Source organism: Podarcis pityusensis, assembly GCF_964106645.2.
Source record: "Podarcis pityusensis genome assembly, chromosome: 8".
Classification (NCBI taxonomy): Eukaryota; Metazoa; Chordata; class Lepidosauria; order Squamata; family Lacertidae; genus Podarcis; species Podarcis pityusensis.
This window is the reverse complement of record NC_138033.1, coordinates 21,397,876-21,531,086: the sequence shown is the minus strand read 5'-3', so window position 1 is coordinate 21,531,086 and position 133,211 is coordinate 21,397,876. Positions and strand designations below refer to the sequence as shown.

At 45.3% G+C, this 133,211-nt stretch overlaps 1 protein-coding gene across 1 annotated transcript; it reads right to left on the bottom strand.

Moving 5' to 3' along the window:
* Nucleotides 1–21,008: 21,008 nt before the first annotated feature.
* Nucleotides 21,009–128,075, bottom strand: SDC3 (syndecan 3). Its single transcript, XM_081015449.1, has 5 exons — nt 127,444–128,075; nt 41,324–41,450; nt 40,101–40,699; nt 32,167–32,434; nt 21,009–29,409 (listed from the first exon to the last, which is right to left on the bottom strand). Exons 1-5 carry the CDS (start codon nt 127,543–127,545, stop codon nt 29,243–29,245), a joined length of 1,263 nt encoding a protein of 420 aa, XP_080871575.1. The 5' UTR covers nt 127,546–128,075; the 3' UTR covers nt 21,009–29,242.
* Nucleotides 128,076–133,211: the final 5,136 nt, after the last annotated feature.

Here is a 133,211-nt window from a genome sequence, read left to right as displayed (position 1 = left end):
CCTTCTTTCTCCCTCCCTTTTCTTTCTGCTACACCCTTCCCCAGCCTCTCTCTCATTCTCTTCTCTATCCCCTTTCCTCTCTCTCTTCTCCCTGACCTTGACCTGCACCTCCACCAGCCTCCTTCAGCCCAGAGCCAGCAAGGGGCAGTGGAGTTGTGTTGGCTTCCTCAACCACCATGCTTGCTCAATACTTGGTGATCCAACTGCACACAAGTAGAGAAAGCATCTTGTGGCACCTCCAAAGCAGATGTAAAGGAGCTGGTAGGTTCATACCATCCTAAACATTCTCATTGAAATTGGTGGGACTCAAAAGGACTTTAGTTTGTCTGGATATGCCATGTCTTGCTTTCTTCTCAAAGAAAACCAAAGCAATTGTCCACCTAAACACCATCCTAAGAATACATCCTTGGTTGATTCACTGCCTCCTGTGTTATAAACCAGATTCAAATACTTAAAGAAGCATGTTTCTAAATCAGCGCATAGGAATAAATCTTCAACATAGACCAGAAACCTGAGTAAATTTCATTTCTGGCAAATTGCTCAGTTCCTATTATCAAGGAACATGTCTCCACCTACTGGAGCACCTTGACTTCACTGTGATAGTACGCCCTCCCATCATGCAAATTAACTGCCCATTCATCAAGGGAACCCAATTTGGTGTTCCATTTCTCCAAGTCAACTTTGATACTCGAAAGACGGATGCAAGGCTTCTGTTGCCAGCAATTAGACCTGTAATACAAAGTGACCTGCAATTGCCATTTACTTCGATTGTGAAATTCAAAACCATTTACTGAATGCCTTCATTGGGCTGGGGTGCCAGCTGGTAGCACCATTGAATAAGATGTACAAGCTAATTGATTGGCCAAAATCAACATCCTGATTGCATTTACACAGCTCCCTGTATATAATGGTATGCTGATCATTACAATATAGCATAGGAAAATCTACCTTAATATGTAAATAAGGACCAAACTAGATGTGACATTTCCTGCCAACCTAGCAGTTCGAAAGCACGTCAAAGTGCAAGTAGATAAATAGGTACCGCTCTGGCGGGAAGGTAAATGGCGTTTCCGTGCACTGCTCTGGATCTCCAGAAGCAGCTTAGTCATGCTGGCCACATGACCAGCTCCCTCGGCCAGCTCCCTGTATGCCAGCTCCCTCGGCCAATAAAGCAAGATGAGCACCGCAACCCCAGAGTTGGCCACGACTGGACCTAATGGTCAGGGGTCCCTTTACCCTTTTAGATGTGACATTATGCATGTTTTTAGTCCTTGCATACATGATTAAAAGCAAAACAGGGAGATAATATAGGGAGGAAGGAGTTTAAGCCTTTGCTTCATCACAAAGGATGATAAGGATTTGTAGCTCCTTAACCATGACAATTTCATCTGGTTGTCTCAATACACTCCCTTGGTGATGATTTACAGCTTTCATTCTTATGCGTTGGGATTTGTGATTCCAAAATTGCAGCTGCAGTAGCAGCTTTGACCAGGTGATGGGGCAATACCAGAGCACATGTTCTACTTAGGGTAAAGCTTCTTTTCAGAATCTTAATATAAGCTCTATAGATTTGCCATGTTTTATTTTTACTTTGTGGGGAAAGACAGCACAAAAAGAGAGGCACTATTTTCTCATGGAAGGTTATACTTTTTGAAGAATGGGGATTCTAGTCTTTTTAATGGATATCAAAGAGCCCCCCCCCCAAAAAAAGTTATTTCCATTCTTTCCTTCCTTTATTTTTAATTTTTATATTCTGCCTTCCTTATAAAATAGCCCAAGATGGTTAACAGCATATCATTTTAAAACAACATCACAACAGTTGAACTGACAAAAATAAACAATAAAAAGCAACAGGAACAGGAGTCAAGGAGACTGTTTAAAAGCCTAGCAGTTTATCATCTTCAGGGATGTGGGAGAAATTCAGTTCCATTCATATTTTAATGTGAGCCTAGCTTATTTCCACTTTCTGAAACAAGATGTGAACTCAGACACAGCCATCCTGTGCTTAGAATACTGAGGTCCAGCACCGAGGGCCTTCTGGAGGTTCCCTCACTGCGAGAAGCCAAGATACAGGGAACCAGGCAGAAGGCCTTCTCGGTAGTGGCACCCGCCCTGTAGAACGCCCTCCCACCACATGTGAAAGAGAGAAAAAACCACCAGACTTTTAGAAGACATCAGATATGAGTATAAAATCAAACAATAATTAAATTACCTCCTAAAAACAGGTCAAAATCAAACTAAAGTCTAATTAGATGGCTTTCCACAGGGTTAGGGTTGGGAACAGTAAGTGCTCATCGGCCCAACTGTTTACGTTGATCTTATATGGGCCTATGAGAATGCTGGGAGGCCTCTTTCATATTAGTTCTTATACAAAAAGAAAAGGGGAGTCAGGCTTAGCCCTGACCAAAGGCCTGGCAGAACAACTCTGTCTTGCAGGCCCTGTGGAAATATGTCAAATCCTGCAGGGCCCTGAACTCTTGTGGCAGAGCTTTCCACCAGCCCGGTGCCAAGGCCGAAAAGGCCCTGGCCCTGGTCGAGGCCAACCTAATCTCTCTGAGGCCCAGGATCTCCAAGGTGTTGTTATTTGCAGACTGTAAGGTCCTCCATGGGGCGTACCAGGAGAGGTGGTCACGTAGGTACGAAGGTCCTAGGCCATATAGGACTTTAAAGATTAAAACCAGCACCTTAAACCTGATCCTGTAGTCCACCGGGAGCCAGTACAGCTGGTATAGCACTGGATGAATGTGATCCCGCGGTGAAGACCCCATAATGAGTCTTGTCGCGGCATTCTGCACCTACTGGAGTGCAGAGCTATCTTGTTTCTTCCTGTTCATCTTGACCCTTGACCCCATGATCATTGGATTCCCTGACCCCTGGACCATCTTACCACATGGATTGCTGTTTGCCCAACCCTAGGACTGGACCTGACTTTGGATACTGACTCTACCTCCAGGCAAGTAGACCTCAGAGACTCTTCTTGTTGATTGGCCTCCCACGCCACTGGGCACTACATATTGTTGCTCAGCAGTGAGACTACAACACTGTGTGGTTTAAAAGTTTACTGCAAGGATGAGAAAGCTGAAGACCTCCAGACCCAGCTGGACTCAAACTCCCATCAGCCCCAAACAGCATGGACAATCACCAGGGATGATGAGAATTGTAGTCCGGCAACAGCAGGAGGACCATGGTTTCCTTATCCCTGATTTCAGTGGTGGCTGGTGGCCATTGGGAGTAGTAGGGTGGAAGGCAGAGAGACCAACACTAGGTGGAACCAGAGCTCAGGACAGGTAGAGTCACCCACTGGACTGGTTGTAAGTAAGAAGTCAGGCAGGTGAGGGCTAGCTAAGGGCAGAATGAGATTGATGTGGAAGTGATGTGGAATCACGCCAGTGGACGAGCCTCTACTGCCTACGTTGGTCCAGACACCTTTATTGCAATCAATGCCTTTACCCATCACCAAGTGCTAAGGAACCTCTCAGGATGTGCCTTAGTATTTATCAGTAATGCCTCCCAGGAACCTCTCTCACAGCGAAGCAGATCTCTGCATGTGGCTTCATGAATGGGACATGCAACTGTCTGGAGTTGAGCCAAACCACCAGAGCAATTTTCATGCCTGAGTGTCAGTGAAGTTTGACACCTGGTCCCAGGGGGGCAGGAAACCTAACAGTCCTGGCCCACCCTACAACTTCAACCACAGCTATGTGGAAATATTGAAAGCATATAGTTTCTCCCTTGCATTCCCCACCCCACCCCCAATCCAGAAGAGGAGTTTCTGTAGACAGGGCTTCTGAATTAAGATTTATTTTACAGGAAAACTTAAATAAAACTGGGTTAGGGACTATTAACAGTAAAACCACATTTTAAAAAAACAAAACAAAAACAAAGCACTGAGCTCCTCTGACAAAAAAAAAAAAACAAGCCAGAGGGAGCAGTGTTGATCCATCAGGAATTTAAAAAATCCAAATCCACAGCAGGGCAATAATGGTATTAGTATGTGCCAAAATGTCACAGGATGAAATAAACTCAAAGGCTTGCTTGCCATTTTGTAACATTTGGGTTGATACTGCCCTACTATGGGTTTGACTGACTTTTCAGTCCCCACTGGCCAAATCCAGCTCCCCTCCCCTGTTTTAATGGTGGCAGCCAAATCCAAAAATACCAGAAAAGAAATTACAGGGGAAAGAAATTGGGAGGGGGTACTCTGATACTCTTCCCACAAAAGAATTGCAGCTACCCCCTAAAATGTTGTCAGAGCAAAAAAGCTGGTTTCAAGCTGAGTGAAAGAGCTGAAGAATTATCCTTGTCAATTTAGCCCAGCCTACAGGATGATGCTTTAGGTAAAAAGGTAAAAGACAGCTGGACGGTTAAGTCCAATCAAAGGCGACTATGGGGTTGCGGCACTCATCTTGCTTCAGGCCAAGGGAGCCGGCGTTTGTCCATTGACAGTTTTCCAGGTCATGTGACCAGCATTTCTGGCACAACGGAACATCATGATGGAAATGAGAGCACACGGAAATGCTGTTGAGCTTCCTGCCGCAGCAGTACCTATTTATCTACATGCACTGGTGTGCTTTCGAACTGCTATGTTGACAGGAGCTGGGACAGAGCAATGGGAGCTCACTCCATTGTGGGGATTTGAACCAGTGACCTTCCGATCAGCAAGCCCAAGAGGCTTGGTGGTTTACACCACAATGCCACCCGCATCCCTGGATGATGCTTTTCCCCACATCTGACCATTGGTTTATCAAGTTCAGTATTGTCTACACTTGACTGAGAAGTTTATGGGATGGGCCATAGCTCAGTTGTAGAACATCTGCCTTGCATGAAGGAGGTTCCAGGTTCAATCCCTGGGATCCCCAGGTAGGGCTGGGAGAAACCCAGCTGATTCTGGTCAGTATAGACAATGCTGAACTGAATGGATCAATTGTTCTGACTCAGTGTAACGCAGCTTCCTATGTTCCCAAGCAGAAAACACAGCACAGCTCCCAATAAAATATGCATTTCTCATGGTGCCAATTACATGTTTGGGAGCTTGTGGAACTGAATTGGGGCTTTTTCGCCTCTTTTCATACATGTTCCTTCTCTCAGCCATTTTTAGACCTCTATATGCATCTTTGGAGAGCAGCCAAGATGTTCATGAAGAACTTCTTTCTGTCCACAGTTCAGGCACCAGATTATAAGAACATAAAACAGTTTTCATCAATGTTCTCTCATAACACTGACCCTGAATTATGGGAAGTAATGATAATTGCAGTTAGTCTTTTGGCTAAGCTTAAGGATAACTTCTGCCTGATAGTGGATTGTTCAGAAATCTAACCATAAGCGGCTAAAATCCACAGAGAGCTTACAGAGTTTGTGAACACCTACCCTGATAACTAGACTAATATGACTGACACCAAAGGTTTGTTCACACGCTACTCTTTACACATGTACAAGCTGTCTCTACACATGCACACGTGTCTGTGTGAAAGGGTGTACACATGTTGATTTGTACAGTTCAACTATTTGTGTGAACAGATTCTACACTTGTTGAGTGTCAACATGCCTCATACATTTTATACCAATCTTTCTATTCATGAGTAAGAAAAATCTCTTTTAAAAGAATTTGGGTTATTTTAAACCTAACTTTCACTTATGTTTTCCATTGAGGGGGAGAGGGGATACAGCCATAACTCAGAGTAACAGCCTTGCTGTTATCCAGGGGTCAGCAAACTTTCTCAGCAGGGGGCCACTGTCCACTGTCCTTCAGACCTTGTGGGGGGCAAGACTATATTTTGAAGGGGGGGAAATGAACGAATTCCTATGCCCCACAAATAACCCAGAGATTCATTTTAAATAAAAGCACACATTCTACTCATGTACTGATTCCCAGACCATCCACAGGCTGGATTTAGAAGGTAATTGGGCTGGATTTGGCCCCCAGACCCTAGTTTGCCTACTCATGTGTTATACTATCAGCATTCCTATGGTACCAGAAATCTTCTTAAAATGCTAGAATGCTGTTGGTTTTAGCTGCCCACTCTCCTTGAAGTGTAACTTCTAGGAAACTCTGGGGAGGAAGTTTGAGAACTACAATGACTATGCTTTCCTATGCTTCCTGAACAACCAAACTCCCCTTGACAGATTTACTAAATAAGCCATAGAAAGTCATGATTGTGCATAAAATAACTTGTCAGACCTGCACAACCAAAGGGCAATGGAAGTAGTAAGCTTTCAGTGATGTTTGGTTTTCCATTACTCAGGCATGTGGAAATCCCACAAGAAAAAGTCCAAATGCCTCTCTCAATATAAATCCATTAGGAACATAGGAAGCGGGCTTAGAGCAGGTCAGATTATTCGTTCATATAGCCTAGTATCGCTTACTCTGACTGACAGCAGTTCTCAGGGGTCTCTCAGGCAGAGAGGTCTTTCCCATCACCTTCTAAGTGGAAATGCCAGCAATTGACGCCAGGACTTTCTGTGGGCAAAAGAGTTGTGGGCAAAAGAGTTGTGAAGAGACCACTATACCCAGCACAGAGCTACAATATGGGAGAGGGGTTGACTGTTAAACCTCTCTGGAAATCATAACTCTGTTATTCAATAAGATTTTATTTGAACATAATACAGTGGTACCTCGGGTTAAGAACTTAATTCATTCTGGAGGTCCGTTCTTAACCTGAAACTGTTCTTAACCTGAGGTACCACTTTAGCTAATGGGGCCTCCCACTGCTGTCGCGCCACCGCCATGCGATTTCTGTTCTCATCCTGAAGCAAAGTTCTTAACCCAAGGTACTATTTCTGGGTTAGCGGAGTCTGTAACCTGAAGCGTTTGTAACCTGAAGCGTCTGTGACCCGAGGTACCACTGTACAAACAAAGTCAGTCGTCACAGACCCGCCACATTCTGTCATGTTGATATGTTGGCTTGTGAGCATCCTTCTGGGTACTGATGTGAAATGGAGGATAAAATAATCAAGCTGAATCAGTGGCAGCCTATCCCATTTTGCCATGGGGATGGTAAGCTGCCCCTCCCCAGGCAATACCGGGTGGCAGCGGGTGGGGTGTCCGGGGGGGCACCACCTTGTTGGGATTCATGGGCAGGCTAGCCCTGAACTGAACAACTCATAGAAACAGCTGGAATGGATCACGAGGGCCATCTAGTCCAACTCACTGCAATGCAGGAATCTTATGCTCAGAATCAAGATGGAACTAGGATTAATTGTGAAATGAAAGAAAACAAATGGCTATGTATATAAGGTAAAAAGGTAAGGTAAAGGACTCCTGAACGTTTAAGTCCAGTCAAAGACAACTATGGGGTTGTGGCTCTCATCTCGCTTCAGGCCGAGAGAGCTGGTGTTTGGATCCAGACAGCTTTCCGGGTCATGTGGCCAGCATGACTAAACTGCTTCTGGAGCAATGGAACAGCGTGACGGAAACCAGAGCGCATAGAAACACATTTACCTTCCTGCTGCAGCGGTACCTATTTATCTACTTGCACTGGTTTTAAACTGCTAGGTTAGCAGGAGCTGGGGCAAACCAACAGGAGCTCACTCCGTCGCAGGGATTCAAACTGCTGACCTTCTGATTGGCAAGCCCAAGCAGCTCAGTGGTTTAGACCACAGCACCACCTGCATCCCCTTGGCTATGTATATAAAAAGGCTGGGTTGGGTACTGCATAATAAACAGAAGGCAAGGAGAACAAATGCCACCAAACTTTTTCTAATGTTGAGAGACCTTACAAAAGAGTGAAGGCAGAGAGAGAGAGAGAGAGAGAGAGAGAGAGAGAGAGGTGCTAGTTTTAACGCTTCACTATTCCTTCCCCTAATCCCTGTGACTGGAGAGTGTTGGGTGAGAATCTAATCCTGGATTGGAAGCTTGGTTTCTCAGAGAGTAAATCCAGCTCCCCTCTGCCCACTCTGGTGTTCTCCTTACTATATATCATGGGTCAGCAAACTTTTTCAGCAGGGGGCTGGTCCACTGTCCCTCAGACCCTGTGGGGGGCCGGACTATATTGGAGGGGGAATGAACGAATTCCTCTGCCCCACAAATAACCCAGAGATGCATTTTAAATAAAAGCACACATTCTACTCATGTAAAAACATCAGGCAGGCCCCACAAATAACCCAGAGATGCATTTTAAATAAAAGCACACATTCTACTCATGTAAAAACATCAGGCAGGCCCCACAAATAACCCAGAGATGCATTTTAAATAAAAGGGCACATTCTGCTCATGTAAAACACACTGATTCCCAGACCGTCCACAGACAGGACTGAGAAGGCGATTGGGCCAGATTAGGCCCCTGGGCCTTAGTTTGCCTACCCATACTGTACTGTATATGATGTTACTTTGCAACACTTGTGAGATTTGCCGTCTTGCTTTCAAGCTCTGGATTAGAACAAAGTGCTCCAGAGAGATTTGAACAATCTGAGCCATTTTGGATCGATCCTGAGCTGCCTCGACCAACTTTGGACCAGGACTGCTTTGGTTCGGATTTCAGGCATCATTCAAAGCAGTTGTAGGGCCCTGCTTTCCAATACAGTGCATTTGCTGCAGACTCTATAACAAAAATTTTGATTTTGCTATGGTGCTATGACTCAGTTTATACTATATAGTTGACTAGATATGTGTATGTGTCCTTTCTTTTTCTTTACTTCCCCCCACTTTTCCACTCTGGAAAAAAGAAGTTGAGGCTGATTTCCTATTGTGATGTTGTTTTCCTTGAAATAGTCAATAAAATTTAATAGGTGGGGAAAGAAAATATTTTCAGTGCAGTAATTGTGAATCTGCTGGCACCTTCCCAGAACCCCTTTTAAAATAGTTGGTGGCATGTTCTTAGTCTGCTTCTGCAAAAAATAACAAGGGATTTTTACTTTATTTTTACTTTACTAAAAACAAGGGATTCCTAGATCTCACCGTGGAGGAAATCCACCCTTTTTCATTCTATACTGAAATACTCAGGCATTTTTCACCACTTCTTTGAAAGTATGAACTCGTTACTGGAGTCTATATTGCTGGGAGCATTTTGCATTACAAACACTGTGCCACAAATTGACTCAGGAATATGGAGCCAATTCATATTCTCTTCCTCTCACCTTGGAATATGGAATATTTTAACTGCTCATGTGCTTAAAGTTTGTGGGCTTTCTTTTCTTTTTCAAGAATGCTTTTCAGTCAGGGAACCTATGATAATATAGTCATGTTTAATTTATTCTCTTTATCTATGCTCTCTCCAGTCTTCCAATTTGACTAGATACTTTTATTTTTTATTATTTTAATTTTTTTAAGAACCCTGCTTCACAGTGGTAGGAAACACAGACACACACATTTACACAGTACTATAAATGCAGAATGTGTACTTTCTTTCAAAACAGAATGATTTCTCTCAGACATTTCTGAGAGAAATCCCCCCTGGGTGTCATAACATAGTCTTGGTGTTCTAACATGCAGAATTCTGAGAATTCACTTCAGGTTCCCTGCTGACTCTTTCCTCATCCAAATCCAATTCCTTCCCTCCACCCAACATATAAATACAGCCTTTATCCTTCTCCTGCATTTGATCCCAGTATTTTGACTTATCCTACATCAGTTGGTCTAGACTTTTTAAAAAACCAAAACCCTCCAAGTTGATTTGATAAGAAGCAGCCTATGTTCATACACGTTGGGGAGACTTTGAAGATTTGGTAGAAATCTGCCAAAAAACAGGTCAGACTGTTTATCCCTTCAGCCAATGTCCTCTACTCTGACTGGCAGAAGCTTTCTGGGGTCTACATGTGGGTCTTTCTCAGTCCTTGTTGAAGATGCCAGGGACTGAATCCAAAACCTACCATGCACACAGCATGTGCTGTGCGACTAGGCAATGGCCACTCTTCAGTGCCAGCCCATCCATCAGATAGCCTGAGGCAGCTGCCTCAGGTGGCGGAATCCAATGGGCAGCACCCCATTAGGGGACTGGACCACCATCACTGGAGAAGTATGGAAAAGCTCTTGTGGCTTCATGAAAGATCTTGTGGGGCTCTTCCAATATCTTGCTGGGAGTTACCATGGCTGCCACAAATGCTTCTCCTCACTTTTCCTGTGGTGGGGGGCACCACCCACTGCAGCCATCACCAGAGAAAGGAGGAGAATCAACGGTGGGTTCCGGGTTTTGATGAGATCTCACAGACCTCTTGCAAGATCTCCTCAGAACCTGGAACCAGCTTCTGCAGCCATACAAATCCAATAAGCAAGGCTCCAGGGGGTGGGAAGGAGGGTCAGCACCTTCCAGTTTTGCCTCACGTGGCAAAATGGGAGAGGCCACCCCTGCCCACCATCATAACTGGTGGTATCTCATCAAGCAAGTTCTAGGATTCCACAGAAATGTTCCAAAGTAACAAGAATGCCCATTAGTGGTCACACCAGAAACACTTCTCCTTGAACTCTGGTTTGCTTTCTATGCTGTTCAGTGTGTCAGAATATTATTTCAGCTGGATGTTTTCATGGGATAGTTTATTTTGGCCAACCCAAGTAGGGGGTATGGTTTGCATATGACGCCGTGTGTTTATACTACTGCTACTATTACTGCTAGTAGTATTTCCACACCTATTGCTATGTTCTAGTTTCTGGGTTTCGAATGGCTTGAAGCAGCTGTATTTGAGCACGGTGGAAAGGCTCTTTCTGCTTACATGTTCATCGCTCACCCATTAATAGAAGTGAGGGGCAGTTTAGGGAGAGAGAATCTTATAGGGTTCACTGATGACAATGCCCAGAGGCTTCAATTTGGAACAGGCAGGACCAGATGTTCCTGAAGGACTGGAAGAAGCGTATGATGTATTTGAAAGACAGTTGTAATCAATAGACATTGCTTGTAGGGTTACAAGAAGTTTTGTGAGGAGAATTATACAAATTACTGCAAAAGGGATTAAAGTATAAGTTTATTTAGGATTTGGATTTATAGCAATAATTACAGTCATAAAATGCAGAATTAGAAATGATTTTAGAAAACCATTAGACGGGGTTGAAGGAAGTCTTAGGCTGTGATAGCCAAATATTTGATTTGATGTTCATGAGATGTTATGCTGGAAAATATGTATAAAAACCAATAAAAATTATTATATATATATATAAAATGTCCAGAGGCTTCATGTAAGCAGGAGAGATTGGCTGTTTTACAGCTGGCAGTCAGGTTTTCATCTTAGAGGAAAGGCAAGCAAGAGACAACATGATAAGAGTTCATAAAATTAAACATGACATGGAGAAGGTTGGGTCGATAAAATGGTTTTCTCCTTCTCTCATAACTCTAGAACTTGTGAACATCCAAGGAAGCTGAACATTGGAAAATCTAGGACAGAGGGGAAAAGAGGAATTCTTCATACGATACATAGCTAAACTAAGGAACTCATTCCCATGAGAGGCAGTGGTGGCCATCAACCTAGATGGCTTTAAAAGTCATGTTTCATATGGACTAGAAACCTTTTCTTTTTAAAAAAAATTATTGATATCTTCTAGATGCTGAATTTTGCACCCTGTTCCATCATGGGATGTAAAATTCTGAAACAATAAACAAACAAACAAATAAACAGGATACATTTAAGATTTTGGTGAGCATAAATAGAAAGAAAAGAGAACCACAAACCTTCAAAATGGCTGCGTGGAAAGGCAGCAGTTGCTACAGCTTTGTGCTAAAATACTGTATTTTTTGCTCTATAAGACTCACTTTTTCCCTCCTAAAAAGTAAGGGGGAATGTGTGTGCGTCTTATGGAGCAAATGCAGGCTGCGCAGCTATCCCAGAAGCCAGAACAGCAAGAGGGATTGTTGCTTTCACTGCGCAACGATTCCTCTTGCGGTTCTGGCTTCTGAGATTCAGAATATTTTTTTTCTTGTTTTCCTCCTCCAAAAACTAGGTGCGTCTTGTGGTCTGGTGCATCTTATAGAGCGAAAAAGATGGTAACCTCTTTTCTCCCATTAAGCATTACCAACCTGACCTTATCAACTGGTTCAGCTTGAGTTTCCATCTTCAATGGAGCAGGCGCTCCCCAAGCTTTCATTCACTAAGTACAGCATGTGCAAATGTTCCTGTATGTTTCTGTCATTACATTCCTATCATCCTTTGAAATATTAATCTGTTGCAGAGGGAAGGAGGGAGAGGGAGAGATGTTCGATGTCTTTACATGCATTTATCACTTCTGGTATGGAAGTTTGCAAATGAATGAAGCAGCAAGGGGTAGCCACTAGGCAGGACTTCATACATGTATAAATATTTGACAGTTCAGCCAGGTATTCATACACTATGTTCTGCCAAATGTTCCATAGGAAGTACTCCCTCCCTCCCTCCCTACACACAAGCACTTCCCCTCCCACCAGCCTCCTAATAAATTTGGTATTTTTTTTAAATGCAACTGCTGTCACCGTCTTATTTCCTCTCTAGCTCACTATGTCAATAAATACATAGCGGAACATAACATACAAACAACACAAGGTCAGACTGTGCCTACTTCTTTGGAAGACTGATAATAATGTTGTTACCCAACAAAGCCCTGTGTTACACCCAAAGGCAGTGTAATTGGAGTGCTATTTTGTATCATGCAGCTTTTCAGACTGATGAAGCGTGTAGCGAAACCTGTAATATATCCCAAGAACAGGTCTCCTTTTGCCCACTTGCGTTATTCTCACCAGGGTGGTTTCTTTGATTTGCTTTCCCGTGATTGATCCATGCATACGGCTTTGTGTTTCCAACTCAAGACCCATTGAAGAACATCTCATCCAGTTCAATCTTTGAAAAACAGCTTTGAAAAACGTTTTCATATTCTCCGGTGTGCTACCCATTGCCATTGTGGCAGCATGGGGTTGCCGTTCTGTGATTGGACTTACTCTACTTGTTGAACGGCTAATTTATCCTGTCTGTATAACGTTTACTGCACATGTAACTTGTTAAGATAGAGTTGTACATCTATCCACTCCATGTTTACAGTATCTCCAGGCTTTGTCTTGCACATGGCACCTTAGTATGTTTGTTGTTTGAATGATTATAAGTCTATCTCTATTCTAGCTATTATTTTAGTAAATTTGGTTTTATACTTATAAGCCAGTTTGTGGTGGTGTTGTTTTGTTGTAAAGCCTATTGCTTGCCTTCTCATTCCACAAAGTGCATTGCAGGTAGCATTGTGATATGGTACGTGATTTGGAATCCTTTAGCGTAGATGCTTATTCCACCAGAGAGATTCATTTCACCATCTGAGGCGAAACAGGAAGGTGCTGCCCTGCGTGTCATTACCACCCTCCACCCCCACCAAAGCCTCATTTACTGGGGTCACATAGCCATGGCTTCTGACAAGGTCTCGTGAGACCCCTGCGAGACATCATCTCCAACACAATCTTGAGGGCCTCTTGAAAGATCTTGCAGGACATTTGCAAGATCTCACCAGAACCCAGAAGCTGCCTCAGCCCCTTCTCCTTGCTTCTCTGGTGGCGGCGGCTGGGGAGGCCCATGGAGATGCCCCTTGAATTCCACTGCCTGAGGCCACTGCCTCAGTCTGCCTCATGGATGGGCCAGCACTGCTTGCCTGCTCACTTTGATTCTCAGGAATGACCGTCTTAGTAGTGCTGTATGCTCTAGGGTTTTGTCTTATATCCACTGTAGTCCTACTTGTGCTATGCATTTAAAGCAGTATTACAGCACTTTAAACAGTCATGGTTCCCCCCCAAAAAATCCTAGAGACTGTAGTTTCTTAAGGGTTTGGAGAGTTGTTAGGAGATGCCTGTTTCCCTCACAGAGCTGCAGCTCTCAGAGTTCCCCAGGAAGAGGGATTGGCCATTAAGCCATTCTGAGCCACACAAAAACACTCAAGGAGGGTATGGAGAAAGGCCGCTTTGAGAGGTGTGGCTTGGAGAGGAGAAATGGACTGGAGAAAGTCCTGAGGGCCAGAAGGAGAGGCTGGACAGTTGCATTTGGCACCCAGGACCAACTGTTCCAGCCGCTTTCTTTAACCTGTGTTAACATTTTTCTTCATATTGACATCAGCAACTTTCAGACTTCAGCACCACTTCAGTGCTTGTTTGAACTTTGCTATTATATTTTAGAGCTGAACGCAGCCTTCTGAATGGGCAAATGTGGGTGATGGGGATTGTCACATTTATCTTTCAATGAAGAAAGAAGGGGTAAAAGAATGGTGGGAGATGAATTGCAGTGGAACAGAAACATTGCTGCATGTGACAAACACAGGGCAGAATAGAAAACTCTGCCTTCTTGCATCCTTAGCATTTGGCTGCAATTGCAAAGAGACAATCTGAAAGGTCTTAAAGCATGCTTCTGGTTCTTCCTCAGCAAGCACAGCTTGAATTTGATGCCTTCAAAAATTTGGCACCCCATCCAGGCCTGTTGGGATTGGTTCCACACTGGGACCGATCCCCATTAACAGCACTGAATTTAACCGCGAGTGGCGCTGTGGGTTAAACCACAGAGCCTAGGGCTTGACAATCAGAATCGGCGGTTCGAATCCCCACGATGGGGTGAGCTCCCGTTGCTCAGTCCCTGCTCCTACCAACCTAGCAGTTCGAAAGCACATCAAAGTGCAAGTAGATAAACAGGTACCGCTCCGGCGGAAAGGTAAATGGCGTTTCCATGAGCTGCCCTGGTTCGCCAGAAGCGGCTTTGTCATGCTGGCCACATGACCCGGAAGCTGTACACCAGCTCCCTCGGCTAGTAAAGCCAGCACCACAACCCCAGAGTCGGCCACAATTGAACCTAATGGTCAGGGGTCCCTTTACCTTTACCTTTACCTTTACCTTTACTGCAAGTTCCACTGGGATAGGCAGGAATCATAGCTGCCCCAGCTGGAATTCAAGGTGCAGCTGTAAAAGGAGCATGTACTCGCCGACAGTGATAAAGGGCTTTCAAAGGTAAGCTAGGTAAATTCATGGAGGGTAAGTCCAGCAATGGCTCCTGTCATGATAGCATGGTGCTGATAATGCCAAGGTTGCAGGTTCGATCCCTGTTTGAGACAGGTGCATATTCCTGCATTGCAGGGAGTTGGATGACATGATTCTCAGGGTCCCTTACAACTCTATGATTCTGTATGCAACCTTCAGCCATCGAATGGCAGGTGATTGGCAACAACTGCAGGAGAGGGCTATTACATTCATGCCCTGCTTGTGGACTAAGAAGAGGCATCTGGTTGGCCAGTGTGGATAACGGCATCTAGAATTAGATGGACCAGCAAGACTCTACTTAGGTTCTTACATTGCCTGGGAACCATTTATGCTGCAAGATGGAAGCAAATGAGAAAGAGTTTGCAGGAGGTTACCAGCAGCAAATATTATTCCAACTTAAGTGTTCTATTTTGAGAACATATAGCAGCTTTTAAATTCACACCGCTGATGGGTGTTGGGAGATTAAAACATATACTTCTCTGTCTGTCTTCTGCAGAAGCCAAACCTGTAGAGTTGACAACCACCGCAACTGGAAATTTCTAGTTGTTGTTGTTTAAAAAAAGAGCATTTCCATCCTCAGTTGACACCAACATTTTCACTCCCCCACCCCTTCAGGGCTTGAAAACAATTCTAAATGCACTTACCTGTGAATTTTTGAACCGCCAATTCCTTATAAATAGTAAGGCACCGTCACTTCTGAAAGGACAAATCTACCACTTTTCCTTCAGTGATAGTGCTCCAGGCATTTGCATTTCAAAGAATCAAGCTGAATTAATTTCAGACGAAATGTAAATAAGGCACCTGGATGCTAATCAAGAAAGTAAACAGCAAATTTGGATTTATTTTTTTCATGAATAAAACAGCATGTTAAGGAGGCAGCACCCTGGCAGGACATCTTGAGCTGTGTGTTCCTACAGGATTCTTTCATTAACATGGGGGTGTGAGGGGAAAGGTGTGAAATAAAAGGAGGAAAGGTTGCTCCCATAACAGCAAATAAGTTTTAAAAGACCCTTAACTATATAATTCTAGGTCACAGCTGGAAACCTGTGGCTACAGCTTAGTGGCAGAGTATCTGCTTGGTGCACAGAACTTCCAAGGTTTAATCCCTGGCATTGCCAGGCAGGGCTGGGAGAGGACCCTGTCTGAAACTCTGGATAGATGTTGCCAGTCTGTGTGCAGACTGTCATGGGACTGCCATCGGAACAGGGGAGGGAGGCAGGGGTCGTTGGGATACAGAGAGCCTCCAAAACACCTGAGGAGCAGTTCCTCTTCCAGTGGTGGGAAAAGCCACACCTCCAGTGGAGAAGAGAGGGAAGGGGCCAGCCAAGTGGGGAAAGGGCTCGAGGATGCTGCTGACAGCCCCAGTGCCTCACCTCGCCAGGCTGGCAAGGAGGGACGCACGCCACTTCCATCGCCCAGCTTGCAAAGAGGGGTGAAATGCAAGGAGGGGAGGAAGAGGCTTGGGGTGCCAAAGTTCTTATGTTGGGGGGAAAGCCGGAAGGGGGCACTCCCGGATTCTGCAAGTGACTAAGAAGGACATGAACTTTGTGGATCTGCACTGTAAATAGTTTGCACAATAAAACCTGTAAAAGACAGGTCGGAGTCCTGCCTGGTTACTCACGAGCAACCACCAGCAGCATCTGACAAGACTATACTGAAGTAGATGGACCAGTGATCTGACTCAGTACAGTGATATCTCTGGTTAAGAACTTAATTCATTCTTGAGATCCGTTCTTAACCTGAAACTGTTCTTAACCTGAGACACCACTTTAGCTAATGGGGCCTCCCGCTACCACCACACCGCCACTACCCGATTTCTGTTCTCATCCTGAAGCAAAGTTGTTAACCCGAGGTACTATTTCTGGGTTAGCAGAATCTGTAACCTGAAGTGTCTGTAACCTGAAGCGTCTGTAACCCGAGGTACCACTGTATAAGAAAACTTCCAGCCTCTGTGCTGGTGGAACTTGGGGCACAGCCCCTAGGGAAACTAATGGATTCTGAGATGGAAACCACTGAAATAAACTTTCAGGTGTTTGCGGCAATAATGGGTGTGGCATTCGTACAGAGCCCCCGGTCGTTTCATGGACTGTTGACCTGTACACCACTACTTTATTCTTCCGCTGCCACCAACTTTGTGGGGGGAAACCCAGGGCTCCCCAGTGAAGTACTGAGTCTTAGTCAGGTAGAGTTAACAATGAAGATTAAAGTTTATTTCAAACACAAACAAGTTTTTTAAAAATATTCGAAATACTGTCACTCTATTCCCTCTCAGTCTTGTCCCTGTCTCTAACTCACTCTGACTCCTCTATTCCCCCCCCCCCCAAAAAAGAACCAACCGATATAACTGTCAAAACCTCTGGGCTGAGCCTCAAAATCAGGTAGGCTCCACCTCCGGGCTTTCTTATTGGTCAACCTATTAACCCTTTCTCTCCCCCAATACAAACGTATCCCCAAAGAATAGGCAAACGCCACAAGGGGGCAGGGTGAAATGGAGCTCCTGAACACGGCTGGGGATGGCAAAGGTGGGTTCACCATTTGCAGACTGCCCTGGGTGCAGAATTGTTCCAGGGCATTATGGGAGTAAGCAGAGGCAGAGCTAGCTGTGCACCTGCGGGGGCAGGGAAAGCATCCCAGGAGGGCGGGGTGGCGATATCACACACACACCCAGGATGACACCCAGGACAGACCGCACCCACCGCAGCCCCCTTCCTCCGCCAGTGGGAGTAGGGATGTAGAACTCTGCCCCTACAATGGCATCACTATCTTTCCCCTCTTATCACTGAAGCAAATGTTTCTCTTCTCCTCCCACTTAATTTGGAGATTATGGAACATAGGGAACCACCTTTCTACCAAGTTACATCACTTGCCCATATAGCTCATGGGTTAGGGGGCCTGTTAGCCCTCCAGATATTGGAGGACTCTCAATTCTCATCAGCCCCAGCAAGCATGGTGAATGGTTGGGGCAGTAGGAGCTGTCGTCCAGCATAATCTGAAGGGCCACTAGTCCCTCCACCCCTGGTATAGTCAGTGTCAACTCCAGCATTTTTTAGGGTCCTCAGGCAAGACACTCTCCAAGCCCCACACCTCAGCTGGGAATCCTGATTGCAGCAGGTGGGAGCCTTTCTTGGGTGCAGACCCACCAGTGTACCTGAAGGAGCATCTCCACCCCCATCGTTCAGCCAAGACCCTGAGACCCAGCGCCGAGGGCCTTCTGGCGGTTCCCTCACTGTGAGAAGTGAGGTTGCAGGGAACCAGGTAGAGGGCCTTCTCGGTAGTGGCGCCTGCCCTGTGGAACGCCCTCCCATCAGATGTCAATTAAATAAACAACTAGCTGAATTTTAGAAGACATCTGAAGGCAGTCCTGTTTAGGGACGTTTTTAATGTTTGATATTATTATTATTATTATTATTATTATTATTATTATTATTATTACTCTGCCCATCAGGCTGGGTTTCCCTAGCCCCTGTGGGCAGCTTCCAACAAAGATTAAAAATACATTAACACATCAGTCATTAAAAACTTCCCTAAAGAGGGCTGCCTTCAGATGTCTTCTAAATGTCAGGTATTTGTTTATCTCTTTTATCATGTTTTCAATATTCTGTTGGGAGCTGCCCAGAGTGGCAGGGGAAACCCAGCCAGATGGGTGGGGTATAAATAAGTTGTTGTTGTTGTTGTTGTTGTTCCTGCCTTTCATTCAGGTGACTTGAGAAAGTCAAGAAGAGGAATCCTAAATTAATATTACCTCCTCGAAATTCCCCATTGTTTCCTTCTCCTTCCCTTTGCCTGACTAGGCTATTCTGCGAAAAAGGTTGCATCTTTGTTAACTTCCTTTAGCTGGCTAAACTGTTCCCTCTGCTGACAGAACCAAGGAACAACTGATCAGCCAATTGAAATGGTGTTGACTACAGCTTAGACTAATTTGGGTGGGGGCAACAGCAGGTATTTCAAAGTAATCTGTCCCATGACAAAATGTTCTTTTAAAGAATGGAGGAACAGAGAGCAAATACATCACATTTGTATTTAGTGCAAAACAATGGAGATTTGACCTCTGAAAAGGAAAGTTTCTGTGTTTCATTTCATATTCTGTTTTCTGAATATCTGAGGCCCCCTCTGCACCATACATTTACAACTGTATCATACCAATGTAAACAGTCAAGCTTCCCCCAAATAATCTTGGGTGCTGACCTCGTTGGGATTTGAACCCTGGTCTCCTGGGTTCTAGTTTGACACTCTAACCACTACACCACACTGACTCTCAAGTGTGCATAGGATTGCAGCCTGGCTCAGCAAACCTATAGACCCCCCAGAGGGTATTCCAGAGGCCAACAGAACACTTTCTCCCTATCTCCTTGAGAGTTCCGACTTTAGAGAGGGAACTTCAATGTTGGATTCCCTTCCCACTAAGAAATTCAGTTTGATAGGCATTTTCAGTATACAGTAGTACCTCGGGTTAAGAACTTAATTCATTCTGGAGGTCAGTTCTTAACCTGAAACTGTTCTTAACCTGAGGTACCATTTTAGCTAATGGAGCCTCCCGCTGCTGCCACGCCACTGTCGCACGATTTCTGTACTCATCCTGAAGCAAAGTTCTTAACCCGAGGTACTACTTCCAGGTTAGAGGAGTCTGTAACCTGAAGCATCTATAACCTGAGGTACCACTGTACATTGCTTAGAAGTAGTAATGCAAACCTATCTAATTTGCACATCCTGTAAGAACATGGAAGTCAAAATATAGCCACCCTTCAAAATTCTCACTTCTCCTGAATGTGTGCAGAAAATGTATATATTAGGGGAAATTGCTTGTTAAAATGTGTTTATTAGGCAAAAATTGCATAGAAAAATGTGTGTTGCTGGGAGAAACTGATGGGTTTCTGTGATGACTTGTTTATTCCAATGCAGACTGTTGTGGAAAGGATGTGACATTGAAATTAAAATGAGAAAGATGAAAAACAGAAACAGAAACAGATGGATTCATCCATCCCTACACGCCTACTCCTGTTTCAACAGAATCATCAGTGGTCCTTCTCAATGACATCAGAGCTCCAATTTCACCAGCATCAAAAAGCACATGTTCTGTGAGTGAATTAGGGGTGTGCAAAGAATGCAACGCCTTCCCAGTATCATGACAAACCCTCAAACTGGAGATTAAACCACAGTAGCCTTTGAAATGGCACCCTTTAATTCCATCCCATTGTTTCCAACGGGAGGGGAGAAGAAGCTGGAGATGAAAAGGAAGAAGAGGAAGAAGGCCGAACCCAGGAAAAGATGGAAGAGTGCAAGCCACAGTCAATGAGAGTCCAAAAGGGCATTGGATGAGATGGAAGAGCCAACTTTGGTTCCCACATTCCTCAGTCCTGAATCCTGAAAGAGCTCAGGGTCACTTGCCCCTTCCACCAAAAGCAATGCTAGCCAATATTTCCAAAGCATGTCCTTTAATGTGCCCCATAGTGTAGCTTCTGGTTGCTGCGAGGCTATTAAATGTTGGCAATTGGAAATGACAGCACACCAGAACCACCAAGTAGGTGCAGAAATGTGGAGAACTCAACTTAAGGGTGGGGAGGGATGAGAAACCATGAAAAATAGACTGATCTGTCCATTCTTAGACATGTGCCCTGAAATCCCACCCTAATGGCACCACTGCCCAGAATAGTGGTCCACTCTACAATGGATAAACCACACATCTTTTGTCTTGCTCCCCAAATTACTACACAAACACTCAAGGAAAGACTCCAATGTGAACATTTGTGTTTATTTTGTTCCTTTTTATAAATGGGCACAACACATGAGTAATAAAAAAAATAGACATTACCATTACAGTGCTACATTGGCAAAGATTATTTTTTAATATTTTTTTAAAGGTTTTGGCCATCGACTCTGGACAAAAACAATTAAACATTTTTATTATTTTTATTATTATTTGCTTCCCCACCCTCCATTCATAAAACAGACACTAAATAGCAATTTCAGTACTAAACTCTAGAAGAGTTATGTACATACAAAAAAAAATGATTTTAAGACATGTTTTACCTTTAAAAATATTTACATGCATTGCTCCCCCGTGTTAGCAGAATAGTACACAACTTGGTATCTTGCCTAACGTTAAAAGTTTTCCATTATCCCGTGATTTGTAGCTCCCATAAGAGACTTGCAGAGGTATCTATTTGCTTGTCAAAACACTCCAGGAGGCAATTTTTTTGGGGGGTGGGGGTGGATATCAATGCTTTGTTTTTATCTATTTATTGAAATTTTATACACGTTGGGTTCCTATTTACAAGACAAGTGGGGCGGATTTTGCCTTTGAAGACACAGAAAACAATGAGGTTGTTCTAGCAAGCAGGCTGTTGCACTGGCAATTATTTTAAAAAAGCAGTTTTATAAAACAGTGTACAGAAAAGGAGTTGTAGCTGACTTCAGGATGCAATCCTAGCCAAGTTCACCCAGAAGTAAGTTTTAGTGAATTCAATGACTTACACCCAGGTTAAGTGGTGCTAGGATTGCAGCTTGTCATACTCAAAGTAGGCCCATTAAAATGAATGGACAAGACTAGCTGAAGTCCATTCATTTCGGTGGCTCTACTCCGAGTGTAACTTAGTCAGATACCACCCTCTCTTTTTTTGCTTTTAGTCTGATTTGATTGTCAATTGTAAAGATATTATATTCGATCCCAGCCACAAACACATCTATAAACACTGCATCTGTGGCACTCCACACTCCAGCTCTGGAGGCCTTGGGGAAAGAATCAAGGAAACTCCCACAGACATCACTAAATCTTGGGGCAATGACAATGTATTCAAAGTTGAACGCTAAGGGCTTGCACCTGTTATGACCTTCTGGATAAGCTTGGTGGACTCCAACTCTCATGAGCTCCAGCCAACATGCCCAATGATCAGAGATGATGGGAGTCCAATAACACCTTGAGGGCATCAGATTGAGGAAGGCTTCTTTAATCAGATATATCAGGAGTAGAGAACCTTTCACCTTCCATTGGATTCCAACCCACACTAGCGCCAGCCATGGATGATGGAATTTGTAGTCCAGCAACATCTGAAGGGCGAGAGATTTGGCTCCTATATATGGTTCATTATGTGGCCTGGCCATGAGGCATATTTAGGCTGCTGTCCTGCACCTACTTAGTGGAAGCAAGTCTCACTAAACTCAGCGGGATTTATTTCCCAATAGACGTGTGTAGCTTTGCACTTTAAGGAAGATGCTTCAAGCAGAGACTTGTGTATCATTAAAAGGTCCACAAATGATCTTTATTTTTATAGATATTATGAAGTTGGGGTACCATTTTTAAAAAATTGCCTCATGTTCCAAACTTTATTGATTTAGATCTAGGAACACAAGATGAACATTAACTGAGCCACCAGGTGAGGTGGGGAATCCCCAAAGTTTGAAGAAGTACAAAGAAATATTTAGGGAAGGGGAACACAAATGGAGAAATGATATGAGCAAGAAAGACTGAACACTGCTGGCTAACAGTCAGAGAGCTGGAAAAGGAAAAATGGGAGTAGGGTAGAAGTGTGCATAGCTGTCTGGCTGGAACCCTGAACAGAAGCACTCCACACTGCAACATTTTGTTACAGGTCCTTGTGCATCTTAATAGTGATTTTGACCTCCTGGAAAAGGAACTGGAGCTTCATCTACCCTTGTCAGTCATCTGCTCGGCTGGGCGTCTGTGAAAAATTTAGATGTCCTGGTGCCCACCAATATAAACAGGGTTCTTCCTTGCTTATGTACACATTTTAAATTAATATTGTGTGTGTATCTATATGTACATACAAAAACATGTACATATATACATTAACTACATACATATACATACACACATATGCATACACACACCGTAACGTATTCACATCATCCCCACAGTCAAACCTCTGCCAACTGGAGGTGGTTGGTTGTAGCAAAGCCCCTTGGTAAGACTCAAGCAAAACATTATGTAATAGGAGTGTAGTGACCTTTCCCAAGAAACTGAAGGCCTTTTGAAGTCTTAAAGCTAGAAGAAGAGAGCGTCCCATTAATCTTTAAGTGGAGCAAAATTGCCAATTAACTTTGGTTAGTGGGATGAAAGGAGATCATGCTTTGTTGCAGAGATCATTTTTGAGTGGAAAATTTCAGCCAGTATCTAGAGGATCAAGATAAAGGATCAAGAGGGGAGAAGGCAAAAAGCACACAAGAGCTGGCAACACTGGCTGTAGCACAACCATCAACCTTCATCACAGAAAGTCAATGGATTTGCAGGAGAAGAATATTTTATGTTTTCAGTAAGAACATTATTTAGATATTTGATAGTTAGGGAAATACAATTGCTTTGCAATAGAACAGAGGTGGGTAAGTTTTGGCCCTCCAGATGTTGCTAGACTACAACTCCCATTATCCTTGACTCTTAACCATGCTGTCTGGAGCTGATGTGGCTTATAGTTCAACAACACATGGAAGGAAGCAGGTTCCCAGTCTTTGCAATAGATGCAGGCTTTGAGAAAGAGCATCTAAATTGTGGAGAACGGATCCGTTTTTCTCCACATTGCAAAGGCACCAGAACACTGCAGACCACTATTTCAAAGCCAGAAGAATCTCAGAAAGAATTCAGGATGTTGGACTGGTTTAATTCCGGTTTCCCTTTGCCTGTTCACTTTGGCCCTTAGAAAAAGGCTAACAGCATAATCAGTAGTCCCAAGACAGACCAAAGTGTTCAATGAGCTGTGTGTGCTTTGGTCATTAAAATTGCTCAGATGTTATATAAACAACTTTTGAGAAGCACTTCCAGGTATTTGTGAGTCGCTTCTGCTGATGTTTATTCCATTTCTAATGTACCTATCAGGATCACATAGAACTAAGGTAGGCAAAATGGTGCATCTCCAGTTGTTGTTGGACTCCCAACTTCCATTAGCTCCAGCCAATGCTCAGGAATGATGGGAGATGGAGTCCAACAATATTGGCATGACACCCTGTTGCCTACCCCTACAGTAGAATGTTTGTGAAGAAGACATTTCCTGGTATGCACTTTTTGTCTTTGATGAGCCAGGGAGTGCAAGCTCTAGCTGCTCAAGGAACTGATGACAATATACACCCTCCTTTGTTCAAGGAGGAAGGTCCTCGTCAATGTACAAAGCACTTGAGATCTGCATTCTTCATTTCAGGGAAGGAAGTCATTCCTGTTTGAATGAGTATATTAGAATGAATGGGGACTACTATGTGGATCTCTAGGCAGAATGGCATGCTTCACAGCCTTCCAAAGGATTGCCTTCCTTTATCTTTTAATGCCTTCCCCCAACCAGGTACCTTTCAGGCTAACATCCTCCCTGACCATTGGCCATGCTGGCACAGTGGCACACTCAGAAAAAGGACATCTTTCCGTAACAAATCACTTTTGTTTCAATTTCCTCATTTCACTGAGCTGAGTTTTCACGGTGTTGCGGCGTAAACACACAGAGAATCAATCAATCAATCAATAAGTCCGTCACAGAGATTGATGAAGTTCCTTCCTCCAATCTAATCAGCCATGTTTCTATATTTACAAAGAATCCCCTTTTCTATGTAGTAAAGGAGTCAACACCTGTAGAAAATTATTTTTAGAACTTTGTGTTGGATCATTTCCATTAACTCTGTCACAGCAAATAGGCCTGTCGTGTTGTCGGACAACAGCGGTGATAGCAAAGTTTGGTGTCCATGACCAAAGTGTGTCTTTGATTGCTACCTGCGTTAAGAGGCATCCTTATTTTTAAACATGCACTGTTTCTCTGGGATTAAACACATAAGGGCATCTCCCCTGCCCCTTAAAAAGTAACTGTTGTAATGCTCACCTTCTGTCACTAGGTGTCGCTAAAGTGCAGCTGTGTTCAGCCTTAGCTTCTTATGGAAACAACACTACAGTGGCACCTAATAGAATGTGCATACTCTTAGAAAGAAAGACAATACCTTGGAAACAGCTGCTGCTTCATTGGCTTTTAGGAGGACCTAATAAACCTCTCCAGTTTTCCAAGAGACGCTAGATTTTTTACAAAGAAAAACAACTACAGAAAAAGCTGCATCAGACTGAAAGTGATTACTGATGAGTATTGCTACTCCAGAGTTATGGCAATATGTCCTTTTCATGAGTGTGAGTACCAAGAATCAAAACTCGCATGGAACAAAGTTAAACTCAGATCCATCAATGCATAAACTCACCCAGAGTCCCAAAGTGTCAGATACAGCAAAAGCATTGCCTAGTTTCTGCATTTATAAAAAGAGAACTCCATAATAAAATCAAGATATTAAAGAGAATTTTTTTAATCTTCCCCCCCCCACACACACACATGAGATTTCAGGCTTTTACTGCCAGTTACTTAGACTTTGTCTCCTTTTCTGCACGCAAACCAGTAGGACCTTGCAGTGCTTTGGATATATTACAAAGGCTGAAGTCTTTAGGCACAATTATCTGGGAGTGAGCCCCATTTGAATGTAGTGAGGCTTATTTCTGAGTCATCATGCATGTAACTACATTGGAAATCAGTGTAAAAACCATTAGAAACCAGACACATAGATGCTTCTCAAGAGTTTCTAATCTGCATGCATGAGGATAATTGGTGTAAAGCTGGAAGAATTTTAAAGACGCCCAGGAGTTCAAAGGAAAAGTGACAAGATTAATAGTCATGGAAGCACTGGGTTGGATCCAACTCACTTCTACCCAGAGTACATCCAATGAAATTAATGGACTGAAATTTGTCATACCCATTAATTTTAGTGGGTCTACCCTAAGAATGATTGACATTGGATACAACCCACTGAAATTAATGGGGGGTTGGAACTAACTCAAGAGTAGCCAATGTGGTTCCCACCAAATGTTGAATTCCAACTCCCATTGGCCTCTGCCAGCATTGACAATGGTTTGTGATGATGGGAGCTGGAGTCCAATAATATCTGGAATGTACCAAATTGGCTACCGCTGGGCTAAACTGATTTAGTAGTTTCAATCACAAAAGCTCAATGATGCTGTTTTCATTTCCTTTGAGATATTAACATTCAGCAGGAAATATAACCTAAATATAACCAATGCTGTTGGACTACAACACCCATCATCCCTGACCATTGGCTATGCCGACTGGGGCCAATGGGAGTTATAGTCAGGCAGCATTTGGAGAGCACTGTATTGGCTAGTGCTAAGCTGACCAGAAGAAACATGAACAATGAGATTTGTAGCTGTAATAGAATAATAGGATCGGAAGGTTATTGCCAAGATCTGCTGGTTCAGCTAGGCTGGAATGAATTATGGTTATTCATTGCACAACCTGAGAATCTACCATGAAGCCAGTTCCTTCAGCACATGGGTGACATTTTCAAAGTTTTCTGAATGGGAGACCAGCCCCCCTTATTCACACGCACCAAGGCAGCACAGTGCTCGCTACGAGTAAGCAAGACAGGCAACTTGACTCTTTGGAACCAATTCCTACATGAAGGCAAACTGCCAACCTCATTCCCCTCCCATTGTTGATTAGTGTAATGGCAATATTGATGGTGGGTTGGGGTTGACATATCTGCACCTTGGGTTACCTTTAATTTCAAAATCGAGGGAGGGATTCCAATGTACTCTTGCTCCCCCCCTTGCCCCCCCTTTTTTGCCTTAACACAGAGAACAAAAATATTGTTGGCTCAACTTTGCTCTCACTGTGGTTTGCTGTGGGGGGGTATGATCTGTTTGCTGTTGTTCATAGATGCACTTCTCCATCAAAACCTCCAGAAACAGACAGCTACACAGCTTCCCATCCTGAACCCCCCCCCAAATTGTTTCTAGAACAATTTTTTTTTCTCCTTGGCATCTATCATCCTGCATACTTACCTGGGAATTGGTCCCGCTGAACTGAGTAGGCATTCTTAAGATTGCAGCAGTTCTCTTCAGATATTCAAAATAGCACCTGAAGGCTTAAACCTTCAGCCCTCCAGCTGTTTTCTGACTACAATTCCCATCATCCCTGACCACTGGTCCTGTTAGCTAGGGATCATGGGAGTTGTAGTCCCAAAACATCTGGAGGGCCGAGTTTGCCTATGCCTGGCTTAAACGATGCAGCAAATGGCAGGTACCACACCCCACATCCCCAGTGTGCCCTGCTCCCACACCCTCCTCTCCCAGCTTTTGCACACTGAGCATGAGGTTTTGCTTGAACATACCTTACATGGAGTTGGACGGTTGGTACATCCAGTTCAGTATTGCCTATGGCGGCAGGCAGCAGCTTTCAGGGGTTTCAGATGGGAGTCCTCCTCATCCCTACCCAGAAATGACAGGGACTGAACCTGGGGCTTTCTTTCTGCATGCAAGTAAGGTGCTCTACCACAAAGCCATGGCCCTTCCCCAATAGTTAGAATCCTCAAAGGTTAGAATCCCCTACACACATCTCAGTGGGGTATCCTGATTGCACTAAATGTGTAAAAATCAGAGGTATATCCAACACTCATGGGAACATTGTGGGCAGGACCTGCATGCATGCCGCACTCTAATCCCAAACCCTATACATATGAACTCAGAAGTAGGTCCCATTGGCTTAAAGGGGGCATACTCCCCGGGAAGTGTTGATATGATCACAGCCTAAGTTAAATGTATTTTGCTGCTATAAGTCAGCTGTCTTAAACAACAGCTCCCATCATCCCCACCCAGCCAATGGGAATTGTTGTCCAAAACACCTGGAGGGCACCAGGTTAGCAAAGGTTGCCATAGGTTCATTCTGCTACTTCCTTTACTGGTTTTGCCAGCCTGCTTTTTGAAAAGTTAAACAGAGTTCCCAGCTTTCCTTTGTATATCCAATGTGCCAAGCTCAGTAGCAACTTTGTGGCTCAACTCTGAATCTTCCCCTGTTTACTTATATATCTCTGAACTGTGACCATCTGGCCTGCTGCTCCAGCCAAGGTGTGTGTACAGCATTCAGTCAATGCAATTTGAATGGGCATTTGCCAATACATATTGGCATCTTGCAATAGTGATGCATAAAACACCCTTATCATCCATTGGTGGTTTTCAGTTGCATTTCCCCCACCCATATTGGGGTTTTTTTTAGTACCCTTGGCTTTCTGATATGTAAGAGTGAACATTTGTCTTTGCTTGCCTTCCTTTTTATTGCATACAGTTCAATCGCCAATTTATCCATTTGGTCCCTCCGTGGCATTTGGGCCATAGGTCATCTGCCAATCTGTGGGTCGGCACTATTCCCTCGCCTACGTTGCCAGTGAAAATGTGACATCTGCTTTAACAGGGAAGGTTTGGGTGAAATGTCACACTCCCCAGCTTGATGCTGACCTACAAATTCCTGCTTTGGAGATGCAGGTTTCACCCCAACAGTTGAGCACTGGTGTTTATTAACTTTTTACCACTTCCATTTATTTACAGAGTTATATGGAACCAAAGATCTGCTGCAGCAGATCATGGACTCATGTTGTCCTTCTCCCTTCCCCCATTTTCCCCCATACCCTTATAAAGAAGGAAATGACCCACACCACTGGTTGAGAAGTGTGACACATTATCTATTTCCTACAGACTTCAGAAAAAGCTTGCCTTTTCCGCACGTATCCCTGTTTTCCCACAAATAATGTCTTAGAAAAGTGTTTCTTGGTCATCTGCCTGAGCTTGCAATACCATGCAAGTTGAGTCTTCAAGGTCACAGTGAAAGCCAGCTGAATGAATCTGGGCATAAGGTTTAACCAGAAACCTCTGCAAGCCTAGGATGGTCCTTCTGTAGGGAGATAGTTTCAAAGTGGTGGTTGTGAGTAGGAATGGGAGGAAGGGAGGTGCTCTCAGCAAGGAAACAATGCACAGCTGGGAAAAGGTGCTCTCTGTGGACCATGCGAGATCTCCAATGAAGCAATTAAAATGTCCATCGCAACTGACCGATTGCAGGAGGGAGCTGTGAGCAGCCCGGATGATCAGATGTTGCATCTCCTTGCACTTGTAGTCAAGCGGAGTCAGTCGAGTCAAAAAAGATCTCGCCTTGAAGAGTGCTGCAAAGTGCCAGAAACCAAAACGGACCACCTCATTTGAAACAAAAGAAGTCAAGGCTCTAGACCTGAGGGAGGTGTGAATCGAGACCGTTCCTGGCAGAGGTGCTAACTCAAGCGTTCATCCAGCCAGGAGTTCACTGTTTGCTCCACACTCTGATGCTTTCTGATTCAACCTTCCCCTTTCCTTTTTAAAAGCAAATAACATACATGATACTTTTTTTAAAAAAACTGTCGGTTTCTTCTAGGCTTCTTTGTTAAAATTCACAGACTTGATTAGAAAGAGAGAGAAAAGAGGCTGGGTGAATAATAAGAGAGATTTTTTTTCTTTTTTGTTTCTGTTTCTTAAAAAAAGGACGGCATCGGGACAGAAAAAGAGGTGGCGAGGCACTGATTTATGCATAGAACTCCTCCTGCTTGTCGGGTTTTTGGTACGTGACACTCGCCTGCTTTGGCTCCTCCAAGGTATAGCTCCCCTCGTCCTTCTTTTTCATCCGGTAGATTAGCAGCATCACCAGGAAGGCAGCAAAGAGAGCTCCAACGACCCCGCCCACAATCACAGCTGTAAAGAAGACAGCAAAAGATGCAGAGTCAGTAATATCTCAGAAAGGTAGCCCAATGGTTGCCATTAATTTGATGCTGAATTGATTTTAGAATGAATTGATTTTAGTATATATTTCAACTACCGGCACCGTATTTTTCGCTCTATAAGACGCACCAGACCACAAGACGCACCTAGTTTTTGGACGAGGAAAACAAGAAAAAAAATATTCTGAAACTCAGAAGCCAGAACAGCAAGAGGGATCGCTGGGCAGTAAAAGCAGCAATCCCTCTTGCTGTTCTGGCTTCTGTGATAGCTGTGCAGCCTGCATTCGCTCCATAAGACGCAAGCACATTTCCCCTTACTTTTTAGGAGGGAAAAAGTGAGTCTTGTAGAGCAAAAAATACGGTAATTGATTGTGATTTTATGTAAACTGTGTTACTTTTACTGTTGTTAGCCGCTCTGAGCTTCGGCTGGGAAGGGCGGGATATAAATAAAATTATTATTATTATTATTATTATTATTATTATTATTATTAGGATGTGCCCCTCCTCCAGGACAGGGGTGGAGTAGCTCAGATCCAGGAAGATCAGCCTCTCCTGAGGCCATGCCCTTCCTCCCCCAGGGCTACACTCCTCACCAGCCTTGTTTTGCACCCTCCTTGGGCCCCTTTGTCAGGTTGAAATGAAATGCGTCCTTGAACTTGGACCATTACTCACTTGCCTGGATAGCAGGATAGAGATGGGTGTGGGTGTGGGTGTGTGTAGAAACTACAAAGGTAACATTTACAGTCCTTGTTCAAAACTGGCTGGGATTGAATGGGGAACCTTCTGTGTGAATATTCACACACTGAGCTTTTTGGTCCCTCGCTATCTGAGGCAGCACCATTTCGGGGGGAAAGTGGGGGTCCTATTCCAGAATGCTCCCCTGGTATACCTTGATTCTCAGTGAATTCGAGACCACCTCCTGCATGCTATTTTCTATTTACATGGAGAGTGTTTTGTTTTGTTTTGTTTTGTTTTGTTTGTTTTAAAAAAGTGGGCAGGGGAGGAGCATTCAAAATGGCAACACACACACACACACACACACACACACACACACTGCAATCAGTAGTGGTACAATCCATTCTAGCATGTCAAAGCCTTCTCTACTGCATTTGTAAGTTATATTCAGATGTGGGAAATATTGCTTTAGTTTTGCTGATCTTAATGCTGAGACTTCCAGTGTTCCTTTTCCACTGCAGTACCTGTTATTGAACGGTGGTTTTTTTATTGATATACCAGCATGTCACACTAAATTTCATTTGCCACTCACCCTTCTTTTCCACATATGTGTGTTTTTTGTTCCCCCGTGGAAAAAAACTGAAAAGAACTATAGACCAGTATACCACCCCAAATTCTGTCCCTTTACTCCCGTGATTTTTCTGGATGAATGTTTGGTTTGTTTTTTCCCCTGGAAGTTATTAACCTGGAAATGAGTGCTAAACTTTTGCTATATTCCACTATATTTCCACAAGCAGTTTTTATGTCTCTGGAAAGCTCAACGACAATGCAAAAATTAACAGTTCAGGAAATGTCAGGGAAACAAAATAAACTGTCCTATGAATGCAGTCATAGACCAGATTGTAAAGAAACCTATGGAGGGGAAGATACCTATTACCTGCTTTTAGCTGTGACTGTTAAATGGAGCCTTCAAGTCCAGTGGCAGCATGACAACCCCTTCATTCCAATTGCACACACACACACAAAATGCAATTGGAAGCATTCAGGGGGTTGCAAACAGTGAGGAAGGGCTATTGCCTTTATGCCCTGCTTCTGGGCTTCCTAGAATAATCTGATTGGCTGCTGCAGGGAACAGAATGCTAGACTGGAAAGGCCATGTGAACTCACCCAGCAAGGCTCTTCTTAACGTTCTTCATTTTGTCATCCAAAAGACCGAATTGAAATAAGCCGAATAATGAATTGGTAAGCAAGCAAGCAATTGGGGTCACGTGGTGAGCATATGGTCAGACATATGGCCTGAAGGAACGTGGGGCCACCACCTTGCTGAAGGTAAACAGGTCTGGGTCTGCTCAGTACTTATTTGACTGACCACCAGGAAACCACATCTACATTGTCTTGGGTTCCACCATGGCATAAAGGTGGGATAGAAAACATCAAAAGACAACTAACCTGCTTTTTTTAAAAAAAAAACCTGTGCTCAAAGACGAGATATATATATATATATATATATATATATATATATATATATATGCAAAATGCATACCAAGACTGTAGGAATGGGTTTCCCAAATCTAAAATCTGACTGTGCAGTCAGTCTGAAACGGGCCCCAAAATCCCCATTTTTCCTTCTCCATTAGCTAAAATGCATTAACTTGAGCACTTGAGCTCAATGTATGACAAGAACCCAGCTGTATAAACAGCCCTCTCCTTTATCAGTACGTGACGCTTAATGAATGGCCTTGCCAGTTCCAAAGTGGAGACAGGATGGCAGAGCTGGGGCTTATCTTATCTTGTGTGTTGTAAATATCCTGACACAAATCTTGGGAAACCCATTCCTACAAGACAGAATCGGTAAAATGTAATTATAAAGCCATTTTAAACAGGTATGGGGAACCTTTGGTCCTCCAGATTTTGCTGGATTATAACATCCATCATCCATGCCCATTGATCATGCTTGTTGGGGATGATGGGAGCTGAAGTTCAGCAACATCTGGAGGGCCAAAAGTTTCCCAGGCCTGATTTAAAACACCCATTTCACCTCAAAATAAGTACCTACCTATGAGGACCTCTTTCCTTTCCAGGATGTTTTTCTGGGGGAGCTGCGCAGCCGAGTTTCCGGATTCTATTGTATTGTCTACAAGCCCCGGCTCAGCATTCTTCCTCAGCACGGGCCCGGCTGCTGGGGTAACCAGGGCAACCACTTCATTGCTGAGCTCCGTCTGAGCTGCCACCTCCTCCTCCTCACGGATTTCAAAGTCCCCGCTGACGGGAACTTCCAGTTCGTTATTCATTGACATGGAAGGGGTCGCATCCAGAGGCTCTCCCTGCGAGAGAGAACAGAGAGGACTGAGAGAGGAAAGAAGGGATGCTCCGTTGCCTTCATGGAGCAAGAAAGAAGACACATCTATGGCAGGAATGGGGAGACAAAGGTCCTCCAGATGCTGCTGGACTCCATCTCCCATGAGTTATCTCTCGCTTGGACTACTGCAATGAGCTCTATGTGGGGCTGCCTTTCTAGGTGACCTGGAAACTACAACTAATCCAGAATGCGGCAGCTAGACTTGTGACTGGGCGTGGCCGCCGAGACCACATAACACCAGTCTTGAAAAACCTACATTGGCTCCCAGTACGTTTCCGAGGCACAATTCAAAGTGTTGGTGTTGACCTTTAAAGCCCTAAATGGCCTCGGCCCTGTGTACCTGAAGGAGCGTCTCCAACCCCATCGTTCTGCCCGGACACTGAGGTCCAGCGCTGAGGGCCTTCTGGCGGTTCCCTTCCTGCGAGAAGCCAAGTTACAGGGAACCAGGCAGAGGGCCTTCTCAGTAGTGGCACCCGCCCTGTGGAACGCCCTCCCACCAGATGTCAAAGCAATAAACAACTATCTGACTTTTAGAAGACATCTGAAGGCAGCCCTGTTTAGGGAACCTTTTAATGTTTAATAGATTATTGTATTTTAATATTTTGTTGGAAGCCGCCCAGAGTGTCTGGGGAAACCCAGCCAGATGTTTGCCTATGCCTGGCTTATGCTAATATGTTTCTGTTTGGCTACAACCTGTACTTGGTTGCCTTATTAATAAATCTGAAATTTGTTTGCTAATTGATTATTTAGAAGCATTTCCAAACCACTAAATATTTCATTTAATGATGTCTAAGCAGTGTACACTATGTACAACAGAAGCACAATATCCGTTAAAAGAACCTAAGAGCATAAAAGCCATGGTATAAAAACATACAAAAGCAAATAAAATGAGATAGGAAGGATCCGTGCACATAGAACAGGTTGCAATCTGGTGCAATCAGGGAAAGTCTGGGTCAAAAGAGGCCTTCATAAGAAGAAGAGAAGAAGAGTTTGGATTTGATATCCCGCTTTATCACTACCCGAAGGGCTCTCAAAGCGGCTAACATTCTCCTTTCCCTTCCTCCCCCACAACAAACACTCTGTGAGGTGAGTGAGGCTGAGAGACTTCAGAGACGTGTGACTAGCCCAAGGTCACCCAGCAGCTGCATGTGGAGGAGCGGAGAAGCAAACCCGGTTCACCAGATTACGAGTCCACCACTCTTAACCACTACACCAGGCTGGCTCTCTGCTGAGGCAGAAGTAATAGGGAAAGGACCATAAATCTGTGGGGAAGAATCTGCTTTGAATGCAGAGGGTCTCAGGCTCAGTCCCTAGCATCTCCAGCTTGGGCTAGGAAAGACACTGTCAGAAATCCTGGACAGCCAGAATGGTATGACTCAGAAGAAGCAGGCTTCCTGTTTTGCGTTCCTCTTACATGAAACCGCAAAATCTAGAGCAGGATCTAGCAGAGGCCAATTCAATAGGCATCTCTATGTGGGAACAACCCCAAAAACGACAGAGAATGAATTAGAAAACTTTTTTTGAAATAATAACTTCACCTTCAGCCCTCATCATTCAGTGGTTCTTTAACATAAGAAGATTCTACCACCCACACTGCTTTTTCTGAGTCAGACTCTGCACTTTTATGAGAAAACTGGTTGGAATCCTCTCTCAAAGCCGCTCTCATGCTCTTCTGATTTATTATTATCCTGGGCAAATAAGAAGAGGCAAAGTGAGGGATCTTCACAGGGAGCATTTTTTGAATGGTGTGGAACTGCCTGTTACAGACATTGGCCGGCAGGGGGAGGCAGAGACTAATGGCTTCTGGACACACCCACCCCTGAAATAAAGCTTTGCATGTCAGGAATCCAGGGCATCTGATGAGAGAGAGAGAAGTTGTCCTGTGAACATAATGACCCAAGAAAAGTTAACCCTGAAGGAATCAGCTATCTCAGGTACAGGAGACAGGATATTTCAAAGCAAGAGTAGCATTTTAACAAATAGATATTTGGAAACATGAGGAAGGAAGGCAGGCAGGCAGGCAGGCAGGCAGGCAGGCAGGCAGGAAGGAAGGAAGGAAGATGCTTCCGTGTAGAGGAACCACCTCGAGCCAAAGACTGGGGGCTCAGTGGCGTGTGCAATGTCACACACGTGGCATGCAGTGCACAGCTGTGACATTGCATGCACGACACGCATTGCGCACCTGTGATGTCACACAAGCAATGCGCTTATCACTGGGAGGAGGTGTGTTGTCGTGAGGAGGCCTTGCCCATGCCACACAGCTTCAATGGCCATAGTTCTTCTCATGCACACTCAGAAAGAGCCTGCATTTGATGCTGCGCAAGGCTCCACAGTTTGGCCTCTTCCACCCCCTCAATATTTGGGGGGTGGGGTGCAGCCCCCTGCTAAGGAATATTGAGGGGGCTGAAGATGCCTCTGCCCCCTAGAGTAGGCATGCCTGCCTCCGTGTAAGATTGGGGTAGGAAGCCCTCCAGATACTGGACTACAACTCCCATCATCCATGGCCAAAAGCCATGCTGACTGGGGCTGATGGGAAATGGAGTCCAACAACAATTAATAATAATATTATGAATGTATGCATGGGAAATGGCACTAAGGGTTAAGATAAGGCTTGTGTGAGTCATGTGCCACATCTGCTGTGGATCCACTCCTTTTTTGGAAAGGCAAGCCAGCCTTTAAAATGAATTGTGCTTCAGAGCAATGATTCCTTCTCGTTTTCAGGAAAAACAGAGTGCAGTTTGCTCATCCCTTCTGCGAATTGTGGAGGTGATACTGCCTCCATTTGCCAGGAACAACGTTTCAAGTTTGTTGTTGGGTTTTTTTTTAATAAAAAAAGATAAAGTTTAGTAAAGAAAGCACTAGGAGAGCTTTCTACAGCTGTCCCCAAAGAATCTATGGTGGGGTGTGTGAATGAGTGTGTGTGTGTGAAAATCCACACCCTTTTGTGACAAGTACATGTGTGTAAGCTAGGATGTTGTAGTGTAGAGGGTGGGGAACAACTGACCCTCCAAATGTTGTTGGACAACAACTCCCACGTTCCTGGACCATTTGTCTTTCTGGTTGGGGCTGATGGGACTTGGAAGTCCAGCAACATCCCCACCATGGATGTAGCGGCAAGAGGGCTAGACCAGGAGTGGAGAGAGCCAGGATGAAATCCCCACTGAGCCATAAAGCAGGCTGAATGGCTCTGGACCACATAGCCTACCTCACAGGGCTGCTGTGAGGACGAAACTGCAGCGCCATATGACCCTCTGTGAGCTTCTCGGGAGCAAAGTCTGGACAAAATGATAATCAGCGAAATAACAAAACCACACCCAGCACTTTCAATCCGGCTCCTGGGATTCTTTGTGCTTTCCCACAATACATCCCAGCCACGACCAACCAAAATAGCCTCTTTCTTCATATTTAACAAGAGCAAAGAAATGCCGTCATCCCTATTTTGCAGATTGGGAGCCCAGACAAAGAGAAGGATTAGATTTCTCTGTGGCACCTGTTGTGTCTCTAACTGCCAGATTGTTAGAAAGAGGATAATGTGCTGTGCACCGGGAGGGCTTTGAAACCCAGAAGATCCACCCAAAAACCAGCACAGCAAAGAAAGCTGCCATGCGCTGAGTCAGGCCACTGGTCCATCTACCTCAGCATTGCCTACACTGACTGACAGCAGCTCTCCAGAGCTTCAGATATTATATGAATCATAGAGCTGGAAGAGACCCCCAGGGTCATCTAGTCCCACCCACTGCAATGCAGGAATCTCAGTAGATGAAGAGCAGGTGCTCTACTCCTGAGCCACAGCCCTCTAGCCATAGATCAGGGTGATTTCTCCCCTGCCACCCTCCTCTAAATGTTACAGTCACAATGCTGGAATCAAAGCTACAGTCCAGCAGCCAACTGGTGGCATGACTTTGGGGAAGAAGTCCAGCCTGACTGCCTGAAAAGAAGAATAAGAAGGAGGTCCCCAAACACAGCAGAGCTGGCTTACCACAAACAAGTCGAGTAATACACATTACTATTGAGGTAAAGGTAAAGGTGAAGGACCCCTAGACGGTTAAGTCTAGTCAAAGGTGACTATGGGGTTGTGGCGCTCATCTCACTTTCAGGCCGAGGGAGCTGGTGTTTGTCCATGTGGCCAGCAGGACTAAACCGCTTCTGGCGCAACGGGACACCGTGACGGAAACCAGAGCGCACGGAAATGCCGTTTACCTTCCCACCACAGCGGTACCTTTTTATCTACTTTCACTGGCATGCTTTCGAACTGCTAGGTTGGCAGGAGCTGGGATAGAGCAACGGGAGCTCAACCCATCGTGGGGATTCAAACTGCTGGCCTTCTGATCAGCAAGCCCAAGAGGCTCAGTGGTTTAGACCACAGCGCCACCCGCATCCCTTACATATTAGAAGCAGGACACAGACCAGCATGGTGCCTGTGAGTGCAGATGTGGCAAAAGCAACGTTCCCTGATGCCTACAAGGTTCATTTCCCCCAGTGAAATAAGGCTTAAGAGAGGCATTCTATTGCCACTCATAGAATAGGGAGCAGCGTTAGCTTGGTTGCAGTGGGCGTGTGGCACCTATACGTTTCTCCAGCATGCAAATCTGTCCATGGGTCAAAAAAGTTTGGCAAACCCAGATCTGTTATTAGTATTAACTGCCCTTCACTACCAGGCCCCAGAGCAGGTTACAAATCTAAACTCATGGTCATCCAAAGAAATGAATGATGGAAGATTCGGGACAAGCAAAAGGAAGTCCTTTGTAGGTCAGCTATAGAATTCACTCCCACAAGATGGCCACTTTAAAAGGGTATTAGTGAAAATCATGGATGATAAGGCTACTAGTTGTGATGTCTATATTCTGCTCCATGGATGGAGGCAGTAGACCTCTGAATACCACTTGCTGGGAATTGCAGGTGAGGCGAGTGATGTTGAACTCAGTTCCTGCTTGCTGGCTTCCCATGGGCATCTTGTTGGCCACTGTGAGAACAGGAAGGTGATTATATGGGCCACAGACCTTATCTGGCAAGCTCTTGTTTTCTTCTCCTGCCCTTTGCTTCAGAGAGGAAAATGTATTGGGCTGGCCCTGTTTCTGTTCCTAGGAGTCACTTATTGGATTCTGTGCACTTCCATCTAGGCATAGGATCGGCCTTTTCAATTGTGCCACCCCTCCATTTTTGAATTTCCTCACCAGACATCCTTATCTAGCACCTACTTCAAGATTCCAGGTGACAAAGGTTTTATTCTTTTCAAGCTTCAGCACCATTTAACCGGGATCTGTTGTTTTGGGGTTGGCCGGTTGGTTGGTTTCTAATGCTGGAGCTGTTGTTGTTTTTTGTGATCTAACTAAATTGGCTTGTGTTCCACCAGTACTGCTTTTGATTTCTGCTGGAAGCCTCCTTGGTGCCCAATGCAAATTCCCCACCTAAATAAATTTTTGGTTGGATTAATTAAAAACTATTTGATGGTGACAGCAGATCTCACACTATATGTCTGTATTTTTAGAAAAATCAAATTAACCTAAGCACTTACTCTGCCATTCTCCCACTGCTATTTCTACCTCCACGGTTGAGCCTCAAACTTGGCCCTCAAGAGTGTAGAGGGCACAGAGAAGGTGTTAAGAAACCAAATCAACTGGAGTAAAAAGGTGCTGTGCTCTCAGTGGAAGGTAGGGAAAACGGCATCATCCACAACCCTTCAGAAAAAGAACCTTGGGTTGTATCCAATGTTAGACCCACTGAAATGAATGAGCATGACTAAGGATGTGTTCAAATAGGAGGAATGTTACATTAGTTTTCCTGATTATAATGCTAGGGCTTCTGCCTGTTTTCTAATGTTCTTTACACACTTCAGGACCTGTTGAGCTATGGAACTGTGGCTTTTTGACTGGCATACGGGCATGACACACTAAGTTTCATTCACACCAGTGGGTGTGGTGTGACACAACAACGAACATCTTTGGGCATCGCTACTCCCCCATCCCTTCTGCACATGTGCGCTTCTGTTCCCCCACGAAAAGGGCAGGAAAGAATCGCAAACATTATGCCGCCCCCAAATCCGTCAATTTACTCCCACAATTTACATCAACCAGGGTTAAAGTCTGATGTGCAACAAAAGATGATATTTGAAATTAACAATGCCAGCTTGTTCTTAAAACAAAGAAGTGTATACTTCTCCCCCTGCACTTTCAAGAACCGTTATTTATATTTCTCTGCAAATTTAGTCAAGTGGTTTACAATTCAGGTGGTAGCCCTAATACACGTGTGGAGTGTTTGCTGAACCCCTCACACCATGCCATTTTCCTGGTTAATATTACAACCCCAAGCTCTTCTGGATTGAAATTTTAAAAGGCAGTGCACAGTGCCCGTCTTCCCTCCCCAACAAGGCTAGGATCATTTTTAGGGAAGAGATTTCATCAGGAAAATGACATGCAGAGGGAAAAGTCATTTACCAGGACTGCTGCCCTGAACCCATTTGCCCCCACCATCCTGCAACTTCCTTTAAATTTATTTAAACATTTAAATAAACATAAGATGAGAAGAACCAATTACAGACTGTCTGCGCCTTGTGCTGTTTAGCCCTTCTCCCTGTCCTGAATGCCTTTTTCCACCTGGCCTGGGAGGGTGGGGCCCTGACTGACTCCAGCTAAACACCGAGGCTGCTGAACAGACTCCTGGGATGGAGTATTGCTTAAGGGCTTTGGGGGGGGGGGAATGGTTGCTGTTATTGATATTAAATTTTTGTATCTTTATTTTTAGATCTTCTTATGATTAAATGTGGAAATTTTTACTCTGCTTGTGCACTTTGACAAAGTTTCAGGGGGGGAAATTAAACGCCCCCATCTATTGCCTCCTTGCAACTTGCCCTTCTGAACCTGAGGGGGGATCAAACGGCAAGTTTCTGATCTAAGGAACTCCTTCTGTGGATGCTGACTGCAGCAATAACTTCTTTGGCCCATAAATCAAAGAGCTTAAGCCTCTCATCTTGGCATGAGAATATGTGGACTCTGGCTACTGTCAAGAAAATAACTCACAAATTACATATTTCTAAGCGTAAGGAAGACCCAAAACCTTTCTGTGTTGTTTGGTGTGTGATAAATTCAGAAAACTCTCTTCCCCCACCAAATTGTGCAGTTTGACTTCCATGATGTGTTCTACTGCTTTTATTTTTCTGCATTATTCATTCTCTATTTCTTTGGGGAAATATCCCTGTGCTGCTTCTATGTTTTGTAACTTTGGTGTGATATATATATAGATAGATAGATAGATAGATAGATAGATAGATAGATATAGATATAGATATAGATATAGATATGTATTTTTGTTGCTTTGTTTGTATTTTGTATTTTATGTTCATAGAAACATAGAACAGAAGAGTTGGAAGGGATCCTGAGGGTCATCTAATCCAAAGGAATATCAACTACAGCATCCATGATAGAGGGCTACCCAACCTCTGCTTAAAAACCTTCAAGGAAGGAGAATCCACCACTTTCTGAGGGAGTCCGTTCCACTGTCAAACAACTCTTACCATCAGAAAGTTCTTCCTGATGTTCAGTCGGAATCCCTTTCTTGTAATTTGGAGCTTGCTCCCTCTTCCATGGGACATCCCTTTACTTAAGTTAATAAATCACAAGAACAGCAAGCCATACCTGGACTGGTTCTGTAGGTGCTGTAGAACTTGAGGGTTGGGGCAGTGTGGTAGTCCTCTCACTGCGGTCTGGCTCCCAAGAAGTGCTTGGCTTTGGCACAGCCCTGCTCTTCGTCACACTGGTGGTCACCAGCGGAGCTGTGTTCAGTTCCGTCCTGGCAACTTCGGTGGCCATGGTTGGCGTTTCAAGTGTGATCGACTGCGTCGTGGCTACAATGGTGATAAAGGGGGGCAGGACTCTCAGGACAGTCGTTGGCTTGGACATGGGCATCGTAGCAGAGGTGGTGGTGGTGGTGGCAGCAGTTGTGGCGGTGGTGGTAGCAATAGTACTAGCGGTAGCAGAGGCATCAAGGGCTGCGGTGCTAGCAGTGGTACCAAGCGCTTTCCGGATAGTGACCGCTGGTGCTTCGGTCACCCTGGGGATGTAGAGGCTGCTCGTTACTGGATCAGAGGTGGCTTCCTCCACAGGGAATGGCGCAAAGGGGGTGGCTACTGGCTGCACAGAGGTGGCGGGCAACATAGGGGAAGTTGTAGGTAGGGTGAGGGGTGCATCTGTGTTGAGCCGCACAATGGTCTTGATCCCAGAGTCCTGCTCAAAATCTGTAAGGGAAGCAAAGGTTAGGATCTGACTGCTCAGAGTCACTGTAGGGACACAGGAAGCTGCTGTCTACAAAGTCAGCCATCTAGCTGAGTGTTTCCTACACTGACTGAATCTCCAGGGATCCAGGCTGGAGTCTTTTTCAGCCCTACCTGGAGGTGCCAAGGATTGAACCTGGGACCTTCTGGATGCAAAGCATGTGTCCTACCACTGAACTAATGGTCCTCCCCATTAAAAATTTTATCCACACTGTGCTTGAGACTTCCCGCCACTGTTTTACTTGCAAGCTACCTTAGTAGGGTTTTTGGCCTTTAAAAGTAAGCCTATAAGCATTTTAAATAAATGAACCAGACCTTCAGTAGGATGAGGAGAATAAATGCATTCAATGTTCTTTACAATGTTTGCTTCTGGAAGGCTAACCAGCTGTCTGCTTCTGAATTCCAAAAAAATTACATTCAACCTCTGGGCTTTTTTCTCCCCACCACCACCACCACCAAAACCCCCCACAAATTTTCCGTAATAACTCTGCCACCAATATAAATGGAGGAGAAAGAGTGATGTCTTCTATCCAGTCACACTCAGCAGGGTGACATCCCTCCTTTTAAGGGTCTTAAATATGTACTCACATCCTGAGCCAGAGCCTGAGTAGAGTTCCTCGATTTCATCAATTTCTTCATCCTCAAAGGAGTCATCATCTCCAGAGCCTTCCAGGTCAATGGGCCGCTCATAATTTTCATTCCGCCAGTGCTGGGCCTGGGTTCAAACAGCAAGAAAAACAGACTTAATACTTTCCAGTGCAGCAACATGCGCATAGAATAAGAGTCAGCATAGGCAGTAATTTTGGAGTCCAGGGGTGCAGGCAAGCTGTCTTATATTGAGCTAGACCATTGGTCCATCTAGTTAAGCACTGTCTACACAGACTGGCAGTGGCTCTCCGTGGTTTCAGACTGGGGCTCACTCCCAGACCTACCTGGAGATGCCAATGAATGACTCTGGGGAGAAGCAGAGTCTCCACCACTTAGCAAGAGAGAAAACATACACAGGAGCTGCCATCATGCCTTACCAAAAGGGTGGAAACCTGTTGTCCTTCAGATGCTGTAGGACTCCTGACTTCCATCAGCCCCCTGCCAGCATGATTAATAGTTAAGGATGGTGGGAACTGGAGGGCTCTAACCTCTAGAGAGCCACAGATCCCACCCCCCTGGTCTTGACAGTCAGTTGGTGGTTTACAAATTCCATGTTAGCAACATACGAAGCTCCCATTGTTCTAGGAGCATTTTGCAACAAGGAATTTCATTAGCACAAGCAGTTTCTGAGCTCTGGGCACAATGCTGTGCCTAAGATTTCAGATTAAAATGGCAGAGTGGAAGGAAAGGAAGGCCTTTTTCTGCCTCCCCACTTCCAACCACTCTCTGACGATTGGAGGAAAGACCTTCTTAAGAATATTAGCGGGGCGGTAGTTGAAGGACTAGACCATGTGAAAAATGAACATGATATTTTAGCTGTTGTTCATTCATTTCCAGCTTTGTATTCTTGTTATTTAAAAAGTGAGCCTATACATTCCATTGTTGCTCCCATTACCTAGGTTTAAGGTGCCATTTAGCTCCTAGTGTTCATATCTCAGTTTCTAACACTGCATTTTAGTATATTACAAAACAGGAGGCAGGTAAAACCACAGAGTTTGTAGAAAGAAGAAAAATGTCACAGCAGAAAAACAGTACTTAAGAACACTGTTGTTGTTAATAATTACATTTATTACTTGCCCTTCATCAGCAGAGTCCAGGTCTGTTACAACAATTAAAAATTGAAAACGGTTTAAACAGAGCCACAGAAATAAGGAAGGCCCTGAAAACACACATCTCAAGCATCAAAAGAAGTGAGCCTTCAGAACATAAGGAGAACCCTGTTGGATCTAACCAATGGCCCATCTAGTCCAGAATCTTGTTCTCACAATGGCCAATGTGGGAAACCAGCAAGCAGGACTCAAGCACAAGAACACTCTCCCCTCCTGTGGCTTCCAGCAACTGGTATTCAGAAGCATCATTGCCTCCATCTTAAGTCCTACAGTATGTCCAAACAAAGCACCTTGGCTTTCTGCTCCGCTTCCTCACCCTGGATCGAGCTTATAGCATGGCCACCAATCTTTCAGCAAAAACCACTGCTTGGGTTTTACCGTACAACAGGGGATAATGCCCTTTTAAACACTGTACTGTGAAATTCAGCCATGTGGCTTCCAGCTGTAGCTTTGCTGAGATTGCAGAAGAAGCAGAAGCCTGGGCAGTCCAGCTGTCACCCATTTAGCACATGGAGCTGTGAGGAAGTGGGAAGGAGTCCATGTTTAAGCAGCGAGGTTCCCCTCCCGGGTCCTGTCAGCGCTATTGTCAAATCAGCAGTCAGCCACCTGGATGGTGGCAACAAGATCCCAACTTCCTCCTCAGAGGAGAGCATGCTCAGCTTATGCCGAGGAAGCAGAAAGTTGGGGGGAGAGAAACCAGCAGAGAGAAGAAACCACGGTGGCGGCTTGTAGACATGCCTTGAAAATGTGTTCTCCTTTTTTTAATTCCAGAAGGATTTTTATAATTGATTTCTGCTGTTTTGAATTGCAGCTGCTTGAACGGTGCTGAGTTTTACAGCTGGAATTTTTTGAACTGTATTTGCAACAAAGTGGTGGCTTTGCACTAGTGCAGAGGAGGCAAAACCTCAGGCCAGGGGGCCAAATGAAACCCTCTGGATCTCTCTATCTGCCCCTCGGGACACTTGCCAGGTCACACAGCCTCTCCTGAGGTCACACACCTCGCGAGCCATTATTCACATGGCCCTTGAGTGCTTCTGCTTGGCTTGAATGGTTCCTTCAGAGAAGGGTAACCAAAATGATCAAGGGGATGGAGGGACTCCCCTGTGAGGTAAGGTTGCAGCATCTGGAACATTTTAGCTTAGTTAAAAGGTGAGTGAGAGAGGACACGGTAGAAGTGTATAATATTACGCATAGCATACAGAAAGTGGGGAGAGAAATGCTTTTCTCCCTCTCTTAACACTAGAACTCTTGACCATGTACTGAAGCTGAATGTGGAAAGATTCAGGACAGATGAAAGGAAATAGTTCTTCACTCTGTGCAGTTAAACGATGAACATTTACTCCCACTAGAGGCAGTGATGGCCAACAACTTAGATGGCTTGGACAAATTCATGGAGAATACAGCTATCACTAGCTATGAGTAGCCACCAAGACCATATAACACCGGTCCCAAGAGACCTACATTGGCTCCCAGTACATTTCCAAGCACAATTCAAAGCGTTGATGCTGACCTTTAAAGCCCTAAACGGCCTCGGCCCAGGATACCTGAAGGAGCATCTCCACTCCCATAGTTCAACCTGGACACTGAGGTCCAGCTCTGAGGGCCTTCTGGCGGTTCCCTCACTGCGAGAAGTGAGGTTACAGGGAACCAGGCAGAGGGCCTTCTTGGTAGTGGCGCCTGCCCTGTGGAACACCCTCCCATCAGATGTCAAGGAAATGAACAACCACCTGACTTTTAGAAGACATCTGAAGGCAGCCCTGTTTAGGGAAGTTTTTAATGTTTGGTGTTTTATCATGTTTTTAATATTCTGTTGGGAGCGGCCCAGAGTGGCTGGGGAAACCCAGCCAGATGGAGTAGAAATTATTATTATTATTATTATTATTATTATTATTATTATGTCATAATGATTTTGGTCTGTATGCACAGTTGGAGGCAATTGATGGAAATGAAAAGGACGGAAAAGGGGCAGAGGCAGAATTGTGAGTGTGAGTGTGTGAGACAGAGATGGGAAGAGTGTAGGATGGTGAGCAAAGGAGGGAAGAAGTGTGTGCATATGTGCGTAAGAGAGAGGGGAGGGGATGTATGAGAGAAGGTGAGCATGTGTGTGAGAGAAGGAAAGAGAAGGCTCTTAATCAATTCAAAATGCATTATTGTCAATTACAAGGACAAAGATAACAAAAGGTGGGATGGAGTGACCTCTTCCAGCTGGAAGGGTGGTTGAGAACAATCAATCAGATGAAAAGTGAGCAAGTTCCACACACACAAGCACAGACAGGGCTAAATTTGATTAGTGTGGAACGAGGCAGTTTTCCAAGAATTCTGCACATAAACGGACCAATGCTTGACAGGCGATCATCCCTGGGTTGTGACAGGTGGTAACCAGTGCAGACAGAACAAAACTAGTACTGTATGTTCCACAAAGTAGGCTCCAGATACAACTATTTATCAGGCTGGAAATCTTATTTCGCATGAGTTAAGGCCCCTGAACATTTTTCAATGGTAGCCCCACATGCGATGCATACCAATAGTTCAGCCTAGAAGCGACAAAGGCGAGAGTGACAGCAGACAATTCTGCTTTCTCGAGGATGTCAAACACAAAATCAAGTCACATTACAGTGGTACCTTGGTTTTTAGAACAATGGCTATCATAACTGCACATAAGAAAAAAATTTATTTTTATTTTCATCATCTACAATATTCTCATTTCATTTAATTTAATTGCATTAGCATACAGCCATAGCAAAATAAGACAATACAAAAATGTTGGAGACAAGCAACCAAGCAAAATTCAAAGCGATATTGCTGGCGTAATGACATTTAAAATACCCTAAGACAATAATACAGAGATTTAGTTGCCAGCGCCAAAAAAACTAGTATGCGGATATAAATAAAGCATAAAATGGCCCCAAAATAGGCTCAGCACATTGAGTTAAAAAAGGTAATAAAAGAATTAAAACAGGTCCAGGACTAGGACACACTACCCTGTCAGAGTAGCCCTGAGTTTCAGAGCCTGCACTATGAAGATTGCCACCCCACGTGAAATTTGGGGATTTGCGTCCACAAGAAGTGCTTTCAAACAGTCTTCCTTAGATGAAATGGAGGACGGGATCAAGAGGAGGAGCTTAGGTCTTATTGGGTCATAAATAGGGCAGTAGAAAAAGAAATGTATGAAGTCCTCTACTTCATTCATTGTGCATGGACATAGACGCTGAGTAATAGGGGTCTTAGAGTAGATCCCCTGCAGGAAGGCCGTGGGTATAGAATGGAAACGGGCCATTGTAAACGCTCTTCTCAAATTGGGCTCCGTCAGGTCTATCAAGTAGTTGGCAAGTGATCTTACCACTTTCACTTTAGGGAGCCACATGGAGAGGCGAGCTGAGGTGGACTGTGCCCGGTCCATGGCCTCATCTCTTATAAGAATCCAGGCCCGGATTTTATGTTGGTCCCAAGATGACAGCGTGTCGAGATCTGGGAGGGAGTAGCGTGCAGTAATAGTCTCCATGGCCTTGGACCATTTGTTGGAATGAGAACAAGTTAAAAAGGCTTGCCTGGCTAGTAGGGAACCTGGGGCATTGATTAATTTGCAATAAAAACTAATAATTCTAATGTGGGCTCTCGCAACAATGGAGGGGAGGCCCAGTTCTGTTCTTAACTGTGCAGCAACCGAGCCCTTGGGGAGACCCAGTATCTTTCGTGCAAAAGAGTTTTGTAGAATCTCCAGCCGTTGTAGTGTTTTTAAATTCCACCCCCAGATTTCAACCCCATACAGTAACATCGGGAGGACTTTGCTGATAAATGCTTTTCTGATTGGTGGAACCAACTGGCCGCCTTTTGCATAGAAGAATTTCTCCAAGGCTTTGATGGTTCTACGGGCAGCCAGGATGGTCATATTTAGGTGAGCTGACCAGCTAAGCCCATGCTGAAAAGTGATTCCCAAATACTTGAATGCTGAGCAATATTCAATAGAGTGGCCCTCAAAATTCCAGAATGACTTCAGAGTTTTCGTGCCAAAAGTAAGAATTTTGGTTTTGGCGAAATTGATTTTGAGGGAATTGGTATCACAATATGTCATGAGCCCTCTGAGCATGTTGTTTAAGCCCTGCTTGGTTAAAGACAGTATCACCATGTCGTCCGCATAGAGTAATATGGGGATCTTGAGCTGTTGTAAAGAGGGGGCAGATTGATTTAGGGCCTGCATAGTTGTAACGATGTCGTTGATATAGAAATTGAATAGAAAAGGGGCCAAGAGAATATTCATTTTACAGTACAGTACATTGATTATTGCTTTCATTTTATGGATCAATGGCCTCGTTAGTAAAATTCATGTTAATTTGATGTTTTAGGGGTTGTCTGGAAGTCTGGAATGAAGTCTGGAATGGATTAATCCATTTTGCATTACTCTCTATGGGAAAGCATGCCTTGGTTTTAGAACGCTTTGGTTTTGGAACAGACTTTCAGAACGGATTAAGTTTGGGAACCAAGGAACCACTGTACTGTGTCCACATAGGTAGTTAAGAAAAGAGAGAGAGATTGAAGGGGGGGAGTGTGCAAACAGAAGAGCATCTTTCCAAAGAGATCATGTTCCTATGTAGAAGAAACAGTAAATCAGCAGTATGCATCCCTTAGAACACCTTTCCTTCACCTGGTGCTCTCCCAAGTGTTTTAGACCCCAACACCCATCAGCCCTAGCCTGCATCACCAATAGTCAGGGGTGATGGGAGCTGTAGTCCAGCAAATAAATCGGGGGGGGGGGGGTCATGTTGAGAGTAGGCTGATCTTCTACCACCTAACCACAGTGTGCACTTTTTTCATTAATATTTCACCTTTCTAAAAAATAAAATAAAAAATAGCAATTTAATTAGTACAAAGGCATCCATTTTCGGTTTATCATCCTAGCCAGCGAAGACAGGAATTGCTAGATTTGGGATATTGCAGTTGACCTTACATAAACCCTAACAGCATTGTGGGGGTTTTCGCCACTGAAAACAAAGAGAGGAAATGAACCGCTTGAATGTCAACAGACCAGCCCATTGCACTCCCTTCAAACATTCTAACCTAGCCACCCACCAGGAAAGCCAGTGGGATTGGCAGAGACTACAGTTGTGCTAAAATATTCATGGTCTAGAAGCATGTGAACTGGAAGATGTGCTGTTTGCATGCTCACAGAGAAGGAAATAAATGATCTGCTGGAGGAGAAGGACAGCAGTTTTCAGAGAAGATCTGGAGTCTGTGGAACACACAGCTTCTTCTCTTATCTAGGGTACATGGAGATGTCATTTAGTGACACATGGGAAAGCTTTTCTTCCATGATGAATAGTAGGCATGGGGAGAGGGATTTGGATTGGAACATAGAATTATAGAATTGTAGAGTTGGAAGGAACCCCGAGGGTCATCCAGTTCAACCTCTTGCAATGCAGAAATATCAGCTAAATCAAGGGCCAGCAACCTTTTTCAGCCGTGGGCTGGTCCACCGTCCCTCAGACCATGTGGTGGGCCGGACTATATTTTTTTTTTGGGGGGGGGGAATGAACAAATTCCTATGCCCCACAAATAACCCAGAGATGCATTTTAAATAAAAGCACACATTCTACTCATGTAAAAACACGCTGATTCCCGGACCGTCTGTGGGCCGGATTTAGAAGGCGATTGGGCCACATCCGGCCCCTGGGCCTTAGTTTGCCTACACCTGAGCTAAAGCATCCAGGACAGAGGGCCATCCAACCTCTGCTTCATAAATGCCAAGGAAGAAAAGTCCACCACCTCCCAAGGGAGTCCATTCCACTGTTGAACAGCTCTTACTGTCAGGAAGTTTTTTCTGGTGTTTAGTCAGAATCTCCTTTCTTATAACTTGAATCCATTTGTTCGAGTCAGAACAGGAGAAATCAAGCTTGCTCCATCTTCAACATGACATCCATTTAGATATTTGAAGACGGCTGTCATATCTGCTCTCAGTCTCCTCTTTTCCAAGCTAAACATACCCAGCTCCTTCAACCGTTCCTCATAAGACTTGGTTTCCAGACCCCTGACCATCTTGGTTGCCCTCTTCTGCACACATTCCAGCTTGTCAACATCCTTCTTAAACTGTGGCACCCAGAGCAGGACACAACACTCGGGGTGTGGTCTGTCCAAGGCAGAATACAGCGGTGATACTACTTCTCTTGATTGGGACCCTAAGCTTCTGTTGATACAGCATAAAATAGCAATGGCCTTCTTTTGCTGCCACATCACGCTGTTGAGTCATGTTAAGCTTGTGATCCACTAAGACCCCTAGATTCTTTTCACACTCTACTACTTCTGTTGAAGCACCCTTGTGCCACTAAATGACATCTCCATGTACGCCATGTACCCATGAATTAAAGCCACCCTACACCCTTTGACACCCCCAGTTTGACTTGAATCCCCCTGTGCTGACTGTGAAAGCAAACTCAACTGTGCAGGGACAGGTGGCAAATGTGGCAAATCTCACATCTGGCCTGGCCTTAGGCTTGCTCTCTGCTTGGATGCAGATATGCAGGCAATTCTCCCCCTGCTCCATTCAGAGCTGTTTGAGAGTCTAAACTTTGACTCCTGCCCCTGTACTCTTCTGCAAGCTTGAAGTCCAGTCTGGCCCACAGACTCCATTTGGAACAAGATAGAGAAATCCTTTTAGTCTCAAAAATACATTTCTGGGTGGAAGGTATCTTAACATTTCTCCAGCCGTCTCCCATTCCTCACCATAAACATTCAGAACATAAGAGCCCTGGTAGATCACATCCAAAGTCCATATAGCCCAGCATTCTGTTCTTGCTGTGGCCAACACAGGAGCCAACTCCTAGGGGCTGTGGGGGCTTGAGCCCCCCAATAAAATATTTGAGGGAGCCTGGCCCCCACAAAGTTGATGGGCATTCCCATTCAAATAGTGTGTGTGCACTGTATCATGTGGTCGATTTATGCGGGGCGGGGCTTACCTGGGCCCCACAATCTTTTAGTCAAGTTGGCACCCCCAGTGGCCAACCAGATGCCTCTGGGAAGCTTGCGGAAGCAAGACCTGAGGGCAATAGTGCTCTCCTCACTTGCAGTTCCTAGCATGTGAGGCAGAACCTAGCCATCATGGCTAGGTAAAGGTAAAGGGACCCCTGACCATTAGGTCCAGTCATGACCAACTCTGGGGTTGTGGCGCTCATCTCGCTTTATTGGCCAAGGGAGCCGGCGTACAGCTTCCGGGTCATGTGGCCAGCATGACTAAGCCGCTTCTGGCGAACCAGAGCAGCACACAGAAACACCGTTTACCTTCCCGCCGGAGCGGTACCTATTTATCTACTTGCACTTTGACGTGCTTTCGAACTGCTAAGTTGGCAGGAGCTGGGACCGAGCAATGGGAGCTCACCCCATCGTGGGGATTCGAACCGCCGACCTTCTGATTGGCAAGTCCTACGCTCTGTGGTTTAACCCACAGCGCCACCCGCATCCCTTACCCACACCCCATCATGGCTAGTAGTCATGAATAGCCTTCTCCTCTGTGAATGAGTCTGATCCTATTTTAAATCTGACCAGGTTGGTGGCCATCACTGCATATTGTTAGGTGATTAACATAGTTTTAACCATGTGCTGTGTGAACATAGGAAACTGCCCTATACTAAGGCAGATCCTCAGTCCGTCTAGTTGAGTACTGTCTACACTAACTCGGCAGGATTCAGGTATGATTCTCTCCCAGCCCTACCTGGAAATGCTGGGGAATGAACCTGGGACTTTCTGTATGCAAGCAGATGCTCCACTGCTGAACCATTGTCCTTCCTTGGACTTCTGTCTCTGCTGTAATTTCTCTCCTCGCATGAATACCCCACCCCAAAAATCTATCTGTGTGTTTGTAAGAAGAAAAGGGTGTGATGCCAATCTATCCCTCGCAAACTCGGAGGGAGATGGAGCTCATCACTGCAAGGATAAGTGTGTGGATGGAGCAAAGCACTGAAAATCCAGAGAGGGAGGATATCAATAAAGCCAGGTTTTAAAATACAGATAGATGGACTGAGGAATCCCACCGGGATACCATCCTAATAGTCACTTACATGACAACAGTAACCATAGAAACCAATTCCTCCATCCTAATGGCTGTGCTCTGATCTCCTTTTCAGACTTCAGAGAAAGATAGGGAGAATGAACATCATTTTGAAGTCAAGAGATATTCTTGAACACTTTGATGTCTAGCTCCGCTTCTACGTACCAATAGGATGACCTTGACTATCCCTGCTTAGCTCCTCTAGGAAACTCAGTTCAAGCTGAGTTGGTTTGATGGAAAGCAAACCCATAAATGCTTCACGGAGGATTGTGCTTTTTTAACTGCAATGGCAGAGTCAAATCAACATTAAGAGGGGGAGAAACCTCTAAGTCAGTTAGCCTATATAGCCTAACAATTAGTTTTTGACAGCAATCACATTCAGACACTTTGAGACATTTTAACAGCACAAAGCACTCACAGAGTAGCCTTCGTTTGCAATTCATTCTCGGTTTCTGGCTGACTAAGAAAATAAGGAATCCACAACACCCTTAGCATTCAAATAATTTCTAGGTTACTGGAGCAGCCTTTGCCAATCTGGAGTTGTTTGGAGACCCCTATCCCCCTCGGAGCAACAATTCCCAGAATTCACTGGGAAGTCAGATCAACTGTTAAACCCCTCTGGGATTTGTAGCCCTGTGAGGGGAATAGGGGTCCCTTCACAACTCTCAGTGCACCCTCAACAAACTACAGTTCCCAGGAAGAGATGACGGTTTAATATTGTATGGCATGATACTGTATTGGTATGATATTGCATTGAATGTACAGTGCAGATGGGGACAAAATCAATTCAAATCCAAAACAGATTCCAGCTGGGATAAATATTTTAGAAGGCTTGTTGGAAAAGGAACATCTTTAGCAGGCATCAAAAATGCAACGGAGAAGGCACCTATCTGATATGCAGTGGGAAGGAATTCCAAAGGGTAGGTGTCACCACACTAAAAGCCTGATTCTGACATTGGGCAGAACAGGCCTCCTGATAGATCCCAACTCCATTCAACCATGGTGGTTACAAGAGATGGTGGTCTCCCCCTGGACTGCTGCAATCTCCTTTACCCCACAAGCTGCACCATAGAAGCAAAGGGCTCTTATCAAATTTGCATGTGATGATGAACTACATGCAGGCTGCATGCTAATTCCTACACAGGCATCTCTTAACATGCAAAGCATGTCTTTCACTATGGGACCCTGAGCGGTAAGAGCTTAGTGACAGAAGACATGTTTTGCATAAACAAACGCAGCAGTTTAAACCCTAAGTATTTCGTTTTACTAATTTATCTACAACACTTTTTGACCACCCCAATCAAGAAAGACATCTGGACCACCCAGTCAACAAAGTTCCTAATCAGTTCAATTTCCTGCCTAAAACCCAGAACAAGTAGCAAAATAAGGTTTAAAACCCAGCAGAAATAATCTGTTCCAAGGGCAAAAATGGAAAAGGTTTAGGAAAATTGAAAGGTATTCATCTGAAAGGATTTTAATGTAGGCGCCAGTTGAGCTTTGCGCGGGAGGGTATTTTGTCACTACAAAAAAGGTTCTCTCCTTTGCAACCCCCCACCTTGCCTCTTTAGGTGTGAGGACCTCTAATGACGCTCTCAAGGTCCAGCCAGTTATATCTGGGATGATCTTTCAGGTAACCTGATTATCTCTCCAGTTGAAAGCTCTGAGACAGCCCGGCTAAGAATGCCGTGTTTGATTCAGTGCTAGTCAGAGCATGGTACTGCTTTGAGCAGAGCAATGATCTGGCTCAGTATAAAGGTAGCTCTTTATTAGAGGAACAGGACACAGCTTGGCGATGCACCAGATGATGCTCAATGATGCAAACCAACTGCCGGCTCCCAAACTTATTCTGGATCACTGCAGGGCTGCTACTAAAAATATCCTCACAAATAGATAGGTGTAACATGATGGCCACAAGTGGCGCTCACACCCTCCTCCGCTGAGAACAGGGGAATCTCACACCATCTCGGGATGAACTTAGAATAGAATGAAAATAATTAACATTTGGGCAGCACAGTTGTGCAACTAAGGTCTGAACAGAACAAGACAATGAGAAACATCACCTCTGCGAGACATGCAGGCAGCAGAGTGCCACTCGATAGCATTGGTGCTGTCTTTTGAACAAGAAAGAGTAAAATATAGGATCTACCACCATGGTGGGCTACTTGTGGTCCTTCCAGATGTTGTTGGACTCCAACTCCCATCAGCCCCAGCCAGCATGGCCAATGCTCAGGGATGAAAGGAGTTGTAGTTGTCTGGGGCCACTCAAGAGTCCAATGTTGCATACATCATTGGGGTGAATCAGGGGAAGGGTCTAGCATCACGTTCTGTGGAACTACCCATATAGTAGGGTTACCAGACGTCCCCATTTCCCAGGAGAGTCCCCGGAATTGCAAATAAGTCCCTGGACAAATTCCATCCCTGTAATGTCCCCAGATTTCATCTAATGTCCCTGGAAAATGCAACAGCAGCAGTCTCAGCAGCCTGGAGCAGTTGGCTCTGGCTGGCTTCAGGAGCTGCTCGGAAGTCCCCATATGATGGTGGTGTAGGGGCTCTAAGATGCAGCTTCTGGGTTGCCTCCACCTTCACTGACCCTAGCAACTAAGCTGTGAAGGGTGGCTACATGCTGCCTATTGGAGCAGCCTCCCAACTCCTACTTGCATGCAAGCAGGAACGGTGTGGGGATCTCTCAGCTGTGAAGGGAGGCTTCACGCTGCCTATCAGAGCTTGCGTGCAAGCAGGAGGGGGCAGGGATCTCTCAGTTAGGCAACGGGAAGCCTCCCTTCCCAGCTGAGGGATCCCCATCCCCTCCCAATGGGAAGGGAGGCATCACGCTGCCTGAGAGATCCCTGCCCCCTCCTGCTTGCATGCGAGTAGGAGTTGGGATGGGGCTGCTCCGAAAGGCAGTGTGAAGCCTCACTTCCCAGCTGAGGGATCCCCGCCCCCTCCTGCTTGCACTCAAGTAGGAATGGGATTGGGGCTGCTCCGATGGGAAGGGAGGCATCACACTGCCCGAGCCTCGCTGCTGCCGCCACCGCTCTCAGCCCTCCTTCTCTGCCTTCCATGCCTGACCCACCGTGCACCGCTTCCCCACCACCACCAAAGAACCAACAACTCAGGGGCTGTCCAGGCTCATGGAGAAAGGAGATAGAAGCCTCAGAGGAAGAAGAAACGTGGCGGTTGAGGTCAAGGCGGTGGCCGCCCCTCTGCCCCATGCCATTGCTGCAGCATCAACGTCCCGAACATGTAGTAATTAATTAATTACTTAATTACTTAATTAATTGATTAATTAACGTGTCCCTGGATTCATTGAAAAAAATCTGGTAAGCTTACCATATAGCTCAGCTTGAAGCAGGGTTGAATACCACACACAAAGGCCTCCTTGGGGCAAGGGTTCAAGGGTTCAAGTCCCCCTGAGAGCAAAACCCATTTAAGGGGCAGAGGGAAGCTTGGTGAAGTCAGTGGTAAAACTTCCATGAAAAAGTTCCCTGGTTCAAGTCATCTAAATCCTGGCAGCTCCAGATAAAGGCTGGGACAGGCTCTGGTTTGAGACTCTGGAAAGCTGCTGCTACAGACCAGCCTTCCCCAACCATATGTTTTAGACTGCAAATCCCCTCATCCTTGACCACTGGCTATGCTGGCTGGGGCTGATGGGAGCTGTGGTCCAAAACATCAGCTTGAAGAAGACCAGTAAAGATAATATATAGCTGGACCAATGCTCTAACTGGGCTTAAAGCAGTTTCCTCTGCTGTTCCTGTGGGACACTCATAAGGCAACAGATTCAACAAAAAGAAATGTCTGCTAATCTTAACACTTTTCTGATGAGGTAATAACTTTCACTACAAGACACCCAGAACCAGCTAACTGGAACAGGACATGCAGATAACTGTGGACTATACAAGCTGTTTACAGTATTTTCAGGTACAAATCATATTAAAATCTGCTGGGGGAAAATGTCCATATGGTAAAAATTAGTCTGCAACGAGTGTGCTTTAGGGGAAAATATATATCTTCTATGGCATGTTGAATTAAAAAAAAAAAAAAGTTAGGCAAATCCTAAGTTGGTATATAATACAATGGATATAAATAGATAAAATTGGCTTTATACACTCCCAAATTTATCAGGATTTATACACACACACACAACCCTATAAAATGCTGGTCACATGCCTGTTAACACCACATTATTTCCAAACTTGCTCTGTTCTCTCTCCTGGGAGGAGATGTGAAGAAGTCATCCACTGCCCCCCTGGCGTTAAAGTGAGATGAGGAATGACAAATGAGCAACCTGACTGTTGGCACAAATTGCATCAGACCGGCTCTGAGATTTATTCTCGGCTCCGAGGTTGGAATATAAGATTGCCATGAACAATTCATTTCCCCAAGGATCTAGTTCTCTGGGAGTGTTTTAAAATAAAATAAAAATCTCCCTGCCCAACCCTTTACAGTCAAGTCGCAGCTTTCAAATACACAGAGTTTTGCTACTTGGACTTATTCATAGAGAAATAGTAGAATTCGTTTTATTTTGAAGGTTTACCTTTCCTTTTTATTTATTTCTGGTAAATAACATTATTAGGGCCCAAAACATACAAAAAACTATGCCCAAACATTATAGCCCCTGAGGCTGCACTTGGCTCAGTATTTTGTCTGTTCTGGCAGGCTGTGGCTCTCTAGGGCAGAGGTGGGCAAGGGCCACATTGCCTCATAGGAACCTTCTGAGGGCCATATGCCAGTGATAGGCAGGCAAAAGTGGTTGGCGAAACCTATGGGACTTTCATCTTTGTACAGTAAATAGGTGTTTCTAATCCAAGCATAGGCAAACGCTGGCCCTCCAGATGTTTGGGACGACAACTCCCATCATCCCTGACCACTGGTCCTGTTAGCTAGGGATGATGGGAATTGTAGTCCCAAACATCTGGAGGGCCAGCGTTTGCCTATGCCTGTTCTAATCCAACAATGTCTGGAGGGTCACAGGTTCCCCTTGCTACATGAACCCTTTGCTCATCCAGCAGGGCTCATTTTGTGAAAGCTCATGTTTGAAAGTAAACTGGAGACCTGAACACATTAGCAACCCGTTCCATCACTTTCTGGTTGATGCAAAACTTCTGAGCAATGACAGAAACGACATAGTGTTGATTATTGCATTCATTACCCACCCATGCATTCATTTCAGATGGAAGTCGGGCAAATCAGCCCTCGCAATCTCACGCTGCCAATTGCTCTCAAAATTAGCCTATGCCGTGACTGTTAAACAAAACTTGCAAGGGCAAACGCTTAACTGTGCAGGCATTGAACTCTGGGATGATGTGTTTGCTCATAGCCGGCAATATGATGCTCTTGGCAGAGCGTGCTCATCTCAGACAATTGGAGTCCTTGTCCAAGAGAAGAGACAGCTTCCGCCACCGTAAGCCACCAACATGGCGGACAAAGGGCTCCTTTGAACCGATAGCACAATGCTGTAGATTTCACCACACTTCAGTGAAACATATCAAAGCGTTCAGACAAAGAAATACTGGGAGATCCATTTCTTTAATGTACGTATGAGTAATACCCAGCAAGCTGGAGCGACTCCAATGTTCTAAGCAGAGGCAAAGAATTTGCTTTTCCATTAGGACATTTTGTTATAACAAAGCATGACTAACATGGTCGCATTGCTTTACTGTTCCGTATATTTAGCCAAAGGTCGACAAATACACCTGACAGTTCACCACTAGCGAGTACATCTTTTAACCTGGCGATTATAACATCAGGGAGAAGCTATCAGCCCACATTCGCTAGACTTGAGCAGGGTGTGATGGTGTGAAGGAACTAGATTCTTATGAGGTAAAATGGGTATGTTAGGAATGCTGTTATGATATGAAAACTGGTATGAAAATGGTTAACTATGGGAAGAAGGGGGGGCTAGTATTTTACTCCAGGATAAAGCCAGAAAATATACAGTTCATGTGGGTTTATCCGGTAGTCTGCCAAGAACCACCAGATGAGGCTGTTACAGTTTCAAAGGAGGTCTCTTGGTTAATAACTTGCCAGCTATTGCCAGTTATTTACAGTTATAGGAGTTAACAGCAAAATCCAGCTTTTTTTATGGGTCAGGAGAATTCAAAAGGGCTTACTGAATGGTGATTCGTCCTTCAGTGGACATTCTATTCAAAATGTACTGGTACTCAGTTACAGGCCAATGAGGGTTTAGAGCTCCAGGGAGATCCTGATTGGTCAAAGGATTCTAACTGGGATGAATATAAAGGTGGGCACAGGACCGATTGCTGGTAGTTCTGGGAGGTTAGTTGGGGATGAGGGTTGAAAAGAAAGGGAAGGCAAGCTGAGGAAAGACAACCAGTCAGGAGGAGGAGTCTCAACAGGCAGTTATCCAGGATAGCTTTTGGCCAGAGTGAGAGCAGCTGACATTAGGTCACTGGAAGACTTCAGAGGAGGCAACTGTGATATCTTTGTGGCTGAGTGATGGTCTTCAAGTACCTGATCAGAAAGAAGACTTCAGTGGAAAGCTGAAGGAAGTCTGCCAAGGGGAAGGCAGCAATCTTAAGAGGAGGATTCTGGTGTGAGTGACAGCCAAAAAAACTCCTAGTGAGGGTCTCCAAGTTCCTGTCAGTTAACTAGGAGATGAGATAAGGGGGAACTAGCTTTGCATAAATATGACAACGAGGGTAAGAACTTAAAGAATTCTGGCAGGATATGGCTATCATGATGGCTCTGTTCTGCCTCCGTGGTTGGAGGAGACCGTGTGCTTCTGAATGCCAGTTGCTGGAAATCACATTCATTGCTTTCTTCTTGTGGGGTTCCTATAAACATCTAGTTGGAGAGAAGGATGCAGCACTAGATAGGCATTTTGTCTATTCAAGCAAGTATATAGTTACCACTTTTGAAGCAACAGCATCAGTTTTTGAAGCCACAGTAAGTGGCTGTCTCATATTTAAAGCAACAGCGACCTATCAAAGCAATTATCAAAGCAAGTTGGTAGGTTAATAAACCCTTGCTGGACCTAGCAAGGAGGACCTCTGATAAAGACCCCTGGCCCATGTAGCTCAGTGTTGACTACAACATTAAGCGGCCAACCTTTTCTGGCCAGAAGGCTGAATTCACTCTGGGGACTACCTGCCACCAGTCAATGTGACCACGCCACACTCTCAGATGCAGGAAACAACAACAACTCCTCCTCAGAAGAGCCATACTCCTCAGATGGCCAAAGGGGACAGTCTGCACACAGACACCCATCAGAATGCTGAGCTGCATGGATAAGTTTAAGCTCCCCACCGCAGTGCTGTGCCAACTTTTGTTTTCTTTTCGCCAACACTGGTAAGATCGGGGAGGTGGGGAAAGAGACATTTGATGGGAGAGAGGACCTGATGTTGTCCCCAGGTCAGGTGTTAGCCACGCCTGGTCCATATTAGCTGGCAGTTACCCTCCAATGTTCCATGCAAGATACTTTTCCAGCCATACCTGGATATGCTAGGAACTCAACCTGGGCCCAGCAAAGCATGCTCAGCCTCTGAGCTTCCACAAGCAGCCAGACATGAATATATGTTTGGAGGTGGCATGCTTCAATTATTATTTGATTAACTACATTTTTATCCAGCTCGAGATGATGAAGATGTCTCACCTCCACCACCCTTAAATCCTCACAACAACCCTGGGGGGGTTGCTAGGTTAGGCTGTGAAAGAGAAAATGACCAGTCCAAAGTTACCCAGTGAGCTTCAGGGCTGAGTGGAGATTTGCATGGGGAAATTTAGCCCAGCCAACATATCATTACACTTCACCAGATCTCTAATTTACGCCTGCACAACGCAACACAATGTTCATTAGAAACAGGCACACCCTGCCCTCCTAAATTAACCTAATCCTTTAAAAAAAAAAGCAGCTGGCATTTGTTTTATAGCTATTGTATGTGGGGGAACTTATTTATTAAAGCCTAGTATTAAATAGCACATGTAAATTATTGGGCTATATACCCTGGGGTCCCTGGATGAAAGTCAGGAAGAATGGTTTGGTCGTTTGAATATTGTTCATGCATTTATATTTCCATTGCACCATGGACTGTAACACTATTTGTTATGCATAATTGATTGCAACAGTATAGGATTAATTTCACAATGGTTGACTAAAGAACCAAGCTACACGTTGCATTAAAGGCCTGATTTCATCTGACATTATCTTTTAATGTATGTAGGTGTTTTTACCTCACACAATTAAAGTCACATGAGTTTTTTGGGGGGGTCACTGGCCAGCCCTACCCCCCCCCCCGCGGCCCCCCCGGGACATCCCTGAAGGATGCTGTGCTTGTGGAGAGCTTCATGGATCCCTGGTTATGCAGGGCTCTAAACCGCACTGGGAGCTTCTGATTACAAGACACTGCCTGCTGCAGGCATTTTGTACTTTTAACATGGAGAACTGTAAACAATAGGATGGTAATGTAGAAGAATCATAGAATTATCAAGTGACCATGAGGGTTATCTGGTCCATCCCCCTGCAATGCAGGAATCTTTTGCCCAACATTGGGCTCGAACCTACAACTGAAATATTAGAAGAAGAAGAAGAAGAAGAAGAAGAAGAAGAAGAAGAAGAAGAAGAAGGGGAGGAGGAGGAGTTTGGATTTGATATCCCGCTTTATCACTACCCTAAGGAGTCTCAAAGCGGCTAACATTCTCCTTTCCCTTCCTCCCTCACAACAAACACTCTGTGAGGTGAGTGGGGCTGAGAGACTTCAAAGAAGTGTGACTAGCCCAAGGTCACCCAGCAGCTGCATGTAGAGGAGCGGAGCCGTGAACCCAGTTCACCAGATTACGAGTCTACCACTCTTAACCACTACACCACACTGGCTCTTAAGAGTCTCATGTTCTTCCAACTAAGAATGGGGATTGTGGTCAAAGCAACAATGTGCCAGAGGGGCCAGTGCCGCCGCCACCAGCCTCCCACCACATGTGATTTTGATTGCATGTAGAAAATGGATGCCTAAATATGGCTGGTTTGATTTTTTAAAAAATAAAATAAACCATGGGTGAGGTTGCATACATGCCCAGTCAGAATCGGGACCATGGAGAATGTGTGGAAGATTGTTACAACCTTTTCTCTCCAACGTGTTCATGGGAAAAAACCCACCTTAAAGTAGATGCTTGTTGTGGGACAGAAACTGCAGTTGGGAAGCTCCCACAACAAACCTAACTTTTTATAAAATCAATCAATCAATCAATCACAGTTCTCATCCTGCGCTTCTGATCTCTATGTTTCTCTTTGTACAGCTTACAGTAATTTAAAAGACTCAAAACTAGAAACCAAAAACAATGGCTTTATAATTGTATTCGATAGTTAAGGTAGATTTATTTTTAAAGAACATTCTTCAGAGAAGACATCTTCCTTTTAAGGCAAAGAAACTTGCTGGGATGAAAATGTCTTCACCAGCTGAAAGAGGTCAACTGGATAAGGGGGTTTCTTGAGGAAAGGTGTTCTATAGAGTTGGTGCAGCCACCAAGAAGGCCCCGCCTCTAGTTCCAATGAACAGTGGCCTCAATCACAGATGGTGCACAGAGCAGGGTCTCTCCATTTGACCCTAATAAGATTGATACTTCCTTGGGTTCCATAGGAGGAAAGGTGGGGTATAAACATGGTAATAAAATAAATAAACAAACATTGGACAGGATGATTCTGTGTCTCCTATGGCTCAGGGGCTATAGGATTGCAGGAGGTATTTTACTACACGGGAACAACCTTATACAGAGTAAGACCAGTTGTGCATCTTGTTCATGGAACCATTGAATTATGGGGTTAGAAGAGATCACAGCTAAGAAAATGGCCATCCAACCTCTTTTTAAAAACATCCAATGGAAAGTCTACCACCTTCTGAGGTACTCTGTTCCACTGTTAAAAAGCTCTTAGAATCAGAAAGTTCTTCCTGATGTTTAGTTGGAATCATTATTCTTACAACGTGAATCCACTGGTTTGAGTCTTCCCCTCTAGAGCAACAGAAAACAAACTTGCTCCATCTTCCATGTGACAGTTCTTCCCCTATTACATATTTAGTCTACACCAGGGTTTCCCAAGCTTGGGTCTCCAGCCTTTTTTGGACTACAGTTCCCATCAACCCTGATGACTGGTTCTGCTCGCTAAGGATGATGGGAGTTGCAGTCCAGAAATGGCTGGACACCCAAGTTTGGGAAACCCTGGTCTACACTTAATGGCAGGAGCTCTCCAGTATTTCTGGCAGGATTCTCCCCAGTCCTACCTGCAGATGGCTGAGCCTACAGCCTGCACTCACCCAAGTTGGCATGCAAGCCGTGCTTCATAAAGAGAAGAAATGGAATCATTTGAAGCTGTAATCTGGATGCTTTGAGTGCAATAGCTACTCACGTTAAGATGCATACCTAAAACAGAGCAAAATAAAATCTTCCCGGAAGACAACTGTCAATAAATGGAGGTGTTATCAGCCAGTGGGAACTGCCACCTCATTAAAATTGAAGCGTGGTAAGAGTGTGCATTCATGCACACACATGTTTTAAATTGGAACGTTTTCCATTTGACAACAAAGTTGCCATTCTTTTAAACATATGCTGTTTCCCTTCAAAGCACAGTCCATTAGTATTCTCCCAAGGCAAACACAGCCTTTCTGCAATGAGAGAAAATCCTGCCAAGAGGAAATCTACAGCTTTTCTCTCTCTCCCCCACCTCTTCCTCTCTTTTTTTCTGTGCAGCAAAGAGATGGCATTTTCAAGACAATAAAAAAAGGAGGTCACAGATTTGGGAAAGTTTCCTCCGCTGGCTTCATCTCTGGAGCAGGTTGCTTGTGCAAAGGAGGAAATTCAGCCTCAACAGAAGCTTTGTTAAATGTAATTTGCCCAGCTAGAAATGTTCAGACTAAATAAGCTGAATGAAGGTCTGTGGGTCCATGTGGTGAGCCCAGCATAAGGGGAGACCATCAGTTATGATGGGCGCAGTGTGCTCTACGTGGAGCTGTGATTGAAAGGATTTGGAACACATGTTGTTGTTGTTGTTTAGTCGTTTAGTTGTGTCCGACTCTTCGTGACCCCATGGACCAGAGCACACCAGGCACTCCTGTCTTCCGCTGCCTCCCGCAGTTTGGTCAAACTCATGCTGGTAGCTTCGAGAACACTGTCCAACCATCTCGTCCTCTGTTGTCCCCTTCTCCTTGTGCCCTCCATCTTTCCCAACATCAGGGTCTTTTCCAGGGAGTCTTCTTTTCTCATGAGGTGGCCAAAGTATTGGAACCTCAGCTTCACGATCTGTCCTTCCAGTGAGCACTCAGGGCTGATCTCCTTAAGAATGGATAGGTTTGATCTTCTTGCAGTCCATGGGACTCTCAAGAGTCTCCTCCAGCACCATAATTCAAAAGCATCAATTCTTCGGCGATCAGCCTTCTTTATGGTCCAGCTCTCACTTCCATACATCACTACTGCAAAAACCATAGCTTTCACTATACGGACCTTTGTTGGCAAGGTGATGTCTCTGCTTTGGAAGCCATAATAACTGGTGGAAAATTTGGAAGCTAGGCTGACTACATGGCATTTTACCAGCTTCTCCAAAAGAATATCATGGGGGACTTTGTCAAAGGCCTTCCTGAAATCAAGATAACTACATCCACAGCATTCCCTTGATTCAACAAGCTTGTAACTCTATCAAAAAAAGATGACATTGATTATTGTATTGTATTGTATTGTATTGTATTGTATTGTATTGTATTGTATTGTATTGTATTGTATTGTATTATGGCTACAACTCAGTGGTAGAGCATCTGCTTTGCACACAGAAGGTCCCAGTTTCAATTTCTGGCATCTCCAGGTGAGGCTGGGAAAAGTCCTCCCTGAAAACCTGGAGAGCTGATGCCAGCCAATATAGACTTTTCTGAGCTTTATGGACCAGTGGTATGACTCACTAGAAGTCAGCTTCCTATTCCTCTCTTGGCTCCTGGAACTTCCATGCTACCTCTCAGCTTCTGGCACTGCCACAGACTCCTGAGTGTGTCATCTACCTTCCTAGGCTTCCTTTCCATAACTGGAGTTATATATGCGTTTTTAACACAGCAAGACAATTGTTTGTGCGTCATCCAGGGCGATGCAGTCTCCACCAGGGCATAAGAACTGAAGAGGAGCCAAGGAAGGGGAAACCCAACACCAGAAATATTAGGACAGAGATTTGCATACAGGAATGCACAGCACACACCCAGATGCAAATTTAGAAACAATTGCTCTTCATTTAAATAGCGGGCAAGGCTATGAGTTGGTGACCTCTGTGCTTGCTCAGTCTGCTCCCCCGGTGCTAGTTGTTTGTGGGCAACTTCAAGGTCCCTGCTGCTCTCCCTTATGATGTTTCATCTTTAAACTGGACTCAGATCACACAGCCCTTCATTAAACTGGACAGCCATTCCCATGGAGAGCAACATCAAATAGAGGACTGCCCCCTGAGAGCCCTTCAAATAGTGGATTGCATAGAAGGATACATATCTACTCTGTTAAGGGGAAGAACACTGACTTCCTCCATGGCATGCATAAATGTATAAACCCACTCCCTTCGCACTAGTTCTTAGTCATCGTCCCCCAAATTATAAACACCCAGATACTTTAGCCACTCCTCCAAGGAAAATGTGTCCTCGCCCCATCATTCATTTAAGCTTGTCCTTTTTTGCACCTTTCCTATTATTCAGTGGACTGATCAGAACTGTACACACCAGTTGAGCTATGCCAGCTATGCTAGTGGGCAAGAGCCTGGCACAATCAAAGACATCCTTCCAGAAAGAATCCGAATTACTCAATGGCAGGCAAAGCTCCAACTTCCATGGCGCCTATGACCCGTTCATCTCCGCAGACTAACACTCCTCAAAGACTCACTCCCAAGTGCTTCGTGTTCAGAGAAATCTGGGGAATGAGAGCAGAGACGACGCCACCATGAGAACAGGGCACAGCTACAGGGAACTGTCCCTTCTCTCTGGTGGGCCTTGCAGGACAGATCTTGTACATGAAAGAAAGGGGAAATTGGCAAGACCCCGCTTGATTTATTCTGCATGGAAACATAGGGGTCATTGTGCTCAGCTGGGATGGGACACGCTAAAGAACACTAAACCATCTATTACCCTGTTTCTTGTGTCCCAATTCCTTCCTTTTTATTTATTTATCTTTTTTTTAAGGGGGGGGCAACAAGAAAGCTCAGCTGCTGGCATGACACCAGACAGAAAATTTCAGGCAGTTTGCCTCAATGAAAGCAAAGTCTAAGAATGGATGCTATTCAAACCACCTCCTTCTAAGGATCTAGCCTTCTGCTAGGATGCTACTGTTGTGGTTCCCTCTGAGCCCTTTGATCCAGGCCAGAGACCCATCTGCACTATATATTTAAAGGGGTATCATTACATTTTCACTAATCATAGCTTCCTCCAAAGAATTCTGGGAACTGTAGTTTACTAAGGAAGCTGAGAGTTGTTAAGAGACCACTATTCCCAGCACAGAGCTACAATATGGGAGAGGGGTTGACTGTTAAACTTCTCTAGAAATCATAACTCTGTTATTCAATACGATTTTCTTTGAACATAATACTAAAAAGCTTGCAGAGATGAAACCCAGAACAAGAGGAGCTAGATAAACAGGAAGGGAAGGGGTCTGGGTTTACAAAGGACCTGTCAAGCCAAAAGATATGTGTGTGGGACAACCAGCAAGGAAACATTCACCGAGCTAAGCTCGAAACATAATAAAAAAAATCCTTCCAGTAGCACCTTAGAGACCAACTAAGTTTGTTATTGGTATGAGCTTTCATGTGCATGCACACTTCTTCAGATACACTCATACCAATAACAAACTTAGTTGGTCTCTAAGGTGCTACTGGAAGGATTCCCCCCCCCGACTATGGCAGACCAACACAGCTACCTACCTGTAACCAGCTAAGCTCACTTATGATGCCTTTTTTACCCTGTACCTCCTTTGCTCCCCTTTGGTCTTTGCAAGGGAAAACCAGAAGCTTTCTGGTTGCATCATCACCTCTGATTCCTGGTCCTCCTGAAGGTAGGAGGACTTCACCAAGGAAGCAGGGAAGGGCTATAGCTCTGTAGTAGAGAATCTGCTTTGCACCCAGAAGATCCCAAGTTCAAACTGCTGCCACTCAGTACTGAGCTAGATGAACCAACTCAGTATGAGGCTGCTTCCTACTTTCCTATGTCAGATGAATGAGTGGTGGCAAATGCCCAGCATCCCATCCAGTACACTACGGTCAAGCTCTCCAATTGGTCTCCCCCCCCCCCAAAAAAAGAAAACCATTGTGAGGAGATTTTATTTATTTTTAATTAGTCTTTTAGTCCATGTTGGATTGGACCATCATCCTCTCCCAAGAAGCCTTTTCCATCCTCTTCTTGAAACCAGATTCCAAATGGAGCCATTCCTTCCTCCCTTACATTTGCTTGAGGAGCAGGGAGGGAGGTTATGTTCTAAAAGATGCTGCTGTGAGTTATGTGCCATCCCTGCTCAGGGAAATCTTTCAACAGCTTTGGCCTGAATGAGAGCAGGGGAGGGTGAGTGTTCTCTGGTTTTCAAATGAAGTGAAATGTAGGACACATTTATTAGGTGTGAGCAACTTGTCAGAGCTGTTGCCTGGGTTTTGTGGGGTTTGTTTGTTTGCCAACCCCAAGGGACATGCTTTTTTTGCTTGAAAGGAACAGAATCAGATTCACATTTTCATTGACTCAAAGCCTGCACTCCTTCTTTCCGACCAGTTGCGTTAACCTGTGACAGAAACATGATAAAAAGATCTGGTGCACCAATTTATGGTGGAAGAAGATCCTCTTCAGGCAGATGCATGAAATGTTACTCTCAGCGGACAGAAAAGTCATGTTGGACTTTCAAAAAATATGAAGTATTCCTGTCCAGAATTGCCACCAGCTGGCCAAGTCCTCTTCTGGGATACACCATTACACACATCCAACTACCGGTCAGAATTTCATGCCCAGAGAACATTTTTCAACCCTCACTATTATCAGCTCCTTGCTTTTCCCTAAATATTCTTTGGTTCTTCTTCAAATATGGGGTTTACCTAAGCATGATGGGACCTGCAACAAAATATTGCGCTGTGGATGGAGCACCCCTGCTCGAAATTCTAGCCAGCCATGCCCTCTCTTCCAGCTGCTGCATTCTGTACCCATTTCAGTTTCTAAACCATCTCCAGAAACACCTGCACCTGGAATAATCTAACCTGCATGGAACCAAGACATGCATCTCTACATAAGCTCTCCCTAGATAGGCTAGTTTGGCAACAGCAGTCCTAAGCTGGTAAAGGGCACTCCTCACTATGGATGACACGTTGCTCCTTTTGAGTACAAATCCATGCATGCTTACCTAGAAGTAAACTCCACTGAACACAGCAGAAGGTACTTCAAAGTAAACACACACAGGACTGCATTGTTAGAACCTATTTTCTTCCCTGCTGGGGACGCACTGCAATGTTCTTCAGCTTGAAGAGCACCATCTGTTCAGATTATATTTATAATAGATACCCTCTGTGATTCAGAAAGCATCTACTGATTGTTACAGAACTTGGGCCCAGTACTTCTCCAGGCAAAGTGATCTTTTCCATTACAGCCACATGGATGAGCCACGTACAATAGCCTCCTTCCCCCTTTCTTTAATTCAAGGTGGCAATGCTCCTATTAGTTATCAGGAAGCAAGATGGTCACATCAGTACATTTATTACTTCCTCTAAGGCTGCAGAAACACATTTTTAAATGAAACAAGCTAAAAGCAGGGCTGCATCTTGTTGTTGTTGTTTTAAAAAATCTGCATGCGTGAATGTGGGCCACTTTTTTTATAATTTCAAACAAATCTAGTTGCTTAGGGTCCTGTGCATTAAAACAATCTAGCACCTGAGAACATCACCCCCTCAGACCCCATGAAGAAGTCTTGGGTGCTGCAGGGAGAAACGAGCTGGTAGCTGTCGATCTAAGTTATGGATTCAGAAATGAATGCTATGGTGTTAACTGGTGGTGACAGCTGCAATCCAATTAAGGCAGTGCAGCTTAATTAAACCATTGTAAATAGAGACTTTAGCATTACTGGTGATTGGCAGGCTCAGTAACCTTCCGCAACAGTGAGATTGCCTGGATCCAAAGAACTACTTTACGGAACACCTCAGGGCTCAGACATGCCCAGTGCAATCTTTGAGTTCTTGCAGCCTTTCGACACCAGGTCCACTTGCCACATCTCAAGCAGCTTTTGAAACTCTCAATTTCAGAAATGACATGGCTACAGGGCACAAGGGATATGCTTGCCCAGAAACAGGAGTCCAAAGAACAGCCTGAGCAGGAGACGTTGGCCAAGATGGAGCAGGCCAGGTTGCTGGCAGAGGAGGAGAGCCTAACATCTGCTTGGGTGCAACAACTTGAGTTTATGGTGGACCTTCATGGCCACCTGGAGCATGAGACTGAAAAAAAGGACCATAGGTCAGTGGTAAAGTGTCTGCCTTAAAAGCAAAAGGTCCTGGGTGATACTGGAACAAACTGGGGCAGGTCACATGGTTAAGCCACAATCACAACACATAGAGTGTGTTTGGCTTGTCATCATCTGCTTCCAGGTCCTGCACACATCTCCATTTCATGATGCCCTGAATGCTTTTGCTGAACTCTTGTTTTTACTAAGATGTTGCTTTCCCATTGTTCATTTATTGCATTTCATAGAATTTGTGTTGCTTTCTTTTGTTGCGTCGCATATTGTTTTATTGTTTTACTCATTCCTGGTTGAACTCATACTATAAGCTGTCTGGGAAGTGCCCCCCCCCCCCCCGGTTCTTCCCAGTATCTAAAGCACGGGGTATAAACTGGTTCTCTGGAATGAGCAGCCACTGTGCTAAACTGCTGTCACTGCTCTTAACATCGCAGACATGCCATCTTTCCCTCTATCTCATCTCATTTCATACCTCACCCACTTCTGCTTATTTGAACCCAGGTTGAGCTGATCCCTTCCCCCTCACATGACAGAACTGATTCATTCCAGAGCTTTGTCTGACAGATCTGGAGCAAACATGGAGAATCTTTGGCTCTCTGGGTGTTGCTGTACTATGCTTCCCATCACCACCCCCCAGCAAGCATGGCCAACGGCCTGGGATGGCTGGAGTTGTATTTCAGCAACAAGAAAACAAGAAAGAAAGAAAGAAAGAAAGAAAGAAAGAAAGAAAGAGAGAGAGAGAGAGACTTTGGGGAGGAAGCTTATTTATTTCCTTTTGTTCTTGTTTTTAATCATGTCTTTTGTGTTCTCAGTTCTCATTTTGTATTTTTATGCTGTGAACTGCCCTGTGATCTTTGGGTGAAGGATGGTATACAAATTTAGTGAATAAATAAACAAAGTACAATAAAAATAGGGGACCATGGGTTCCCCACATCTGCCCTAGAGGAAATACATTCAGTTTAATTACGTTTAAGCTTATTTTATTTATTTAAGAATATTTAAAAACAAATTCTCCCGAGTGATACACTGATTCAACTATATATAAAACATGACTTTAAATACACTGACCATTATAAACAACTATACATTAAGCCATCACTAGAAATAAAGGTAAAAATCAATACAACGTTTAAAACAAATGCAACTAAGCCTCAGTTTCTAAGCTTCTGGGTTGGCAGTGATCATAACTTTTTGCTAAGATGCATCACTTATACGAGCAACCCTTGGAATATTCACATCCTTTCTTTATCACTTCCAGACTGGCACCTTCCAAAAATGATTTTCTTTGCAACTCTCAGTTAAAATTGTAGCTCTGTGAGGGGAATAGAGGATCTCCTAACAACTCCCAGCACGCTTAACAAGTCACAGTTCCCAGGATTCTTTGCAGGAAGCCGTGGCTCTTCAGAGTGCAATGATGCTGCTTTAAATGCATAGTGCAGATGGGGCCTTTTATCAATGGTCCTATGGCTGCAGTATTAATTTATTTTTCTGTCACTGTTAAGGCATATTTCTTTATTTCTCCCAGTATCGGTTTCAAGCTCTAGATCCAACTCCAGAGAGAAAGAAAAAATTCTATGGATGCTTGTATGCTGTTTCAAGTGCTCCATGTAAGAATACCACTCCAAAAGCATGTCAAGGGATTGCATCCTTGAATAGGTCAAAAGATGCTTTTCCTATAGACTTCAAAAAAAAATTAAATGCCAAAGAGCAGGGAAAGCCCTCCAGTCCAAGATGGCAGCTGAAAGCTTCAACTGTGGCACCCAGACTCTTGCACTGATCCCGACACCACCATAAACATTGTTCTGCAACGTCATAGCCTTTGTTACAATGCACTGGAAACATGACTGATGAGCTCAGTTTTAAGAATGTAAAAGACCCCTGGATGGTTAAGTCCAGTCAAAGGCAACTATGGGGTTGCAACGCTCATCTCGCTTTCAGGCCAAGGGAGCCGGCGTTTGTCCACAGACAGCTTTCCAGGTCATGTGACCAGCAAGACTAAACCGCTTCTGGCACTACAGAACACCGTGATGGAAACCAGAGTGCACGGAAACGCCGTTTACTTTCCTGCCGCAGCGGTACCTATTTATCTACATGTACTGGCATGCTTTGGAACTTCTAGGTTGGCAGGAGCTGGGACAGGGCAACAAGAGCTCAACCTACTGCAGGGATTTGAACTGCCAACCTTCTGATCAGCAAGCCCAAGAGGCTCAGTGGTTTAGATCACAGCGCCACCTGGGTCCGAAGAATGCATGTACAGATGGAGGAGCTTTCGCTATTGAACTGGGCGGGGGGGAGATGTAAGAAGGGTGCGGTTGCCTGTTCATAGCACTGCCGGCCCACATGTTTAGCTTGAAAGAGCAAATAACAGATTGTGAGAGAACAAAGCTGCATGCCGAACTCCCTCAAAGCCGCTCTGCATTTAAATAAAGAGCTGACTGCATATGCAGCTATGTGCAGAAGGCACCACATGCTTAGCATGTAGAACATGGGTCGGCAAACTAAGGCCTGTGGGCCAGATCAGGCCCAGTTGCCTTCTGGATCCCGCCCACCACGTGGATCAACAGCACGCTTGTTCTCTCCCTGTCTCTCCCTCACACAGCAGCACTTTTCTCCTCAGGGAGGTAGCAATCTTGTCCCACACCGGGGGCCGTCGACGGCGGGAGTCGGCTTGCCCACCTGCCCGCCTCAGCAAGGTGGTGCTGTGAAGGGGGTGTGTGACGCCGGCTGCTAGCTGCTGCTGCTGCTGCGTTTTCCTCCTGCTGCTCCTCCCTCTCCATCAGTCGGACCTTCCATCCTTCTCCACGCCCCTTTTCCACGCCGCTTCCTCACGCACTTTCTTCATCGTCATCGCCTGCCTTCCACCTCCATTCCTCCCATGGTGTTCAGGAGAGTTGTTGCGGTGGCCGCAGCTGCCACCTGCAGGTTGGCAGGTGGCTCTGTCTTCTTCTCTGCAGTGCCTCTCGGGAAGCAGCAGCAGCAGGAGGAGGTGGTGGTGGGTAAAAGCTCCGGCGACGCCCCGGTTCCCCTACCTCCATCCATGGCTCCTTCACCGGGGCTGCTGCTTCTGTCTTCGCTGGCCAACACAGCCTCCTACCCCGCCACGGTGCCTGGCTGGCTGGAGAAGCCCAACTGCGGCTATTGGGACGACAACTGGGACAGGTAAAGCGAAGCATCTTCAGGCCTCTTTGCGGGTGGGTGAAAAGCGTTCATTTCCACACACGCGCCCAAAAAAATATATAGTCCAGCCCCTCCACAAGGTCTGAGGGACAGTGGACCGGCCCCCTGCTGAAAAAGTTTGCTGGCCCCTGATGTAAAAGGTCCAAGGTTCAATTTCCCACAACTCCACAGATCTCAGGGAGCAGGAAGATAAACAAAGGAAAATAAGAAGATCCCTGCAGTGTGAGGACAAAGATCTATCTGGTTCTGGATCCTGCATCCCAACCAGATATTTTTCTTCAGATTGGGGAAGACAACATGATGCATCCCAGGTGATGGCATGGATGCTTTAACTGAGATTCTTGCATTGCAGGGGGTTCGACTAGATTCTGTGATTCTATGTGGGACTCCAACTCCTATCAGTCCCAGCTAAGCATGGTCAAGGACCATGGGAGACGTTGTGAAGGAAATCCAAAGGCACCACATTGGCTACTCTCAGATTAGGTTCCCCTTTTGATCAGATCAAATCCTCAAGGAATCTTACAATATGAACTAGATCTGAGGGCCAAGAGGTACATTTGCAAACTGGAGGAACTGTTGTGGGCACAACACAGGCACACACAGAACACCTATTCTGCTGGCTATAACAGACTGCTTCTTTCAAGCCTTATTTCAACAGGGTGGGGAGATGGAGGGAGGGGCCCTTGTGGGCACCAGGGATGGCCTTGATGATTGCATGTGCATCAGTGGGCACTGTGTGAGTAATCCCTGCAAGAGGCTGTAGCAGTAAAGGTACATGCACACCTGCAACCCTTATTCCCCTGGCCAATGGATAAGAAAAAGTGCATTTCCATTCAGCCCCAGGGCAATTAGGAGAAATTTGCACTAAGATGCTGACAAACTTTCATGATGACTTTAAAACAAATAAATTCACAAACCACTGTGCAGAATGGAATCTGAGTCTGGGAAAATGAGAAAAGTAGAGTAATTGAAACTGGCAGATTCACCCTACAGACAATAACCCTCCCCAAGAGCAGGCTGGGAAAGCCCTGGTCCAGATTCCCCACTATGGTGTGAGGTGCTGTATTTCGCTCTTTTCTTTTAAGTTAATATTTATTAGTTTTTGAATAAAATTTCCAGACAAAACATCTCATCTCATCTTCTACATCTTTTTGGCTATTTTAGCCTGAGACTTCCATCAACCACATCTAATGATTTTCCAACATCCTATCTAAATGTGCATTTTGTCATTATAACTATTACTTTTATTATCCTAAATACTCTCTTCATTAGTCTTTTCTGCAATATTTCTTACAAGTCTCCGTACAAAACTTCTTGTAGTCCTACATACGTACTCAGCTGCTTACAATTGTCTTTCAAATAGTTCATAAATTTCTTCCAGTCTTTCAGGAAGCTCTGCATTTGTGCTGAAATCACAGTAATCATTTCTAAATTAGCGTCTACCCATAACAATCAGCCTACAGAAATGTTATGCAAACTGGTGCCCTCATTCATCCTCCTTTTTAGTAAATGTGCTGACAGCCACCCTGAAAAGAGGACCAGGTCTCTGCCACCTTTAATATTTACACTAAAGAGAGATTATCCGTTTGATACAGCTGATGGAAAGTCTCCTGCAGAATTATTAAAGTTGCAACCGCCCTGTCCTCTTTTGCATATGGTCAAACTACCTGTGAGGAAAAACTGCTCATCAAGCCAGTAGTAAGAGACAGGTCAAATATTGAGCTTGAATGCTAACATATTCCGCAGCAACACTTGGTCAGTGAATGACTGTTCTAGTCCCTTGGGAAGTCCAGGACAGGGACAGACAGTGAAATCCTTGGCCATTAATCTGGATTTTACACTACAGTAGCGGACCAGAGGCTCCAGTTCTCCTCTGAGTGCTGCTTTCGCTGCCAGAATTTACACTTGGTAGAAAGAAATAATTGACGCCACTGTGTCAGATGCAGTTGACACAAAGCCCGGTGCTTTTAGAGCCAGGAAAACCACAGAACCAACAGCCAAGCCCTTCTGAGAGAAGCTCTGTTCCAAAGGATTGACCTCCTAAAATCAAATGTAACTCAAGTTTAGATAAATCAGCCTAAATATATAAAACCTTCTTCTGCTTGCTTTGCCCAGCACAGGCCCAAATAGACAGAGGGCTAAGCAAGGATTAATTGATAGTGGGAAAGATTACACTGCAGCCTCAAAACCAATGCAGATAAGCAGATTGCAAGTGGGACCAAAAGTTTTTTTGATTTTTCATTCTCCTGCTCCTTCAACTGTTCTTAAAGGATGTAGCAAGGTAGAGAGTTTGCCTAGGGGTGATTAAAGCTGCAGTCCTATACTCAGCTGGGCGTGAACCTGTGTTCACATACCAAATACTTACTGTTTTTTCCAGGGCTGGGTTTTTAATCTGTGTCCATATGACATAATTCTGTGCACTGATATAAAACTTGTTTGATGCCTGCTTCTCAGATCAGCTTCCCAATAATTAGAGTCCTTAAGTCATAGAATCATAGAATCATAGAGTTGGAAGAGACCACAAGGGCCATCGAGTCCAACCCCCTGCCAAGCAGGAAACACCATCAGAGCACTCCTGACATATGGTTGTCAAGCCTCTGCTTAAAGACCTCCAAAGAAGGAGACTCCACCACACTCCTTGGCAGCAAATTCCACTGTCGAACAGCTCTCACTGTCAGGAAGCTCTTCCTAATGTTTAGGTGGAATCTTCTTTCTTGTAGTTTGGATCCATTGCTCCGTGTCCGCTTCTCTGGAGCAGCAGAAAACAACCTTTCTCCCTCCTCTATGTGACATCCTTTTATATATTTGAACATGGCTATCATATCACCCCTTAACCTCCTCTTCTCCAGGCTAAACATGCCCAGCTCCCTTAGCCGTTCCTCATAAGGCATCGTTTCCAGGCCTTTGACCATTTTGGTTGCCCTCCTATTAGTCATTCCCTATTCTGTCACTACCCAAGGTGTGAACATCTTTGCAGAGGGTAAATTATCTCTCCACCCTGTCAATTCCCCCCCCCCCCAAAAAAATTAAAACATACACAATGAATCCAGCTCTAATGAAGCCATGCTGATGCGACCAGCTTAGGAGAGAAAGAGCTGTGAAATGCACGGGTGTGGGAGAATCAACTTCAGATTTGGCTTTTGTAACAAGGAGGATTCAAAGCCATCCTCCCTTGGGCAAATCTCCACCTTTTAATCATTACTGTCACCACAGATCACGCAACACTCATCCTCCAAGGCTGTTGCAAACTCTAATAAAAGCAACTTTGGTATTCAGAGGCTACACAAAGGGGACCAGGCAGAAGTACAACTGGCAACTGTTCCCCCCACGGGAGATCTTACACAAGTCTCTACACTTTGACCTATCTTAGGACATTGCAAACCTTTTTTAGGGTGAAGGGTGCTTGTGTCTTACAAAGATGGGCTTACCCCATCTAGCAGGGACATTACGAGAGGACACCAGTCATAATAACCGTTATCCGACTTACTTTCTCTCTGAGGCACCAACTTTATCTAGTCCCATTGTGCTTAACATTTTACACAATAGCAAGTTGCAGAGGTGTTAAAGCTGCCTGAGTCCATACTCTACAAGCTGTTTTGCACACATACCCCAAACAGAAAACCTTATGCATGCACTGTTTAAGCAGAATGCATTTACTCAGTGCTATTTTTCTAGGAAAGGGAGTGCTGGAACTCACCACGAACACCTCCCTTGTTCTCTTATAATGACAATGGCACCTACCTGAGAGGTGCCAGAACTGAGTTATGGTGAGTACTAGCTGGGGGGGGGGGCGGAAGCCCTGCATTAATTCCAAACTAGAAAGTGCCATTTTGACTGTCTCCTCCAATCAGCAAAGGGCTGCCACCCAATCGCTTGCCCTGCACGGTGCAAACCAACCAAGTACAAGTCAAAGATGTGCACAAGCCCAACACATGCTCTCAGTCTCCCCACACTGAAAATGCACTCCCAGCTTCCAAGGAAGGCTTGCTTTTCCTTCTCCCCAGAGTTGTGGTCTTTGCATCACTTAAAGCAGTGGTGGCCAAACTCGGCCCTCCAGCTGTTTTGGAACTACAACTCCCATCATCCCTAGCTAACAGGACCAGTGGTCAGGGATGGTGGGAAATGTAGTCCCAAAACAGCTGGAGGGCCGAGTTTGGCCACCACTGTGTTAAATGATCATCCTTAGATGAAACTTGTGATCATGTGGACAGGAAGCACAAACTGGTAGCGCTTCCTCTCTTGCCACTCTTTTCAAGTAAGGACCGTAGAACAGTGATACAGCATGCAGAAGGTTGCAGGCTCAATCCTCAGCATTTCCAGGTAGAGCAGGGAGCCAAACCAGCTTGAAACCCTGGAATGCCTCTGACTGTAAGTGTACACAATACTGAGCTAGAAGGACCAATGAGTCTAAGGCTTATAAGGCAGCTTCCTGTATGTCAGCTTTCTCCTAACTGAAGTGCAGAGTGTTTGAGGACCAGGACATTTGCAGGGAAACCAAAATGCTTGTTTACAAAGCTATTGTACTACCAACCTTACCGTATGCTTGTGAAATGTGGACCACTTATAAACACCATCTTCAACTCCTCAAAAGAGTCCATCAAAGGTGTCTCTTAAAATTTCTACACATCACTTGGAAAGACAGGTGAACTAATGCCAGTGTACTGGAAGGAGCAAAGATCACCAGTGTTGAAGCAATGATTCTTCAACAGCAACTTCGTTGGACTGGTCATGTTGTGCAGATGCCTGATTGTCGTCTTCCAAAGCAACTACTCCATTCCGAGCTTAAAAATTGAAAACGTAGTGCTGGTGGTCAACAAAAGACGCTCAAAGACTGTCTCAAGGCAAATATTTAAAAATGGAGTATAAACATCGACAACCAGGAAACAATGGCCTGCGAGAGCTCCAGTTGGAGAACAGCCTTTACCAAAGCTGCTTTGAAGATGCTCAAACTCAGGACGAAAGGGAGAAATGAGCTAAGAGGAAGGCACACTTGGTAAACCCTCACCGTAATCAACTCCCGCCCGGAAATCTATGTCCCCACTGTGGAAGGACGTGTGGATCCAGAATTGGCCTCCACGGTCACTTACGGACTCATTGTTAAAATCGTGTTCATGGAAGTCAATCTTACTCAGCTATGAGTGATCACCAAAGAAGAAGAAGAAGACACAATACTGGGCTAGAAGGACCTAGGAGTCTGAGTTATATAAGGCAGCTTCTTGTATGTCAGTGCTCACAGAGGTTTCAAGAAGCCCAGGTGTTTTGAATATAATATAGTCCATTAAAGGCAGCAGTTTCTTCATATTTTCCGAACAAAGAGCTTCCTCTCCTTATTATACCTGAAGCATAACAGGCATATTAAGAAATCAGAGTGCAAATAAATGAAGAACCAAGTGGAGGATGACAAACTGGTAACAAAAGAATAGATAATTAAACAATTATGTGATTGCTAATTGAACAGCTAATAATTAGACAAAAAAATAAATCATGATGATTTAAATAACAAACATAATTATAGTTGTAGTTAGTAGGAGGGAGTTATTTGGAGAATGCTTTTTAGTTTGTAATTTATGATTGAGAATTAGGGAAAACATTGTTTTCATTTATTTATTCAGTGCATTTATATCCCACCTTTTACTCCAATGAGCTCAGATGTGGTGTGTGTGGTTCTTCCACAACAACCCTGTGAGGTAGGCCAGGCCAAGAAGCAGAGACTGCCCCAAGGTCATGGCCAAGTGAAAATTTCGACCTTCATCTCCCAGGCTCTATTCTGACACTCTAATCACTATGCCACACTAGCTTTGTTCCATAGTCCTATTTCCTCATAAAATGGAAAAAAATGATAATAACTAATACCCCTTCTTCCGGCTATTCCACAGTTCTTAAAACACAGCCCATTATTACTCCAATCAATTTACTTTAAGAATCCAAGCTCTCCTGCTAAAGGTGGCCAACGCCCATAATTTAATATATCATTCCCTTATGTGGGGAAGTTCCTTCTCTTGGGTGGTATTCAACAAAGCTTTACACAAAGTAGACCCACGAATCATCCTGGAACCTAACCATTAATTTCAATGGGTCTACTTTTGAGCAAAACCTAGTTGAACACCTCCCCTAGTAAATGAAACACACACACACACCCAAGTGACAGCATTAGAACCTGCATGCCAAATTCCCAGGAGGCAAGCCAAGGTATCTGCATCTATACTTTCCACTTGCCAACCATCCCTATATTTAACACACACAAAATACCCTTTATCTAATTAGCAGCCAACGCTAATCTCCTCATTGCTTCAGTTGCACAGTATATTAAAAGCCATTGTCAAAGCTTTTGCTGTCCTCCCCAGCATGGATCACACCTATTCTTTTGTCTCGGGTTTTGTCTCCAGGTGTTTTTGGACTACAACTCCCATCATCCCTCACTAGCAGGACCAATGGTCAGGGATGATGGGAATTGTAGTCCAAAACAGCTAGAAACCCAAGGTTGGGAAACCCTGGTCTCCACTGATTCACAGCAGCTCTCCAGGGTTTCAGACAGGAGTATCTCTTCCAGTCCTACCTTGGAGATCCAGGAGTTTGAACCTGGGACCTTTTGCATGCAGAGCAGATGCCCTACCACTGAGCTATGGCTCCTCCCTAAATTTCAATGGAGGGCTACAATCTGTGCTAGAGTAATGCACACACACACAGACACACACCAAATCTGGTTTAGAATCAGTGGTGTGTGGCAGAACATTTTCCAGCCCCCCCCCCTTTACCCACAGCTATTTTTTCCCTTTCATAAGTTCATTAGTAACAATGATTGGATGCCAATTGCAAATACAATAAATACCAAGCAAGCTTGGCAGCTTCCACTTTGTTTACTGCAGACAAGTACAATAAACACACTAAATTAGATCACCCTCTAAGGCGTCAGGAAATTTTCCAATGCAAACTGAACATTTCCCCAATGTGAATCACCCCATGTAAATTACCCTAATTCGCAGAGGGAGAATCTCCAAATGAATATTCAATTTTCTAGAGAAACAACAACAACAACATATCCCAACTTACAAATGGAAACTAGGTAAGTGGGATGCCATTTCCAATGAGCAGGATAAGACCCAGTTTTATCCAAAAGTAGATGCAGAGTGTGCATAGCAGGGAAAAGATGGCAAAACCTGGATCTCTGGAACTAGGTTACCTGCCCAGGCTGCAAAACTCTCTTGGGAATAAAAATGCACTCAGGAATAAAGACTGAAGTTTCAAGAATCTCTCCATTGGGGGAGTCATATTTCTTCCACAGATATACAGTTTCCCCACTTTTGGAGATCACCTTCCTTCATCTGCATGATCATTTATGACTCCTTCATGGACAAGACCCTTCTTGTCTTCCCATTTTTGTTTACAGAAACTTTTATTTGTACAACCTGCCTGCCCTGAATGTCGGTTGGAATAGAAGCGGAATAAACACAGCATCAACCCTCCCTCCGTGTCGACCAATACGGTACATAAGAACGAGTCATCAGCAGCCAGTAGGTACCACAATGATGTTACAGTCTGCCAACACAGCCAGCCAAGTACGCACTAACTAAATACCCTGTGGGCAGAGTTGGCACAACAGGAACAGCCCACAGGAAGACTTCAACCTTGAAATGTTATTTGAAAGTGTGGATCAAGCTTTCTCCGACGCAGTGTCTCCCCTACAACATTGGACTACAACCCCACTAATCATTGACTATTGCCATGCTGAAAAGGGGCTGAAGGAATCTGGAGGCCACCAGGTTGGGAGAAGCTGGTGCAGATTTTAAAAAGCTCACTCATTTTCCGGGTGTTTCTGTTTTGTTTTTGCAACAGACAAGAAACAGACAATTATCACCACCCTGATAATTATACCGCTCTGAGGGGAATAGGGGTCTCCTCAGAACTCTTAGCACCCTTAACAAACTACAGCTCTTAGGATTCTTTGGGGGAAAGCCATGACTGTTTAAAATGGCACCACAGTGCTTTAAATTTATGGTGCAGATGAGGCCCTTGTTTCAGCATGGAAATCTGATTACTCTCCCTTTTCCGGCAGCTTCTAATTGAACTGCTGATCAGCCATGCCATGTTAGTTTTGATGTATTTTGACCACATCAAATTTTAGATTCAGTTGTTAGCTATGCTGTGAGGTGGGTTGTCCCATGACAGGAAAGAAACGTGGAGTACACAGATTTTGGCAAATGAATAAACAAAGGAAGTGTGTGTGTACAGAAAACTGTCTCAATAGGATGCCCAACCTGAATTTTGCAGGACTGCATTTCTATCATGGTTTACAGACAGAAGAAGAAGAGGAGTTTGGATTTGATATCCCGCTTTATCACTACCCGAAGGAGTCTCAAAGCGGCTAACATTCTCCTTTCCCTTCCTCCCCCACAACAAATACTCTGTGAGGTGAGTGGGGCTGAGAGACTTCAAAGAACTGTGACTGGCCCAAGGTCACCCAGCAGCTGCATGTGGAGGAGCGGAGACGCAAACCCGGTTCACCAGATTACGAGACTACCGCTCTTAACCACTACACTGGCTCTCTTGGATTCCATTTTTGAAGCATCTTGACTGACTGACTGACTGACTGACTGACTGAACCTTGGCCTCCCAGGTCCTAGTCCAACACTCTGTTATGTCACACTGCCTCTCAGATTCTGGAGGCATGCTTTAGAATTTTTCCCCAGGAAAACTGAATTGCAAAACTGCACAGTGATACAGTGGGAATCCCTAATTAGCTCAACAGGGATGCTTAAAGACACAGCAACCCCTAAAATGTCTGTCACCACTGAATACCTTCACTCACAAAAGGTCTCCAGGCAAAACAAAACTGCAGCCCCTAAAGCAGTGGGTTGGAAGGAAATCAAGTTCTGTCTACTTGCTGAAAGTGGTGAGGATATACTTGAAAAGGTGAAATGGTAAACTGGATTTCTTTAATATGCTTTTTGAAGAAGAAGAAGAAGAAGAAGAAGAAGAAGAAGAAGAAGAAGAAGAAATGGGAATAGTGCATGATCAAGATATGTCCTGTCCTGAAATCCAACTAGACTTGAATCTGAGCTGTAGCTCAGTGGAAGAGCAAATGTTTTGTATGTTGAAAGGTCCCTGGTTCAACCCCTGACATCTCCAGGTAGGGATGGGAAAGATGTTGTTGAACTCCAGATCCCATCAGCCCCAGCCAGCATGGTGAATGGTCAGCCATGATGGGAGTTGTAGGACAGTGTCTCTGACGCCCCACCATCACTCAGTGCTGGCCTATTTGGACCAATTGTCGGACTTGGTATAAGTTCCTATGTTCCACTTCCTATGTCCTTATTTCAATCATCCCTAAAATAAAATTCTATCTGGGTACAGGTCCAAAAAGGGGGAGGAGGGATGTTATAACAATGCCATAGATAGGCAAGCCTCTCAGCAAGCATAAATGCAAAGCCATGGAAATGTTTAGCTAATCTCCATGACCCTCTGACCCACCCTCCCTTCCAAGAGACTCAGAAACTCTGGAAAGCAGGACTCATGAGGACAGACTTCCCCAACCAAGACTGCATTCATGAGCTGTGCTCCAGTTTACCAGGAGGCAAAAGTGCTCTCAGTGAAGCCATCTCAGTAGTGGGAAACGGTTCTCCCCATGTGCCGCTACAAACACCCAGCTTGCACCACCCGTTTCAAGGTACCTATTTCATGCAACACTTGCAAGCATCCACAGCGCATCATCGTCCATTCTCAAGGAAACGGTTCCCATGGCAACTAACCTGCCGCATTCTAAGAAAGCAGGATTTGGGGTGGGGGGAGCGGAAGGGGAAGACAATGGAAGTCGTAGACTCAGCACCCAAATTGGTGGGGAATTGATGCTTGGGAATGAAAGCCTGCTGAGGCCCACAGACAAGAAGTACACAGGTTTGGTTTTGCTCCATAAGGGAGAAAGCAGGCAGGGAATCATATCCCAGAACTGCAAATGAGCCTTCATTAGTGGTGGTGGAGAATTTCATTCACAGTTCCTGAGCTTACATACACAGAGTGATCACTGTGTTCCAACTGCAGTTCTCCGAATTTTGCTACACAGTTCCGATTTTTTTATTTTTAAAAAAAAGATGTCTAGAAAGGGCATATAAAATGAGTATTTCTCTTTTTTTGGGGGGGTGCAATTTGAATGTGAATGCATTTTACATTTAAATATGAATACACTGGTACCTTGGGTTACATACGCTTCAGGTTACAGATGCTTCAGGTTACAGACTCCGCTAACCCAGAAATAGTACCTTGGGTTAAGAACTTTACCTCAGGGTGAGAATAGAAATCGCGCGCCAGCGGTGAGGCGGCAACAGGAAGCCCCATTAGCTAAAATGGTGCTTCAGGTTAAGAACGGATCTCCAGAACAAAGTAAGTTCTTAACCCGAGGTACCACTTCATATTTTAAGCAGGTTTTAACATTTAAAAGCTTAAAAGGGTGGGTGGGTGGGTGTATTTAAAGGTTTCCACCTGATGTCAAAAATACCGCAAGGCAGGTACCAAGCAAGACTCTCTCGGGAGCAATTTTCACAGCTCGGTACTATCACCAATTTCTTTCTCCAGCAGCCACCCACCACACCTCACCAGGCAAGGACACCCAGAGAAGGGCTTCTGAAGATGGTTTCCGTAATGGGATGGGCCATGGCTCTGTGATAGAGCATCTGCCCTGCATACAGAACAGGCACAGGCAAACTCAGCGCTCCAGATGTTTTGGGACTACAACTCCCATCGTCCCTGACCACTGGTCCTGTTAGCTAGGGATGATGGGAGTTGTAGTCCCAAAACATCTGGAGGGCCGAGTTTGCCTATGCCTGATATATAAGTTCCCACGTTCCATCCCCACCACCTCCATGTACAAACAGGGAGAGGACCATACCTGAAGCCCTGCCTGTCAGTGCAGATAGTAATGATCTACTCATGGACCAATGTTTCTGATTCGGTATAAGGCAGCTTCAAATGTTCTTGTGTTCAGTTCCTGTGTACAACTGGGAGGAGGTGATCCTACAGGTATCCTGGTCTAAACTGCTTAAGGCTTCATTGGTCTTACCTAATACTCTGTATCAGGCCCAGAAACGGACTGGAAACCAGTACACATGATGAAGAAGTACCAGTACAATGTGATAAAAATCACTCAGTCCCTTGCACCTAAGAAGAGATTTCAGATCAGTTCCAAACACGTTGCAGTGATCCAAACTGGAGGTGACCAGATCATGGATAACTGGGCATGAAACTGATGCGCTCCCAGTGCCAACTGATGCACTCAGCATCCAGATTCCATGCACGCAACACATCCCTGCCTTTATAACTTCTTCTTTTTTCCCCTCCGTAGATCTCACTGGCCTAGGCAGAGCATCCCTGCTGCCAACATGTAATGGTAAATTTAAGAGGGGGCAGGGGGAATGGCTGGCACATTGCCAGTTTAGCAGGAGATGCTAGGCAGCCAGCGAGACTGATAATGACTGCATCGCCAGCCTCCGTGCAGCCCTCTCCCAGCCTCCTAATTGCTGCTTAGCAAGCAACTGAATTACTACTTTGAACCCAAAACAATTATCTTCGGATAAATGGAAAGCAGGAGCTCCTTTCAGTCGCAGGGCAAAAAACAAAAACAACCAATTAAAGGGAGATCGGGCAGGGATGCAGGCTGTTATTGAGAACACCGAGGAGATCAGGAACCTCCGTTGGCATAAATTCCACTGGACGGAAGAAAGGAAGGAGAAAAGGGAGACAGAGTCTTTATAGCTTCCTCAAAGACAAAGGCCAAATTTATCCTTACACAGCCGCTGGGTCAACCACATCCACCTGACCACAGCAGGGCTTCGGCTTCCAAACCACCTAACTGTGACCAAAGATGAATGAAAGGCTGGAGCTGTCTGAAGATCCAAAACCAAATCAAACCCTGCCTACTGGCTTGGTTGCTAAAACACACAATTAAAAGGCTAAGAATGTAAGAGCAGTTCTGTTGCATCAGACTATAGAACCATCTATTCCTGCACCCTGTTCTCACACTGGCCAACAAGATACCTCGCAAGGAAGCAAGGAAGCAGGACCTGAATGCAACAGAACTCCTGCCAATTGTGCTTCCCTGCAACTTGTATTCAGACACACATGCAGCCATGGTGTTGATTCAAACATGATGACATAGCATAGTTTAAGACAGGGTTTCCCAGATGTGGGACTCCTGCTGTTTTTGGACTACAACTCCCATCATCCCTAGCCAAGAGGAGCAGTGTCAGGAATTATGATAATTTTAGTCCAAAAACAACTGGAGATCCAAGTTTGGGGAACCCTGGTTTAAGGACAAAAGATGAGCCTGCTGGATCAGGCCAATAGCCCACCGACTCCAGGATCTGGTTCTCACTTTCGTAAACTAGATGCCTGGGGGAAGCACACAGCAGGATCTGTGCTCTCTCCTTCTGTGGTTTCCAGCAAGTGGTATTCAGAGGTGCGCTGCCTCTGGCAGTGAATGAAGATACAGGGGTCAGCAACCTTTTTCAGCCATGGGCTGGTCCACTGTTCCTCAGATCTTGTGGGGGGCCAGACTATATTTTGAAAAAAATAATGAACGAATTCCTATGCCCCACAAATAACCCAGAGATGCATTTTAAATAAAAGGACACATTCTACTCATGTAAAAACATACTGATTCCCAGACCGTCCCTGGGCTGGATTTAGAAGGTGATTGGGCCAGATCCAGCCCCCGGGCCTTAGTTTGCCTACCCATGATGTGGCTACCCACTGTGGCTAGTGGCCACTGATAGAAAAAGTCATGGAGGACAAGACTTAAAGCAATCAAAGTTGGTAGCCATCACTGCCTCCTGTGCAAGCTTCAAAGTTTAACTATGTGCTGTGTGAAGTACAGTGGTACCTCGGGTTACAGACGCTTCAGGTTACAGACGCTTCAGGTTACAGACTCCGCTAACCCAGAAATAGTACCTCGGGTTAAGATCTTTGCTTCAGGATGAGAATAGAAATTGTGAGGCGGCAGCAGGAGGCCCCTTTAGCTAAAGTGGTACCTCAGGTTAAGAACAGTTTCAGGTTAAGAACGGACCTCCAGAACGAATTAAGTTCTTAATCTGAGGTACCGTTCCTTCTTTTAGCCAATAAACCTTGGCTTGGGCTGTTGCTCTGTCCCCAGAGACCCACAGATTCTCAGAAATGGCAGGAAAAATGAGAGAAACTGCATAACTGCCTCCGGATGCTACTGCCACCCCAGATCCTCTCTTCTCCTTCTTGTGCTCTCCCTCAGCAATTTATTCCCCTCAGGTGCCTTATTTTTATTAATTTAATACAATTCATATACTGCTTAACTGTTTTTTTTAAAAAAAAACAACACTTCTCCTTTCAAGCTGCCTGGCCTACTCCTACCACACTTCCTGCCAGCCACCATAATCTTCTTGCCCTCTCAGTATCACCGTCACCTGCTGATGATGTCAAACACAAGCGCCATGTCCCACAGCCATTCCATGTTGGCCCTACAGGGCTTGCAGGGGTGGGGGACATTCCAACTCTATGCTCCAGCTCATCTGGATGCAACAATGAGTTTCACACATCTCATAAACATCCATTCAACCTGCATGCCCAGTTTCAATGAAATGATAAAAGTAAATATAGTCCACTTGCAAATAAACTGGCAACAGAAAAGTAAAAATTCAAGCAACCTAAAGGAGGAAGCCCAGTAATCTTGGAGGCACTGGGTGGGATCTGGCAAAAGGGAGAAAGCAACTGAGTTGAAGGGTCAGGGAAAGAAAAATCCACGTATAGGGGAGCCTGCCACTAGAAGCCGCAAGTCATCAGTAATTGGGCCTCTACGATGGTTGGGAAATGCCACTGCCAGTTAGCACTAATCCCTTTGACGGATTCTCCAGGGAGTTGGCTGCAGATGCTCTACTAACCCAATTTCTGTAACTCTAATACAACGGCAGGAAAAATGCGACCCATCTCTCCGAAGCCAGCTCAGTCCCCATCTCTTCTGCTTCGGTGGTGTGCAGCTAGGAGTGGCCGAAACATTGAAGAAAGTTCCGAGATTTTGAGATGGCAGAAGGAAAGCATGTCTGTTACCTGTATTATAGTGCAGGAAGAAAGATAACCCTCTGCATATGTATTGCCATTATCTCTCCCAATGTCCCAAAACACAGGAAAAATGAATGACTAGGCTACACACACACACACACCCCCAAAAAAATCAGCTGTGCATTGTAAAGGTAATTCCAGGTTAGAAGCACCTCTAAGGGTTAGAAAGCTGACGGCATATCCCCAATGGGGCAGATGAGCTCAGCACAGGTCCTTTGGAGCCAACTGCATGTTGGACCCATCTGTTCACACAGTGGAAGAGAGAGGCAATCAACAACACACAGGACTTTTCGGCCGGATGGTGTTGCTCTATAAGAAGATTAGCTCTGTGGGCAACAAGCTAGTCTGCTTTCAAAGGGCCCAGATTCTTATTTTTTATTATCATGCATTTTCTTACATTCATATCCCATCATGAAAACCACAGCAGCATGCCTGTTGTTCTCAGGCAGTCAGCCAACATCACAGCTGACGAGCCCAGCACCTGGTGGGGTGGCTGGGCATTTAAGTGAAGGCAGAGACAAGGGAGTCACAGGAGGTGAAGCCAGCTTGGTGTGGCTTTCACCCCACCCATAAGTGCCGCCACTTCTGCTAGGAGTGTAGAAGCGCTGCCACTATCAGCATCAATTTGGGGCAAGATCATATCCGTCTGGGACAAGATCTTGCCTGAAATCACACGAGATCTTGCAGGGCATTCAAGATCTCACACGATTTTGAGCAAGATCTTGCCTCAAGTCACTGTCAATTGTGGTGGCGCTTCTCTGCCAGTGGCAAATGCGGCAGGGCGCATGGTGACAACAGAGCAGGCAGCATCAGGGCAGGTAGGTGGTGGCAGCAGCACTGGAGGCAGCAACACAGTAGGGCTGCAATCCCCATTTTGCCTCAAGCAGCAAAACAGGTCATGCCATCCCTGCTTTCAATGGAGCAGTTTCCCTCCGCCAAGCCTATTGATACCTCTGGTCTTGGGCTTCCAGATGACATCATTTTGGCTAAGTACAGAATGGCACACCTAGCTGGAACATTGCAAATGGAGGGCAACGATTCAGTAAACGCATTGGATGCCATTGCCATTAAGAAAAAACTACATTTAATCTAGCCTTTGAAACCACTGGTACTCAATGGTCCTAATCTCAAAGTTTCTTTTACTTTGTTGATTGATTTTACTAAGTGCAGTTAATATCTTTATGCCATCTCAAAAATTAAAAGCAACGTGTTTGAAGACATACTGTAGTTTTCGCTCCATAACATGCGTTTTTTTCCTCCTAGAAAGTAAGGGGAAATGTCTGTGCGTGTTACGGAGCAAATGTTTCCCTCCTCCGTGGTTGGTTTCCAGCGGGAGAAGAGCCACTGAATGGGGAGGAGAGAGGGACAGAGTGCCTGCTTCTTTAAAGGAGCAAAGCGGGAGAGGAGAGGAGCCGCTTACACGAGTGTAAGCGGCTCCTGTCCGGTTGGCTCCTTTAAAGCAAGCTGGCTCTCTGTATCTCTCTCCTCCCGCTTTGCTGGAAATAGCAGGAAAGATTTTCAGTCTCCTCCCGCTTTGCTTTTCAGCTCGCTAAGGGTGGGGGGGAGGAGGAGGAGGGAGAGAAGCAGAACCTGCTTGCTTTAAAGGAGCCTACCGGACAGGAGCTGCTTACACTCGTGTAAGCGGCTCCTGTCCGGTAGGCTCCTTTAAAGCAAGCAGGCTCTCTGTCCCTCCAGCAAAGTTTTTCAGCTTGCTGGGGGGGGGAGGGAGAGAAGCAGAGCCTGCTCCATGCGTGCTCCTTGTCCCTTGAGTGCTTTTCCTTCCCTCCCCACTTAAACCGTGGTTACAAAGCACAGATCCACATGGATCCTCAGGATTTTTGCACTGGGTCACCCCAAATTCACCATCAGATCACATAGCATGTCCATGGCTACAGTTTGCACCAAAAAAATCATACATCCACTGTTTAGAATATTTTTTTTCTTGTTTTCCTCCTCTAAAAACTACATGCGTGTTATGGTCGGGTGCGTGTTATCAAGCGAAAAATACGGTACTTTGCGTATTATTTTTGAAGAGTGCTATGGATTGCCTGAAAAAAACACCTTCACTTGGAAAGGGCCACCAAAAATCATCAAGGGGATGGAGCGGCCCTTGCATGAGGAAAGGATGAGGAATTTCGGGTTTTTTCGTTTAGAGAAGAGGTGACATGTTATTATTGTTGTTGTTGTTGTTGTTTAGTCGTTTAGTTGTGTCCGACTCTTCATGACCCCATGGACCAAAGCACGCCAGGCACTCCTGTCTTCCACTGCCTCCCGCAGTGGTCAAACTCATGCTGGTAGCTTCGAGAACACTGTCCAGCCATCTCGTCCTCTGTCGTCTCCTTCTCCTTGTGCCCTCCATCTTTCCCAACATCAGGGTCTTTTCCAGGGAGTCTTCTCTTCTCATGAGGTGGCCAAAGTATTGGAGCCTCAGCTTCAGGATCTGTCCTTCCAGTGAGCACTCAGGGCTGATTTCCTTCAGAATGGATACGTTTGATCTTCTTGCAGTCCATGGTTCCTCAAGAGTCTCCTCCAGCACCATAATTCAAAATGCTATAGACACGACTAAAGTTTATAAAATTATGCACAGCATCGACAAAGTTCATACAGAACAGTTTTTCTCCCCCTCCCTTAAAGCTAGAATTTGTAGACTTCCAAGGAAGTTGAATGTTTGGAACATTCAAGGCAGACGAAAGAAAGAAGCAGTTCTTCAAACAGCACAATGGAGCTCTGGCGAATAACTTGGTGGCCAATTCATTGTGGCTTAGCCTATCAGTGGCTGCTGGCCATTATGGCTATGTTCTACGTCCACATTGTGGAAGGCAGCCTGCCTCTGAATAAAAGTTCCTGGGAATCCCAGGTGGGGAGAGTGTTATTGAACTTCCCATATGTATCTGGCTGGCCAATGTGAGAACAGGATAATGAACTAAGATGGCCCACTGGCCTGATCAACAGGCTCTTTGTACATTATGCTCTTATGCTCTCTGCTTTTTGCACGGATCCTGCATGTTTCTTTCTTCGTTTACAATGTTTCTGTAGTACACCATAACACAGATTTTTCTGGGCAGTTTCCAAGATATAAAACTGGAGGTTTTGTTGTTGCTGCTACTGGGTTGGTTGGTTGGTTTAAAAAGAGAGTTCAAAATAAGACAGGGTTAATACAGATGAGAAATTGCCCCATTGCTGTTCATGCTTCTGCGACCACAATAAAGCTCCAACACAATGATATATTTCGCTAAGCTAAAATCTCTACTTTTGCTTGTATTAAGCTAAAAAGGCTGTGAAAAGCTGTATTGCATAACGCACTGTTATCTGAATTCATTGCCTATTTCTCACATCGCACAGTGCCAATGTAACCATATGTCAACGGCACTCATGTTTATCCTAACTTCTGATTATACACATATTCTGAATTTTCCAAGGCTATTTGAGGGAAGGTGGGGTGGGGAATAAGGCTCAGAACATATACTGACAGTAGATTTTTCAGATTGTGAGCCTGTGGGAAGGCACTTTCTTGCTTAATTGATTGTATGAAACTGCTCTGGGAGTCTTTTTGGCTGAAGAACAGGGTGCAAATGCTCTAAATAAATACAGACATAAATAAAAGATTCCTAAAGAGGCAGCCGCCATTTCACTTTTAATTCTCTTCACGTTTGGAACTTTAACCTAAGAGTCTTTTCCCATTAGTTGGTGAATTTGCCACTTGAAGTTTGAAAACGTAAGAACTGCCCCAGCTGCATTAAAATCAAAGACCTATCTTATCTACCCACCTTGGCCAACAAGACCACCTCTGAGATGAACAGAAGCAGGACATGGAGGCAATCAACCCTCTCGCCTTATTGCTCCCCAGAATCTGGAATTTAGCACCAAGCATCAAGGGTTGGGACGCGGGTGGCGCTGTGGGTAAAACCTCAGTACCTAGGACTTGCCGATCGCATGGTCAGCGGTTCAAATCCCCGCGGCGGGGTGCGCTCCCGTCGTTCGGCCCCAGCGCCTGCCAACCTAGCAGTTCAAAAGCACCTCCGGGTGCAAGTAGATAAATAGGGACCGCTTACCAGCGGGAAGGTAAACGGCGTTCCGTGTGCTGCGCTGGCTCGCCAGATGCAGCTTGTCACGCTGGCCACGTGACCCGGAAGTGTCTGCGGACAGCACTGGCTCCCGGCCTATAGAGTGAGATGAGCACACAACTCTAGAGTTTGGCAAGACTGGCCCGTACGGGCAGGGGTACCTTTACCTTTACCATTACCTTTATCAAGGGTTAGGAATGAAGAACCTCACTCTCCTGAGCAAGTCTCCAGAGGACACATTCAAAAGTGTGTGGGGCAGCAAATAAATGCATTTATTTATTATTTTTGCCTTTGTACATTAGAGTACTTTCAACACACACAACCTCACAGTCCTCTCTCAGTTGTCCATTTCAAAGGGTGTGATGGATTCCCTACAAAACAGGAAAGCAAACTTAGCTTGATATTTTTTGATCCTATTCCAATTTATCTAGACCTAAATCCTTCTTAAATGTGCATTCTTCTTCTTCTTCTTCTTCTTCTTTGGTGATCACTCGTTGTTGAGTAAGATTATCTTCCACAAACACGATTTTAACAGTGGGTCTGTAAGTGACTGTGGAGGCCAATTCTGGATCCACATGTCCTTCCACAGTGGGGACCTAGGTTTCCAGACAGAAGTGGGTCATGGTGTGGGTTTGCCAAGCATGCCTTCCTCTTAGCACATTTCTCCCTTTCGTCCTGGGTTCGAATGTCTTCAAAGCCGTTGAAACCTTTGGTAAAGGCTGTTCTCCAATTGGAGCGCTCGCAGGCCAGTGTTTCCCAGTTAACGGTGTTTATATGTGCAATATCCAGAACTGGACACAGTGCTGAGCTCTTTCTAGGCTCAGGTTAAAGTACTGGATTTAATCTTCAAAGCCCTGGAGCATTTAGGACCAGGTCTGCGTGAACTTCCCTGGGGGCTCTGACATCAGGACATATTCTATGTCCTGGGGAAGGCTGATGCTCAGCAGTAAAGCCTTTGCTTTACACACTGAAAGTCCCAGGTTAAACCCCTGGCGCCTCCAACTATGTCTGGGAAACAGTTCCCTCTGAAAGAGAGCTGCTGCAAGTCAGTGTCGGCATTACGTAGCTTCCCCATGTCCTGCCACTGAGACCCATTGGATTCAGTGGGTGTGACCCCTGCATCCAGTCCTCTATGTGTGCAGAACTCTTAAAACACAAAACAGCTCTGTATCTAAAAGAACCTTAGGACAGGCCTATCCACTTTCGAATGGCAATCGGTTGGCAAGGGTTTTGTGCCCTCTCCCTCACAGTGTCTCACAAGCACACACCCAGCCAGCACATGATATTCAAGGCTTTGATGATGATGATGATGATGATGATGATGATGATACTAATAATAATAATAATAATAATTTATTATTTATACCCCGCCCATCTGGCTGGGTTTCACCAGCCACTCTGGGCAGCTTCCAACAGAATATTAAAATACAACAGTCTATTAAACATTAAGAACTTCCCTAAACAGGGTTGTCTTCAGATGTCTTCTAAAAGTCAGATAGTTGTTCATTTCCTTGACATCTGATGGGAGGGCATTCCACAGGGTGGGTGCCACTACTGAGAAGGCCCTCTGCCAGGTTCCCTGCAACTTGGCTTCTCGCAGGGAGGGAACCGCCAGAAGGCCCTCGGCACTGGACCTCAGTGTCCTGGCAGAACGATGTGGGTGGAGACGCTCCTTCAGGTACACAGGGCCGAGGCCATTTAGGGCTTTAAACATCAGCACCAACACTTTGAATTGCGCTTGGGAACGTACTTGCTTTGCTTATTTCTTGCTTTGCTTATAAGCAAGATCTTCCAAAACCCTGCCCTAGCCGAATGATTCCTAGTCACCTCCCTCACCACCACTCTTCTCTCTCCCCTTGGTTTCTTCAGATTAATCAAAAGTGTATCTGAAGTGTATCTGAAGAAGTGTGCTTGCACACGAAAGCTCATACCAAGAACTAACTTAGTTGGTCTTAAAGGTGCTACTGGAAGGATTTTTTTTATTTTGACTATGGCAGACCAACACGGCTACCTATCTGTAATTCAGATTAATCGTTATTGGTTGGAATTGGGGCAGGTTTCCTGTGGCGGGCTCATTATAGCCACAGGGCCAGACACCCCTGGCAGCACCGTGGGGAGGTTGCAAGGCTTGCTAACATTCCTTCAATTAGCCGAACACTGTCAAGTACTTATTGGCACAGTCAAAACCACACAGCTGCCTCTCACTGCCCCTCTGCACCTGCTCCCAGCCGCACCTTTGGAGGAGAATGGGGTTCTTAATTGCTGAGGTTGTGCGGGAAAGGTGTCAGAAGTGCAGAAAGTCATGCAGCAGGGAAAGGGGCAGAAGGTCATGCAAAGCAACCACAGGACCAGCGGCAGCACTGGGGACCCATGACAGCAACCTCCACATAGAGCCCTCCAGGAAAAATAGGTGTGCTATTAAATAACACACTTTAAAAGGGGGAAAAAAGAGTTCATTCTCTTGCCTCTTCCCAAAGTTTGTAGTAGCTTTAATAAAATGTTTGTAATGGGATTGATGGGAAGCAGAGACAGAAAGCCAGGACAAATTCATTATAGAAAGGGCTGGCTGCCTTGCAGTTAGGGGTGGGAGTGTTAAATGTAATTTGGGGGGAAAGTTTGTCAAAACAACAGCAGCTATTTTTGTTTGGAAGGAGAACAGGAAGATGCCAGAAATAGAGAAATAGAGTACAGAAGTGAGATCTGCAACAAAACGTTGCAGTGCAGAAGAAGAGGAGTTTACGTCAGAACCCTCCAGGGTGGTCCAGGGCTGTGGGGAGCTGAAGACCCATGACTATTTCTGCAGCAGGGTCCCTGTCTCCAACATCTTAGAGCATGGGTAGACAAACTAAGGCCCAGGGGCCAGATCCAGCCCAATTGCCTTCTAAATTCGGCCCGTGGACAGTCTGGGAATCATCATGTTTTTACATGAGTAGAATGTGTCCTTTTATTTAAAATGCATCTCTGGGTTATTTGTGGAGCAAAGAAATTCGTTCTTTATCTTTTTTCAAAATATAGTCTGGCCCTCCACAAGGTCTGAGGGACAGTGGACCAGCCCCCTGCTGAAAAAGTTTGCTGACCCCTGTCTTAGAGCCACCCAATCAGCATGAATGAGGAGCTTCTTAGCTCCTAAGAAGGGGTCTTCTTGCCTCTTGATTGGATTCAATCTGAGTGAAAGGAGAAGAATCCACCATGGAGGGTCGGCTCCTAGGGTCACTCTGGAGAAGGCAAGTGGAAAGTTGGTGGAGTTGTACTGTATGCGCCAAAGCCAAGTACTGAGGGAACACAAGGTTCTTCAGTTTCAAGAAAAGACTGCACCATTTCTGTTTCGTACAATGGAATTTTGAGGAAAGCACAACTTAACTCATTCCGAGAGAATATATGGGAGCACTCAGAATCATTTGCCCATGTACCTGCAGAGAAAATAGTAGATCTAACTGAAAGGCACAACACATGAAGTTCTGCACTGATCATGGCAATGTATCCTTGGTTATTGATATTAATTGTATGGTTACTGTATAATCTCAGAAGCGGAATAGCTGTGATGGGTGTGGTTGTGAGGAGTCGTGGCTGCGACTATCCCGAAGGGACCTTGCCCTTCGGAATTTGTCACTACATTACCGGAACCCTAGACTTTTTTCAGGCCAAACACCAACAGGAGTGCTGCTTTTTTCTTGCTTTTTGAAAGGAATCTAGCCAAGATTTCCCCTTTAATTCCCGTTTTCCTACGTCAATGCAGGATGAAATGTTTAAAGCTAGATTACACTCCTAAAGCCCACTTTTGCCTGGAGCTTGCAACAGGGCACACTTAAAAGAATAGAAAGGCCGAAAAACTAAATAACTCTTAATCCATGCTGTGAACAGATGTTGAGATGGGATGCTGATGTCGATACGAATGGATGGATTGCGGTTTTAAAAGGGAGCTGGCATATCTCAACTGGCTTCACCATATCCTCTTGATGATTCTGCCATTAAATTAGTGGGTTCCTGTTTTTTAAAAAAATAACACAGGGCTGGCATCGAAGAGAAACAATGGACAGCTCTGGGAACGGACCTTCCTCCTACTTTACATAATGGGAATCACAACAGGCAAGGTTTTAACGGCAATGCTGCCCTTGGGTTCCAATATGACTTGAAGGAGGAAGCTGGAGGCAAAAGAAAGAAAGAATGAAAACTCATTTTCTCTTATCGATCCGCAAGATCAAGCTCTAAGCCATCCTATTATCGCCTGTTAAAATGGAAAGCCTGGGAAAGAACGGTACTTGCAGACCAACCTGACTTGCCAGGACAGTTTACAAAACACTGAATCGACATGTCTGAGAAACAGTCACTGCAAGACACTGGCTCAGCTCTAAAGATGGCCCATCTCTGACAACAGGAGACTGTTTTCCAGCCAATCCCCTTTTAAAGCTGCCCAAGTTGGTGGCTACTGCCACGTACTGTGGAACAGAGTTCCACAGTAGAACTAGGCACTGTGAGGAAAAAAGTCTTTTTAACTGACTGTCCTGCATTTCCCAACACTCAGCCTAACTCTGGAAGGGCCAAACAAGTCGTGGAGTTGCAAGAACACAGAGAGAGCCTTGCTAAATCACTCCAAATGACTATCACTTCCAGTGTCATGTTTCTGTTAGTAAACAGAGTCCAACCCACCTGCAAGGCAGGAATGTTTTGCCCAACGTAGGACTCAAACCTATAACCCTAAGATCAAGAGTCTTGTGCTCTACCCACTAAGCTATCCCAGCAAACAGATACTTAGTATGAAATAAGAAAGCCTTTGCTTACTGAAAATGCATTCTTGGACAGGAAAGGCTTCTATAGTCCTAGCTGACTAACCTGCCCCTTTGTTCTCAGAGAGAGAAGGTTCCAAGATGATCTCAGAACTCATGGTCCAAAAGAGAAGGATGAGAGAGAGAGGCAGAAGTAAGAGAGGATGCAGCCTAAGAAATAGCTTTCGAAACTCTGAATGACAGGTCAGCACAGAGATAAAAAGTGACAGACACAGTTAGGAATCTGGAGGTCCCCTATTCTGTTTTAATTCCCACACAAACCTTTCTAAGCAAGCTGAATGGCTTCCAACAGTTTCCCACATGGTTTGCATGCAGAAGGTTCCAGGTTCGATTTCTGACATTTCCAACTTTAAAGGATCAGGTAGCAGGCAACAGGAAATACCTTGGGCCTGAGACGCTGGAAAGTACTGCCAGACAGAGTGGACAATACTGTAGTTGAACAAATTAGTCTGATTTTGGATGACAGAGGTGGGTGCTGAAAGAGAGCCTGGAGGCTCCCTTTACATACGACAGCCTTCCCTAACCTGATGTCTTCCAGATGTGCTGAACTACAACTCCCATCAACACTGATGATTGGCTACGGTGGCAGGGGCTGATGGGAGTTGCAGTCAAAAAACATCTGGAGTATATCAGTTTGGAGAAGACCACTATATGGTAAGTGTGTGTGTGTGTGTGTGAGAGAGAGAGAGAGAGAGAGAGACAGACAGACAGACAGACAGACAGACAGACAGAGACAGACAGAGATCACTGAGAAGTATAGCCATCTTCATAATCACAATTTCTTCATGGGAACAGGAAAACACCACTTAACTGAAACCTGGCAGATGTTCCCATAAACCACCATTCAAAATGCCTGCTTCCCATGTTACGCGTGCTGTTCAGCATTTCCCTAAGTTGAAAAAAACAACAAGCCATGTCCTTGGAACACATACAAAAATGGGTGGTTGTTTGTGAAATCGGTGTTAGGACCATTCTTTTATTTACACAGACAGCTGCCAAGATGAAGACATCACAGGAATCTCATAAGGACGCAACACATGTCCCGCTTATCTGTTTCTGAGCTCAGCCGACTGAGATTCAATCGCCGACAAACCTTCTTTTGCACCTGATTATCTGGCTCGGAAGATTGTGCTAGGAAAGTGAAATATCTGAGATGGACACACAAAAGGCAACATCGGGCAATACATCTCCCCAATCCATTGCACAGAAGCAGAACGAGAGGCTACGCACAAAACTCTCATTTGCTCAGCATCCCGTGTGCTCCCAAACACTGGTTTGGCAAGAGGCGTACACATGACATAAGCCACAATCCACATTATCTATCTTGTTGTTTCTTATGAAATGATTTTGATGCATTTCCGCCAAGGCCAGCTTCAATCTGAATTAAGGAAAAGAATGAGTCAGCTGTGTTCCAAACAGGCAATCGGTGCCCGGCCTGGGAGTGTCTTCACTCCCTATCCACCAAGTGTACCAGCTCTGTCTTCAATGTCCCCACAGGAACATAACATTCAAACACAGACTAATAATGCATCCAAAATCCAATAGGGCAAATGCACGCAGCTGGTTTCTCAATGTAAACTCTAGTCAAATATGCTATGCATTTGGGGTTTTGTATGTCAATGTCCTATTTAAAGGTTACCACATTGGGGGAGGGGTTCTTCGTTACTATTTTAATGAAACTGATTAGATTAATATATTACAAAAAATTAAATAAATCCAGAAATGAAAAAATTACTCCACCCACCCTCCCTGGCAGGTGAAGTCTGCACCCAAATCTGAAGTCCCTTCTAGCTCACAACCTATATCCAGATTCTAGAAAAGGTAATGCAAAAAAATAGTCAAACCAATAAAAAATGCTTAGGTGAAATCCATTCTTCACCGTATGCATAATAAAACTGTACCATTCTACCGTAAATGAGTCATTTCATTTTACACTTTGTGCCAGTCTAAGTTTATGGGCGAGTTTCTCAACAACTGCCAATTTCCAGACCTTATTAAACCAGTTCATCGGAGAGGCTCCTTCCATAACTTTCCAATACCCAGTTACAATAAGTCTTGCTGCAAATAATAGATAACCAGCTGGCAGCTTATAATGCACATCTGCATTTTACACACACACACACACACACACACACACACACACACACAAATTAACAAAGCCAATTCTGGGCATTTAACTACTCTTTGTCCAGTCATTTTGTGGATTTCATCAAATGCCTTGTCCCAAATTTGGCTAAATGTTACCACATGTGATCATGGAGAGATGCTAGAGGCAAAAGACGCACACACTTGCTCCCCTTGACAATGGACCAGTTCAGGGAGAGCTGCTGCCTATTCTGTCCTGAAGCAAATTTGCAGGTCTACTTCCATTGACAAAGAGATGACATCTTAATCATCCTTGATTCCCAATAGACAAAAAAAGCCACCCTTATTCCACTGCTAAGGATGGTTCAGGCACTTTCCTGGAGAAGCTCTGAAACGCACCATCCCCAACCACAATGATGTAGAGCAGGGGTGGACAAGTGTCAGGCTTGATGGATAGGCTTCGTTTTGGATTAGAAACCCTGAGGTTACTAACTAGCAGGGAGGGCCATAGCTCATAGGTAGAGCGTCTGCTGTGCATATATAACATGGGTAGGCAAATTAAGGCCTGGGGGCTGGATCTGACCCAATCGCCTTCTCAATCCGCCCCATGGATGGTCCAGGAATCAGCGTGTTTTTACATGAGTAGAATGTGTCCTTTTATTTAAAATGCATCTCTGGGTTATTTGTGGGGCATAGGAATTCATTCATATATTTTTTACAAAATATAGTCCGGCCCCCCACAAGGTCTGAGGGACAGTGGACCGGCCCCCTGCTGAGAAAAGTTTGCTGACCCCTGATATATAAGGTTCCCTGTTTGATCTCCAGTGAGGGCTGGGAGACAACCCTGGAGAACTGGTGCCAGTCAATGTAGACAAATACTGATCTAGGTGGACAAGTAGAACTGACAGCTAGGTGCCAAATAGTGGGACCCAGGGGAGGCAGAGCCATATGCAAAATGGCAGCCCAGTGCCTTACTGCACCCCATAAACCACATACTAGGATGACCACCTTAAGCACAAATTTACATTTGACTTACTAAAGATCAGGGAGCAGGGAAGCATTTTTGTCATTAAAAGCAACTGGGGAACAAAACACTCCTCCTGATCTAGTGCAAATCTGGTCCTGTGGTGTACCAGACGATCCCCTATCTACTTTCTGCCTACCCCAGGTTGGAAAGAAACTTCCTTTGACCATTACTCTCCAGGTCTGAAACCTTCTTTTTTTTGCATCCAGTAAATGCCACTTCCTTGCTCTTGAATGACCCACTTGGGGACGAGGGGGAACGAAGCACCCAATGAAAAAAAGGTCCACAGCCCATCTCTTTCACTGCCCTTCCATTCACTCTCAGTACATAACAGGAAAATTGGTACCCATGTAATTCTATTGCACTTTCCGGGATAGATCCAGCTGGAACAGGCCCACTGGAATGAAGTTAATTAAATTAGGTCCACTGGTGTCAGCGTGTCAACTTTGGTGAATTTTAAGTCTCTGGCTCTGTTTCGTTGTAAGGGATAATCGCCTCCTTGTAAACCAGCCATGGGATGCATTTCCTCATGAGGAACTTTCTGGGGGGCGCGTGCCAGTGATGGGTGAGGCAGATGTGACTCTTACCTTTGTATATTCTAGACCAGAGCAAACTTTTTCAGCAGGAGGCCGGTCTACTGTCCCTCAAACCTTGGGGGGCGGGGGGGCGGACTATATTTTGAAAAAAATAATGAACGAATTCCTATGCCCCACAAATAACCCTGAGATGCATTTTAAATAAAAGGACACATTCTACTCATGTAAAAACACGCTGAATCCATGGGCCGGATTTAGAAGGCAATTGGGCCGGATCCAGCCCCCAGGCCTTAGTTTGCCTAGACTATGTTCTAGACTTTAAAAAGGCAAAGGCTTTAAAATTCCACCAGAGGGAGGGGGAGGGAGGGAGAGGGAGAGTGGGGGGGGGGAGAGAGAGATCCATCTTCCGTCCAGGCAAGCAAAAGGTATTGTCACACACAGTTCAGGGATGTCTCCCAGCCATGCAAAACTAGTTGAGAGCAGCACAGAGCAGGCTGGTGAAGGTGTGGCCTCGGGAAGGCCAGTCAGGGAGGCCTGCAGGGCCGCATCCAGACCCTGGCCCCGATTTCCACCCCAGCTGCTGACATATGAGCCCATGCTCTGCACCACACTCAAAGATATATACCTACACAAAACCACATATGGCAACAATTCAACCAATCCCCCACCTGGCTTGCCTCCAAGATGAACTGTAATGACTGTAATAGAGAAGTAACTGGAAACCTATTGTCTGCTTCCTTTCTCCCCAAATGCCAAGGCATCGTGCCAAGGAATCTGCCTCTCTGGCTAGCCAATCTCCTCTTTTGCCACATCGCTTCGCCCTCCCTTTGTGCCAAAGCATCTGCAAAAACTAAAGGAAGGGGCTGAGCCTCCCGCCCCCTCGTAATTGGACCAATGGGAAGAAGCATTCTTCCTGAATCAGTGGTTCTCGTATGAGAACTTTTGCCTTAAAGCTGGGTCGAAAGGGCCCCTGCTCACCCCCTGTTGCAAATCTGGGGTGGGGAATGATTCACTAGTTGTAGCAAATTTGCGGGCGGTGGCAGCAGCTTTTAACACCATTGTTAATTATCAAAATGACTAAAAATTTCAAAAGACGGTACTGACAGACAGACACACACACACACACACACACACACACAAGCACACTGCTCCACGTAGTACAGGTAAAGGTAAAGGACCCCTGACAATTAAGTCCAGTTGCGAACGACTCCGGGGTTGAAACAAAATAAAAAAATTCCTTCCAGTAGCACCTTGGAGACCAACCAAGTTTGTCATTGGTATGAGCTTTCATGTGCATGCACACTTCTTCAGATACACTGAAACAGAAGTCACCAGACCCTTATATATAGTGGGAGGGTGGGGAAGGGTATTACTCAGAAGGGTGGTGGGACTCTGGGGTTGCGGTGCTCATCTCGCTTTACTGGCCGAGGGAGCCGACGTTTGTCCACAGACGGTTTTTCCGGGTCATGTGGCCAGCATGACTAAGCCGCTTCTGGTGAAACCAGAGCAGCGCACGGAAACGTCGTTTACCTTCCCACCGGAACAGTACCTATTTATCTACTTGCACTTAGATGCGCTTTCGAACTGCTAGGTGGGCAGGAGCAGGGACCGAGCAATGAGAGCTCACCCCGTCGTGGGAATTCGAACTGCTGACCTTCTGATCGGCAAGCCCTAGGCTCAGTGGTTTAGACCACAGCGCCACCCAAGTCCCTATGTAGTACAGAGCTCCCCCAAAAAACTGTCAATCCTTCACCAACGGAGTCACCAACCTTGTGCCCACAGACACTCACCTTGGAACCAAACCAAGGATACTTGCAACTCCTAATTTTATGTTATTTTTAAAATGGAGGGGGGGTGCCTGTTTTTTTGCCTGTGTTTTGTTTTGTGGGGGGAGGCTGTGTTTCCTTTACTGTTGCTTATTGGCATCTCTGGCATTGCCAGTTTCTCTTCTGTGAAATGGGTGTCCTGTGGTGCCCTTGAAAGTTTTGCAAATTTCCAAAACCCTACTTGGCAGGGCAGGTGGGATTCTTAACAACCCTACACGCAGCAAAGAATTCTAGAGCAAAGAACCGCATCCCTGGCCACAGCAAAGTTGGCAAACAGAGATGAAGGAACGAGCGGCCTCCATTCCAGGAATATGGTACAATGTGGAAAGTTAAGATTGTCACCAAACATGACAAGTGGACAATGGAAGAAGAAAGCAGACGAGCTGGTGCACCCTCATTGCCAGACAGCCCTATTAGGTGACTGCTATGACATGAACAAAAAAAATCAGCATAACTTTCCCTGAGCTTGTCAAAAACCATATAATAAGTTGCAATGGGCAATTTCCTCTGGGCTCAGCTCAGAAAGTGCTCATTATTTATGAGCGCTCCCAGGGCTTTCTTGGGAAAGGTTTGTCAGTTTCCCAAGAGTTCTCTGCTGGCTCATAAAGTTGGGTTTCAGATCTGGATGTTGGCAAACAAAGGTCTGCCAAGAAACCCACAGAGAACATTGACCCGGAGTTCAGCCACTCCAGGTTTACATGTCTCTCTTCACCACACCCCAGTTTTATCTTCAAGTGCAGAACCTTGTTTTGCATTCTAAGCCAGGGGGAAAAAATTATTGGAGGAACTGCACTTCAAATGTGATAAATCCAAGAAGGGCTGGGCTCAAAGTTTAGCAGCAGCAGCCCCCAACCCCGGGTTGGCAAGTCCAACCTCTGGACTTGCCTCAAGGCAGTGGCTATCACTGGGAAGTGAGCTGGTACATCAGGAATTCCGGGGCATTATGGAAAATTTGACACTGCATAAATCTTCCAGCTGCTGCCTGCAGAGAAGCCCACTTCCACAGGAGCAAGCAGGTAGGAGGACCAAAAAGGAGTCAGTGGCTACAAGACATTTTACTCCAGGAGTTTCCCATGAGTGCTAACATCAGCCCACTGTGTTCCAAGCAGGAGAACTCCTAGACCACATTCTCACTGTGCAGTTAAAGTACTATGATACCACTTTAAACAGTTGTGTCTTCCACCAAAGTATCCTGGGAGCTACAGTTTATTAAAGCTGCTAAGAGTTGTTAAAGGTAAAGGGACCCCTGACCATTAGGTCCAGTCAAGGACGACTCTGGGGTTGCAGCGCTCATCTCGCTTTATTGACCGACGGAGCCAGCGTATAGCTTCCGGGTCATGTGGCCAGCATGACTAAGCTGCTTCTGGAGAACCAGAGCAGTGCACGGAAATGCCATTTACCTTCCTGCCGGAGCGGTACCTATTTATCTACTTGCACTTTGACATGCTTTCAAACTGCTAGGTTGGCAGGAGATGGGACTGAGAAATGGGAGCTCACCCCGTCGCGGGGATTCGAACCGCCGACCTTCTGACCGGCATGTCCTAGGCTCTGTGGTTTAACCCATAGCGCCACCCACGTCCCGCTGAGAGTTGTTAGGCGACCCCTTATTTCCTTCCAAGAGCTATAATTCTCAGAGTTCTGTGTGAAGGGAGATTGACTATTAAACCACTCTGGGAATTGTAGCTTGGGAGGAAGGGGGATAGGGGTCTCCTAACAGTTCTCAGCACCCTTTAAAAAAAAACCACAGCTCCCATAATTCTTGGGGGGAGGGGAAGCAGCCATGCCTGTTTAAAGTGCTTTAAATAGTGCAAGGCAGAACATTGTGAACTTGGGCAATGACATTAGTTACAGGTAACAGATAAGGAGTTCAAATCAAGTCCGGGACTAAACAATACACCATGGCTTGCACTTTGCACCAGGGCAGAACCGTACAAAAGCTCTCAGCTCAAGGCAAGTTGTTTCCATGAAACGGAATAGTGACTCCTGACCTTAAGCCACCTGATTGTGTTGTGGCAGGCAGTAGGCAGGGAGAGAGAGCTGGCGTATTCAAGAGAGCCAACAGAAAATGACCTGTGTTCTTTTTCTTATTGGGGAAAATGAGCTAGCTGCAGCTTATGTGATAAGAAAGCAGTCCCTTCCATCTGTGCCGGATTGAAGACAGACTGAGCCAGACACCTAGGAAAAAGGAGATAAATAGTCGCGGAGATTGCGGAAGTCTATTGCACAGATACACACACATACTCCTTCGTTTCTGTATTTTGCCATAAAGTAATTGCATCACTCCTGGAAGGGGGAGCATATGCTTGCTCATCCTCAGCAGAATAGTCCCTGAAGGACACGTGTAAGCAAATTTTAGAGACCTGCCAAGAGGTTACAGCTAATCTCTCTTAAGAGTTAAAGTGACAGGCTGATCCTTAAGCTCTGGATTGAAGCAGTTTGGAAGAAGAAGCAAGCAGACAAACACAGGAAGCTGCTCTGTACCAGGAAAGGGCTCCGCTCCATTCAGCTTAGTACTGCGTACACTGACTGGCAGCAGCTCTACAAGTTCATGGGCAGAGGACGGTCTTCTCTGTTCTCTTTTATAAAATGAAGATTTCACAGATTAAACCTGTGACTATCGCAGCCAGTTGTGCTTAGTCAAGCCATCGGTCCGTCTAGCTCAATACTGCCTACATTGGCTGGCAGCAGCTCTCCCGGATTTGAGGCAGGGGTCTTTCCCAGGGTCCCAGCCCTACCCAGAGAAGCTGGATATTCATTTTTTTAATGCAGTTTTTTATTACACTTGTTTTTATGCATTCATCTTCTCCTATCTGGTTATTCATGGACTTCCCAACCTATCTTTCCTTGACATCTTATCTTACCCTCTTTGGTTTGCCACAACTCCTTGGATTCCCCCCTCTTTTCCCCTCTATTCTTAACTCTAGTTGTTCCCATTCGCTTATCACTATCTTTCTATCTGTATTTCTTATTTTAGCCGTCATAGCGGCAAGTTCGAGATAGTCTTTTAATTTAAGAAGTCACTGGTCTTTGGTCAGGATATTCAACCTGGGGCAGATGCTCCACCGCTGAGCTAAGCTTTGAGTCCCAGAAATGTGTGGTGCTGGCATCAGGCGCAGTTTGCAGCTGCTGCCCTCGGTCAGCCCTTTGAGTCCAATCTCCCACCAGTCCCCAAGTGGCCATGATCACAGACTTAAAGCTTGTTGGCTCAGTGCTGCAGCAATGAACAAGGTGGGGAGGAGAAAGAGCACAGCAGCCATCTGGAATTTGCTTCCCGCCACCCACCCAAGAACAGGCAAATCTTTGACTAAACAAAACTCAACACCCTCCTACTTGGTTTTCAACTACAGTGAACTTTTTGAGAATCTTAAAAAAAAGAAAGAAAGAAATGTTCAGGGGCATTGTCCTCTCCTTCTGCATCCCTCTGCATTTCACTCCGAGGGAAGGTTTCCAGGAAAATCCAAGTGTGAAGGAGGAAACATCTCCCACTGATTCATCTCACTTAATATTGTCTACACGGATTGGTAGTCGCTTACAGCAGGGGTCTCTTCTGTCTCCACCTGGAGATGCCAGGGACTGAACCGGAGACCTTCTGTGTGCAAAACAGGTTGCTCTACCAACTGAGCTACAGCCCCGAGTGCATTTTGGTGGGGAGAGAAACGGGTCCAAGGGCTGCCGTCGCTTCTGACTCCACGTCTCGCCAAAGGCTCTCACAGCTTCCTCATCACTAATTCAAGGCACCTTCTATTCCTGAAGGAAGTCCTTTGAAGGAGAAGAGCTGTGCAAAAACCCTCCTCCCGGTCACCTTGAGCCTGAACAAGACGCATACCTTTCGAGAAACGCAACTGCACATTAGCAAGGAGGAACCTGAAGACATGACAGGAATAAAGGAAAAGGAGGCAAGGAGTACTTGGTGGCCCAGAAACCAGGTACGGTCAGTGGCACAAACACAACAAGGAACCAATGAAGGATTTCCCACCCCCCTCTCCCAACAGGGCACCTCCTCAGGTCTCTGACTTAGCATCAATTAATCAATATGTCTAGCTCACTGTTTCTCAACCTTGGATCCCCAGATGTTGTTGGACTACAACTCCCATCATCCCTGAGCTCTGGCCTTGCTAGCTAGGGATGATGGGAGTTGGAAGCCAAAAATATCTGGGGACTGAAGGTTGAGAAAGGCTGGTCTCGCTGATCCTTTCATGGATTGATAAGCATTTATCGGAGGGATACAGGGAACTGATTATTTACCCATCTAAGCCCATGGGTGCCTATCCAAGAGACGACCACTGTGATGTCCCTCCAGATGTTAGTGGACTGCAACTCCTATCAGCTCCACTCAGGATAGCCGATGGTGAAGAGTGATGGGAGCTGTAGTCCAACAACATCTGGAAGACACCCATGTTGGCTGTTGTTTTTATCTGTAAGCCTCCTGGAGTCCCATCAGGGGGGAAAGTGGGGTATAAAAAGTGAGGTTTGGTTACCTCTTGGCTTAAAAAAATGTTCAGAGGGGGGAGATGTAGCAAACGTTGTCTGCTGTTTCGCACACTGAGCTAACTCTGAAATTGACTTCAGTCTAAGAATAAAGGGTTTGGCTAAACATCAGAGAATCTACCTAGGCAGTGATGTCTCCATTCACTTGTTGCGAACCCGACAGATGATGTAATGGCAGTTAAAGAGACTCCACTTTCTGCCAGCATTTGCTTACCTAGCCAAAAGCTATCAAGCAGGGATTGGTGAGCTCCAACAGAGACTGAATTATCCTTTATTTTTCTTGCTGCAGGGCGTATTGATTTAAAATCACAAAAGGCCAATTTAAATCACTGATATAAATTAAGTTCCCCCGCTTTGCAATTCATAGTTTTCCTGAACGTGGATGCATGCGAATTTGGTTGCTGCTGCAGTTAAATCAAATCTGTTTGCAAAATGCATTAAAGCAAGCACTATTTAAAAAATATCTGGCCTTGTAGGTCATATGGCTTTTGCATGTAGATGAATCTGTTCAGAGTGAGTGAGGTCATAATTATGTTTATTACTTTATTTCCAACAGTCTACATACCTGTTAATTTAGAGTCATCTATAATTGGTGTGGGACGCAGGTGCCGCTGTGAGTTAAACCACTGAGCCTAGGGCTTGCCGATCAGAAGGTTGGCGGTTCGAATCCCCACGACAGGGTGAGCTCCCATTGCTCGGTCCCTGCTCCTGCCAACCTAGCAGTTCAAAAGCACGAAGTGCATGGGAATTCATTCATTATTATTTTTTCCAAAATATAGTCCAGCCCACCACATGGTCTGAGGGACGGTGGACCATCCCACAGCTGAAAAAGGTTGCTGACGCCTGCTCTAGGGCATCAGAAATTTTTCTGATGCATGCAGGGGGGGCGGAAACTTCCTATGCAAATTGCCCTTGTTTTCAAATACCAGATTTCAGAAAATTTTCCTATGCAAAATCTTCCGGAAAGCCCGTATCTAATAAAGCTAGGATGCCACTGTTGCTTGTAGGAGTTTTGCAGGTGTGCTTAGGCAGAAACTGTGGAAGAATAAATCAAAATAAATAAGTAAAGTTCTTAAATAGCTAGATCAAAATGAATGGAGACAATAATATTGAAAGCATGTGCTTTCGGATGGTGCAAACAGCTGTATATGTTAAAGAGGGGTTTGCCCTGACCTCTGGATCCTCTACCAACCCTCCTGGAAATTCAGCTAGCTTGTTCAAGGGAAACACTAATTTGATGGGTTTAATTAAATTTTCTCCTAGAGAGTAAGCATGCTATGACCGTAAGCTATTAAAGAGATAACCATTCCTGGGGAATATGCCCCAAGGGGACTGCACCAGCCAAGGGCAGCCAGGTTGCAAAGTGGTGACCTTCCCCGTCAAATTTACCGAAGGCTCATCTGACAGGAAGCATTACGTTTCATAATGGGCAATCTGCAGATTTAAAAGGCTGCACAAACTATGCCTCCTGGGCAAAGATCTGAGAAATGACAGACATGCCTCCTGCTGAGCACGCTGAATGGGACTCCCTCCAGCCCAACGTAGTGTAAAGAAGCATCTATCCAGTGGGATCCTCGCTTGAGGGGGGCGGCAGCAGCGGCTCAGTGTCTTAGCTCTACAGGAACAGGCTGATATCTAGGTGCTGGTGGGCCAAGCACGGCATTAATTGTGTGGGGGCAATTAACATGCACGGCAAGCAATTAACATGCATGGTTCTTTTAAAATTGAAATGGTTTCTGCTGGGGGAGGGTGCCAAGCAAGTTCAAGACCGAAGCGTGGTGGGTGGGTGGAAGGGAGAGTTTAAACCAAGGGTTGGAGAACTTTTTCAGGCTCGTATTCCCTTCTGTGGGCCACATTCCAGGTGGTGAGCTGCAGGTACAGAGGCGGAAGTGGATGTAGCAATAGGTGAACATTTTACCCAGTTTCTATACATCCCTCTTCATTGTCGGCATCCGCCTGTCTCAAGAGACAATGGAGTGTGCCTCTGAGGGTGACAATGGAGTGCACCTCGGGGGGGGAGTCAAAACACTGCAGTGACCTCCCTGGGGCGCAAGCCTGGGCAGTGTGTGTGAAGGTCCTGGGCTGCCCAGATGACCACACACACACACACACACACACAACCCCTTGGACTTGATCATGCAGTCCAAAGGAAAGCAGAACAGTATGTTTGGCACAAGCTTGGCTGCAGGAACTGCCAAAAGGAGCTGTACAAGGAAGGGCCGGATTTAGGTTTGATGAGGCCGTAAGCTACTGAAGGTAATGGGGCCCTTTATATGCCCAGCTGTCCTTTGTCAACAACAAATTGCCGCTGTTTTTTGTGTTGAATATATGCTATATGGTAACTTATGGACCTAATACGTATCGAAAACCATTTAGAACACTGTTGCTGTATGTAGGTTTTATTTTATTTGTTTTTTTATCTTATATTTTGGAAATGTACATCCAGGTTTTTTTTTCCTTTAAATTTTTTGGGGGCCCCCAAGAGAGTGGGGCCCTAAGCTATAGCTTGTTTAGCTTATATGTAAATCCGACACTGATACAAGACATCATCCAACCATTTTAGGGACTCCAGATTTGTGTAGGATTTACTCCTTAGCCTTGTCTTCTCCCAAAGATTCCTGCAAGGCAGAGGGGTGTAGGATCAGAGTTTTCCATCTCTGAGATGTGCAACCTTCCCACAGAGGTTACAGCCTGGAGAGCTCAGCTGGTTAGAGTGTGGTGTTGACAATGCCAAGGTTGCAGGTTTGATCCCCATACGGGACAGCTGCATATTACTGCATTGCAAGGGGTTTAACTAGATGACCCTCAAGTTCCCTTCCAACTCTACAATACAATTCAACCTTGCAGGATGCAACAAAATCTATACTTTGTAGGTGCCAGACACACCTTTCTGGGAAGGGAACTTAGGGACTGGCCAGAAAGCCCTCTCCTAGACCACCACCGCCTGAACTTCTGAGGGTATTGGAACTACCAAGAGAGTCTCTTTCCGCCAGTCTTAACACCCGAGAAGTTCTGTAAGGTTAGCTGTTGGTTGGAAGTTGTTAACGTATTGATTTGAATGTATACAGTGCTACCTCTGTTGTCTAAAGCAATTCGTTCCGGAGGACCATTCGACTTCTGAAACATTCAACAACTGAGGTGCAAAGGGAAGTCAGCAAAGTCAATGGAGAAAAAAGAAAACGAGGCACGTTCAAAAACGGAAGCAATTACTTCTGGGTTTTCAGCGTTCGGCTTCCAAAACGTTCGGCTTCCAAGATGCTCAAAAACCAAGATACAGTGGTACCTCGGGTTAAGAACTTAATTCATTATGGAGGTCTGTTCTTAACCTGAAACTGTTCTTAACCTGAAACAGCACTTTAGCTAATGGGGCCTCCCACTGCCGCCGCGCCGCCGGAGCATGATTTCTGTTCTCATCCTGAAGCAAAGTTCTTAACCCAAAGTACTATTTCTGGGTTAGCGGAGTCTGTAACCTGAAGCGTCTGTAACCTGAAGCATCTGTAACCTGAGGTACCGCTGTACCACTGTTTTGTGATATGTTGGTCACAGGAATTATTTTCGCTTTACATTGCTTTCACTGTTGCTTCTTTGCCACCTTGAGTCTCTGGAGTAGGCATTTTAAAAGCTATAAACAAATGTGCAGGACTGGGCAAAGGCACACTCTTCTCAGGAAGCGATTCATGCCATGTGTGTGGGTTCAGCTTTGCTTCCCCCCCCCCCCTTCTAGTTGCATTTTGAAGCCTGTGGGATTATTTCAATTCTAAATAACCATTTAAGGAGAGGGCCTGCAAAGCTGCTTAGAAAGAGTAATGCTTTTGGAAATTACAAGAACACTCAGCTCGCGCGGCACTGGCAGCCAGACAAAACAGAAATATCAACATGCTCAGCACTAGGCAGGAACTGTCCCATCCATAATGGAGCAACACACTTGGCATCCGTCCTCCAGTGGCCTCTCCTTCCCTGTTTGGAAAAGGTGTATTCTGAGCCAATGGGAGGGAGGAAAGCTTCTTGGATATGACATGTGCTTGGTATGCAAAGGTTCCAGGTTCGATCCGCAGAGATGGCTGGGGGAAAATCTCAGTCTCAGACCTGGAAAGACGCTGGATGTCAGCATCAGCAGCACAGAGCTAAATGCACCAGTGTTCTGACACAGTAAATTTTATTATTATTATTATTATTATTATTATTATTATTATTAACCTGATTTATATCCCACCCTTCCTATCAAAGGAGCCCCAGGCAGCAGGCAGAATTTTAAAATGAAGGAAAAACTTTCTAAAGCAGTTGAAACATTCCAAAAAGAATTGTGATTGGAAACATCTAAAAGCAGCTGCAGTGAGAAACATTCTTCCATCCATTGATGGCAGGGTTGCCAGGAACAGTATTTTTCAGCCACCCAACGCAAACAGGAATGTTTTCACATTCTTCCTGAAAGTTAATAATGATGGAAACGGGTGCACCTCACCAGGGAGGGCATTCCATAACTGGGGAGCCACCACTAGAAAGGCCTTGCCACGGCTCAGTGCCAAACAGGTATGGAATATTTATTCAGTTTTTTTCTTACATGCATCTCCCTCCCCTCTCCCCATCACTGAACACAGGTCATTTCCTGCAGCCACTCATTCTGGCACTGCCAAGACCTGCTTAGCTTCACCAAAGGGTGTGATCTGTGTTGCCCAATGCTCTAAATTCCTTCCGATGTGGAGCAAAAGGAGAGCAAAGCCTGTCAATAAGTCATTTGCAATTCAATGTCACCCTCTTTCAGGGGTGGGGGAAGGAGAAGGTGCCAGAATCATGTTTCTAGTAGGCTACATGGAACGCAGATGTGCGTAGGAGATACTGCTGGCAACGTAATTTTTAAAATAAATATCTATGATCCTTTCCCGTCATGTTACCAGAAACCATTTCGGTCCTTAATATTTTTTATTTAGGAGAAAGAGAGTGCCAAGGGAGAGAGGCATTCAGCATCTCTTGTTTGTTTGGATCCAGATTTAATTGCCAGCATTTGAAAGCAGCACCATGTTCCCAGATGCTTTAAATTGTCTGGTGTGTGTGTGTGCATATTTTTTATTGTTTATTGAAAGGGGGGAGTGGCAGGAGACATTCTCATCTCCCTCTTTGTTTAAAAATGGGCCATTTAATCGTCAGTATGCGATGCCAGGCTTATGCTTCCATAAGCATTTTTTTTAATGGACCATTTTTCACTTTGTTTCCTGGTGGGAAAGGCTGCAACTCCCCCAAGATTTTGCCGGTTTAAATCAGGAGGGGTGGGGAACCATTTTCTTCCCAAGGGTCACAATCCCTTCTGAGCAACATTTCAGGGGCCGCACAACAATGATGGGCAGGTCCAGAGCCAAAAGTGAGAGGAGCAAGAAATGTACATTTTATATACATATGCATGCATGCATGTATAATTTTATTGCCATGCTGCCTTTCCGTAGTTGAAACCATGCTCAAGGTGGCTCACAACTTGAAAAAACTGCACAATTGCAAATACAGTGGTATCTTGGGTTAAGAACTTAATTGGTTGTGGAGGTCCGTTCTTAACCTGAAACTGTTCTTAACCTGAGGTACCACTTTAGCTAATAGGGCATCCTGCTGCTGCCGCACCACCGCTGCACGATTTCTGTTCTCATCCTGAAGCAAAGTTCTTAATCTGAGGTACTATTTCTGGGCTAGCGGAGTCTGTAACCTGAAGCGTATGTAACCCGAGGTACCACTGTATAACAAAAGTAGTCGTAAACAATCAATAGAAAAAGTACACAACCATATTGAACCATTTCCACATAGATCATATATTTAAGATCTAAAATAAAGGTACAAAAAACTATGACAAACACAACAAAAACCCCTAAACAGTTCCCCAACTATACAACCTTTGTATACAATACTCGTTTCTACACATGCTCACACACCCCTCTTTATCCACCAAGAAAGACAAGCGAGTGGCATTATCAGAGTTCACGAACACCTTTCAGCCTTGCAAAAAGTACTCAAGGCCAGAAACCTCCCTGATGATTCCATAGCCTCCAACATTTCTCCAATGAAAATACAGACATCCCATTCCATAATGATAATCGTACTATTTATACCCCACACATCTTACTGGGGTTGCCCCAGCTCTCTGGGCAGCTTCCAAAATATATAGAAACATAATAAAACATTTTTAAAAAAATTTAAAAACTTCCCTATATACAGGATTGCCTTCAGACGGCTCAGGGGTTGGATAACTCCATACCCGCCAACGTTTCTCCAATGAAAATAGGGGCATCCTAAGGAAAAGCAGGATATTTCGGGGATCAAATCAGAAACTGGGATGACTTCCCTAAATCAGGGATGCCCCTGGAAAATAGGGGCACTTGGAGGGTCTGTGATTAAGATCATAGAAGGTTAGAGTTAGAAGGGACTTTGAGGATCATCTACAGGGAAATATTATTATTATTAATAATAATAATAATAATAATAATGCAGTCATACCTCATGTTGTGTCCGCTTCAGGTTACGTATTTTTGTGTTGCGTCCTGCGGCAACCCAGAAGTACCAGAATGGGTTACTTCTAGGTTTCACCGCTCACGCATGCGCAGAAGCACTAAATCGCACCGCGCGTGTGTGCAGACATGGTGCTTCAGCTTGCGTCAGTTCCGTGTTACGGACGAGCCTCCACAACAGATCTTGTCCGTAACATGAGGTTCCACTGTAATAATATATTTATACCGCGCCCATCTGACTGGGTTTTCCCAGCCACTCTGGGCAGCTTCCAACAAAAGATTAAAAGTACATTAAAACATCAGTCATTCAAAACTCCCCTAAACAGGGCTGCCTACAGATGTCTTCTAAAGATCAAATAATTGTTTATTTCTTTGACATCTGATGAGAGGGTGTTCCACTGGGCGGGCGCCACTACTGAGAAGGCCCTTCTGCCTGGTTCACTGTAACTTCGCTTCTCACAGGATTGAACCTGCAGCCTTGGCATTATCAGCACCATGCTCCAACCAACACTCTCCACCCCATCAAAAAAAAATACTCTGCATGAACCAAATCTAATTATTGTTTTGACACCAGGCAATCCCCACCCTCTTTTTTAACCCAGGTCTTTTTAAAATGTGCTATCACTTTCAGACGACCTGTTGATTGGGCATCTATCCTGATTTGCTTGCATACAACCTCCTGCCCATCAAACATTAGCTCACACATTAGCGCCCTGCCCTGTTACTTCCTTACTGCAAGAAGTCCATTTCTTTTTATAAAATGACTTTGATGCACAAGAGCCCACAGTCTAACCTAACTTAAAAGGCTGCCTGCCCACACACAGGCCCATGCAATCATTTAGATCATATACAGAAATTCTACTCAGGGCACCGCTCCCTAGAGTGGGCAGTGGTCCCATAGGGCAGTGGACCTGAAAACAGGCTTCTTCTTCTTCTTCTTTTTTGTTGTTGCTCTTTTTCTGTAGAATGCTCTTCCTTCGGCCATATGTAAAGCAGCAACCTCCAGTGGCTTCACAGGTCTTGTAAAGATTTATCTTTTTGCCCAGGCTTTCATTGATTCATGAGATTAGACCATGATTTATGGTGTATGAATCCCCTGAATTTCTGTTTTACTTTATATGCTTTTATATAGTTTTATTGGCTTTAGGTTGTATTTGGGGTTTAATGGATATCGTTTTTAATAGTGTACATCGTGTATCTCACTTAGAATTTTTAAAAAAAATATATATTAAGAGGTTTAGAAATGCTCTTAAACTAATGAAGCAATTAATTAATTGTGACAGCCTAAGTTTGCTGGTTTGCAACGGAATCCCTCCAGCAAAAGAGTGTAGAAGTGGCTTTAATTTTACCTGTTCCACTGCTTTTTTTAATATTGTTTTTATTAAAGGTTTTCTTGCATTTCAAACATACGTACATTGTCTCTATTTTCAGATGATAAAGTCATTTCTGCAGATCAGTTATTGAATCATTGTTTTGTAGCAGGAAAAAAAATGTAATTATTTGAGTTGTAGCCCCCTCAGAAATTTAGGCTATTGAAAAGGTGGGTAAAAGTTTTTTGAACAAATAGATCATGACAAGATGAAAAAGGAATTCAAGGTTCGGGTTAGGAGGGTGACTCATATGTTTCACAACTGAAAGAAACTGCTACCTTCACTTTACACAAGGCTCAAAGAGACTTATATATTCAAGCCTGCAAGCTCTGGGATCACTAAGGTTGAAAATTTCCCCTATTTTTTTTTCCAAACTAAAAGTGCAACTCCAAGAAAGTTTGCTCAAAACTAAGGCCTTCTGAGTTCATCGAAGCATACTCCCAGATAAGTGGTTATAGGATTACAGCCTAAAGTAGCAATCCTATTATTATTATTATTATTATTATTAAATTTAAATACCGCTCTATACCCGGACGTCTCAGGGCGGTTCACAAAAAAGGTCACAATATATTAAATAAAAATAAAAACAATAATCCAATAACACACACACACCCAAAAAAGAGCCACATTTTAAAGGGCATAGGATGTTGATTAGGTCAGCCAAAGGCCTGCTTAAAAAGCAATGTTTTTGCCTGGTGCCTAAAGGTGTATAATGAAGGCATCAGGGAGAGCATTGCACAGATGGGGAGTCACTGCAGAGAAGGCCCATTCTCGTGTTGCCACCCTCCGGACCTCTCAAGGAAGAAGCATACGAAAGAGGGCCTCAGAAGATGATCCCAGGGTCCGGATAGATTCATATGGAGAGAAGCAGTCCTTGAGGTATTGTGGTCCTTAGCCGTTTAAGGCTTTATAGGTCAAAACCAGCACTTGGAATTAGACCCAAAAACTAATTGGTAGCCAGTGCAGTCAGACCAGGATCTATGTAATATGTTCAAACCGTCTTACTCCGGTGAGCAACCTGGCCACTGAATTCTGCACTAGCTGAAGTTTCTGAACTGTCTTCAGAGACACAACTACGTATAATGCATTGCAGTAATCTAACCTAAGAGTAAGCATTCCATTTAATGGAACATACTTATTAGTAAACAATTATAATATCCCCCTGTAAGCGAAGGACTGTTTGACCAGACAGTATGGAAATCTGGGGGAGCCATTAAAAGCCCATTCCAGCATTCCAGTTGTACTTAGAAATCGACCAGAACCCAGTGTCATTATCTCAAAGCTGGCATGACATTTCCCATTCAGTCAAGGCTTGCTGCCATATGCTGAACCAACTACAGTTTCTGAATTGTCTTCAAGGGCAGCCCCTGTATGCAACACATGACAGTAATTCAAGTGCATTAAGTGGAACATGGATAACTGTCTTTGTCACAGAGGGTCTGTGTGGGTCAAAGCATTAAACAATATCTGCACCCTTGTCACTCAAAATTGTCCCGCAATAACCTCTTTATGTCTGACCAACGTAAGCAAATTTTAAAAAGCAGCCAGCACAACTGGAATCAGAAACCTGTTGTAGTCAATCAGGATTGAGAACTGGTGGTTCATGGAGAGTTCTGCTTTCAGAAACAGGAAACTGCCATCTACTGAGTCAGAACACTGTTTCATCTACTTCAGCATTGTCTACTCTGACCGGCAGTGCCTCTCCAGAATTTCAGACATGTGACATTCCATACCTGGAAATACTGAGGATTGAACCTGAAACCTTCTGCATGTTCTACCGCTGAAATGCTGCCTTTCCTCTTTTGCTCCTCCTGCTAGCTATGAAGTGAAGAAGCACAAACTGCAAGATTTTAACCAAAAGAGGACTACAGTGGTACCTTGGTTCTCAAGCTTAATTCATTCAAGGAGTCCATTCGACTCCTGAAACCATTCGAAAACCAAGGCGCGGTTTCCGATTGGCTGCAGGAGCTTCCTGCACTCAAGCGGAAGCCGCGTCAGACGTTCAGCTTCCAAAAAACGTTCACAAACTGGAACACTTGCTTCCGGGTTTGCGGTGTTCGGGAGCCAATTTGTTCGACAACTAAGTCGTTCGAGAACAAAGGTACCACTGTACGAGTCAACCAAGTGCCTTGTGTGGCAAACCCAGAGAGCAACAAATTTCGTATTTTCGGTACAAGCTTTTGTGGATTTACAGTCCGCTCCACCAGATGCATGAAGAGAAACTTAAGAACCCCCAGCCCCCTGCTGAAAATGCTTACTCCAGATAGACTGAAAGGGTTATGTCTGACCAGAATAGTGAAATAAGCTGTAATTAGCAGCCACACTGTGTAATCTCCACCAACAGTCTTGGTGGAGGGAGGCTTCTCAAGGGGGTTTCACTAAATCACTGCCTGTCTCTCCATTAAAAAAGAAAAAGGAAGTGAAACTTGCAAACCCCGCTTCCGTCCCTCGTCCTGAATGGCTACAAAAGCTTGCTTTATTCTACAAACCGTGCAAAGAAGTTCAGCCCAGAAACTCAACCAGGGCTTTCTTGCAGACAATTAATACATGTTTGCACTAGGTCAGAATGGTGCAGAGACAGCACTGAGGACTAGCGGCAGATTGCTTCCTTTGCCTCAGTGCTTCCTTGAACTCAGGATTTCTTCAACCTAATACAACCTGCATGCCCTCTGCCCTCCAGTAACCTCCACTAAATCCTCTCCTGTCCCCAACAACCAAGGTCCATGAAAAAAATGCAAACATTTCTCTCACTGGTGCCTAAAGGTAAAGGTAAAGGGACCCCTGACCATCAGGTCCAGTCGTGACCGACTCTGGGGTTGCGGCACTCATCTCGCTTTATTGGCCGAGGGAGGTGACGTACAGCTTCCGGGTCATGTGGCCAGCATGACTAAGCCGCTTCTGGCAAACCAGAGCAGCACACGGAAACGCCGTTAACCTTCCCACTGGAGCGGTACCTATTTATCTACTTGCACTTTGACGTGCTTTCGAACTGCTAGGTTGGCAGGAGCAGGGACCGAGCAACGGGAACTCACCCCATTGCGGGGATTCGAACCGCCAACCTTCTGATCGGCAAGTCCTAGGCTCTGTGGTTTAACCCACAGCACCACTCACATCCCTCTCACTGGTGCCTAGAGGGGTATAATGAAGTTTTAGATAGACTATGGCCATTGGACGTGCTGGCTGGAACTGAGGGGAGGACACCATTTGAATCCCTTGCTCTCAGTGCCAGACCAAACCCTGTGGAGGCCCCTAGGCAGTCGAAATCCTGAGGCTTCCCTCATGCGCATCCTCTGGGCGGATAACACTAAACTAAGAAAGCTTGATTGTAATTTTCTTTCACGATCAAATCAATATTGTTTTGATTCTTTGTCGAAAGGGCCCCTAAAATGCATGGGGTCTAGATTAGTTCTCACCCAACCGGTGAGGTGACACAGAAAAAAATATTTCCAATGCTTTATTTCTTTGGCAGACAATTTTCCATGGTAAAAAATGCATTGTTCAATAATAACAATCACCATCACCATCATCATAATAATAATAATAATAATGAATCAACACAATACAAATCCAATTAAGAAATCGGAAGGGATACAGTGCCAATTAAATCTTAGCTGTAATTAACTCCTTTCAGGGAAGCATCCCTAAGAAGTCCATATATTTATGAGCACATTTCTCCAGGCATGCTAAAATTAGCACATTAACCATTTTCACGGTCTTCTTCAGTTTTTCCCCTTAAAATATAAATACAAGTAAAGGAGAAGTGTATGCTACTGAGTTGCCACATCTTAAAACATTTGCAAGCCTTCAAATAAAAACAATTCCCTAGTAAAGCTTTGAATTCATTTCAATGCAACATTTAATCCACACAAAGTATCCTCACTCCTGCAACATTCCACCTACTCTGAGGGCTTGATCCAGGTTTTCAGCGACCAATACCAAAAGCAAAGCAAAGCACACATCCACACTCATGGGAAACATCACTCACTGACGGAAAACTTGCCTAATGTTATCACATTATACCATATCAAACCAGAAGCTCATCTAGTTCAGTATTGTCTAAGCCAACAGTTCTCTTACAAATATGAAAGATCAGAAAAGGGAAAGACTTCTTTGAGTCGTTGGGGAGACTAGTGTTTGCCTCTCTCAAATTAGACCTAATATAAACGAGATTACCCGGCAAAAGCAAGCTCCTACCTCTCATGGAGTTTGTATACATACCAAAGGTGCATGTGTAAGAGGCTCATTTATCATTGTATTTTGGGAAAGATTCCTGTTCTTATGTAGCTGCATTCTTTCATACTTTCTGGACGTCCCATGATCATATTACAAAGTAGTGGTGTTCTATGTTACAACTCAAGAACTGCTAGGAGTCGTTTCCTCTTGTTTTCCTATGTATTTCTTATCAATAAAAAAAATCAGTATGGTGCAAGTAAATTTTTCTTCTGAAAGTATGGCCCACAGAAAAAAGTTTGAGAACCACTGATAGCAGCTCTCTAGAATTTAGGCAGGTATCTTTCCCAACTCTACATAGAGATGCCAGAGATTGAAATGGGACCTTCTGCATGCAAATAAGGTGCCATTAAGCTAAGGCCCTTCCCATAATTTGTTCCACAGTAAGAATACATTGACTTGGTGTTGTTGTTGTTTTGTAAGTATCAACCTGTTGATGAATAAAGTACAGCTGTACCTTGGATCTCAAACACCTTGGCTCCCAAACAAATTGGCTCCTGAACGATCGAAACCCGGAAGTGAGTGTTCTGGTTTTCAAACGATTTCCAGAAGCCAAACCTCTGGCACAGCTTCTGCAGCCAATTGGAGGCCACGCCTTGGTTATCAAACAGTTCCGGGAGTTGAACAGACTCACGGAATGCATTCTGTTCGATAACCAAGGTACGACTGTATCTTTTTATTGTTTTAATAAAAGTCATCTTTAGCACTTGACCTTTACTTGACAATAGTTGACCAACCCATTTTTAACTGCTCAACTACACTTTGGTACAATACAGTTCCCAAGTTCAGTTCCATGGATCTCCATGTAGGATTGGGCATGTTCCTTGTCTGAAATCCTGGAGGTACACTGCCAGTCCGAGTAGGCAATACTGAACTAGATGGACCAGTGGTTTGATTCATAGGCAGCTTTCAATATTCCTATATTCTGAGCTATGGCACTTGTTGGATGGGTGGGAACGGCAACAAGAGGTTGGGCTAGGGATGTGGTGAAGTTACATTTTATATCTCCAAGAGATTCATTATATACATAGATATTTTTAAGGATATTTTTTTAAATACATTAAAAACATACACTTCAACATACTGTCACTCAGATTCATTTCCTGCAAGCTCATCAAACTTCTCAGAAAAGTTTTTTATGGCTGCCTCCTCAGCAGCCCTAAAGTCCAGCCTCTGAAGCCCACACACAATTGGCTCAGCAGACAATGGAAAACAAACATTTTATTGTTCAAAATGGCATGCAGCTCCATCGCCTAGAACAGAATGTGTGCAAATGAGATTCTCCTTCAGAAGCTAACTCCAAGCATCTTACACAAATATTAAAAACTTCTGAAGTTGTCCCTTCTGCTGCAAAACTAGGATAGATCAGGGACTCAGATTTTTAATTTTTTTTACTCAGAAGATATGCAAACACAACACTATCTGCAGGACTAGGGGCTGGTAGACATGCTCTACGGGGAGCTGGCTTCAGGCACCAGGCCCATTGGCGAACCAACTCTGTGCTACAAAGATGTCTGCAAACATGACACGAAAGCTCTTTGTGAACATCCCTTGCAGATGACCGCAGTGCCTGAAGATGGACAGTCAGGTTGTGTATCCACAGCAATGACCAGAGGAGGAATGACCCCTGGGAGGAACGTACAGTGGAGAAACGCCATGGTGCATCTGCAGCAGCACAACTGGATGCCTTCATCTGCCCCAGCTGCAGCAAACCATCTCTCTCCCATTTCAGTCTCTACAGCCACAACAGACACTGTAACCTTCTAACAGCTTGACCTCACCTCCATTGTCTCCCGAGACAGATGGGTGCCAACCAGGGGCAGACAGCACTTTTGAACTCTCCATCTAGCTGGCCGCTGTTTGAAACAAGAGATTGGGCCAGATGGGCCCTTGATCTGACCCAACTGAGCCCCTGTATACCCACACCTTAACTGTAGGCGTTTTTTACTTAGAAACAAAACATGTTCAAAGACACATACCCCCAAGAATTGGATGCCGGCCTGAATTACAGAACATTGGCGAGGGTCCAAAAAGCTACTTAAATTCTACCCAAGAGCTTGGACCATTGTGTGTAAAGTTTTCCCCCCTTTGAAAAGCAAAACCCCATGTCATTTTTTTAAAGTGCTTTGGATTTCAAAAGTGCTTAGCTATGTAGCATGCAGTGGGGTAAGGAAAGGAGAATGCACAACAAAAGCCCCTTGGGGGTGTTACAGAGAACTAGCTGTATGGTTCTCTGGATGCCAAACATTCATGATTATGAATGATTATGAACGCACTCGACACACTGCACTCGACACACTGTGCACTCGACACACTGCTACATCTGCACCACTGACAGGCATCATCTGCTTGCACCCTGTTAGCTCAGTTGGTTAGGGCATGGTGCTAATAAAGCCAAGGTCGCAGGTTGAATCCCCATACAGGCCACCTAGATATTCCTGCATTGCAGGGGGTGAACTAGATGACCCTCGGGGTCCCTTTCAACTCTAAAATACAATGATTCTATTATTCGATGCTGAGAGATGTACTCAGTGTTCGAAACTCCCATTGTTCTAGGTACATTTTGCGACAGGGAATTTCATTAGCACAAGCAGTTTCTGAGCTCTGGGCGCAGTACTGGGCCTAAATTTTCAGATTAAAACTGCAGAGTGGAAGGAAAGAAGGACCTTTTTCTGCCTCCCCACTTTCAGCTAATCTCTGAAGACTAGAGAAGAGACCTTCTTAAGATTATTAGGGGGTGGACAGGGGAAGGACTAGACCATGTGAGAAATGAACATAATATTTGAGCTGCAGTTCATCCATTTTCAGCTTTATATTCTTGTTACATATATAAAAAAGTGTGCCTAGACATTCCTTTGTTGCGCCCATAAGCTAGGCTTAGGGTGCCATTTAGCTCCTATCTTTCATATATCAGTTTCTAACACTGGCTGTGCTGCATGACAGTGTCTTGCTGGACAGTAGCAGTTCAGACTGGGGTATCACCTGTGTTTGAATTCCATCATAAAAAGATTCCCTGCTCACACAATACAAAGCCTGCAGGAAAACAGCTGGGTGAGAGCTCTTCTTCGCAAGGTGCTTGTTTTCTGGCTTAACTATAGTTAAGAGAACAAGAGCGATCTATGTACTCCTTGCCACTTTCTAGAGCAAACTCTCCCTCTCTCTCTCTCTGTTTTATTAAATTCATATTACACATTAGTTACCGTACAATAGAGTATAGGGTTAGATGTCGGGAATCCATATATATAATATATGTTATGTACAGTGCTGAAATTGTACCATTAAACTTCCCCTCTCTTCCCTTGTTGGTCTTAACCCAGGTTAAGGATGGTATGATGGCAATGCTAAGCCAGGGGTCACTAACACAGAGCCCACGGGCACAAAGGTATTTAGGCATATGCACCCAGCTGCTGAAGCAAACTTGAAAGAAGCATTCCAGTGTACCCAATAGTGTGGCTACTGGTTGTGGTGAATGCTTGGTTGTGGGGGTGGGAGCCTGCAACAGTTTCTATGGTTTGCAAATGTGCCCACAGGCCAAAAAGAAAAGGTTGATGAACTATGTGCTAAGCTCTGTGGTTTATAAGAAGAACTACAGTGGTACCTCGGGTTATAGACACTTCAGGTCACAGACTCCGCTAACCCATAAATAGTACATCGGGTTAAGAACTTTGCTTCAGGATGAGAACAGAAATCGCGCAGCGGCAGTGGGAGGCCCCATTAGCTAAAGTGGTATCTCAGGTTAAGAACAGTTTCAGGTTAAGAACGGACCTCCGGAACTAATTAAGTTCTTAACCCGAGGTACCACTGTACTTACAGCAAGCCTTGGACCCGTGTGCCCCTCCCTTCTTCAGCAAAAGCACAAGGAGAAGTTTGGAAGCTTTTGCTGTTGTTTTTGATTAACTGCAGCTTGCCATATTGTGCCAACCAGGGTGAAGTGTAGCTAACTAGTGGCTAGCAGAAACAAGCCAATTTCAAAACATGGGTTATGAACCTGACTTGTTTTCTCTAACCACAGTTAAGATTAAACACAGTTTAGAGAACAGACAATGTACTAAGCTATGGTTGCTCTAAAATGGAAGAGGAGGCTTTCAATTTCCTATTTGCAACTGCTCCAGAAGAGAAGAGAGGGAGGAATGTGCAAACCTGAGAGGATGTATGGTTTTTTTCCCCTGTAACACTAAACCATGGTTTAGTGTGATGGCCAAATGCAGACAGAGCCACATCTGCCCATCGCAGCCCCCCTTAATAAAAAATGGAAAAGACGTTTCAACACAAGTTGACATGGTAATGATGAGTAGTACTGAGAAGATACAGTCCTGAACTCTAAGGCTTAAAAGGTAACAGAGTGAAAACCTTACTGCTGCAGAAAATGAGAGAGCACAGCCCACTCAAAATCTATTAACCATGGGTAAAAGATTGTGCCATGATCTAAAGCAGTCCAGTCCAGCAAGAACTGATCTACTTGATTCTCCTGACAATGAAGATCAGGCTCCAAGTCACTGCTTGCACCCAGCTAATTTTTGGAACCCAGCAGACTGGAGAAGGAAGTAAATTCCTGGCCTCAAGGAAGCTAATCCTGGTGTACCTCAGACAGAAAGCGGGGTAGTAATCAACTCCAGCTTAAAATGTATGCAGCTAGACTTAATTTGTTTTCGACTTACCTCCAGGCAAAATGTTTAACCCCTGCTATTAGCTTAACAACATTGCCCATGGTTGGATGGAGAAATACAATATTTTGCTCAGTACGTTAAATACTAGCACAAGAAGGAAGCGAACAAGAGCTAGTTAGATATCTATTATAAGAGAAATGCTACATATAAAGCAGAGATTTGCTCCTGAAAATAAAATTACACATCTAATTGCAGATTCGATATCTGGCTTACCAGCCTCATTAGGAAAATTTTAAAAGTTACATCTTATCTCGTTTGAGATGATCATTAAAAAAATAATTGGGTAGCCCATTTGGTTTTAGATTTATTTTTCAATTGGATGTCTATGACAAAATGCCAGACAATGTTAGGCCTGTTTAAAAGTCCATATTTATCGGGTGTTAGCTGCCCCCTCAGTCCTCATTGGGCTGTTTTGGACACAATTCCCCCCCCCCCTAGTCGTTTTCTTTTATATTTTATTTATTTATTTATTTATTTATTTATTTGTTTGTTTGTTTGTTTGTTTGTTTGTTTGTATTCTGAAAGCCTCAGAACTCCCCCAGGGTTCTTCACTCTTTTTCTAATGACTACAGTGTCTGCACACACACACACTTTTCTCTTCCCCAATGAGAAAATGAGCCATAGCTTGAAGCAGTGGAGCACAACCAAAGGAGATACTTTGGCATCCCACCAGCCCAGAGTTACAGAACTGTCAGGGCATGAGAGAACCTCCCCAAGAGTACAGGATGTGCTGTTCAAGGCAAACTAGTTTCTGCATCTCTAAAAGGATGTAAGAGGAGGCCAATGACCCATCTAGTCCAGCATCCTGTTCTTACAGTGGCCAACCAGACTGCCTGTGGGAAACCTGCAAACAAGACCCAAGCACTCTCCCCTTCAGCAACAGGTATTCAGTAGCATTCCTCCATCCATAGAAACAGCCAAGCCAAGCCATAATGCCTCATAGCCATCAACAGTTTTCTTCTCCATGAATTTGTCTAATCCTATTTTAAGGCCTCCAGGCTGGGGGCCATGACTGCATCCTGAGGGAGAGAGTTCCACAGTTTAACTTGGCGCTCTCATTCCCTTCCTCCCCCACTCCCTCCACAAACACACCACTTGCTCTTAAGGAGAACTTTGATTCACATAGAAAAACCAGCCTCCTTTATCTTCACCTGAACCAAAACAATATGCAAACCAAAAAAATACAGCCCGTTCTTGAAAGTAACAGTTCTCCAAATTCTGCCGTGCAGTTCTTCAGCCAAGTAATGTGTCCAGAAAAAACATAGAGTGTACATAAAGGTAGAGTGTGCATAAAGACGTACATTGGTTCCCAGTATGCTTCTGAGCACAATTCAGAGTGCTAGTGCTGACCTTAAAAGCTCTAAACTGCCTCGGCCCAGTATAGGAGGAGCGTCTCCACTCCCATCATTCAGCCCAAACACTGAGATCCATCGCCGAGGGCCTTCTGGCGGTTCCCTCACTGTGAGAAGTGAGGTTACAGGGAACCAGTCAGAAGGCCTTCTCAGTAGTGGTGCCCACCCTGTGGAACGCCCTCCCACCAGATGTCAAGGAAATAGTAAACAACTATCTGACATTTAGAAGACATCTGAAGGCAGGCCTGTTTAGGGAAGTTTTTAATGTTTGATGTTTTATCATGTTTTTAATATTCTGTTGGGAGCTGCCCAGAGTGGCTGGGGAAACCCAGCCAGATGGGCGGTGTATGTATGTATGTATGTATGTATGTATGTATAAATAAATAAATTATTATTAATATTATTATTATTGCATATATCCATGAAAATGACATACAAATGGACATTATATTCAGGGAAATGTATCTTATTTGGTGAAATTTGCCCTGAAATACTGGTGAATTTTCACAAGGACTTTAAAAAATAAATAAATCACCAAGTGATTTGGAATTGTGCGGAACTGAATTTAAGACTGAGAAAAATGAGAATCTGGGGAAAAAACAAAATTCACCCATTTCCCCCCACCCCAGTGCAGCAGACAATTTATCTCCATCCCTCTGGTAGGAATAAAACAACTCCAGCCACTTTCCACAGCTGTCAGCATTGCTTGAAAAGCCACCTCTTTGCCAGCACCAAGTCCCTTCACAGCTGCCGGCCCCTGCGGGGGGCGGGGGGAGAGCGGTCCTCCCATTAACTCAAGCTGGACTCCCTTCGTATCAGTCTCCAGCTGCTCAATGTTTCTCATTGCTTCTCTATGCCACCTACAATGTTTTGTTCTCATGCACACAGGGTGAGGAAGGGTGTGTGTGGAGACATTTGTTAGAAGCTTTTGGAAGTGACTGCAAGACAGATTCCCTCCCCGTCCCTTCCAATCAATAGATTATTACAAGCTTTAATTTGTGGGTGTTTGGGCAAATATCCAAAGGAGCAAGTGGATTTTTGGGGCGGATTTGGGAGGTAATCGGCAGTCAACAAACAGGGCAAGTTAAACCCTATCGATATTTGAGTTTTTGTTTTTAAACTGCACTTGACTGAAGTGGATTGTGTATCCAGCGGAATTTTTAGACACTGGTCCCACCACTGAGGTAAACAAGTTATTTCTGCTCTAAAAATATTTTATGTATTTCCAGCTGCTCGGCTGATTTTGTTCCCAGTAACTCCCTGCTTTCCTGTCAGCCAGGCTCAGAAAGCCACATTATCTGGGGCCCCACAGCTATTGCAGCCGTTCCTAGAGTACGTTACTTCTTTCTGAAGCCATACGCAGACTTCATAGTGTCGACAAGTCTGAGTTTGGGGACTTTTCCTTTCCTGTGAATGGACAGCTCTTCACGAAAGATGCTTTTCCCACAAGCCTCTGGGGCTAGAACATCAAGCCCAGAATCGTTGCCTTCACCCAAAGGAAGTACCTCATCTGCTTATTATTTCAGTTACTGGCAGGTAACATATGGATTTATGACAGAATATTGGAAGCCGACTATTTCTTTGTCTCACTACAGCTGTGAGGGAGAAGTTACGGCTTTCCAAATGTTGAACTCCAGCTCCCAACAGCCTCAGACAGCAGGATGAGGGATGATGGGAGTTGGGAGTCCAACAAAATATGGAGGACCACAGGTTCCCAATCCCTACACTGCAGCAATCATGCTAGGGCCCTCATATTTACGGGACCACCTCTCCTGGTATGCCCCGCAGAGGACCTTAAGTCCCATGAATAAACATAGTTTAGAGGTCCCAGGCCCTAAGGAAGTCAGATTATCCTCCACCAGGGCCAGGGCCTTTTCAGTGATGGCTCCAACCTGGTGGAATGCTCTGTCCCACGAGACTAGGGCCCTTCAGGATTTAACCTCCTTCCATCAGGCCTGTAAGACAGAGCTATTCTGCCTGGCCTTTAATTTGAATTCAGCCTGATCTTTTATTTCCATTCTCTTCCCTCCCCCTCCCCTTTTATGAAGATTACCTGCTCTGAGACCCCACAGCTATTTCTCCCCTGGCCTCCTTGCTGGCCCAAGTAGGACCAATTCAGCCAGCTAGCCCTGGGGATTATCTAATGCTTATTAGATGAATTTCCCCTAAATTGATTTCTGAACTTTGAATTTTATTGTTATTCATGTTTTAATACTGTATTTTATGCTGCTTTTACAATTAAGTGTTTTAAATTTGATGTTAGCCACCCTGAGCCTGGTTTTTGAACAGGGAAGGGCTGAGTATAAATAAAAATTTATTATTATTATCATTATAGAACCCACCTTCCTTAACCTGCCACCCTCCAAAAGCTGCTGGGACCATAACTCCCATCAGCCCCAGACAGGATGGCTAAAGGTCAGGGGTGATACAAGCGGGAAGGCAGCAGGCCTGGGAAGGTGGCATTAGAGAACAAAAAGGGAACAGGACCCTGGATATAGTTTAGGGATTAACAATGCATGGGAGAGACATGGCCTCCACCCCAACCCAGGAACTGGATTTGGGAAGGACAGAAAGATGCACGGACTCTCTCGTGAATTGGGAATGGCCCCAATCAATGGCAAAGCAACTGGAAGATTCAGGACCGATAAAAGGAAAGCACTTCTTTACACAACACATAATTAAACTGTGGAACTCATTGCCACAGGAGGCAGTGATGGCCACCAACCGAGATGGTTTTAAAAGAGGATTGGACAAAATCATAGAGTAGAGGGCTACCGATGGCTTCTAGCCATGATGGCTTTGCTCTGAATACTACTTGCTGGAAACCACAGGAGTGGTCTTGTGCTCAGGGTCCTTCCTGAGAGTTTCCCACAGGCTTCTGGTTGGCCACTGTGGGAACAGAATGCTGGTCTAGATGGGCCTGATCCAGCAGGCTTTCCTTATGTTCATATGTTTGTTCTGGCACACAGAAAATGCAGCAGCCAAATATGGAGAGTGACCTTTTCTTTTTCCTTTTTTTAAACAAATGATCTAGGCATTTCCCATCATTGACTTTTGCTAAAGGAAATAAGAGTGCTTTGCAGAGTGACCTCATCGACATTTTAATACAATGCATAAATCAGGCTTTTAAACAGCAGTGCTCAAGTAGACATTAGGGATGAGACACATGGGTGTCTGCCGCTAGAGATCCCCCTTACTTTTTGAAGCATCCAGCTAAACTCAAGTGTGCAACATGATGCCATCCACAAAGGGCACTGACCCTCCACCTTGGCCCAAAACAGATGGCATGGCACAGGGGCAAAGCAGAAGTGCACAAGAAGTTATCTTCAATCTATGTGTCCATCAATCTCAGTAATTCCTCCTCTGATAGGCAGTGACTCTCCAAGGTCTCAGGTAAAGGGTCATTTCCAACACCTGCTACCTGCTCCTTGCAGCTAGAGGTGTCAGGGATTGCACCAGGGACCTTGTTCATATGAAGTATGCGCTCAGCCAGAGTTATGGGCTGTGTACACACCATGCATTTAAATCACACTTGGGAACTGTAGTTTAAGGTTGCTAGGAATTGTAGCTCTGTGAGCAGTACAGTTTGCAGGATTCTCTTTGAGTGATGGGAAGGACGCTCCTTAAATGTGCTTCAGATATATGGTGCGCATGTCTCTTCCCTTGTGGGCCATCCAAGGAAGCTGAATATTGGAAGACCCAGGACAGATAGAAGAAATGAATTTCTCTGTTCAGTGCATAAAATGGAACTCCTTCCCACAGAAGGTCACCAACCTAGATGCCTTCAGAGAGGATTAGACAAATTCATGGAGGAGAAGTCTGCTGAAGGCTATTAGCTATGATATCTATGTTCTTTCTCCACTGTTGGAGGCAGTCCTGCTTCTGAACACCAGTTGCTGCAAACCACAGAAGGGGAGGGTGCTCTTGTGCTCAAATTTCACTTGCAGGTTTCCCAAGGGCAGTATGAGAACAGGATGCTGGACCAGGTGGACCACTGGCCTGATCCAGCAGGCTCTTCTTGTGTACCTATGAAGATGCCCCATTGCCTTTGTCTCTAGAGCATTAATGTCTTATTTTTATTTTGGACCATTACCTACTCATACCAAGCCTGCAGCACATGGAAATTCCAGGCATCATCTTCACTGATCCCCAGAGTAAGAGCTGTTTGACAATGGAAGAGTCTACCTTGGGAGGTTGTGGACTCGCCTTCCTTGGAAGTTTCCAAGCAGAGGTTGGATGGCCATCTGTCATGGATGCTTTAGTAGAGATTCCTGCATTGCAGGGGGGTTGGACTAGATGACTCCTGAGGTCCCTTCCAACTCTACAATTGTATGATTCTATGAGTGGCAGGGGGCAGGACAGGAAAAACACCAACCATCCTACAAACTGAGAAACTGTTAGCTCCTCAACCCTCTTGGCAATATAACCTTTCCCCTATAATATTCCATATTACATGATAACTTGGAGGAAACAAGGTATGTAAGCTTCCCCCAGCTGGTGCTGTTGGGACTCTGACTCCCTTCAGCCACAGCTGGCGCGGCCAGTGGTCAGGGATGATGGGAGCTGTAGTCCTCACAAGAGGGTGGCCAGGTTGTAGGCAGGCTGCCTTAAGCAACCTTCCCCCCATCCACGCATGGGACCCGGCTTGTGCCACAGGCAATAATGACAAGGCCCTGCGGGTAAAGAGAAACTAGCAAGAGCTTGAGCGCCACAGAGGCCAAACTGCGTGCAGAGAATCTCAATGGGCCAACCTCACCCCACTCCTTCCCTTTTAGGCAATCAGCAAGCATCATCTCCATCATTTGCTGGAATGACAGCCAGCATTTTCTTCAGGCAGGAGGCTTGACAATTGAGGGGGAAAGCAATGGCAAGAGGAAAGCAACGGCAAGAGAACTGGTCCAGGGCATTGATATGCAGTCCACAGGGGCACATCCCTTGGCACACGCGAGCGCACACACACACACACACACACACACAAATAGGACTAGCCAGCCAGACTCCCTCCCACACAGAGAACAGAATGGCAGAGAATCAGCTTAGAGAGGAAAGGCAGGGACAGCAACTCCCACAGAAACCAGCCTCCTCCCAACATTTCACTGCAGTTCCAGCAAGTCAGACCAGAGAGAAGAAGGGCGAGGGGGGCGATAAACCTTCACCCACCCTATGGAAAAAACCCACCCAAAATAAAGCATGCAGAAGGAACAACAACGAAAAAGAGAATGCCTTCTTTATTTGTAACCCTACTTCCCAGCTGACCTTCAAATGACACCTAGATATGGCTTTCACCCACCCCGCCCCAAGTGCCTGGAAGCCCCCCCAAGAATGGAAATCTGGGACCAGGAAGAGCGAGAAGTGCCTTTATTTATTACCACCATCTGACGTGGCTGAACGATTCCTCTGAGGGAAGCTTTGCAATCACCGTGAAGATAAACGGGAGACGGGGGTCCCACCTCTTTCCCCACCCCCCAACAAAGCCCTTTGCAACTCCAGCAGCGTTCCTGGCCAGTTATGTGGGAGGCTGACCCCGCCCCCCTTCCATGGACTAAGGGGGCTTATTCTCAAACAAGGCTGCAACACCAACACTTCTCCCAGAGAGAAGACACTGGAGGCCCCATTCATAAAATAAATCCAAGAAAGGGGGAGAGAGACACTATAAGGCTGCAGTCCTTACGCGCGTTTACCTAGGAGTAAAGCGCCGCTGCTCTTACTTTCAAGCAAGGCTGCGGTGCTAAAGGCGTGCTTTTCCAGAGAAATATGCCCCGCTGAACACAATCGACTGGGCCTTAAATGCCAAAGAAACTCGCCTGCGCTCTGGCAGCAAGGCTCACGTTTTACCTGGAAGGAAGCCCCACCGGGCGAGAGGACTCGTGGCTGAGCCAAAACTGCCTAAAGGTCGAGCTAAGCGAGGAAGTGGGGGGAGAAAGCGCACAAGACGCGACCCAAGCGGAGAGAGGGAGGCCGCCTCCTTGAGCCAACACGCCCACCCAGGGAGCCACTTGTTTCCCCACGAATGCAAAAACCCGCAGCTGCTCCTTCCTCTCCCCCACCGAGGGGCAGCCAGGAAGGGTGGGGCGGGGCGTGCGGATTGCGCCTATGGGTCCCCCGGGAGGAAAGGCTGGGGGGTGGAGGCAGAAAGGCGAAGAAGCCCCCTGTCAAGGGAACTTGGCACGGCAGGCCCAGGATAGAGGCAAGGCGTCGAGCCGCGGGGAGGAGGGAGAAGGCAGCGACGTAAACCTGGAAGCATTGAGGGGAGGGGGGTGCGCGTCCTGTGGGGAAGGAAGCAGGGCCGGGTGCCGTCGAGGGGGCGTCAGAGATGTCACTTACCCGGGCGACGTGGCCGTCCAGGAGCAGGAGCAGCAAGAGCGGCAGCAGGAGCCCTCCCTGTCGGCGGGGCCTCGACGGCAGCAGCCGAGGCATCTCCTTCATGCTGGGAAGGGGCGATCGGGGCGCCCACGGCGGCTGCTGCGGCTGCTATGCCCGTCGGGAGTCCGGAGGGACGGGAGGAAAGGAGGGGGGAGGGAGGGAAGAAGGAGGGAGGGAGGGCGAGGGGGGGAAGCCTTTCCTTTGTTCCCGATGCAACCAGAAACCCACAGCAACGAGGCAGGGGAGGAGGCGGAGGAGGTGGAGGAGGGCGGCAGCGAGCCCGAGGATGCAGGAAAGGCAAGGAGCACGCCGGCGGCGGCGGCGCTGCTGCTGCTTCTCCTGGGCTGGAGAGATGCTGCGAGGAGGAGGCGGCAGGAGGAGGGCGGAGGCCAGGGCTGCGGGGCTCGCCAGTCCGCCGGGCCCACGGCGACGCCTCCCCGGCTCCAGCCCACTCGCACCCCGCCGGCCCCGGACTGCAACGATCAGAGCGTGCTCCGCCGCGGCTTCTTCCCCCTTGCAGGAAACGTGCGCTCCGGAGCCCAGTCCATTCGCTCAATGGCTGCGGGGACAAGGAGGAGGAGGAGGGAGAGAGGCTGTGGCGCCCTCTAGCGGAGGACTGGGTCAGCGGCTAGTGGCCAGGATGTGCCCCCGACGCACACAACTCCCAGCGCGCTTTACTTGGAGGCAGGTTAGGGGGGGGGAGGGGGAGGGGTTTGGAAAGGAAAAGGATCGAGCTCGTTGTGAACAATGTGCAAGGAGGAGGAGGAGGTGGTGGTGGTGGTCCGCACGTTTAGGCTGCAGGAGGTGGGGGCGAGTTTGCTCCCCCCCCCCCCTTGTTTGCAAACCTCCTTGAAAGGACACCGCTAACACAAGGGCGAGAAACTAGTTTGCAATATGCCATAAGAACGTAAGCAGACCCCCTGGGTCAGGACAATGGCCCATCTAGTCCAGCATCCAACCAGAAGCCTGCTGGAAGCCCCCAAGGAGGACCCGGTGACAAGGGCAGCCCCTCCCCTCTGTGGTTTCCAGAAACTGGTATTAAGAAGCATTAATGCCTCCGACCATGGAAGGGAGAACATAGCCGGCAGGGCTAGTAGCCACTGATAGTCTTACCTTAAGGTTGCCAGACGTCCCCGTTTCCCGGGAACAGTCCCCAGATTTACAAATCAGTCCCCATACAAAATCCACTGAAGTTGAAAGGTGTCCCCAGATTCATTGAAAAAAATCTGGTAACCTAATCTTACCTACCATGGATTTTTCTGATGATATTCTAAAGTCCAAATTGGTCTCCAAAGTGGTGACCATCACTGCCCTTCTGCGGGAGCAAGCTCTGTAATTTAACTATGGGCTGCATGAAGAAGTTTCCTTTTGCCTGCCCTGATTTTTCCAAAATTCCACTCCACTCCCTTTGATCATCTCGGTTGCCCTTTCCTGAACCTTTTTCCAACTCTGCAATATGAGTTGAGGCGAGCAAAACTGTATCCCAAATGCTGTCAAAACGGGGACTCCAGATTGTGTGGGACTCCCAACAACCAACAGCTGCAGCAGGCATGATGATGGGAGCTGTAGTCTAGCAACATCTTGAGGGTTACAGGTTCACTGGAGTTTTCCAGACAGGCTAAAAAATGAGACAACCAAATGTTTCCTATCATGAATGGACTGCAAGGACTGGTAGCTGAAACATACAAAAGGCATGGCAAAAGGATAGTGTCCTCCAACAGATCTGAGAGCAATAAGCTAGTTTAGCCAGTATAGGATGGCTCACGTGGCACAAGCAGCTCCTCCAAGAGAGGAGAGCAGCAGCCCAGAATTCAGGAGAGTTGGCATCTGTTGCCTAAGGCACTCTGCCAAATGGTAGGGCCGGCCCCTGCAGGAAGACACTACAATGAATGAGAAGATCCCACGTTGCCAAGACTTGATGAAGAATAAAATATTAAAGATGACATTTCTTTCTAGCAAAGAGTACTTGCCTTTTTTGTTAAACTGTGCATTATTTTGTGCTCAGAACTGTCTCTTTGGGATCCTCAGACCTCCTTCTCTGAGGGCCTTAGGATCAAAGAATTGCAGAGTCAGAAGAGACCCCAAGGGTCATCTAGTCCACAGGTGGAACTTGTTTAAATTACTCATTGCATTGGTTCAAAGTCAGTTAACCAACAGGCAAGGCTGCAATCCTATCTACATTTGCTGGGGAGCAGTGCTCATGTTACAGATGGAGCCCAGACCCCTTAACTGATCATTTACAACACTATGGAGGAGGCATAATTTGGCTAAGTGCTGGTGATTACCTTTCAAGCAGGGCAGGAGAACCTGTGGCCACCCAGTTGCCATTGGACCACAACTCCCTTCACTCCCCACTGTTGGCCATGTTGGCTGGGACAGAGTCACATACACACATTTTCCATGCATGAGATGCTCCAGGATATATGTAAGCGATGACATTGCCTGATGCCAGTGCCCATGCAGGGCCAGTTTGAATCCCGACTCAGCTATGAAACTCACTGGGTGATCTTGGGCCAGTCAATGTTGCTCTGCCTGCGGGGTAGTTGTGGGAATAAAAATGGGAAGGGGAAGAGTTCAATAAATTATTAGAATATAGATTTCCCTTACCAGGCAGTTTGTCACACTGTAATGTGAAGTGCTAGTGGGGCCCCAGGAACCTGCTATCTTGATTTTGTCAAAGGCATATACTCTATACATATAAATCAGTATATGGACATTTGTGTCATGAACCTGTCCAAGTCGTTTAAGAGCATTGCAACATCCCTGATAAGGAAGTACAGAAGAGATACTAAAGGTAAAGGTAAAGGTACCCCTGCCCGTACGGGCCAGTCTTGCCAGACTCTAGGGTTGTGCGCTCATCTCACACTATAGGCCGGGAGCCAGCGCTGTCGGCAGACACTTCCGGGTCACGTGGCCAGCGTGACAAGGTGCATCTGGCGAGCCAGCGCAGCACACGGAACGCCATTTACCTTCCCGCTGGTAAGCGGTCCCTATTTATCTACTTGCACCCGGAGGTGCTTTCGAACTGCTAGGTTGGCAGGCTCTGGGACCGAACGATCGGCAAGTCCTAGGCGCTGAGGTTTTACCCACAGCGCCACCCGCGTCCCTTACAGAAGAGATACTATCTCCTTGCAAAATTGTCTGCAGCAACTAGCAGTCTCTCTCTCTCTCTCTCTCTCTCTCTCTCTCTCTCTCTCTCTTATGTTTAAATTTGTTTTACTTACAAACTGTTCAAAGGTCTGGTTCATGTGCTTTTCCATACAGCATTCAGAAATGTAAAGTAAAACTTGGCAGTAAAACTTGGCTTAGTTACATTGCTGAAAGTTCCTAAATTATTGGTATAGGAACTCAAGAGTGGCTTGTGAAAGCGACAGAGTCTGAGCTTGGAGCAACACTCTCTTTCCCCCTGCCCCATAACATTTTATTAATTTTCCAGCAATAACAAAAACAAAAAAAACAAAAACAAAAACAAAAATCAAAGCAAAACAGTTTGACTTCCCACTATTCCCTTCCTTGGTTCCATTGTATATCAATGTAGTACATGTCCATTGTAAAATTTTAACCATTTGAATTACTTATTGTCCATTCATAATAAAATTACAAATAATCTTAAAACCCTGCTAATTTATTAACTGTCTACATTGCTTCTGTATGTATGCAAGAAAGTCCTTCCATTCTTCCTGAAATTCGTTGTCATCTCTTCCTCTTAATTTCATTGTCAATTTTGCCATTTCAGCATATTCCGTTAATTTAACCTGCCAATCTTCTTTAGCTGGGACACTTTCTTCTTTCCAATGTTGTGCTAATAATGTTCGTGTGGCCATAGTTGCGTACATAAACAAATTCTTTTGTGATCTTGGTAAATCCACTCCTATAATGCCTAGTAGGAAAGCTTCTGGTTTCTTAACAAAGGTTATTTTAAACATCTTCTTCGTTTCATTATAAATCATTTCCCAATATTCCTTAACAATTTTAAGAAGGATTTCTTCATAAGTGGTGAGGCTAGCAGTATCTCTCTCTTTCCTACCTGCAAATGTTGGAGACTGAATCTGGGACCTTTTGCAAGCAAAATATGAACTCTACCACTAAACTTCAGGGATTGCTTTGGGGGAAGATTTTGGTTACCTCTGGAGACTTGATGCTGCAGATGGTATCCAAGAGGTTTGCAGTGAAGGAGACCACCAGGATTCTAAAGACTATCAGTATCCACCAATGCCCTCCTCTCTTGGGAGGGCACCAGGGATACTGCTGATGCTTTGCTTTGGTCACATTATTTATGTCTCTTGTTGCATTCAAAATTCTACTACATGTTGTAAGACACTTAACAGAATGATAAACTTTTACACTGCTGGTCTTATAAAAATCTAACGTATGGGGCATGGTGGAGTAAACAAGACAACACAGGGCTCAGGTATGTTCATATTTTCAAAGGACCAAATGGAATGTTCACGGATGGAATTGGCTGTAGGAGAAAAGAACCCCACAGAACTTGGTCCCAGCAAAGTTCATGGAGAAGGTCCAGTTGTCTCTTCCTCCTATTCTGGACACTTCCAAAATGGCCACCAATTCTTGGAAGGAGGACCCCAATGGCAGTTAATCCCAGACAGGCTCATGAAGAGGGGTTGGGTTTCTGTTTAGTCGGAACCAGACAGGTGCCTGGAGAGGGTTGAAGTTTCTCCCCTTCTCTTTTTGACCGTTGTCGGATGCAGTGACCACTGATGGAGTCTTCTCTGATCGGGAAGAGCTTGGCTTATGGAAAATGTCTGCCTGCTTCTCCATCCCCTTCTGATAATTGTCAGGTGGAATGATCACCAGTGGACTCTGCCATAAGGGAGTGACTCCCAATGGTATCTCCTCCCAGACAGTCTCATGAAGTGGGCCTAGGTGTGTCTTTCCTCCCTTTTGACAGGTGTTAGGGGCAACAGCCACTGATCGAGTATGTTCTGGGACGGAGTGATGCAATGGCTGCTGGGGCAAGGTGGGATTATGGAGAAGGTCCAGCCGTCTCTCCTCCTTACTGCCTTGTGGAATGGCTGCTAATGGAACTTGCGCTAGGAAAGAGGACCCTTCATCTGTTTGCTCCCAGACAGGTTCGTGGAGAGGACCCGGATACTTCCTCTTCACCTTCTGACAGCTTCCATGTTCAACAGCCACTGATGGAGACTGAGCTTTGAATGAAGAACCCAATGCCTGTTTGTCCAAGGCAGACTCATGCAGCGGGTCAGGCAACTTATCACTCCCAGTCTGATGATTGCACGGTGTAATGGATTCTGGAGATGAATAGCCCAATGGTGGTTGCTCCCAAACAGGTTCGTGGAGAGGGCCTGGGTATCTCCCGCTTCCTTTCTGGTGGCTTCCATGTGCAGTGGCAACCGATGGAGTTTGTGCTCTGTAGGAGGACCTCAATGGCAATTCCACTGGTGGAATTGTCTGTATAGGGCAGGAGTCCAATGGTTGTTGCTCCCAGACAGACTCATGGAGGGGACCCACCTGTCTGTCCATTCCCTTCTGACATCTGCGTGGAGGAATGACCACTGTTGGGATCCAGTCTTGCTCAAAGGAGTCCTGAATTGGATGCTCCTGGACAGCCTCATGGAGAAGACCTATCTCTTGTCTCATCCCCCTTGGATAGCCATGAGGAGGAACAATAACTGATGGCACATGTTCTAGTGGGGAAGAGCCCAGTGGCGGTTGTTCCCAGACAGGTTCATGGAGGGGGCCAGGCTCCT

Excerpts from the sequence above, each read along its gene's own strand:
- SDC3 (XM_081015449.1), bottom strand. The coding sequence starts at position 127,545 with ATGAAGGAGATGCCTCGGCTGCTGCCGTCGAGGCCCCGCCGACAGGGA. Across the intron at positions 41,451-127,443 it reads TGGACGGCCACGTCGCCCGG|GCCCAGCACTGGCGGAATGA; the intron begins GTAAGTGACATC and ends GTTTGAACCCAG. Across the intron at positions 29,410-32,166 it reads AAGGAAAGAGGTCCTCATAG|CTGTGATTGTGGGCGGGGTC; the intron begins GTAGGTACTTAT and ends TCTTCTTTACAG.